Source organism: Pseudorca crassidens, chromosome 10, assembly GCF_039906515.1.
Source record: "Pseudorca crassidens isolate mPseCra1 chromosome 10, mPseCra1.hap1, whole genome shotgun sequence".
In the NCBI taxonomy this organism is placed as follows: Eukaryota; Metazoa; Chordata; class Mammalia; order Artiodactyla; family Delphinidae; genus Pseudorca; species Pseudorca crassidens.
In genome coordinates this window covers 89,140,050-89,284,228 of record NC_090305.1, presented here as the reverse complement: position 1 = coordinate 89,284,228, position 144,179 = coordinate 89,140,050, and the positions used below count along the sequence as shown (strand labels likewise).

Genomic DNA, 144,179 nt, shown 5'->3' with positions numbered 1-144,179 from the left:
GGAACTCATAATAACTACTCTCATTGTGCTTGGATTTTGCTTGCACTCTAGTAGAAGCCTTTGTAGAAGACAACTGTGGCAATCATTCTGGAATTGCCTTTCTCTTGGGTACTGCCGTTAGACCGTGGCTTGTTCCTGAAGCACGATCCCAGGTTAATGCTGTTTCGTACAGTCCAAGGTCCCACTGCGGATTCCAGCTTTCCTGTTGTTTAAAGCAAGGAACAAAACTTTATCACTCTTACCAGAAAACTCTTAAGGATTCTATGACAGAATCAGTCTTCATCACTTCTCCTTCTGACTTAGAAGTAAAAATTAATTCTATGTAGTAGATTACATTTGGACCCAAATAAATTGTGTCCTAAAGCCTTCTAAAACTATAGCTACTGCAGTCCTCCTCTTGTAATCTGGCTTTTTTTTATATAATCACTGTACCCAGAGAAAATGAAAAGGCAAACTCCAACCTAGGGAAGGTTGAATAATCATAAACTCCAACTTGAAGGAATCTGAATTAATGAGATTTCCTGGGATTTTTCCAGCCAAGAAAGAACTACCGCCTTCCTCCCAGGGAACTGTGATGCTTACAACTTTATTCACAGACATACAACATCATTCCCTAGAGAAGGAATTATGGTCAGACTTTAATTTGGATCAACAGATAAAATTAGAAAATCTCTTGCGGGAAATGTCATTCATTATTTACAAATGTACATAATTAAAGAAAGGAGGTATATACAGAATAAAGATGTTATTGTCTGTAGAGCAAAGAGTTAAATATAAGAAGAATTCCCTGGGATCTCACCAAGTGCATGCCCCAAACACATATTTAAAGTCTACAATGCAGAAAAAATAGCTTGAGGGATATACATCACGCTGTCATCTAGGCTTTTCTCTGTGGACTGGGGAGAGACGTGGTTATTGAGGGATAAATTTAACTTGATATAAAAGATTGCTGTGATGTTTGGCTCTTTAAATAATAAGTAGAGTGGAACTTCGTTAGGCTCCTTGGCCACCTAGCAACTAGAATAGCTTGCCTGTATTTGTAGAATTTCCCATCTTATGCATCTGAATATGTCTAAGCCAGAAACTCACTTTCTGAGCCTCCCTTGTAACTCAGAAGGCCGATACACCTTGTAGGTGTATTAATCAGAATTCTCCAGAGAAACAGAACCAACAGAATAGAGGGGGGAGGCGAGGGGGGGGATTGATTTATTTTAAGGAATTGAGTCATGCAATTATGGAGACCCGGGGAGAAGCTGATGTTGTGGTTCAAGTCCAAAGACAATCTGCTGACAGACATCCTTCATGCTTGGGGGAGGTCAGTCTTTGTTCTATTAAGGCCTTCAACTGATTGGATGAGGCCCACCCACGTTTTGGAAGACGGTTGGCTTTAATCAGACTTCACTGATTTGATGTTAATCTCATCCAAAAACATAGTCACAGAAACGTCTCAAATAATGGTTGACCAAATATCTGGGCACTGTGACCCAGCCAAGTTGACACATAAAATTAACCATCACAACAGGGCCTGCCTGGACATATGACCTAATCTTTACACAAGGCTTTGGTTTGGAAGTTAGTACCATGTGGACTCCATTCTTCCAGAGGGGTGGTGGTGGACATATCCAGCTTACAGAGGCAAAGTGGCAGCAGTCGTAGTGGCAGCACCCTGTTGATGGAGTATACAGGGTTTGTGCCAGCAATAGCAGCAGAAGGATCCCCACTAGAGGCGTCTTGTTTTTGTCTCTCCAGGGCTCATCCTTGAGTTCAGGAATTTAGTGAACTACCCAGTTCCTTTAATACATTCCTTCTCTGTTTAAACTAACTAGGGTAGATACTGTTGTTTGTAACCAAGAACCCTGAAATTCAGTAAATGGTTAGATTATCTATTACTGCATAACAAATTACCCAAAATTTAGTAGTTTAAAACGATAGTAAACATTTTATTCTTTCTCACGTTTTCTATAGGTCAAAAATTGGGGAGTGGCTTAGCTGGGTGCTTCTGGCCCAGGGTCTCTCATGAGATTGCATTCAAGTTGTTGGCCAAGGGGCTGGGGCTGGGGAATCCACTTTCAAGATGGCTTATTCATATCATTGGCCAGTTGTGCTGGCTGTTGGCCAGAGGCCTCAGTCCTTCTCATGTGGGTCTCTCCATGGGGCTACCTGAGTGTCCTCACAACATGGAGATTGCCTTCCCCAGAGGCAGTGATCTGAGAGAGATCACTTTTTTTTTATGACCTTGTCTATGTGAAGTCACACCATCACTTCCACCCTATTCTGTTTGTTACAAGAAAGTTGCTAAGTCTAGCTCTTACTCAAAAGAAAGAAAAGGAGTTTCCACCTTTTGAAGAGAAGAATGTTGAAGAATTTATGGATATATTTTAAAACTTCCTGTGGTAGCCAGCCTCAAGATGGCCACCCAATGATCCTTACCTCCTGATATTCACACCTTTGTATATTTCCCTCCTATACTGTATCACATTTGTTGTGCCTGACCAGTGGCTTATGGAGAAGTGATAGTATGTCACTTCTGAAGTTAGGCTATAAAAATCTCCTTTAGTCTCTCCTGCTCTCTCTCTACCCACCTCCACCCCCCTTTCTCTCTCTCTCTGTCTGTCTCTCTCTCTCTGTCTCTGTCTCTCCTCCCAACCTCCACTTCCCTTGCTCTGCTCCGGGGAAGCAGGCAGCCATGTGTGAACAGCCTTTTGGAGAAGTCCACGTAGCAGGGAACTAGAGCCTCCAGCTACAGCCAGCAGGGAACTGAGGCCAGCCAGCAACCATACGAGTGAGTTTGAAGCAGATTCTCCAGCCCTGTTGAGGCTTCACAGGACTGCATCCTCAGCTGCTTGTTTGCTCCCTCACAAGACTCACAAGAACCTCAGTCAGAACCATCCAGCTGAGCTGCTCTTGGATTCCTGACCTTCAGAACTTGTGTGAGATAATAAGTGTTTTTGCTTTAAGTTGCTAAATTGTGGAGTAATTTGTTACCCAAGAATAGATAACAAATACACCACCATACATGTATTACTTTTTTTCTCCAGAAGAAATAAAGGCGCACGTGTGTGTGTGTGTGTGTGTGTGTGTGTGTGTGTGTGTGAGAGAGAGAGAGAGAGAGAGAGAGAGAGACTGGAAGAGAGAGTGAGCAAATAAGATAGAGATCTACCTAAGTTACCAGAGACAGACATGACCACCTCATGTTCTCACAGAGCGTCCGTTTCCAGCTTTCTGAGATTTTACTGAACTGCTAGAAATCCTTAACCAGATCTGCAGTTGAAATGGATCTTTCTTAAGGCTGGAGGCTGCTGCCCACCAAGCTATAACCGCTGCCACCTAGACTATGTCCAGCAAGCCTGGGGACGCCCTTCCCTCAAGCTGGCAGGTTGGGGTTAGACTGGGCTCTGGTGTGTGTTAATGGATCCTGTGCTTCTAAACTAGCCATGATTGTTGTTTTGAATTTTTGTGAGCCTTTTTACTTTAGGAAGTCTCTCCTTGCAGACCATAGCAAGTGCTTTGTGGGTTACTCAATCATGTTTATAGATTCAGTAGCAAGAACAATTGTACAGTCTATATCTTATTGGCTACTCAAGGTAGCACAGCATCCATTTATTCAGTAAATATTTGCTGAACACCTGCTGGGTGCCAGCACTGGCCTAGGCACTGGAACACTGGACTGAAATGTCCTCAGCACTGTGGGAGGAGAGTAGCTGCCATTGTTGCAGTAGAAACACAATTACAGGAAAGCTAAAACCCCCCTCTTCCACTTGGGAAAAAAGCCAGCAGTCTGTCTCCAAGGAGCCCCACGGGGTGACTTGTGAATTCGCCCAGGCCCAGGCTCTGTCCATGAGCTTTTCAGGCAGCACACCAGGAGCGGGTCAGTGCCCAGGGAAAACCTGTAAACCACGCTCACATGACTCTTCTAGAAAACCAGAAGGTCAGTTTATGAATTTACAGCGAAAATTCTGACTATCCCGGGAACCAGAGCACTCAGGTTTGCGCGTCTCACCCCAATCTCCCTCCCTCCTCCCGTGCTCCATTATCCTAGCCTCTCCTCTTCCCTTCCTTCCATTTCTGCTGTGACACATACTTCATGAGCATGTCCTAGGAGCCAGCCACGGGGCTGAGATCCAGAGGAACACGGTGTATGAAGCCGACAGAGTTCCTGCCCTCAGTCGGGGGGTGGGGGGTGGGCGGAAACCCTAATCGAAACATTCACACAGATAAACACCAAGGCCCTTTTTTGTCTCATGGAGGCCTTTGAGACTCTGATGGCCATGAAGATCCCTGTCCTCAGAACGATGTGCATCCTCCCACACACACACAGCATCTTACACACAGTTTCAGGGGAGTCTCGGTCACCCTGAAACCCATCCGGGACCTGGGGTGCAGAATCACCCCCTCTGTAGACAGCACTGCACAAGAAGCAGCCAAGTCGTACCCAGAAGGTTGCTTCTGAATCAGACTTGCAGCACGGGATTCGGGGCCACACCATGCAGCATGTGGGATCTTAGTTCCCTGACCGGGGGTGGAACCCGTGCCTCCTGCAGTGGAAGCGTGGAGTCCTAACCACTGGACCGCCAGCGAAGTCCCTGACTCTCTTTAGATTAGGCCAGTACCTCGATCCCCTGAGAGCCATACTGATCTGGCCTTGGCGAAGGATGACACAGCTGACTCAGCGTATCTTAGCTCTGAACCGTTGTAAATAGATTTGAAGTTTAACTTCAGCAGAGAGTGGCATCTTCCTCGCTTGCAAGTTCTTAGAAGGTGTCCTGGTGTGGGCCCCAGCAGCTCTCAGCTGGTTTTTCCAAGCGTAACCAGAAAACAATGAAAGACAGACGCCTGGCTCATCAAAAATCTCTCCAGCCTACCTTTCTCCTCTCCACAATCTAGAGGAGCAGTTGGCAAACTTTTTCTGTAATGAGCCACGTAGTAAATATCTTAGGTCTTTCGCAACTGCTCAATTCTGCTCTTACAATCCAGAAAGCAGCCCCAGGTAATACATACATGAATGAGCATAGCTGTGCTCGTTTAAAACCTTGTTTACAAAAAACAGTGGACTGGCCAGATCTGGCCTGTGGGCTGTAGCGTGCTGACCCCTGGTCTAGGAGAGGCTCATCCTCCACATGGCTCCTCCCCAGCCCCTTCTGCTCTCTCTCCCTCACTGACCTTTTTGAAGGATTCATTACCATTGCATTTCTGAGGATTTAGACAGAGGGTCAAAATCTGTGGAAAGAGCAAATGCAAGAAAGCTTTCAACTAGAAAAGGTGTCCTTAGAGCTCAGTCCTTCGTCCTGGTTTGTACAGTGTGGAGAGATGAATAGGCAAGAGACATTATGTGAACACGGGAAAACGTTAGGAATGTTTAATCCAGAAGATGGAAGATTCCAGCAAGGGCTGCAGAGTGGTTAAGAGTATTTAGGCTTAAGTCAGATCATGACAATAATAATAACAACACAACACAGATAACACTCACTGTACACTTACCAGGTGCCAAATGCTCTTTGAAGTATTTTTCTAAATATCCTGTTTAGGGACTTCCCTTGTGGTCCAGTGGTTAAGACTTCGCCGTGCAATGCAGGGGGTATGGGTACCCTCCCTGGTCGGGGAGCCAAGGTCCCACATACCTCGCGCCAGAAAACCAAAAACATAAAACAGAAGCAATATTGTAACAAATTCAGTAAAGACTTTAAAAATGGTCCACATCAAAAAAAAAAAAAAATCATCTTTAAGGCTGGGTTTGCTTTCCACCTCTGCCACTGTCGTGCTGTGTGACATCGCTTAACCCCTCTGAGCCTCCGTTTCTTCATCCATTAAACCAGGGATGTGGGGTAACCTGGGAAATGCGCTCAGCGCAGTGCCTGGTTACACCTTCATACTCAGTAAGGGTTAGATCTGATTATTCCAATCTGTGGAGGGGCCAGGCTTGGTCTTTGTACCTCAGGTCTTACCAGTGAAGCCAGTAGGCAGAACCTTCGGGAAGAGAGATTCTAACCTCGGGAAAAACTTGGTGACTCAGCACTTCTAAGATATACAAGGTTCTGGGGACGTCGGTAGGAGATTCTTGTTCTGTAGTCAAATAAATCTCAGTTAAGCAAAGTTAAAGAAGTTTCTCAGTGGCTGTGTTTCTTAAAACCCGGAATATACTATTGTGGTTTAAATATCTAAGCAAATATTATCACAAGCAGCTTTTTCCAACGTATTTATCCACCAATCATTTTCAGCCCCCAGGGTAGCTTTGGGGATTAGTTTGTCACAGAAAACCCTTTAGGAAAATACAGTGGGAGTTGTCGGAAATAGATTGGGGGTAGTGAGCTCCTCTTTGAGGGAAATGTGTGAGCAGAGGCCGGATGCCCACAGGACAGGGATGTGGACAGGATCGCACAGTGGATGACAAGGGGACTGAGTGAAGTGAAAAGCTCCTGGTACTTCTGGCAGCCGGGCTTGTCCTGCTAGGCTCTGGGAGCTCTGCGGGTTTTCTATTCCAGCCCTGGAATTTTGGACTTGACTTTGAATGACACCAAGAAAGAAGGGTGATGCTGGGTGTCTCTGGAGGCCCCCAGTTAGGAGGCCCTGAGAAGCCAGGCCAGTATCCCTGCACGTGGGGTCCCTTCAGGTTCGGTCACGGTGTGTATGGGTCATCAAGGGCAATGAAGTCGCACTGTCTGACACGTCATGGGCCCTCGGGAAATGTTCCTCTTTGAGATACGTCCTGAGCATTCTGAAATGTTAACGGTTGAGGGCTGGCAGCCCTGACCTGGATTCCTGCTCTGGGTTTGCTACTTTCCAGCTGGGAGACCCTGGGCAGATCCAGTCCCTTATGCATAAAATGGGACTAACAGTCGATTCCTCTTCATCCCACGGTGAGGACCTGTAGCGGACACCCTGGCGTCCCTAGCCTGTCTTAGGTGGGACACTGTGTAGGCACTCCTTGGGGCACAAAGCACAGGGCCTTCTGTGATGCTCTGAGCGCCTGTCCTGGGGAGGAACCTCCAACCAAAGCCAGCAGGAACAGGGTGATAAACACCCCAGCAGCCTTGGTCCTTGGGGTGGACAGTTCAAGGAGGCATCTGCATCTTCCCGGGAGGGATTGGAGGAATCCAGCTGTCCATCGCTTGCAGAGGTGGAGTGACCTCAATAACTCACCTTACACTGATGTGTCTCCCTTTACCTGTCTCATTCTCCCCACTCCCTGCCTCTTGCTTCCTGAGATCACCTCCCAAAGAAACTTCCAGTACCTCAGTCCTTTTCTCAGGCTCTACTTTGGGGGAACTGAAACTAAGACAGGATTCCATAAGACAGTAAGACACTGCCTGTGGAATATCTGGCCATGATCAGTGCTTAATAATTAATGGCTCTAAGTAAGTCAGGCAGAGAAAGACAGATATCATATGATATGGTTTATATGTGGAATCTAAAAAAAAGGGTAGAAGTGAACTTATCCACAAAACGGAAATAGAGTCACAGATACAGAAAACGAACTTATGGTTACCAGGGGGGAAGCGGCGGGGAGGGATAAATTGGGAGATTGGGATTGACATATCCACACTATTATATATAAAATAGATTAACCAGTAAGTACCTACTGTATAGCACAGGGAACTCTATTCAATACTCTAATGAACTATGTGGGAAAAGAATCTAAAAAAGAGTGGATATATGTATATGTGTAACTGATTCACTTTGCTGTACAGCAGAAACTAACACAACATTGTAAATCAACTATACCCCCAATAAAAATTTTAAAAATAATAATAATAGCTCTGATTACTACTGAATAAAAATCGTCTGGCCTACCCTCTGGTCTCCATCACGTTACCACCCAAGTGTATGTACACACCCACGCATGTGCACACCCACACATACACACACCTGTGCACACACCCACACATGCACGCCCACATGCTTATACCAACAATTCTGAGGCTACTTGAGGTCTTATCCTCCCACTCCTGGTTCACATGTGATAAGATTTCCCCTGTCCATTCAGAGCTGCAGGAGCAATCTGGTTAATAAAACTCTTTAAATCCCCCCCTTTTTCCCAACTCAACTGTGGACACACTAAGGGCTGTTATGGTCTAAAACTAGGGCTATTCTCTTTCTCCTTCCAGAACAGGGGCCAGTCCGATTCTGCCACCACTCTTTCCTCCTTGCTTGGATTTTGCCACTTGTCACCGCAAAAGACCATTCTGAGGCTGACTTTGTTGACAGAGGCAAGAGGTCCTGACTCGGGGCCTGGAACACTGAACGCAGCGGGGGGCAACGTTCAAGACTGGAGGCGGTGCGGGTTGAATAGATGTTCAGAAATAGTGGCGGGGATCGGGGGGACTTGGATGCTTGTTTAGTGAGCTGCTGTTTCAAGCAGCAGGCAGGACGTCCCCTCTGTTCCTGACATCTCCTGGGACAGTAGTAAGTTCTGTATCTTAGCACAATTAGTGGACATTTTCTCCTTATTACACTGAAGTGCTCCCGACCCTTTTAATCACCTATCAGGTTTGGGGTGGTGGCTTCATTAAAAACCCACCATTCATTATCACACTTCTCGATTTCCTGGACCACTGGGGCACTTTATGGGAACCTAAGAACATTATGACTCTGTTGGAGAGCCCCCATTTCCCTCTGTGTCCTATCTCCCCGCACAATCGTGCTCTGAAGTGAAGCTGTTGGCAGTACCTCCTCAGTGACTCCCATGCCCTCTCCCATGCCTTGTGGAGCAGTTACTGGTTAATGAGAAGAACTGTCCAGTAATAGGCGGTGACCTACAAATGAATAAAAGTTATCTCTTGCTCTAGTTCAGAAGATAACGATGACAAAGAATTGTCATTTAAAGTAAAGCAAAGCAAATGGTTTTGTGATTATAAGGATGTATGAGGCACAGTGGCAGGAGCCTGGGTCTCAGAGGTACGTGGACCTGGCATTGAATCTGGCTGTGACAGTTACCTGCTGTGTGTATCCTGGGTAAGTTGCTGAACTTCTCTGGGTCTCAATTTCTTTATCATTTTAAATGAGGCAAAGTATACTGTGCAGACATTTTTTATTCTCTTTTCTCTTTTTGTCTGCCCAGAAAAATTCCATCTTCTGGTAATAGCATCTCCTGTTCTTTGTGGTTCTAGTGGGGGTGCCCGTCATAGTAACAGCAGTTACCCACCCCCCCCCCATTCCCTCAACAGGGCCCAGGCCTGGCCAATAAAGAATGGGCGTGAGGAATAGGCAAGGTCCTTTCTTAAGATTTTATATATAAACGCTGGAAGAGACTCTGTCTTCCCTTTGCTGAACTAAAATGATGGAAGTCTGGAGGTCTGGGTAGCAATGCCTCGGAATCCTTCTTCCATCCGCCCTCCATCCCCCTCTCCCTCCATCCTTTCTCCTGCTGCAGAGAGAAAATAAAGCCAATACACAGAGAAAGGCAGATCTGTACACAGAGGGGGATGGAGTCTCAACAGCATTGTTTCAGTTTCTTTTGAATTCTCCTTTGTAACTACTACTGCTTCTTTATTTTGATTTGGGTTTTGTGACTGTTGGAGAACAAGAGGGGGCCTTAAAGGTCGAGAGCCAACCTTCATTGTTTGCTAGATGAATAAGATGGAGTCGAGAGGCAGTGCCTTCTCTCCAGCCAGCCAGCTTCTCAGTTGGGACTGGTGCCCAGGCTTCAGCGTCCAAGTCCATGTGCATTCATTCTTCCAGGCTAGTCAGGTAACTCACAGGCTCATTGAGTGTATAATTCCCGAGTCACTGGATGGTGTGTCCCCAACCTCACTCCCCTACTTTCTTCTTATCTTGCCCCCTACCCCTCATCAAGCCAACACTGTCTGAAATATCACCATTGTATTCATTCCTTTCCATTCTATTTGTGCTTCTTCTAGGAGTGGTAATACAGACAACTAATGTAAACTACTGGATGAATTGCTTTTAAGACCCTCTTTCATCACAGATGAAAGGGCTTTAGTATCTTAGGAGGATGGTTAAAAAAGGGGGTGACATGTGGCAATGGTTCCAAAAGAAGGAAAATAGTATAGAAAAGGAAGTTCATTGCTCCTGAAAGCAGACTGCTGCAATTTTAGATCTTCCTCCTCTTTCTCTGTCACCATAGTCCCCTTCTCAGTGTTCCTACATAGAATCAGTGCTGCTGACCCTACAGCCATTTCCTCCCTCTTCTTTCTGGCTGCAGATTCCACCTCCCACTTTAGAGACTGAAAATGCAACTCACTTTCCCAGCTTGCCTTGCAGCTAGAGTATGTGACCTATTCCTGGCCAGTTAGACATGAAGGGAAGTCTGGTGGAGTTGGTTTTGGGAAAGGTTTTTCTCCTTGATCAAAGAGAGATGCACATGAGAAAGTCTCCTTTATTTCTGCTTTTGAATATGGTAATATAAAGATATGATGGCTGGAGCTGCTGCAGCCATCTTGCAGTCACAAGGGGACAAGTCTAAAACAAAAGCTAGCACACTAAGGTTTGTGGCGTGGAAAGATGCAAAGAGGCAGGGTCCTAGATGACACCGTTTCACTACAGAAATAACCCTGGGAGAGCCCAGCCACTGGATTTCTTGATAAGTAAGATAGTAAATGGTCTTTATCATCTGAACCACATTTAGTTGGGTACTTTATTTCTTGCAGCCCCAAGTCATCCCATTACTATGTCTTAGACTTGTTTCCAAGAAGTTTCCTTGATGGAATATACATTTGTGTCTAAAATAAAGTTTTTTTCTGTGATGTTGCTCGGTATTTTTTTTTTAATTTTTATTTATTTATTTTTGGCTGCGTTGGGTCTTCGTTGCTGCGCACAGGCTTTCTCTAGTTGCGTCGAGTGGGGACCACCCCCTGTTGCAGTGCGTGGGCTTCTCATTGCGGTGGCTTCTCCTGCTCTGGAGCACAGGCTCTAGGCACGTGGGCTTCCGTAGTTGTGTGTCGCGGGCTCTAGAGCGCAGGCTCAGTAGTTGTGGCACACGGGCCTAGTTGCTCTGCGGCACGTGGGATCCTCCCCGACCAGAGCCCAAACCCGTGTCCCATGCATTGGCAGGCGGATTCTCCACCACTGCGCCACCAGGGAAGTCCCAACTCGGTATTTTTTATTACTAGAATTTCTGTTTGATTCCTTTTCAGATTTACTGGGTGACTTGAGAGTTTCCTGGTCCATGTAGATATCCTCCGCCTTGTCTTTTATTTTCATAAGCATGTTAAGCATGGTTAGTGTACAATCTGTGTTTGATAATTCCAATATCTGAAGTCTTCGCAGGACTACTGCTGCTGCTGTTGTTTCTGCTTGTTCGTATTCATGGTGCCTTATTTCTTTTTATTCATGGTTATCTTTGATTGTATGCTGCTCATTGTACCTGAAAAACAACTTGTAGGAGTAATTTGAGGTCTAGGATGAATGTACCTTCCTCCAGAGAGAATGTGTGTCTGCATTTGCCAGTGGCCTGGGGACCCTTCAGCCAGATTCAGGGGTTTGAGGTTGCCTGCACCGCCAAACACTGTGAATCCTGGCTGCAGATCCAGTACACAGGCCTAGTTACTTCTGGTCCACCTTTTCCCTGAGGGTGCAGGGCTTTGGGGTCCCTGTTATCATGGAGAGGCTCTCCAATTAGACTGCCCTTTTGATTTCTTCCTCCCTTATTCCACAAGGCCGTCAAAACAAAAGTTCAGATTGTTGGAATCAGCTGATGCCCTTGGTTCAAAAGTGATTTCCATGCTCTGCTTATCTCTTTGGGTTCCTGTTTTTCCTTCAATAAAGTCTTACTATAAGTGCTTGCAAGATGCTTGTTTATCCAGCCAGTTTAGTTGTGTCCTGAAGGAGGGTTGGTCCAAATAACATAACCCACCATTAGTGGAAACTGAAGTTTATTCTTGTCCGGTCACCAAGTTGTCCGCTCCTGCCTAAACTGTGTCTCCATAACCCTTACCACTTGGTTTTTCCTGTCCGCGGATGTGCACTCTACTTGCCTGTGCTGTCTGGCTGCCTTGTCCTGTTCTTGGTTTTGTTGCCCCCCTGATCTCTAGGCGTCACCTGCCTGACTTCTGTGTGCCCCGACCCCTGGCTCTTGTTTCCCCCCTGACTTCTCCTGGTTGCCTGTGCCAACTGACTCGGGTGCCACGGGGTTCCAGCTGCTTACCTAGCTCTTGAACCTCCAGCTGAGCTTTGATCCAGGACTTTATGATACTTGCCAACACTGTCCTGTCCTGTGCCTCCTCTCTATAAGCCTCCTGGCTACCCATCTGGCCTTAACTTTTCTGATTAATTCTCCTTCCCCTTCCAGAGCCACTTACTGCCTTGGCCTCACCTACCCAATGCATGGCACCATCTTGGACGTCCCTTGATTGAGTGTTTTGCGTAGATGCATTTGAAGCTGAGTCTCTTTAATTATCTTTGCCTAATAAAGGATCACACTGTGGGGACCTCATGAGCGTTTTATAACGATGAGTAACTCTTAAATTGGAATCATTCTTTAAAATGTAGAAGACCATGGGAATTCCCTGGCAGTCCAGTGGTTAGGTCTTGGCGCTTTCGCTGCCTGGGGGCCTGGGTTCCATCCCTGCTCGGGGAAGTAAGATCCCACAAGCCACGAGGCAAGGCCAAAAAAAAAAGTAGAAGATCAAAGTTTATGATAAAAAAGGAAACTGACAATGACAATAAAGCCAGTCCTAGTCTTAAGACTTTTATTTGTTTTTTGAGAGTCTATTTGGCCGCCTGCGAGAAATAATGAGTTTAGTTTAGTGGTAGAGAGCACGGGCATATAAATCCAGTGGACCCGTGTTTAATCCCATTTTCACCCCTTATTAGTTATTTGAATTTGTACAATTCATCCTATTCCTCTTACTCTCTATTTCCTCATCCATAAACTGGTGCTAATATCACCTTCTTCACGAGATTGTTATGGGGAGAAAGAGATAAAAGGCACATTTAGCGCAGTAACTGCAAACAGTAAGCGCTCAATTTAAAGGCCTTATCTTGATCATGATCAATAAGATTAAGGTCCACCTTCCCTCCAAATATTTTACCACCTGGGTTGTCAGGTGGCTGCTCATCCTCCATCGCATCCTGAAATCTCCACCATCTGAAGCTTGCAAGCAAGCGTGTGGGGACGGTTGTTCCCAAAAGGCCCTGCTTGAAGCACACGTGTTCCTCTGGACTCATATGTGGGCGCATTTGTTTAACGAGGTGACTAGTTGAATCAAGTCCTGCTTAATGAGGTTGAGGGTTGCAATTTGAGACAAGTTATATTCACAGTTGAAAAACATCTTGGTTCCTCATGTCCCAGGGTCATTTTTCAGGAGATTGGAGACTCGGCAGAAGGCTAAGATAATTAGGCTCCTACAAGGGCAATAATGTACGTGGCCTTAAGGGTCTTTGGTATAAACATCTGTAGGATTTGAAGGCTAACTAGGTCTATTCCAACCTCCTCATTGGGCAAATAAGGAAACCAAGATTCAGAGGTGTGAAATGACCTGCCCAGGGCCGAGCAGTCCATTGGTAGTAAAGTCAAGGCAGGAATCCAGATCTTGGTTCTACATTTACCAGCCGTGTGACACGCTAGGTGTGGTGGTTTAAAACTACTGCTACAGATAAGTCCACAGATTCTTTGACATTTCTCATGTCAAAAGGCAGAGTGTAATTCCCTTCCCCTTCTAAACTTAGTGATTTACTTCTAATGAATGGAATGTGAAGAAGTGATACTATGTGACTTCTGAGGTTAGGTCATAAAAAGGATACATTTTTTCCTGGTTCTCTCTCTCTCTCTCTCTCTCTGTGTCTCTCTGAATCCAGCTGCCATGTTTTAAGGATGCTCAATAGGCCTCTAGGGGAGGTCTACTGGGGAGGAACAGAGGCCTCCTACCAACGACCAGTACCAACTTGCCAGCAGTATGATGGAGCCGCAGTAGGAGCTCCTTGTCTAGTCCCAGTCAAGCTCCAGGTTGCAGCCCTGATGACATCTTGACTGCAACCTCATGAGAGAACCTGGGCTAGAATCGCAGAGCTAAGCTACTCCCTGATTCCTGACTCACAGAAACTGTGGGAAAGAACTCATGCTTTTTGTCGTAAGCTGTTTACTTTGGGGTAATTGTTAAGCATTGATAGATAATGAATATGCCAAGATAACTCATACTAATAATTAATACTAATATTGACTCAAGACTTGTTAAGTGGGAGGTGATAAAAATCCAATTCAACTAGTGAGGGAAAAAAAAAAAGAATTATTATTGTTCCTGTCCTGGGGAAGACTAGAGGTGGAGCGGCTTCAGGGATCCACATATTCAAATGATGTCATCAGGATTCTTTCTCTCGTCATTGCTCTGTTGGCTTCTTCCTTCTTCTTCATTCTGTCCTCCCAGAGACACTTTCTCTATGTAGGATAGGTTGGCCTGGCTAGAGGCAACTTAGGGTTTCTTCATCTCCCCTTAATGGCCCTAAAAGAAACCAAGGCCTTCTCTCTCCGAAATGCATGTATAATTCCAGGGAAGTCTCTCATTGGCCAAGTTTGGTTCCCATGCCTGTAACTGAACCAGTCACTGTGGAGATGGGAATAGGGTACTGTGATTGGCTACCGGTACCTTGGCTAACTTAGGACTAACTTGCTCTTCAAAGCATGGTCCATGGACCAGGTGGAAAGCATCACCTCAGACCTTGTTTGAAATACCAAATCTTGGCCCCTCTCCAGACTCTCTGAATCAGAATCTGAATTTTCCCAAGATCTCCAGGTGATTTGTATGCACATTAAAATTTGAGAAGCACTGATCTACTATAATTTATTTCCCAGCAAAAAAAGTAATCTTTCCTCCTCATCTCCTATGTCAGTTTACTGCTCCTTTCCCCCCAGTTGGTAGAGTACTTTTGTCTTTTAACCCTCTTATATATTTTCATGTGCCCATCCTCTCTCATCACACTTGGGTCTTTAAAGACGGAATCCAGTGTCTGATAGACAGTGTCCTCTTCTGTAAAAAAGGGATAATGCTGTTCACCATCTGGGTACATAAAATACATGGGTTTACAGCATAGTTATATTGTATATGTTATTGTTAGATTGTAGATGCATAAGGTTGAGAGCTGGTACTTTTTCCCTAAACTGTCATTTATTGAGGTGCTTACCATACACCAGGCACTGTGCTAGGTCCTTTATTATGTTTTCTCATTGAATCCCCACCATAAAACTCACAACTACATTATAAGGGAAGCAGGTATTATGACAATATAGGTATTTAGGTAATTTGTAAATTTCCTCATTCGGAAATCAGGCAATGGACGGAACTTCCCTGGTGGTCCAGTGGTAAAGAATCCTCCTTACAATGCAGGGGACGTGGGTTCGATCCCTGGTCAGGGAACTAAGATCCCACATGCCACGGAGCAACTAAGCCTACGTGCCACAACGACTGAGCTTGCGCACCTCAACGAGAGAGCCTGCGTGCTGCAGACCACAGAGCCCACGCGCCCTGGAACCCGCCTGCCACACCTACAGAGCCCATACGCCACAACTACAGAGCCCATGTGCCCTGGAGCCCGCGTACCACAACTAGAGAGAGAAAACCTGCAACCCACAACTAGAGAGAAGCCCAGGCGCCACAGCGAACAATCCCACATACCTCAACGAAGACCCCACGTGCCGCAACTAAGACCCGACGCAGCCAAAAATTAATAATAAATAAATAAATAATATTTTCAAAAAAGAAAAGAAATCAGGCAATGGAACAAGGTTACACAACTAGTGAGTCAGTGAGGCAGGATTTGAATCCAGAACTGTTGACTCCATAGCCTAGTTCTTAAGAGCTCTGCTACACCATGTTGCATGATGAAATCCCTCAACCAATATTTGTTAAAGAGTAAAAGCCCTGAGCCCCGTGAAAGAAGGATCATAAGATCAAAGCCAACTCGGGCCAGGCCAATAACATAATAGAGCAAAGGCCAGACTGATGAAACACTCTCTTCCCTCTTTACTGTGAGTGGGTCAAGCAAGTGTGATGCTAAATGGCAGGTGACCTTCACCCCAGTGTCAAGGAGACAAAAGGACAGACGGTGCCCCTGGGAGCTGGGGAGCCCATGGCCCATCTGGAGGCTGCGTGAACACAGCACCTTGCAGGACCACACGGAGTCATACACGGCGTTAAACATTTTGAATCTGACCTCTAAGAAGGTGGACCCGGTGTTGTCAGAGCTGATTTTTCTAATAAAACCAGAGATCTGGACTTTTATGTGAAATCCTTGACTTTGAAATATTGGTGAATAACTTTCTGTTAAGTATATGGGTCAGACATAGGGGTAGGTGGGTAGTGGTCACCAGATTATAAACCCTGTTCTAAACTGGAGAGGGAAACCCGCACTGTTTTTTGGTTTTTGTTTGCTAAACTAGTACAAAAATAAATATGAAGTAAAAAAGGAAGGAGGAAAGGAAGAAGAAACGGAGGGAGACTTGCCTGGTGGCGCAGTGGTTGAGAATCCGCCTGCCAATGGAGGGGACACGGGTTCAATCCCTGGTCTGGGAAGATCCCACATGCCGTGGAGCAAGTAAGCCCGTGTGCCACAACTACTGAGCCTGCGCTCTAGAGCACACGAACCACAACTACTGAGCCCATGGGCCACAACTACTGAAGCCTGCATGCCTAGAGCCCGTGCTCTGCAACAAGAGAAGCCACCGCAGTGAGAAACCTGCGCACCGCAACGAAGAGTAGCCCCTGCTCGCTGCAACTACAGAAAGCCCGTGCACAGCAATGAAGACCCAACGCAGCGGAAAATAAATAAATAAAATAAATACATTTAAAACAAAATCAACCAAAGAAACGGAGGGAAGAAGGAAGGGAAGGAAAGAAGGGAGGGAGGAGAAAATTTGGCTCCTTGACAACTTGAGTCTCAAGTAATAAGTAAGGTGGAATCTCAAGTAATAAGTAAGGTGGAAGATAGCTTTCACCGGGTGGGGGGGGGGGGGTTGGGGGGAAGGGGGAGGGGCATAGGGTTGATTGTCCCAAGGGCTGGGGCCTACAATGAGGAGTCCCTTCTACCTCCCAATGCCACCAAGGGCCAACCCGGCTAATCAGCTTTTTTTTTTCCTATCACCTTGGAGGCCTGCTCTGGCTTTGTTCAGCTGTTATCTTTCTTAATTAGATAATTGAAATAATTGTCCAATTAAGTTGGTTCACACAGCCCCCCTTACTTGAGGACTTGCTGAATCCAGCTGGCATCTCATTTCCGCTGACTCCGTTTCTTGTGTCCTGCAGGGTCTGAAACAGGTTTCAAACTGTTTTCTTCCCTCTCAGTTTGCTGTTTCAGTTCAGGAGCTACCACTAAATTTCAGTTCTGGCAAATGTCAAAAGAGACTCCGTAGGAACTAAAAGCCAAAAGTTAGGACTGGCACCAGCACAGTGGTGGCTGAGAGTATCAGACTCACAGGAGTTTGAGTCCCTGTTCTACCGTTGACCGGCTGGGTGACCTTGAACGTGTGCGCTGGCCTTGAACGTGAGCTGCAGTTTCCTCATAAGTGAAATGGGAATAAAAAGAGGACCTACCTCATGGGTAGGGTTGTTGTGTGATTTTTTTTTTTTTTTTTTTTTTTGCGGTACACGGGCCTTTTACCGCCGTGGCCTCTCCCGTTGCGGAGCACAGGCTCCAGACGCGCAGGCTCAGCGGCCATGGCTCACGGGCCCAGCCGCTCCGCGGCATGTGGGATCTTCCCGGACCGGGGCACGAACCCGCGTCCCCTGCATCGGCAGGCAGACTCTCAACCACTTCGTCACCAGGGAAACCCTGTTGTGTGATTTAATTGAGATAATAGAAGTGAGGCCATCAGCCTTGTGTGTGACGCATAGTAAATGTTCCCTACCTACATGGCCTTGGAAAATGATGTATTCTTTTTTTTTTTCTAATTGAAGTATAGTTGGTTTACAATGTTGTGTTAGTTTCTGGTGTACAGCAAAGTGATTCAGTTATACATGTATATATATATACTTTTCCAGATTCTTTTCCAAGATAGGTTATTACAAGCTATTGAGTATAGTTACCTGTGGTATACAGTAGGACCTAGGTGTTTATCTATTTTATAGTAGTTTGTATCTGCTAACCCCAAACTTCTCATTTATCCCTCCTCCTCCCTTTCCCCTTTGGTAACCATAAGTTTGTTTTCTGTGTCTGTGAGTCTGTTTCGTAAATAAGTTCATTTGTATCATTTTTTGGATTCCACATATAAGTGATGTCGTATGATATTTGTCTTGTCTGGGTTACCTCACTTAGTATGATAATCTCTAGGTCCATCCCTGTTGCTGCAAATGGCATTATTTCATTCATTTTTATGGCTGAGTAATATTCCATTGAGCTATGATATATCACAGAAAATGAAGTATTCCTAATAGCTCAAATAGTTGGCATCATATATTTGTTACAGAACTGGAGAAAAGAAAAAGAGAGGGCAGTCACAGAGAGATATAAGACATAAATGATTCTGGGGGTTCTTTGGCTACTTGGTATGCTTATATGGTACTTACATGGGTATTTGTTTTTGTTTTTGTTGTGGCCGTGCCACGAGGCACGCAGCATCTTAGTTCCCCAACCACGGATTGAACCCTTGCCCCCTGCAGTGGAAGCTCAGAGTCCAAACCACTGGACAGCCAGGGAATTCCAGTATTTATATGTTAATCTAATATCTCCATCAGTATTGTTTCAAGTTGACTCTAAAGCCATCTAAGAGACATAGAGATAACAGGCTTTCCCTTGAGGTGGAGCCTCTGTAAGTAAAATTTCAAGGCAGTATTCCCTTCCCTTGCCCATCAGAATGGAAGGTCCATGTGGGCAGGGCTGTGTCTGTGTGTACGTCATGGTGTCCCTAGGGAGGTACCAAGAAATAATTGTTAAATAAACAGATGTGGATTGAGGGAGGACTGTTCTCCAAAAGGACATTCAGACCAGTTTCAAGCAGTAACACTTTACAACAAGGTTATAAGGCGCATAACACATTAGCTAAGGATGGAGAAAAATCTAGAAGTACTAGATAGTACTACAGGATCACAGAGTAAAACAGATAGCAGTTGTGGCTTCAGAACCCAAATGCCCAAACCTTCCCCAAACCTGCTAAAATGCTGACCTCGCCGGAAGCCAGGCGGCCAGTAACCAGGGTGATCCCGCCTTGGTCCGACCTTAGCTATGTTTCATTCCTTAGCACAGACTCCTGGAAACTCATTCTCTTTTATTTCGCAGGAGTCAGGTGTTAGAAGAGAATGATAGCTCTGTGCAGAATATATTTTTTAATGCTTTTTAATCTTTTAAAAATTACACAAGCAGTGCATCATTTTTTTCATGAGAAAAATGCCCATAAGTAAAAAGAAAAATGAATTTTCAAAGATTCTTTCTTAATGATGTATTTTTTTTCCTGGAATGTACTTTTAAAAAGGGGTAGTCTTCAACTCCTATATAAGGCAGCAATGTGCATTTTTCAGGCTAGCAAAAGTAAAATGTTTCTTAGCAGTTTGCTCTAGAGTTCAGCAATGGATAAGGGCTTGCAGTTCCCCATGTCTTCAAACATGCTTGGGCAATCAATATTCTCCAGTACTGCATGGCTGGACTTTGGCTGGAGAGGACTGTTTGGTGTTGAGTGTAGTGGGAAGTCAGTAAATGTTCCAGACAACTGCCCACTCACTGGCTTTCCGAGCACACACTCCCTACTTCTGCCTTAGTGCACACTCTGGGTGGTAGCCAGCCTCCAAGATGACCAGCACTGATCCCCACCTCTTGGTATTCACATGTCTGTATAGGGCTGGCTGATGTAATCAGTAGGATACTGTAGAAATCATGGAGCCTGACTTCCGAAGCTCAGTCATAGAAGTCCTGGCAGTTTCTCCTCTGCTCTCTCTTGGATCACTTGCTCTGAGGGAAGCCAGCTGCCATGTCGGGAGAATGCTCAAGCAGCCCTGTGGTGAGGTCCATGTGGTGAGAACTCCTGTCAATGGCATGTGAGTGCACCATTGTAGAAACATCTTCCAGCCCCAGTCAAGACTTCAGATGACAACATCCCCAGCGGATATCTTGACTCCACCCATCCTGAGCCAGGACCTCCAGCTAAGCCACTCACAAATTCCTGACCCACAGAAACTGTGTGAGATAACACTTACTTTTGTTTTAAGCTGCTGGGTTTTGCAGTAATGTGTTCTGCTGCAAAAGGTAATTAATACATTCACCCTCCTGTCTAGGCTTACTCCTTTCCTTTCCAAATTCTCTCTCCCTCAAGGCTGAAGTGAAATTCCTCTTTCTGCCTGGATTCTCCAGCCCAGAGGAGTCTCTCCCTTCTCTATGCCCGACCACCATGCCCATCCTCCTTCTTTGGCCTTAACCAGAGTTAGAAGGAAAGACAGCTAAAGCCAAGCCTGACATCTGTTGTGTCTTTGTTAGTAGATGACCACATAATGTATCATCTATACCGAGACACTTCTGAGCGTGAAAGGGGGTGCTATTAATAATGATCCTGGGAATCAGCAAAATCCAGGACAGTTCTAGGGCAAATAACAGCATTTGGTGACCCCATCTGTAAGAGGTGCCGACACCTCCCCAGAAATAACAGAGAGAAAAAATTGTTTAGCAGAGCTGAAGTTTTACTTGCCCAGTGCTTGGACGTACCCCCCCACCAAAAAAAAGCTTGTTTACTTTTATATAATAGATGTTTCCCCCCTGCATATCTCCACCCAGCTAGATAGTGAAGGAGAGGAATATGATTTTATACCAGCCTGATAATTTAAACAGTCTCTGAGACCTTCAGTCATGACATGGCAGAGCAGAGGGAGTGTACAGCCGGAATTCCTAGCCCCATCTCCCCACCCCCATCGCTGCAAACTCCCCTCCCACCTCACCTCTGAAGGTGAAAACTTGGGCATGTGGGGGATGAGTAGGAAGTCAAAGAGCATCAGGGTCTCCTTTAAATAATGATTGGTCTGAGCCACTGCCTGCACCGGGGACCGCCGAGGGGCTCTCTGTCCTCCTAGCTTTCTGTAGCAGTGTTCTGGCACTGGAGCCATCTCTGACAGGTGTGGGCCTTATGCCTTGCCCAGGTATGCCCACAGAGGGGCTGAAATCTAGCCAGCGCTTTACTAGGCGAGCCATGAGCCTGGGGGCTGTGTGTGTCAGAAGGAGGCTTTTTCCAGTTTGCACAAAGGCATTCCCTGGGCCGGGACAGACCCTGGCCAGCACCCAGAGTCCAGGGTATTTGCCCGGGGCTCTACATTCTTTGCTTGTGGCAGCTTGTTGGTCCTGATCGCAGGCCAGAACCGATTCCAAGTTCTTTTGGCACTTCCCTGACCCCACGTCGGGCCCGTGGCAGAGTTTAGGTCACCTGCATGCACTGCACAGGCCACAGAGGGTCAGGGCATCTTCCTTAGACTCCTCTACACACTCCTCACACCACCTGCACACCATTGCTGCTGGCCCCAGGGACACGTGGCTTTAAGCCAGAGATAGGTCCCCACCCCCAGGTCCTGCAGACTTCCTTGCACAGTGCCTGGATGTGACCCGCTTACCCTGCTGCTCTCACACTTCTCCCATCATTTTCTGGGAGTTTCTAAATCCCCTCTGCCTAGAGATATCTGATTTTATCAATGGTCTGCAGGTTCTTCTTCCTTCCGCTGCCCTCCCAGGGTAGCATGAACAGGTTTGGGGTATGACTGGGAGTGACAAAACACAGTGATTAAGAGCCATAGCTCACCAGCTCTTTTTCATGCGCTATAGCACACATCATATAGGAAATAAGGTGTGGAGCCCAGTGGGTCCCGGAGAGGATCTGGAACCCCGGAGGGCTGCTCTGGAGGACTAATGGGGTCCCCAGCCACCCATATCCTGCCAGGCTGTTCTGAGAGCAGAGGGGACCAAGTCTCCTGGGGCATTCGGAGGCACTCTGGTTGAAAAGCCCTTCTTAGAGCCGTCAGCCTGACTTTGGTGAGAAGGGAACTGAGTAATTGAGAAATACCTGCCCCCCTCCCAAGAGCCTGACTTTCAAGGCCATTGTCCCCCTGCAGAGGTCAAGAACCTCAGCTTAGAGACTAATGCTGATCAACGGCCTCTTTATTCGAAAAGATCTTTCTCCTTCCCTGGGGCAGTAAGCCTCCTGGCTCAGCCCTAGTGCTGGGCAGCAGCAAGAAAATAGTTTCCAGGATAAACAACGAGGTCCTACCATATAGCACAGAGAACTATATTCAATATCCTGTGATAAACCATAATGGAAAAGAATGTTTAAGAAAAAGAATGTGTATATATATTTATAACTGAATCACTTTGCCGTACAGCAGAAATTAACACAACATTGTAAATCAACTATACTTAAATTTAAATTTTTTTAAAAAATTTTCTTTAAAAAGAAGAGAAAGGGACTTCCCTGGTGGCACAGTGATTAAGAATCCGCCTGCCAATGCAGGAGACACGGGTTCAAGCCCTGGTCCGGGAAGATCCCACATACCGCAGAGCAACTAAGCCCGTGCGCCACAACTACTGAGCCTGCGCTCTAGAGCCCGCGAGCCACAACTACTGAGCCCGCGTGCCACCACTACTGAGCCCACGAGCCACAACTACCGCGCCTTCACTCTAGAGCCCGCCAGCCACAATTACTGAGACTACATGCCTAGAGCCCGTGCTCCACAACAAGAGAAGCCACCACAATGAGAACCCCGTGAACTGCAATGAAGAGTAGCCCCCGCTCGCAGCAACGAAGACCCACCGCAGCCAAAAAATAAATAGATAAATTTATTAAAAAAAAAAAAAAAGAAGAAAAAATAGTTTCTAGTGGGAAACTAAAATGTACAGGCATAACATTGGTGAAATAGGATCCCTGATACCGTGGTAATGATGGGACCTTCTCTGGTAGTGGATGGGGGAGCAGGGGTTTGGGGTTGTTGGGTGAGACCTCAAGGTAGCAGCACCCTAAAGTCCAGCTACCTTGTGGCTAGACTGTCTTCTAAAGGAGCAGATTCCTGTTACCTCCAGGGCTTTTGTTTTGCTGAGTGGTTTATGCAAATGAGGGGCCAGCCCGGGGGCTCTGGGTGAGCAAGGGGAGAGAGCCGCCCACTCCCCGCCCCTCCCACACTCTCTGCCCCTTCCCAGTCAATACTCATGCCCACATATGAATTTTGTCTGTTCTTGAGCTTCACCTAAATAATACAGCATGTACGTTTTTGTGTTCTGTCGAGTTTCCTTAACATTATGTCTCTGACACCCATCCATGTGGCTACGGGTGGCACCAGTCTGCTCTTTTTCCCTCGCTGTGTAGTATTCTGTTGTAGCAAAAGACCCTTAGTTTATTTAGCCCTTCTCCACTTCATTTGGATCGTTTTAGCTCTCACACACAAAAAGGCTGCTCTGAGCGTTTTTGTTCATGCCCCTTTGTGGACCTCACTCATTTCACTCCTTATGTGGGATTTTTTGAAAAGCATTCTTATTAAAATAATTTGTTTCTGATAAAAGTCATACATGCTCATTTAGAAAATGGAACATGCAAAAGTGCAAAGTTTTAAGAAAGTCATCATCGATGTACATTCAATCTTGTACTTGGCTGTTTCATTCCAGGTACCCTGAGCATTTTTTTCACGATAGTCTGTGTGAAAGAGGCTTAGCCTCTTTTTAATTCCTTCTGGCCTCATTCCTTGTATAGCCATCAGCTGACATTTGCGATGATTCTGAGAAGGTTTTGCCCAGGAGAGAGAGGAGAGACTGCAGACACCTGCCCTGTCCACCCCCAGGTAGAGGCAGGCTGTCTGTCTAAAGTGAGAAAGCGCTGGGTCTGCAGAGCAGATGCTTCCCTCCATCCCCAGCGGACTGAGCTCTCACAAATGGACCTAACAAGATGGAAGCACAGACTGCAAACTGAGAAGAGAATGAGAAGTGTGGCTGTGAGATCGGAAAACAGAGTGTTAGCAAATAGGGGAAGCGAGCGAGGAGTTTGGAAAGCTGTGTCAGTACCCTCCCTGCGCTGTCTTGGGCAGCGCAAGGCACACGTGAACCATTCCAACGAGTCAGTTCAGTAGGTGCCACGGAGTCACGTTATCCTAACACAGAAAATGACAGGGCAGGCACAAAGCTAACGGTTTCCGTGTCCCTTTTACTCTTAGCTCGTTTCAAATATTGGCAAACTTTTCTCCATCTCTTGTTTGCACTCATTTTTGCTGCGTGTGTTTGATCGTAAACCTAAGCTTCTTGAAGTACCTCTCTGAACTTCTGTTTCCTCCCCTGTAAAATGGCGTGAAGGGTCATTCTTATCTCTTAGAGCAGGGTTTTTCAACTTCAGCCCTCTTGATTGACATTTTGGGCCAGAAACTCTTTGCTGTAGGGGCTGTCTGGAGCATCATAGGATGTTTAAGCAGCATCCCTGGCCTCTACCTACTAGATGCCAGTCAGCACCCTTCCCTCCCCACAGCTGTGACCAGCAAAGATGTCTCCAGATATTGCCAAATGATCCCTGCTTGAAAAGCACTTGTTTAGAGTATCACGTGAGATAATAATACAGGGAAAACACTTGGAGGTAAGGGCTGCCAGGTAAGTGCTGGGTGACCCTTAGCCATCAGTGCTGATGAGAAGGTCCTGGAAAGGTGTGGACTTACGGCTGGGGCTATTTCACAAGCCAATCTGCTTGTTTATTTATTTCATCCTTATTCCTTTTTGCATCTTCCGTTCTCCCATCCGAAAGTGCGTGGTTTAAAACGCTTTTTTATTTTTTATGAAAGGTGCCTTTCTACAAGTACCAGAAATAAAACTCAGAGGGACTGGCATTGGTAAGTGGCTTTTGAAACTGGAGAATGTCAGAGAAATGTAAATCCTACTCTTCCAGGAGCATGTGTCTATCTTTTCCTAAGACGTTTCACAACCATTAACTCGTTGGACTCCACCACAGAGTGTTGTAGCTGAGCCCGAACCGAATTCCGATCGTTTCTGTTTGTGGAAGGGCTGGGCTGGTGGGAACTCACAGAGTTAGTATGAGGGATTGGGGTTGGCGTGGGGTGTGTCTTTGCTTATTTCTGGCTGATGGAAGGGAGGACAATATTTGGTGGACTTTGAGGCCTGAGGGACAGAAGATGAGGAAGAGGTGGGATGGTGTTGGTCCTTTCATGTGGCCTTGAGGGATCTGAATGATGAGAGCGGGGTGAGGGGAGCTGGGGAGGGGCATCCTCACCACATGCCCCTCTGCCTCAGACACGGCCAGCTGGGGCTCCCTGAACCCAGGTGCCTTCCAGACAGAAGGGGTTCAAGGCGTTTCAGGTCACCCTCATGCCGGACCTCACTGCCACCAGCAGCAACAGAAAACACCAAGGTGTGTGACTGGGACCTCTTTTCTGATCTTTCCCCAGGGCCCCTAGGGCCTGTTCTCACCTTTGGCTCAGTTTCTACCCAGACTCTGTCTAAAGCTCTACCTGTTTGGGGGACCAAGGGCACCATTCCGAGTTCTGCCATGGGGCCCCTGAGAGCTGAGGCCAGTCAGCCAGTCAGTAAGGACGCTGCTGAGGCTGACAGCCACGCCCACAGCCTGTCCCCTCCTCCACTATAGCCACGCCCCCCCGCTGTGACCACGCCCGCCGTCTGTCCTCCTGCTCCAGTCACGCCCACTGCCACCGCCCGTGGCTGAAACCGCCCGCCTGGACATTCCTCCTCACAGCTGCCTTCAGCCAAGTGGCTGCCACCAAGTTCCTGAGATATGAGTCACAGGAGACTGTAACTGGGGGGGAATCTCGTGCCAGCTTTATTTGGACGTTGCAAAGACCGTATGATGAGAGGCCAACAGAGCGGTGTACCTGAACTCTAAAGGTTTCAAAACTCTGCATTTGCAACTTTCCACTCTCTAGGCTCTGCGCTCCCCTCTGCGCCCTCCTCTGGGACCTGTTTGTTCTCTTTGAGTGGAAGACAGGCCAGCCGTGAGTACCTGGCACTGTTTTATACCTCAGCGTGGCATTGGGGAGGGCACCTAAAAGACCGCTGGCCCTCCAGATGTAGCTGAGCAGCCCAATGAAACTTAATTGCCCATTCTGTCCCTTTGTCCCTTGGATCCTCACCAGATGCTACGTGCCAGAGCCAGCTCAGCTCTTGAGAACCGTGCCATGCCCCTTGGAAGCCCTCAGTAGGATTTGGACTGGCTGGCCAGCTCCTCCCTCTAGAACATGAGCTCTCCAAGGTCACAGACTGTGTCTGCTTAGTCCTTGTTTACAGGACAGAAATTATTAGCATGCAGATGTTCTTATGTCTTCTCTTTCACCCCTCCAGTCACAGCCTTGTAGTTGACAACGCATCTCATCTCCCTCTCGCTGAAGGGGAGGGATTCTTTCAGGTTGGTGAGAGACTAGGTTGATCCATCTAATAAAGAAAGTGAGAGAGGAGGGGAGAGGAACGTGTATCAGTGAGTGATTCTCAAACCATCTGCATTGGAACCACCTGGGGATTTGGTTAAACTGCAGACTCTGATTCAGTGGGTCTGGGCTGGAGCCTGAGACTCTGCATCTCTGACAAGCTCCCGGGTGAAACAGATGCTGCTGGTGTTCAGACCACATGCACAGCAAGGGTGTAAAGGAGTGGATAGCGGGGAGGTTTGCACAGAACTGGAGAGAAAAATTCTGTGGAGCAGCTTCCGCATGTGAGAGAAATGGATAGAAGAGGAAGGGCTTTTTGGTTTTTTTGGTTTTTTTGAAATAAGCGTTATCACAGCCTCTGTATTTAGCTCTCATCATTCTCAAGAAATGCAAGGACATTTGTTGTTTGTCAGCTGCGTCTATTCCTCAGCTAATAGCTCTGCAATGTCCTCCGATTGAATGGTGAGCCAGGTTCCGTCCCTCCCCAGCACACGACCGCCAGCGAGGCCAGTGGGGGCTCCTGCTCAGAAATCTGAATCACGGATTCAGGTCCAAAACAGAGAACAGTTGGAGTATTCTCATTCCAGCCGAGGCAGCTAAGTGAGATTTTTGAGCATTTTCTGCTGCCAAGAACCTTCTGGAGTTGCTGGGTGCCTGATGGCTGCAAGCCTGAGTCTTTAGCCTTCCCTTTGCTCTAGTGTACTCTCCAGTATCCTTCCAAGAAATTATCTTTTTTGCCTAGATCAGCCAGAGTCCGTTTCTGTTGCTTGCAATCAAAGCACCCTAACAGATAAACTATTTAACCAGCATAAGATTTTGAGTTGTTATTTTGAAACGATATTTCATTTCCTGAGTCTCTGTGTGTGTGTGTGTGTGTGTGTGTGTGTGTGTTAACTAGAAGACCACTTCATCACTTAGGCTGAACCCATGGGTGCTGCCTTTACACAGCTTACATTTGGGGTCCACGCTGAGTACTGTGCCTGAGAGAAATGCAGTAGGTGCTTAATGAATGGGCATGGAAAGAATGAGCAGTCACTTCACAGCATCTGCGCTGACCCCTGGCATCTGTCAGCTGCCCCTGTGCCTGGGGACATGTTAGATGGCCACCAAGCACTAAAATAGCAACAGCTTATAGGAAAGCGTGTGCAAGCTTGCAGCAGCACTAGCTAATAAACTGCTGACCTTTCCCTTGGATTTTCTTTCTCCCTGTATTTTTTACAAGCAAAGAGCTACAGAAGGTCAGAATGGAGCGAGGTCTTTGTTCCGTCAATATGTGGTGGTTCGATTAAAATATTCCCATTTAAATGAGTAGCACGCCAGCAGTGGTTAAGAATCCTCCTGCCAATGCAGGGGACACGGGTTCGAGCCCTGATCTGGGAAGATCCCACATGCCGCAGAGCAGCTAAGCCCGTGCGCCACAACTACTGAGCCTGTGCTCTAGAGCCCGTGAGCCACAGCTACTGAGCCTGTGTGCCACAACTACTGAAGGCTGCTCACCTAGAGCCCACGCTCCACAACAAGAGAAGCCACTGCAATGAGAAGCCCGTGCACCGCAATGAAAATCCAATGCAGCCAATCAATCAATCAAGCAAGTAAAAAAACAAATGAGTAGCACGCCAGTATTTCCACTGTGGCATTTCCAGTTGTGGCAATTACTGCTAAAAAGAGGCAAACACTGTATACACTATAAAGCCCAGCCTAGCCTGTGGAGGCAAAAAGATTTTCATCCAAGTCCATCCCAACTGTGCTGTGGACTAGCTGTCCTTGGGCAAGTTATGGTCTCAGAGCCTCAGTTTCCTCATCTGTAAAATGGGCACAGATGGTATTAGCATCTTCCTCAATGGTTTGTTATAAGCACTGAACAAGGCAATGCATAAAAGGATTTATGTTCCTTAAGGCAATGCATATAAAGTGCTTGGAATGATGTCAGTACTCTGCAAGTGTAGCTATTATTAAAACACATTTTTCACTAAAACCAGCATGTGTAATCCTTCCCTCCCACTCTTAAATAGAAGTCTTAAAAAAAGTTTTTGATCCAATTATGGTTAAAAAAAATTATCATATACATGGGGAAAAGACAAAGAAAACATACTACCATTTTAATGTTTGTCTATGGGTGTAACATTATATATAATTTTTATTTTCTTCCTTCAGCATTCTGTGCTTTCCAGGTTCTTTGGCAATGAGCATGTACATTACTTTTATGACCAGAGGAGAAGCCCTGACAAAGGCTGTCTTTAAAAGAGAAGAAAAATACTGAAGTAAAGTGCAACATGATTTTGTAGGAACTGGGTGAAAAAAAAAAATTCCCAAGTTAGATGGAGAAATAGATGTTTTCTGGTCAAGAGCTTATTAGGAGGGAAATGACATCAATTTGGGTTCACATCAGCTCGAGTGGCAAATCATAATGCAAAATGAAAGTACATTCAGCGGGGCTGAACCCACGCTGGGATTTTGTCTCGTGAATCACCGAGCTAGAAATGACCTCAGGAGGACATGTGACCCTGCCCCCTCTCCTCACCTTGGGAAAGCCGGCCCTGCAACTTTTCAGGACAGATGAGCAACGGTCCTATTCATAAGCCCTCTAGGAACTAACTCTACATACATTACCTTCCTCCTAAGCTCCAGGCAGTCTTGATTTAGCCTCTGCAGGTGTCCCCAACTAGCGGTCTCCACCCCAGTTCTCCTCCTGCCTGGGAGAGGCCTGGGAGTTGGCCCAGGTCCTTCCTGTTCACCACGGGTCCTTGCACAAAACCTAGTCCCCCTGGAAGTCCATTTTGACAGCTGTATAGCAGGGATAGGAAGGACTCGAGAAGATAAGGCAGAGGCGGGAGTTAGATGTTAAATGGGGGAGGAGCGGGGGGCGTCTCTTCCGGCCTCAGAGCCCATGTGTTTTATCATGTCTCTATTACCCTGGTGGGAAAAGTGACACATAGCAGAGGTAGCCTGTCTGCAAAAAAGGTGATGGGAATTTGGAGTTGGGGGTTGCGAGCCAGTGAAAAGGAAGTGAGGGGGGCCTGGGGAGGGAGGAAGGGAGAGATTGAGGGGAGAGGGTCCAGAGCCGTATAAAAAGCATCTCGGAAGAGCAGTGATCAGCAAGGGCATATGCAGAGCAAGAGAAACGCTGACAGCCGAGGAACTCGAGGGCCAGGCTGCTGGAGATGCCCTTTTAACCGATGCGCTGTGCAGGACTGTCACTCCCCTCCCGTCATCCACAAGCTTTCGGGAACCAGCCTTGTGTCCGTGGTGCTCTGGGAGGCGTGAAGGAAGTGAGGTGGTCCAGGGGTAACAGAGAGCAGGACAGGGGGCGGCAGCCTCAGGAGCAACGGATGATGGTTAAGGACCAGGGAACAGTAGTGACCAAGGCTGCAGCCCTCACTGACCTGAGAAGGTAGATCTTTCTGGAAATCTGTGGAGGTTTTGAAGGAGACTTGTCAAAGCACTACCATGGAGGTTGAAACTGTTTTCCCAGTTTATTAAAGGAAAGGGTGATTACTGAATTCCAAAGAACCTGGGGCTCTCCAAGGGGGAGGTGTCCGGGTGACAAGTATTATCAGTGCTCGTATGAGTAGTAGTGAAGAGTATTACTGTTAGCATTGATATTGGTATTGGCATCAGTATCTTTATTCCTTTGCCTCCCTCAAGTCCTCCACTAGCTCCTGCATCCATTTTCCTGGGGCCAAATCAATGAACCACCAAGACCCTGCCTCCAGGCATGCTGATGAGCATTGCGTGTGGTATCAAATTAAAAGCCCTCCTGAGGTCAGAGAAATACACTTACTGCTCTCTCCCACCCCTCCCCTATTCACATGCCAGGTCACTCCCTCAGGAAAGTGATGAAATGAAATTGGCTTGGAATGAATTGCCCTTCCCAAAGCCATGCAAGTCCCTAACCTTCCTAGATGGCTGCCAGCTGAAGGGCTGATTACCTCTTGCTGCTGTGATAACAGATCACCCCACAGTTCAGTAGCTTAGGGTAACAATAAACCCTTAATTCTCTCACACAGTTCCTGTGGGTCAGGAAATAGGCAGCGGCTTAGCTGGGTGGTGGTGGCTTGGGGTTGCTCAGGAGTTTGCCGTCAGGATGTTACCCTGGGCTGGAATCATCGGAAGGTTTGGGGCAGGAGAATCTGCTTCCAAGGTGGCTCGCTTACATGGGTGGCAAGTTGGTGCTGTCAGGGGGCCTCAGTTCCTTGCTCCAAGGCCCTCCCCCTAAGCACACTTGTGTGTCCTCAAGACATGGCAGCTGGCTTCCCCCAGAGTGAGTGATCCAAGAGAGAGGAAGGCGGAGCCACAGTGTCTTTTATGACCTAGCCTCAGAAGTCACACTCTGTCATTTCTGCGGTATTCTATTGGTTACACGGGTCAGCCCTACTCAATGGGGGAGAATCCAAGGGCATAAATGCCAGGAAGTGAGAATCACCGAGGCCATCCAGGGCTGGCTACCACTCCCAGGTGTCAACTGAAACTGACTAAGCTACCGTTCACAGATACACTTGTTGTTTCTTTCTACAGGAATGCGAAATTACCCAGTTTTCAGTTACATGAAAATGATAATCCCACTTGACATTTGTGCATCATTTCATCTTCTGAGAGCTATTTCTGCTCCATGCTGCAGGTGAGAAAATGAAGGCTCACGGAAGTAAAGTGACTTGCCCAGTCTCCCAAAGTTAGAAGGTTCTAGAAGCCTGGGAACTGAACTTGTGTGTTGTAGCTCCTAAACCAGTGCCCTTGCCATCATACCACACAGCTGCCACCAAGCCTCAGAGACACCACATGTGTCCCTATCTTCCAGGGCAAATGTGAACTGGAGAGCAGTTGTAGTGGAGTGAAGGAAATCTCCTTTTTATTTTGAATTTTTTTTATTACACAGCTGATCCATGCTCATTTGGAAAAGCTACAAAATAAAAAATGATTTTTTAGAAAAGGAAGGAAGAAAAGACATGCCCCCATAATAATACCACCCAGATCTAGCACTGTTAACATCTTAGTGTATTCCCCTAAGAACAAAGGAAACGGTTTTAAAATGCATTACATTTACGGCATCTCCAGGGCTGACGCTGAAGGAAACCCCATCCACTTGGCTTTGCCCGAGGAGAGGAAGGATGTGAAATATGACCTCGTGAGTGCGGTGGGCTGTGTGTGTGTGTGTGTGCGCGTGCGCGCGCGCTCTCTGGAGCGCGCTTGTGTACACGCCTGGTACTTCTCTGTCCAGGCCAGGGAGGTTTGGCACACCAACACTTAGCCAAGTTGCTGGGGCATTTATTACAACCTTAGAGAGTGTTTCTTCAAGCTAGAGGCAGGGCAGCCATGGCTCCGGGCGGCAAAGTGGCTCACCCTCTGGTTTGGTTCAAGTTCCTCCAGGCAGGAGAAGGTTGTTTCAGTTTAATTCTATCCATTTGGCCTTCTACTCTGCCTGCTGAGAGGTTGGGGCCCTATGTGCTCCCAGGGCACCGCAAGGCCCCCTTTCATCATGTTCCTTACATGTAAAATGTCTTACTTGTGACCCGCTCCCTTGCCCCTCCCCCAACCAGAGGATCAGACCCCAGGAGGGGGCCTCATCTGCCTTGTTCACCTGTACGTACCTCCCAGCACCTGCCGCTCTGTCTGGCAGGTTGTCGTACTCAAAACATGTCTGAATTGACTGCAGGGTTTGGGGGTATACACAAGAGAGTTGCCAAGGGCATTCACAATTCATATCTACTAGGAACTAGATCCTGCTCAAGGGGGGCAGTCAGTGTCCCAGGCACCTTCTCTACGTCATCTGTTTGTGACACAGACCCACCAAAGTCAGATGGCCACCACCTGGAGACAGAAGAGGCAGGCCTACATCTTTTCTTTGAAGAACTGTAAGAAGTGTTCCAATGTATTATGCACCTGTCTGTGCCCAACTAGAGAGGTGGAATAAAATTGAGTGAGACTGATGAAATGGAGTCAGTCACAGCTTCTGCAGATTCCATCCTCCAAGTACAGCATCTAGGAGGTAGTGAGAAGCAGCGTTACGAGCAGCAGACTTGGAGTCAGATGACCTGGGAATCAAATGCCGTGTCATCTGCATTTCAGCTGTGTGAGTTGAGCGAGTTTGGTTGACCTCTCTGAGCCTCAGTTTCCTCATCTGTGAAATGGGAACAGCAACACTAAATTTTCAGTGTTGAGCTACTTCAGTGAGAGTTGCTGGCGTAGTGCCTCGGCAAACTGTCTGGGTCTGAGTATATATACTTTTCCCTCTGGGAAGATCTCCTTTAACCTTGAAAATCTGAAAGCAGTGCCACCTACACGACTCCTGAAGCTTTTGCATGAGGAGTGCATTGATCAGTTTTGCCCCTGGACAGCTCCCACTAAACTGCATCTCTATTCATGGACGTGGAACCATCTCCTCGTGAGATTAGAAGATGCTGGAGCACAACTCCAGGCAGTGAGGCTGAGTGGCCCTCCTGGAAGTTCCGGAAACCCAGTCTCAGCACCAGTCAGGACCAGTCAGGGCTGAAGGAGAAAATGAGCAGGATCTGACTATAGGGATCCCCTTTTTTCTGCTTGGGTTGGGTTGGAGAGTCCCTTCTCTAGCAGCAGTCCAGGTTTGCGGGCTGAAGCTGAAGTCCAAGGTTTCAGACGATAATCCCAGAACCAGGACATTAGGAAGTGCCCTGTGGCTCCCCTGCCGCTGGACTCCTTCCCTCTCTTTGGGCATATTTCCTGTCGAAGGGACTCTGGGTGCTTCAGGCCCTCTCACTGTGGTTTCTTCTCTCCCCATCACAAATGATCGCTACCAAGTATGACTCGCTAAACCTAACTGCTTTGACAATCAGATCCATGTGAAAAAGTTACTGGGTCACAGTTTGCAAGGTGTGACAACTTACAGTTAACTAGGGTCTTCCTGCAGATCCCACCTGAATTCTCCGGGCGGGAGGACGGGAAATCGTGTCCATCCCGCCTCCGGGGTCTTCCCGTCTTTCCACAGCATCTGGAAAAGCAGTCACAGATGTTAAGTAGTTGTCGTCTTTGATCGAGACCGGTGTCCCAGCCCCATTTTATGGATGAGAAGTCTAAGAATTTGAGGGGTGAAGTGACCTCTTCAAAGTCCCTTGGTAACTTTGTGGCAGAACGTGGGGTAGGGGTGCGGGTACAGATCTCCTGACCCCTTTCCAACTGCCTGTCCCTAGTGCTAGAATCTTTCCACTCAAACTGTGATCTGTAGACCAGCAGCACTGGTGTCACCTGGGAGCCTTTTAACAGTGCAGAATCTCAAATCCAACCTGAGACCTATTGAAACAGAATCTGCATTTTAACAAGATCCACAGTTGATTCATATGCATTTAGACTTTGAAAAGCCCTGGTCCAGAACTCACTTTTTCCCCCTGGTTCCTTTCCCACTATTACTTTAACTCCAAGGGTCTGTGAACCTCCGAGGCTGAATTTAGCACGATCTCAACACACAGCGTTCGAGTCCCGGTGTCATTACATACAGTGCAGTTCTCCAGTGGAAAAGATTTCTACTCTGTTTCTGACATTTTTTCCTTTGCCTAATTTAAAATTCTAAAAAGAAAAGCCTCATTAATGGAGTCCTTTTTAGAATGGGCAGGAGACTCTACCATCTTAAATTTCTAGCAGAAAAGGTATGATAGACACTTAATAAATAATCGTAACTGGGTGGTGAAATGTATGTGAAAGTACTTAGTAAATTATAAAACAGCACACAAATGTTACTGATTGTAATTCCTCGGCTGTAGGAGCACAGAATGAGATCCTTCATGAGCCCATTCAGGGTGAAAATGTTTTTCAGGAATATGATGTGAAACTTTAAAGTTTTCTAATTATTTTCATTTTATTAGACATCCAGGGAGCTAGACTTGTGGTTCTCAACCCTGGCCATGCATCGGAATAATTTGGGGAGCTTTATTTAAAAACGTATGATCCGGGGCTCTGGACCTAGATTCTGTTTCTGGAGGTCTTGAGGGTGGGACTGGGCAAGGGTCCATTTTTAAACTCTCCCAGGTGATTCTAACACACAGTAAGATTGGAGAACCACTGAGCTGGAAAGTTGTTATTTCCAAGTGTACGGTAAATATATGCGCGTGAGCATTTTATCCATAATGATGATATGACTGAAGTCCAAGTTTTCTAATTTCTACATCTTAGTGATAATCAGACCACCAGGAGATATAGCTGGAACTGAAATACTAATGGCTGCTGATTCCAAAGGGTATTAAATTGGTAGTGACCATTTCATCCATCATTCATTCTTTCACCATTTCATGTCCTCGACCAGTTAACATAACAACATCAAGGACTGAGTGAAATCCTGACAGTCTGTTTGTGTACAGACTTGTACCCCAGCATCAACAAACAAATTCTCAAATTCCATGTGGTCTTTACTCCAACGATTAGAGATTTTGACAACGCAGGTTTGAAAGAATATTGATGAGGATTCAGGAGGCCTAAGTTCGAGGGAAAGTTCCTTCCTGCAGTTGTCTGATGCTGAGTCAGTTTCCTGCTCTGAAAAATGAGGGTGTTGGACCAGTGGTTATCGAAGCTGGCTGACCATCAGATACACCTGGAGAGCTTTGTGAAGCCACAGATTTCAAGATCCTAGAGTTACCGAATCTAGGCAGCTTGGGAGGGGAGAGGAGTGTTGTAAAGAAGGAGTTTTAAAAGAATCCTGAAAGCTGATTGGACGATCACCTGTGTTTGGAGCCACTGAACAAGATAAGCTCCCAAGTTCTCGGCTCTGAGAATCTATGACATGACACCTATTTAGTTAAATTCTTATATCAGAGGAAACTGGTCTGGGGTTGAGGCCTGGCCAGAGGGCAGGGTCTACAGGGGGATAAAACAGAAAATAAGAAAAATAGTAAGAGGCCTCATCTTTGACTACCTCCTGTGTGTGTCTCAGGATTTTGTGTTCACGAAGCTTCTGTTTAGGTCTTTTCATCATAGTCATATTGCTCAGTGATGAGCGTTCATCTCATCACGTTACCTTTAAAAACTGTTGAAAAGGTGCCCCTTAAGAACAGTGTTCTTGTAGGGAATAGTCGCTTTTCCTGCTACCCACCGCACCTCGCTCCTGCTCTAAGTCTGAGCTTCGTTGTGCAAAAGAATCTCCTTGAAAAGCTGGTTTAAAATACAGATCTCTAGGCCCTCCTCTGATTCTCACTCAGGAGATTTGGGTTGGGTCTAGCAATCTGCATTTTCATGAGCATCTGAGACATCCAAACTGCTTTTGATCTCCCTGTAAAACTTAGTTGGCAGCCTTTCTCAAACTTCCCTTCTGATAAGCATCTCTTGGGTCCTTCAACGAATGAATGGATCAATAAAATGTGGTGTATCCATACAATAGAATATTATTCAGCCATAAAAAGAAATGGCGTGGGCTTCCCTGGTGGCGCAGTGGTTGAGAGTCCACCTGCCGATGAGTTCGTGCCCTGGTCCGGGAAGATCCCACATGCCGCGGAGTGGCTGGGACCGTGAGCCATGGCCGCTGAGCCTGCGCGTCCGGAGCCTGTGCTCCGCAACGGGAGAGGCCACAACAGTGAGAGGCCCGCGTACCGCAAAAAAAAAAAAAAAGAAAACTAGAAGTACTATCTGATCCAGCAACCCCACTTTTATGTATATATCCAAAAGAATTCGAAGCAGAGTCTTGAAGAGATATTTGCACACTCATGTTCACAACTGCACTATTCAGAATAGCCAAGGGGTAGAAGCAACCAAAATGCCTATCGATGGATGAATGGATAAAGAAAATGGCGTATGTACATACATTGGAATATTATTCAGCCTTAAAAAAGAAGGAAGTCCTATCACATACTACAACACGGATAAACTTGAAGACCTCCTAGATTAAGTGAAGTAATCCAGTCACAAAAACCAAATAACTGTCAGCTCCACTTATATGAGGTCCTTAGAGCAAATTCAAGTAGAACGGTGGCTGCCATGGGCTGAGGGGAGTAGGAAATGGGGAGCTCTTCAATGAGGATAGAGTGTCAGTTTTGTAAGATGAAAAAGTTTTGGAGATCTGATGCACAACAATGTGAATATACTTGACACTACTGAACTGCACCCTTAGAAATGGTTAAGATGGCTTTTAAAAAAAAAAAAATAGATTGCAGCTTCCATTTCAGGCTCTCTCACTCCCTCTTGGTATGCTCACTCTCTGGCTCTGGCTCTCGTTCAAATCATGAGCTGCCATGTTGGGAAGACACTCAGACAGCCTATGGAGAGACCCATGTGGTGGGGAGTAGAGGCCTGCCAACAACCATCTGGGTGAACTTGGAGGTGAATCTTCTGAGGCCTGCCAACTTGTGAGTAAACTTGAAGTGGATCTTTAACCCCCAAGTCAGGTCTTCATAAGAAACTGTAGCCCCGGCAAACAGCTTGACTGCAACCTCATGAGAGACCGAGGGACACTCAGCTGAGCTGCATGTGATTTGTGGGATAATGGAGTCTTGTTGTTTTAAGCTGCTAAATTTTGGGGGTAATTTGTTATGCAGCAATAGGTGACTAATACACCATCCAATGCATTTTGCTCAGTTAGATTGCAGTGCAGACCCCCCCCTTGTTGCTCCAGCTGTAACTCCGCTTTTCAGGATATGAAAGAATATATATACACACACACACACACACACACACACACACATATATATATATATATATATATATATATATATATATAGTGATAGGTCAAATAGTAGGACCCCCAAAATGTCCACATTCTAATCCCTGGAATCTGTGAATATGTTAGGACGCATGGCAAAAGACCATTGCAGATGTAATTAAGGTTACAAACTTTAAAGTAGAGAAATTATCCTGGATGATCCAGTGGGCCCAGTCGAATCACATGAACCCTTAAAAGCAGAGACCTTTCTCTGGCTGCAGGTAGGAGAGATTTGGCAGAAGTCCAAGTTGGAGAGATCTGAAGTGTGAGAGGGACCCCGCCATTGCTGGAGGGGACAATGTGACCAGCATGAGAATGAATGTGGGCAGCCTCTAGGGGCAAAGACCAGCTCCCAGCTGACAGCCAGCAAGGAAGCGGTCCCTGAGCCCTACATCTGTCAGGAACTGAATTCAGCCAGAAACCTGAACGAGCTTGGAAGCAGTTTATCCAGAATGTCTCCAGGAGGGAATGCAGCCCTGCTGACACCTTCATTTTGGCCTTGTGAAACCCAGAACGGAGAAACCAGTCCAGCCAACTGGGACTTTGGATTTACAGAGGTGTGGGATAATAAATTTGTGTTATTTTCAGTTACTTAGTTTGGGGTAATTTGGGCAGCAATAGAAAACGAATGTAATTATATGGCTATGATATTTATTGGTTTTGAGTACTCTCCTATCAGGTATCATAGCTATGCAGATGTTTCACCATGCTATTTATGATTTTCCACTTATCCCACTGAAGCACTCATTCACTATCTCAGTGCCTCTCTGTACTGCAGGCTTGAGTGTTCCATGCATTGTTTTTCAAGGCTCTCTGGGAAAGACACTCCTTCTTTGGGAGCCCGGCGTCTGGCTGGATAAAGACTGAGTGCCTGCTGGTTGTTTCTGAGGCTACTAATCAATACTTACCATTAGGACGACAACTCCATGCATCACTAAGCTTTGACCTCTGTGCCCCAGAGCCGTCCCAAGATGCCAATTGATGTACAGGCAATATACATATTCCTCAAATGCAATATCCCTTTCAAAGACTTCCCTGAAATAAATTTTAGAGGCTTTAGCCATGGCAAAATAATGTTGCTAATGTACCAGCAAGCCCAGAATGTTTAGAAAGTGTGCTTGGATGAAAGAAATTGTGTTTATGCTTTCTAAAAAGATGTTTTGGATGGACACTGCCTTTGGACTGATGGCCAGCTGTTCCTGTCTTCTACACAGCTGGGTGGTGCTGGCATAAACCGTCTCTTAAGTCAGCCGTGAAAACAAGTACATACCTGCAAGCCCAAGACCTGAAAGCAAGCAGTTGCCCCCCTCTAGAGATCACAAGGCAGGCCTGAAAGAGCCTGAAAGAGCCGTAACTGCACTTTTCTTGTATCTACAACTTTCGGAATTTTATTTCCCCAGGAGTATGCGCTTTTCAAGGAACTCTTCCTAATGGTCTGCCGTCACATAACATTGTGGTGCTCTGAGCAAGAGGGGAGGATCCTCCTGGTTTCCTGGGTCTGTCCAAATGGGATCAATGGCCAAACAGTTGTTTGGATTAAATCCAAATAGTTAATCTAATCAGGCTTTCAAGAGGCAGTTCTTCTGATGAAAGGAGTCATATCTGAATGACCTTTGGCAGCTTTCTATATCTAATCAGTGGGTCCCACACATTTAGCCCTTCTGTGGAACCAGGGGGTGTTGATTGCTCAGGTGAAAAGGGGTTTATCGGAAGAGAAGACTCATGAAACCCTCTTGAAGAAAGGATAGCTGAGCCTCCAAGGCACTGAAATGCCATTAAGAATCCAAAAGGGCTACTGCCTCTGTCTCTTTCTGGAGCCGCCTGGCCTCCCCTCATTGCTTTACTGTGGAATTCTCTGCTTACTAGTTGGTGTGCGCAAGGCTGAGAATTCTGTTAGCCTTGAGTTTACATCACTGTGAGTTCTGTACCCATAACCATCATGATGAACTCCATCCTGAGTCTGAATTCTGATCCACTCAATTTTTAAATTCCCAGGGGAGAATCTGATTGGCTTGGTGTGGTCACGTGTCTAGTTCTGGTCCAATCAGCTGTACCCAGGGTGAGTCGGGGGTCACAAGACATGAAGGCCTGGCTCCTCCAGGTGGTGGATAGGGCAGGGAGAAAATGATGCCTCCAGAATTTTTTCTGAACTGGTAATAGAAGATGCCTCTCTGCTACTTCTTTTCTTACCAGTCTGCAAACTTTTTAAGGGTAGAGGGGTTTTCTCATCTTTGTCTTCACCACCATACTTAGCTCAGTGCCTTATATAAAGATGCTCAATAAGTTAAAAAAAAAAAGTTTTTCATGCCAACTTCCAGTCATATGTACTTCTCATAGTCCTTACCATGCTGGTCTTAACGCATCTGGGTGTTTAGGCAAGAAAAGCAGGGTCAGGTAGGCTGAGCACTCCTGCATTCTTTCTTCTAGCACTGCTTAGCTTAATAATAACTATTATGTATTGTCCGTTTTCCAAGAGCCTAACATAATGCAAAGTGCTTTATACATCATTACCCCATTTATTTGCTATGATAACCCTATAAGGAAAGTGGAGTTCAGAGACGTTCAGTAAGTTGCCCAAGGTCACATAGCTCCAAAGAAGTATGGTCAATTCTAAACCTAGATCTATAGCCCTGTCCTCTTTTTTTTTTCTTTTACATCTTTAATGGAGTATAATTGCTTTACAATGGTGTGTTAGTTTCTGCTTTATAACAAAGTGAATCAGTTATACATATACATATGTTCCCATATCTCTTCCCTCTTGTGTCTTCCTTCCTCCCACCCTCCCTATCCCACCCCTCTAGGTGGTCACAAAGCACCGAGCTGATCTCCCTGTGCTATGCGGCTGCTTCCCACTAGCTATCTATTTTACGTTTGGTAGTGTATATATGTCCCTGCCACTCTCTCACTTTGTCACAGCTTACCCTTCCCCCTCCCCGTATCCTCAAGTCCATTCTCTAGTAGGTCTGTGTCTTTATTCCTGTCTTACCCCTAGGTTCTTCATGACATTTTTTAAAATTTATTAAATTCCACATATATGTGTTAGCATACGGTATTTGTCTTTCTCTTTCTGACTTACTTCACTCTGTATGACAAACTCTAGGTCTATCGACCTCATTACAAATAGCTCAATTTCGTTTCTTTTCATGGCTGAGTAATATTCCATTGTATATATGTGCCACATCTTCTTTATCCATTCATCCAATGATGGACACTTAGGTCGTTTCCATCTTCGAGCTATTGTAAATAGAGCTGCAATGAACATTTTGGTACATGACTCTTTTTGAATTATGGTTTTCTCAGGGTATATGCCCAGTAGTGGGATTGCTGGGTCATATGGTAGTTCTATTTGTAGTTTTTTAAGGAACCTCCATACTGTTCTCCATGGTGGCTGTACCAATTCACATTCCCACCAGCAGCCCTGTCCTCTTAAACACTGTCTTTGCCTTCCTCCTGGGACAGGAGGAGTTGTGAATGAGGCTGAGAGATGAAGCTAAGAGGAGAGGTGTTGGCTGAATCAATGCCAATTTTGTGAACAAAACAAAGTTGTTCTGTGCTAACAGGTTTTGAAAGCTTTTTGAACATGGCCTTGTACCTTTCATGGTTCTGAGGTTTTCCTACAACTCTTCTTAATTGAGTCTTTCCAGGCTGAGCTGCAGGATTTCAGTAATTCAACAACAAGAAAAGAGTCCTCAGAATTCTCTTCCTTCCCCTTTAAGCTGGGTGAGAAGGTGTCCCCCAGCTTTCTGCTTTTAACCACTGGAAAACATTCCAGGGAATCCGAGACAAGACCTGGATCAGGGCCGTCATTTTTTATTGTGCTTTGCACAGTGAGGGCTAAAATCCAGGCTGCTCTCCACTCATCAAGTCATGTACCCTGGCACCAGGCTGGCTGTGTTGCTTAGAGGGAGAGGTGCCCTACTCTAATTCACATGCTAGGGCACCCTTTGGGTGCACTGTGGTCCAGAGGCAGCCTTGAGTGGATTTAACATTGTTTCAGATCCCCCCCTGCTTTAGGTTCGGATTATGATTTGTGACGATGTCATTTCTGGATAATACCTCTAATCTCTGTATTGGTAAGAGGAATCCAAATTCTTTCTCAAGGGAGAGAGGGGTTGACATTGGTGCCTAGAACTGAGTTTTCACATGCTGGTGGGAAGGCGGGGTCATCTCCTTGACACTTCCCAGCTGGTCTCTCCACCCACAACCGTAATCCAAGCCACAGTGGGTAATCTTAGCAGTCTTGGGAATGGTGGGGAAAGAAACGGAAAACTCAGTTAGCAAAACAACGGGTCCCAGCCTTAGAGCAGCCAGTGTTAATCCCGAGAGAGGCTGGCTTGCCTTAGAGCTCTTTCTTTCTGAGGAATCTGAAAGTCCTTCCGCCCAACCCCCAGGACACTACAGGCACAGCTAAAGGGTTACATAGTATTTATGCCCTCTTTACTTCTGTTTCTAGATACTGTTAAAATGCCTTTCCAACATGCTGCCATGATTTAAGTTAGGCATGTGTGCTCATCCTGAAATATACACACTGGAATATATTTGGAACAGAGAGAGGTTTTTAAAGAAACAGAGAGATGATGAGTTTCAAGATCCCCTTCCTCCTGCCCCTCCACCAGGCTCATTCGATACCTGAAGATATTTATAACGCGGCATTACCTTGGTAGTAACGCATAGTGGTGAAAAAACAATCAATCTGAAGGGACAGACCTGGGTGGGTTCAGATCTTATCTCTGCCACTTACTAGCCGTATAACCTTAAGCAAACTGCTTAAACACTCTAGGCCTCATTTTCCTCATCTGTAAAACAGAGATAATAAGTTTCTTCTCCATAACCTCATTGTGAGGTTCCATGAGATAATGCATGTAAAACAGTGAGGACAGGGCCGAGAACATAGCACCCGTAAATGCCAGTTCTTCTCACGTCTTGAGATGGGAAGCCAAATTCTGGCTGAGAACTTGAACACCTGAGACAGTGTTTGTCATCTTTTGTTGGACGACCCCCTGTACTCCGTGTGAATGCTTTCGGAATTCGATCCTAGTTCCCGAAACCTTGTCCGCGTCGTTACTCCCACCAGGAAGAAGTTCTGGTTACCATGACGTGCACTTAGCCGTCAGCATGCCTCTCTGTCTCAGTCTCCAGGCCCCAGAAGTGCAGTGTTAGGCCAGGGAGCTTGTCACCAAGGGTGCAAAGCTGAAAGGAATGGGCCGTCCATTGGACGTACTTTAGTTGCAAAGTTGTGTGGAAAAATGAAATACTGAAAACTCAGGGCACTGGTGGAGAGACAGAGCTAGTGGCAGCAGATTTTCCATTCTTATGCACAACTGCTTCTCTGTCTGGGATAAGACAAAACTTCCCAGTGGCTTCTTTTTAATCTAAGGAGGCAGTCAGTGGATGCCGGGATGAGGTAGCCCTTGGTTAGCTGCTACTAGGAACCTCTGGCAGGTTATTGAACCGCTATATAGCCCAGTTTTCTCCTCTATAGCATGGAAATATTAATAGCATCCACCTATCTCACTTACGTTTTGAGGATTAATTGGGATAATGAATGTAAAGTGTCTGGCACACAGTAAGCACTCAGTAGGTATACCTTGTGGCCAGCATCATTGTAATTATTACCTACATCTTGGTGATACTCAGTATATGATCTGCAAGGCAACCAGCCTTCTGTCCAGAGTTGGTAAATAGATGGTGGATGTCATATCTCTGTTGTGAATATCAACTACGAAATTTAATCCTTCTTTTCAAAGCTCTCTAAGGGCTTGTCCCATTCTGTGAGCTCTCTGGTTTGCTTCCCCACAGCCCATGCTCACCCTATGAAAGGATGCTTTCCTGTGACAGACACTGCTGGTTACCACCCCAACTGCCTGTCCCCCTTCTTTCTTGTGAATAGAAGACCAGTTCTGTTCAGGCAGCCACGTGCCGTGTGCCTGGCCCCAGGAGAGGAATCACAATTGGTGTAAGCCATTTCTGGCTGTCCCCTTTGCCTTTATCTTAATCGGTCTAGGAGAAGGCATGCGCTTGAGTTTCCAGTGAGATATAAGGGAAAGTCTCCCACTAAAAGGAGAGAGCAGTGTGGGGTGAGCCTCATTTTGGCCGCTGCTGTCTTCCTTCCTGCTTTAGGTACCGTCAGGTGAGAATGTGATGCTTGGAGGTACAGCTGCCATTTTGTAACCACGTGGTTATAAGCATGAGGATGACAGAGCAGAAAAATAGCAAGAGGCCAGCTTCTTGATGACACCGCTAAGCTGCCAGGCTGACTCTGGGGATGCTTGCCTCCAAACTTCTATTTTAGTGTACAATAACTGTTCTTATGATTTGCCCTATTGTGACTCTGATTTTCCGCTGCTTAATTGATACCCTCCTTTTCTGTTTGCCAAGTCTGGAAAATGACTGCTGTATAAATTCTGCCCAGATATAAAGACATTCAGTTCCCATTTTCTTCCTCTATATTTGGATAATCAAGTGTCTTTAAATAAATCCCACTCACCATTATAGTGAAAAGGCTCTTGAAAAGGTCACCAATGACCTCTTGATTGATGTGTCCAACAGCTTCATCTAATTTCACATCTTGCTGAACCCCTGATCCATTGGACAGCTTGACCATTATTCTTAAAGTGAGTCCCTTCCTTGGCAGATGTCACTGTTCCTTCTACGTCTCTGGGCCCTCTATTTCCCCTTCTCTTTCTGCCCTTCAACCGGATGAACCCCGACACTTTGCCCTTTGCGTTTTCCTTCTCATCTCTCACTAGGCGCTTTCCCTGAATGCTTTCTCCACTTCTAAGCCGCCACGGGCCCGAGTGATCCCCACATCTGTGTCTCCCATGGAGGTGTTTCCTCAGCATCAGATCCACCTATCTCTCTGTGCACAGAACGTGCCCACTTGGACGTCCCCTCAGGACTATAGACACCATTATTTCTAAACTGAACTATGTCCCCTACAAACTACTTGTCCTTTATGACACACCTCGCCACTCACACTAGCCCTCAGCTGGAAACCTCAGAGTCATCCTCAGCAATTCCTTCCCTCCCAACATCCAGTTAATCACCACCAAGTATAAGAATGTCTCTATTCTCAGGCGTCTGTGGCACGTTCCTCACGTTCACGGCCATGGCCTCTGTTCGTCATCTCTGTATCACAAAAGCCTCTCATACACCTCGGATCTCTTCCCTTCCCAATCATCTGCATTGCTGTTAGAGTGGATTTTCTAAAAGCAGTTTGAATCAGATTGTTGGATTTGAAATTTTCCAAGCGGATAAATGTGTGTGTGAGAGGTGGATGGGTGGGGAGACTGCATCAGCCCATCATGCCCTCCAAATAAAGTCCACACTTTAAAACATGGCACAGAAGACCCTCTAGTCACTCTGGGAACAGACTGCATTTTGTGTTTCGTCTCCTACCGTCTCCCCTCCACTTTCCCTGCATCCTCAGCTCGACCTCCCGGGGACTCCTCTTTCCCTCCGCTGTGTCCTCTGATTGGGTGCCAGACCCCCATTCCCCAGCATTCTGAACTCCTAGCATCCTCTGGTTCTCACCTCAAACTGCACTTCTTCCCCAAAGCATCCCCTGAGCCTCGGACTGAACCGGAGTCTCTCATCCTCGGCACGGTTAACGTTCAGGGTTGGATATTAGCTCTTTGCTGTGGGCCGTCCTGGGCACTGCAGGATGTTGTGCAGCGTCCCTGGCCTCTGCCTGCTCGACGCCAGGAGCTCCCACCCCCACAGCTGCGGCAAGGAAAACACGTCCAGAGACTACAAAATATTCCCTGGGGGACAAAATCGTCCCACCACCCTCCTTGAGAACCATTGAACTAGACTGAGTTCCCTTCGTATCACCCCATAGCTCCCTGTTTTTCCCCGATCATAACACCCATGGCGCATTTTTAAAATGACTCGTCTGACTGTCTCATCTGTTTCAACCGACTGTCATCTCCAAGAGGGCATCTCCCAGGGCCTGGCACCCAATAGGCATGCAGTGTAGCTTCACGAAAGAGACGGCTCCATGGTGGGAGCAACCTTGCTTGTCCTCTGCCTAGCGCCCAGCATGGTGCTAGCTCACAGTAGCGCTCATAAATATCTGCTGAGTGAAGGAACGACCGAAGGATCCCATCCGAACACTCGTTTCCTTGCGAAACTTTTAAGTATCCGAGTGAACGTTACAATCTTTTCTTCTCTTTACCCTGTAATATTTTGGGCATGCCCCTGTCCTCCAGCACTCATTCCACTGAATGATAATTACAACCAACTTGTTAAGAAATGTTGGTAGAAATTAAACCATGCTCTCTCTCTTCAGGCCTTTCTCTAGAAACAGGAAAACTAGGTCCATTCTTGTTCCCAGGGATCGCATGGTCTCCCTTTTCCTTAAACTGCTACACCTGTTCTGCCCCCGGCTGCTCTCAGCCACACCCACCATACACCCTCATCCATCTTCCTCGGCTGACTTCAAAGAGGAGGACGGTCTCAGAGCTGCTGAGAACGAAGCACCGACTTCCGCTTGAAGGCCCCCTTTTGCCCTGCTTGCTCGCAGCCTCTCCCGCTGGGAGATGGGATGGGAAAGACCACCTCTGCAGCATGCCCATCCCTGATGACTTGAAACGTAAGAGGCTACAGTGGGCTCCACGCTGGAAAGGAGCCTTGTAGTATTCAGGTGAACAAAGCGGTGGTCAAAAAGGAGAGCAGCCTGCTTGGGAAAAGAGATCAGGAGTCAGAGAAGAGTTCGGTGGCTTTTTCTGCACAGTAGACGGTTAATATGCATTTTTTAGTCGCAAAGGCCTGTAGGGAGAAGATGCCGAAGTTAATATTTATATTTGGCACCCAATCCTCCGCATAAATAGCAGCACGGAGGCCCGGTGTTTGGTTTGAGGTCAGCTCCGTTTAAACAGCCAGGCCAGGTGCAGACCGACACGCTGGACCTTTGAACTCACTGTGTAGCAATCCAGATGTTCAGCGGAGGTGATGAACTTGGGTCACTGATGATGAGAGAGTGTGCAGTGTTCTTCTAGCATCTTCCACGGGGAGCCCTGGACAGTAGACTTGGCCCTGAGCCCATTTTCCTCGCTAGAGTCAAGAAACAGTAGCAGCTGCAGTTGTTGCTAGGGATGAGGGATCATCCACTGGGGAGTTGAAATAGCCAGGCGGGGGAGGTGGGTAGCAGGAAGGAGGTCATGAAATTGACCGTGCTCAGCCGCTGCCCTCGTTCGGATTACTTGGAGCCATTCTGCAATGGGAAAAATATTAGGCTTTAAATGACAGCCCTGACAAACATGATCCGTATGAGCAAATCAGTCTCAAAAGCAACTGCTATCATTTATTAATGGAGGACTTGCCAAACTGCATGGTTCTTCTAGAGTTTTCCAAGTCCCACACTTTGCCTCAAAAATGTGCAGAGTGAGAGGGGTTTGAACTTTTTGAATTTAATGCAAAGCACACATGTTGTTTGGGGTTGGTTTGTTTGTTGTTACAGTTGCAAAATATGTTATATAAAAAAGAACCATATAGCAATAAAATGGTAATGTAAACACAAACCCTCCGAAAGGATGCAACATATTTCTAATGAAAGGAAACAACCACCTTCGCTTGATCCACAAAAAAATGAAAAAGGATGAAGAGGGGCCGTTTCATTCACAGATTGTGGAATCCTACTGTCTACTGCTCTCTGAATGAGTATTTTTGAGGCAAGACTTAAAAAAAACGGGAATTTTCCGAACGAAGCAGCTCCTGGCATAGCGGAAAGGGCGCTGACGTTGGCAGTCACGCAGCTTGAATTCTGGTCTTCACTGCTGACCCCCTGCTTCCTGGCTTCCACCCCCAGCACTCCATTCGAAGTGCTCTTGTCAAGGGTACCAGTGACCTTCTAATTGCTAAATCCGAAGGGCATTTTTCAGTCCACTTCTGACCCGACCTCTCTTCAGCAGATGACATAATTGCCCACTCTTTCCTCCTTGAACTCCTCTCACCCTGAGCCTTCAATGACACCATCCCATCCCGGTTATACTCTAGCTTTCCCTGTCATTCCCTCTTAGACCCTCTCTAGGCTGTTTTCTTTTCCACCAACGGCTACCAGCAGCTGCCGTGTGCCGAGGTCATGCAGGCTCAGGCTCTGTGTGCATTTTCTTGTCAACTCCTCACAGCAACCCTGGGAGGTAGGGCTTAGTGGTTCCACTTTACAGACAAGGAAAGTAAGGCTCTGAGCGATGAAGCAATCCTCACCCCAGGTCACACAGCTGATAAGTAGCTGGACTGGAATTTCCATCTAGGTTTGTTTGAATCCGCAGTCAAATTCTCAGCGACCACAGTGCCGTTTATCTTCCCCAGGTAGCCCCCTAAATAGGCGTGTTCCCCGGAGCTCTGTGTTTGGCCCCTGTTTCTTCTGTCTGCCCCATCCCTGTAGAGGTTCATCTACAGCCTTCCTCTCATAGCCCCTCTATGACAGCTTCAGAATATAGCCAAAATCTGTCCTGTGCTCCACGTTTCCAGCTGTTCCCAAGATTTCTCCATTTGCACGTGCCACAGTCACCTTGTAGAGGTGGTGATGGTGGGCTCACTAACGACCATTCCATTCCCGATGTTTTACCAAAGTCCGTGATTGCTTGAGGAGTGGGCGCATGACCTGATTCAGCCAGGAGAGATTGCTGGGAATGTCTAGCGATAAGGGGTTATTCGCTCTCTTAAATAGACACATGAAAAGTGGTTCCTTTTCTCCTTCTAGATGATGTTGTGCCCTGTAATACTGGAGTGGTGACAGCCATCAGCAACCATGAGGGGTAGGTTGAATCCAACAAGAGAAGGAGGGAATCTGGGTCCTTAATGACCAGCTGATTGTATCTTACTGGGACAGGGGCTTCCAGCTATGTTAAATAACACATTTTCTCATTGTTTGTGTGGGTTTTTGTTTTTGTTTTGTTGTTGTTTGCAGCCAAAAGCATCCTAAGTGACACATCAAATTCATCATATCTACGACTCAACTCATTATCTCCACCTCCAAACAGCCTCCCCTCCTATGCCTCTATCTCTGTTAATAGCACCATGGTTGACTCATTCACCCAAGTCCGAAACCTGGACATCATCCTTGACTCCTCACTCTGCCTCACCCCCAAAAGTGCGATCATGAATTACGTCCAGGAGATTCTACTATTGAAAATCTCTCGTGTTTTCTTTCCATTTACCCTCTCCTTGTTCTTTTCAGTTCTTTGCCATTTTACTGGTTTTCTACCCCGTTTTTCAGTTTGACTCAAGCCACCACCATCTGTATTGCTCCCAACGAGATTTTTAAAACTCAGTACCAATCCAGCAACTTCCTTGATTAAAATGTGTCGACAGTCCCCTTGTCTTCAAGATGAAATCCATCCAATCCACACGGTTTCTAAGATGCTTCAAGATGGTGCTTACCTCTCTGAACTCTCACCTCCACCACACCACACATGCTCTAAGTTCTAGCCCACTGATTTTTATGGTCCACGAGCCAAGTGTCGCTGCATGTGTGGTTCCGTGGACCTGGGATGTCCTCCCTGACTTGTCTCCCTGGACAATCCTGGTTGGCCAGTAGATTCTTATGCACCTTGGCTTGCCACTCATACAACATAGCAGGTGTGAATTTCAGGCATGCCAGAAATAGCTTGCCTTATTTTCATCTCTCTCCCCTTGGTTTTTATTTTGAACCCCCATCCCAACTCAGTCTTGGTCCATTTGGTGCTTCCCCTTTCTCTGGCATTGTATCTAAGTTCTAGACTCTCCGGCATTGTATCCAAGTGTCAGGGTGCTGAGGAACCTGTCTGCCCGGTCTCAGGGCATCTGTTCATCACAGGTTGCCATAGAGACATCCCTGGTTTTCTGTTCATGGCCCCTTCCAGTCCAGGAGTCATCTTGGCAATGCCCACTCCATGCTGGGTCCCTGAAATCTCTATAAGGTGGCTTTTTCTGTGCCCGCGTAGGCACCCCTCTGCCTGCTCTGAGGTCTTGCCACCTTCCTGGGGGTTTGTGGATGGACACCCCTGCTCTCTGGCCCTTGCCCTCTCCGTCTCGTTACCTCCTTGCCATCTCTCCCTCCCTCAGCACCTGGGAAGTTTTCTTGTCTCAAAAAAGCACTTCCATCTGCTTTCTTCTTCCGAACATTTGCTTATTCCTTACTTCCCCTAAGCTCCCCTGTGGGAACGTGGAGGGCTTAGAATTAGGGAACGTGAGAGGCAGAGACTGACAGGGCTTATTTGCTTGTACTGTATCAGGTCGCTTCCTTCAGACAGAGAATTAACTGCTTGGGAAAGAGGAAAATGCCAGGAGACAGAAGAACACAGAGGGACCATTACAATCACCTGGCGACTGCTGCCCTCCCCACCCTGCTGTCATTATTGGCTTTTGGCCCATTTCTCCCAGCCCGTGCGTTCCAGCGGCCCAGGCCCGCCGTGGCCTCCCCTTCCCAGGGGTTGTCAGCACCTGGAAGCTGGCACATGGTAGGTGCCTCGTAAACAGCTGTCAAATCTAAAGCTAAAAAAGTAAGACGAGAGTAGACGTTGGAGCCAGGGAGAGCTGAATGAATCCTGCCAGCTGCCTTCCTGGGGGTGTGACCTGGGGCCAATTTCCACAGCTCTGTCTGTGGGCAGTAGCCACGGGGAGGCGAGGACTTGAAGAGGAGGTGAGAGACAGTGCTCCTTAAAGCCTTGGCGTTTGTACGTCCCCTCCTCCTCACCTGCCCACATTCTGGCTCAATTTTATCATCTCCCCTCACCCTAGTCGTGTGGCCCAAACTTCTGTATCAGACGCCTCTCCTTTGCAGATGCATTTGGTGAGCCCAAACGATTGTGCCCTGACCCTTCCAGGTGGGTCCCTACTCTCCCTCCAGTGAATGACTTTCAGGATTCTTGAGTTCCAGGGATTCAGTGTGTGATAAAGTACAGAGAATTTGGAATTCTGGTTCTGCCATGCCCTGGCTGTGGGAAGTTGGACAGGTTTCTGAGTCTCAGTTTCCTCATCCGGAAGATGGGAGTGATGATAACTAGACTCAAGCTGCCTGGGTTCACATCCCAGCCCTGCCACTTTCCAAATACGCAGCTCAGGGCAAGTGACTTTTGTCTTCATTTCCTGTTTATAAAAGAAGCATCTGGCTTCCCTGGTGGCACAGTGGTCGAGAGTCTGCCTGCCGATGCAGGGGACACGGGTTCATGCCCCGGTCTGGGAGGATCCCACGTGCCGTGGAGCGGCTGGGCCCATGAGCCATGGCCGCTGAGCCTGTGCGTCCGGAGCCTGTGCTCCGCAACGGGAGAGGCCACAACTGTGTGAGAGGCCCGCGTACCGCAAAAAGAAAAAAAAAAAGAGGCATCGTCATAGAAGCCATCTCACAGGGTTATTGTTAGCGTTCACTGAGTTAACAAACCTAAATTGTTCAGCACCTCGCCTGTAAGCGCTCCACGTACGTTGGTTATCATGATCCCGCGGTGGCCTCTCTTTAGCTACCTACAAACTCATGACACTTTATTAGTCTGCTTGGGCTGCTGTAACAAAATACCACAGACAGGGTGGCTTAAAACAGCAGAAATTCATTGTCTCACAGTGCTGGAGGCTAGAAGTCCATGATCAAGGTGTCTGCCGGTTTGGTTTCTCCTGAGGCCTCTCTCCTTGGCTTGCGGACAGTCACCTTCTGCTGTGTCCTCACATGATCTTTCCTCAGTGCACATGCATCCCCGGTGTCTCGTCCTCTTCTTATAAGGACACCGGTCAGATTGGATGAGTTCCCACACTAACGGGCTCATTTTAGCTTAATCACTGCTTTAAAAGCTCTCTCTCCAAATAGTCACATTCTGAGGAATTGGGGGTTAGGGCTTAACATATGAATTTGAGCGGGGGACACAATTCAGTCCATGACAACGTGTAAAGAAACCCCACCATTAGACGTCTGTTCTTCGGGGGAGCCTCTTTCTTAACCTAATTCTTGATTAATGAATCCCAGGGTGTTTGGGTTGAGGGGATTTCTTTTGTGGTTTAGTAGAGAGACCCCGCTCTCAGAGAAGCAGGTTTTTTTTTTTTTTTGCGGTACGCGGGCTTCTCACTGTTGTGGTCTCTCCCGTTGCGGAGCACAGGCTCCGGACGCGCAGGCTCAGCGGCCATGGCTCACGGGCCCACCCGCTCGGCGGCATGTGGGATCTTCCCGGACTGGGGCACGAACCCGTGGCCCCTGCATCAGCAGGTGGGCTCTCAACCACTGCGCCACCAGGGAAGCCCCAGAGAAGCAGATTTTGAAGCTCCAATTTAAAACCTGCTCATGGGTCTGAGGGTGGCTGTGAGGACCAAGAGTGCCGTGTGGGTGAAACCCTCCACAATCTCCACATCCCCAGGTTTTTGCCTCTGACCTAAAAAGACAGAACTAGATGGATTGTCTTGATTCTCCTTTGCATCCTCAAAACTCTATGACTGTGATTCTAAGAGTGGAAATTCAAGCATCAAGAACAAGCTGCTGGGGAAGCGGTTTCTGGGCCCAAGGCATCAGCAGAGATTGTTGAATCAATGAAGGAAACCACGCCCATCTTAGGGAAGCTCCCACTCTGCATATTCCCAAGGCCCAAACTGCAGCAGTGCCAGTGTGCATCATTCAGTCCCTGGGTTCTGGCACATGTGGCTTGTCTGCTTTGGCAGGAACTCCCAGTAACGTGGGCCCATTAACTAGGTGTGCAAGGGGCAGAAAACCTACTTGTCTTTAAGAGGACCCCGGGATGCTCAGTCAAAAAAGACCACTAAAAAAAAAAAAAAAAAAAGACCACTTGAACTTCCACGTCCGTCCACCTTCCTCAGGCTCCCTCCAAAACCGACTGGTTCTTTTTCAATGCAAGGTGTGCTCTAGAAGCAGAGATGAAGGGATGGAGTCGGAGAGTCAGACGCCGAGTTTGAATTCAAACCCATCCCTGGCTCTGGGCACATCACTGACTCCTGGCTCTGGGCACATCACTGACTCGGTTTCTTCATCTGTCAAATAGGGTCATAATAGTTCTTGTCTCACTGGATCATTTGCAATTTCAATGGGGTAACAGGTGTAAAAGTGCTTCATTCATTCCACCAATAATTTTTGAGCTCCTGCTACGTGTAGGAACATCTCCTACACTGTTCTAGGCACTAAGGATACAGAATGAAACGAAGCAAAGCCATCGTCCTGAGAGAAATTAAATGCTAGTGGAAGAGTCAGGCAAAAACAATGCACCATGCGATGCCAGGTCATGATAAGGATGTAAAGAAAAAGAAAGCAGGATGAGGGGATGGCACTGACGGGGGGTGATACCATGTAAGACGGCTCAGTCGGAGAGGTCCTCCCTGAGCAGGGAGCATTTAGCAGGCACCTGAACCATGAGGGACACGGAGCCATGGGAATATCTGGGGGAAGAACAGGTAGAAAGGCCCTAAGAGGTGGCTGCACTTGGCAGGAAACTGCAAGAGGCCCGTGTGCCTGGAGCTGCATTGGGAGTGGATGAAGTCAGTGGGCCTTGAAGACTAGGGTCAAGATTCTGGATTTTAGGAAGTTCCCTGGCGGTCCAGTGGTTAGGACGCTGCACTTTCACTACCGAGGGCGGAGGTTTGATCCCTGGTCAGGGAACTAAGACCCCACAAGCCACAAGGCGCAGCTGAAAATAAAAAAGGATTCTGGATTTTATAACCTCTAAGCATTATAGGTAATGTTTAGCTATTAATTCCATTTAGCTCGCGAATCTCTCAGGAAAATGTATGATTTATTAATTTTTTATGCACTGTGAGGTTGGAATAAAAACAGAACATTTACTCTGTCATCTCAAAATTGATTAAGAAGAAAAGATCAACATCCTTGATACATTTTATATTGACATAATAAAGAATATTAAATGTAAAGACAGAAGGAAAATGTTAGAGGAAAAAAAGAAAAGATTCTGGATTTTAACCAAAGTGTCATGAGAAGTCATTGGAGGATTTTCAGCAAGGGGAGTGACTTTGTCATCTACATCTTAGAAGGATCCTCTGGTGGCTGTTTGGAGAAGAAACTTTAAGGAATCATGGTAGTCACCAAGCTGATCGCCAAATATTTCCTGCACCTCTCGGGCACATGGTGGGCTGCACTTCCTGTTGCCAACTGACCAGTGAGCTGGGGGCAGAAGTCCACGAGTGTCATTTCCAGGGCAGGCACTCAGTTGCCAGTCCGAGACCCTCCAGAGTTCCTTTTTCCTCTGTGTCGGCAACCAGTAATGTTGGAGGTGAAGCCTGGGTTGCAGGGGGAGGAGACGGAAAAGAGCTGCAGCTGGCCTGCAGCGGGCACATCACTTCAGCAAGAAGTCAACCTTTGTCAGGATAAGTCATGAAGATTTGGGAGCTGTAACCATAACCTAACCTAACCTATCCTAACAGGTACCAGGAGCAAGAGGGGAAGTAGGGAGCCAGTTAGGAGGCTGGAAGGTGATCGCAGCTTGGACTGGAGTGAAAGCAACAGAGAGGATGAGGAGTGGTCAGGTTCAGGATATACTGAAGGTTAAGTACAAAGGATTTGCTGACGGACGGGAGGTAGGGTATAAGGGAAAGTAAAGAGTCACGGATGACTCCAGGGATTATGGTCTGAGTAACTTACTGAAAAGAGCACCCAGGACAGCACAGGGTTACCCACAGCGCCAGGTGCACAGCAGAGCTTCAAAATGCTAGCTCTTTGCTTAGTACTATGAAGGGAGCAGGCAATGTAGAATGTAGAGGCTTTGGGGCCTTTTCAACCCAAAACGATCAAGAGTCAGATTTATTGAGGCATAATTTACGTACAGTGAAATGTGCTCTTTGGGGTGACTAGGTATGAATTTTGACAAATTCGTTTTGTCTTGTCACCACCCGCACAGTCAAGATGTAAACTGCTTCCATCATGCCCCCAATTCCCTTTTTGCTGCTCCTCCCTTTGCACCCCTGACGCCTGGCAACCACTGATCTGTTCTCCATCCCTGTCGTTTTGCCTTTTCCAGAATGTCACATGGACTGAATCACACCCTGTGGGACCTTTGGAGGCGGCTTCTTTCACTTAGTTGAATGCATTTGAGATTCACCCGGGCTGCACAGATGTGTCAATAGTTTATTCCTTTTCCTGGCTGAGTGGTATTCCATGGTGTGGAGGTACCTACCACTCTTTGTTTCCCATTCACCAGCTGAAAGACATTTGGGTTGTTTCCAAATTTTGGTGATGATGAATAAATATCTGAGTACAGGTTTTTGTGTGAACATATGTCTTTATTTCCCTTTGTAAATTTCTAGAAGTGGGATTGCTGGCTCATATGGTAAGTGTATGTTTAACTTTGTAAGAAACTGTCAAACCGTTGTTGCAGAGGACTCATACCGTATTGCACTCCCACTGGTGTTGTTTGAAGGCGGCTCCATGTCTTCCCCGGCACTTGGGAATGTCAGGATTTTTTGATTTAAGCCATTTGAATGTGCAGTAGTATCTCACTGTGGTTTAATTTGCATTTCCCTAATGAATAATGATGTGGAGTGTCTCTTCATGTGCTTATTAACCATTCATACCTCTTTTTTGACAAAATGTCCATTCAGATCTTTTCCTCATGTTTCACTAGGTTGCTTGTTTTTTAATTGTATCCTAAGAGTTCTTCATGTATCCTGGATACAACTCCTTTATCAACTATGTGTTTTGCAAATGTTTTCTCCCGGTCTTTGACTTGTTTTTCATTTTCTAAAGTGTCTTTGAAAGAGCAGAAGTTTTTAATTTTGATGAAGTCCAAGCTACCAACTTTTTCTCTTATGGGTCATGTGGTTTTTTTGGTATCATATCTAAGAAATCTTGCTCTATCCAAAGCCACAAAGGTTTCTTCTATATTTTCTTCTGGAAGTTTTATAGTTTTAGGTTTTACACTTAGGTCTCTGATCTGTTTTGTTTATTTATTTATTTATTTATTAACGGCTGCATTGGTTCTTCGTGGCTTCGCACGGGCTTTCTCTAGTTGCAGCGAGTGGGGGCTACTCTTGGATGCAGTGTGCGGGCTTCTCATTGCGGTGGCTTCTCTTGTTTCGGAGCACAGCCTCTAGGTGTGCGGGCTTCAGTAGTTGTGTCATGCGGGTTCAATAGTTGTGGCTCACAGGCTCTAGAGCGCAGCCTCAGTAGTTGTGGTGCACTGGCTTAGTTGCACCGAGGCATGTGGGATCTTCCCGGACCAGGGCTCGAACCTGTGTCCCCTGCATTGGCAGGTGGATTCTTAATCACTGCGCCACCAGGGAAGCCCTCTGATCTATTTTGAATTAATTTTTGTAAATGGTGTGAGGCATAACCCAGGGCAAATGTGACTTGTGATATTTCCTACTTGCGCAAGAAGCAGATCAATAAAACTTCCTATCTCTGATGAGCACGTGCACAGGTGACAGTGTGGCTCATTGCAAAATCTGGTTAAGGTTCAAACACAGACGGTCAGGGAAGCTCCACCTCTTTCTGACTCCGGGGCTGCTTCTTTAGAAGTTAATCCTGTCTTCAGTAACAGCTCCACAGATGTCGCCAGTGATCTCAGCACAGGCCTGGGTTTTTCAGTGAAATGAGCTAGGTTTTCCTCAGTTCCTAAGATACTCCAGGTAGTTAGATGCTTCAAGACACAATGTTCTCTCTTAAACCACTGAAGGAACATTCAGTGCAAAGTAGGGCATTAAAGCTTTGCAATTACGATCAAAATCTTAACCTTCCTAGCTTCCGTCCTTCGTGGGTGACTTTTTCAGTCACTAAGTGATACTGTTTTTTCCTTACTGTTCCCCTCAATAACACCATCTTGAGAAGTTTCATTACAATTATTTAGATCTTGGTACACTTAAAACATCAAGAATAAAACTGGATGAGGAGAGGGGGTTAGGAAGCCAACAGAGAATTGTCCACTTGTGATTTGGTCAACTGAGGACATTCTAAGCAAGGCAAGTACCGTCTACTATTGCCGCCGCTCCATTGAAAAAGGAGGATTTAAGTTACCCAACCCTACAAGAAAAGAAAAAACTTGGAAGGACATAATCTCAGAATAAAAAATAGTCTTTGCTGAGAACCAACTAATTGGTAATTTACTTGAGTGTAGGAAAGTATTCATACATTTCCCCTTTAGTTTTCTCATTTCACTGCAGGTTGGTGAAAACCTCACCCCAAACCACAGTTTGGACTCAGACCATAGGAAGGTGTAACATGGGGGGGCGGGGCGGAGTAAGCCCTAAGGTATCTGGAGAAAGGCTTTTTTTCCTCTCACTTGTGCGTAATACCCTTATTGGGTGTTGCTGAAGTTCAGAGCCCCAGTCTTAGTGTTTAGGTTTTCTGCCTGGAGTAGCACTTGCAAATGTAAAGGCAGGAGGAAGCTGAGTTGATAACGTTCCAGACCCTTCCTCTGATAGGCACCAGTAGGTTTTGCTTCTTTCTGGAGTATAAGAAAGGGGGGAAGCTCTTTTCGAACTGCCCTTCCCTGTCCAACTCCCAAGCTAATCTAAAGATCCTCCCCCTGCCTCCCTGCTCTAAGGGGTCTGTCTCTCCCAGTCCCTCATTCATGAAGGCAGACCAAAGACAGTCCCAGGCAGACAGAGAGTCTTGGTAAACTCATCAGTGGTTTCCATGGCACTCAGGATAAAGACCCTGCTCCCATCTCAGCCCACCCTGTCGTACAGGACGTAGCCAGGGGCTACCTCTCTGGCCCCATCTCTCCTCTCTCACAGGGCTCCTGGCACAGCTGCTCACCTCTGTCTCCTCCAAAGCCCCACATCCCTGAATGCTCTTCCTTTCTCTTCTCCTAGACAATCTTGCCTTGCTTCCCGTACTTTGTAGCATTTGTCACAATCATAATTAATTACTCTGATGAAGTCTGCCTGCTGAAGTAGAATGTAAACTCCAAAAGATCAGGAATTAAGTCTATCTTGCTTATCTGATCTTCCCATCCTGGCATGGGGCAAGGCATGGAGTTGCTGTGCAATAAATTACTGTTAAATGAAAGAAATCCTCTTCGATGCATGTTTACCAGGCACTGTTCTAGGCATTTATATACCACAGTGTGTGTGTTTTGGAGGGGGGGTGGGGTGTGGTGAGGAGAAAAAGAGGAAAAAAAATCCTTGCCGTTACAGAGCTTCTATCCTACTGGGTAAAGATCTGCTAAACAAGATAAGCAAACAGCATGGTATGTCAGATGGTGATAAGTGCAAAGGAGACAAAAGAAAGGCAGTTAAGGGACACACAGGGAGCTGGTGGACGGTACTTTTAGATTTGGTGACCAGGAAAAACCTCACGGAGAATGTGACTTTTGAGCAAAGACCTGAAGGAGGCAAGGCAGCTGAAAATGTGGTTATCTGGGAAAAGAGCATTGCCAAGCACAGGGAACAGCAAGTGCAAAGGCCTTGTGGTGGGAGCACGACTTGTTCCTGGAAGAGCCCATGTGACTGAAGTGGAGTGAATGAGAGGGAAGGAGGCAAAATGTCCAAATGTGGTCTTTTAATCTGCCCTGTGTATCCATGGACTCATTTACACCAGACATTTCTTGGGGAGTGCTTCTAACCAGCGTCTGTTCTAAAACCACGGGCTTCTCATAGATTTTAAAGCAGTAGCACCCTTCCTTCCAATGAAATACGAAGTGGAAGTTCAAGATAGGAAACAGAGGAGCAGCAAGGCAGCTCTCTGTCAACTCCCACTCATCCCTTCACCCCACACTGGTTCAAGGTTACGCTGTGGAGGAAGATTTATTCCCCACGCAGCTCAGGTTGAAACCGCCGCTCTAGGATCATCGTCTGAGGCTCTGCCTAGAGTCATGCTGTTCTCCAGCATGAAGGAGTCTTGTCTGGCTCCTGTAACTACAAGGAGACTTCCAGTAGATATTTACGTCCAACATGTGAACGAACTTAGAGCTTCTACAGTTACAACCACATGGTGATGTGTGGGTCTGATATGTTCCTAGAAACTAGTTCTCTATTCTGGAACTTCTTTTTTCTTCAAACCAGTTTTTAAACTTTGTCTTTTTTTGAAGAGATAAAACAGGTCAAACACACACACACACAAATACACTAAAAGAGTCAGTCTCCTATGGATAACTAAGTGACCGTGTATTGGCAATGGAATTTCACACCCTTAAGCAAACAAAAAATGAATTACTGAGATAGCCAACAGTATGGATGAATATCACAAATATTTTGTTGAGCAAAAGGTGCCAGCCAGACACTTCAGTCCATACCGTGTGACCCATGTGTACGATGTTCAGGCAAAGCTAATCTGCAGGGAGAGGACTAAGTCGCCGGAAAGATGAAAAGATTCTGTATCTTGATCCAGATGGTGCACGCAAAGGTGCAGTGGATACACATAAAAATTCACGGAGCTGCAAAACAATTCGTGCGTTTTACTCTTGGTAAATAGTAATGAAGTCCGTCTCCTTCCCACTACCTGTGGCTTCCAGCTACCCAAGCTTCCGTCCCACAAGGCCACTTCTTCAGCCGGGATTTCTTAATGCCCCTTTTCTCGCAGTACCTTCACGCTAGGGGCAGAATCCTGGGAGCATGCCAGGCAGACATCAGAGGCCAAGGCTGCAGGCACTGTACCATGGCTTGTGTGCATGCCCCTTGCCTTCCTCTGGCCTCTTTGGCCCTCCTCTTCCTCCTTTCCTCCCTGGAGGGTTGCGGGAGGTGGCTGACCCTGGCTGAACAGTGTTGTTCGTGCTGGCCCTCCAGGGTGTGCCTGCCTGGGAAGGACAGCGTGTGCTTATCAAGCTTATCCGTTGACACATTCCCTCCCTCTTTAATTCTCTCCCTTCTGATCCCTGGACTGATCCTAGGACTTCTTGCTCCCTGGGCACTCTGTCTCAGGGAAGTGAGCTTCCCTGGTCTACTGCCCTGGAATGCTTCCCTTTTATGGGGCAGTCTTGACAGCAACCCACTTTGTGTTTGCATATAAACTGGGGGGAGGGGGGCTGTCTCAGTAGAAGCTGAGGGCCCGTCTTATCTTCCCTCCACACCCCTATCCCCACCCCCCAACTTCTAGCATTATCCCTTGAGCCTGTCCCTTACCCCACCCAGGGCTTTAGCCCAGCCAAGCCTTTTATCTTATCATCTGTGGTTTTCCCCCTACCACGATTCCCCATTGCCTAAGGCCAGAGGGGCCTGAGTCACGTTCAAGTCAATTTGGCAAGCGTCCTTGGAGCAGGGCAGAAAGTAAAGGGTACTACTTGTTCCTCGCCTCTAAGAAGCTTCTGAAGCAGGGGAAATGGTGCACAACCCAGGCCCAGTTATAATCGTTCTCAACCCACTACTTTGTGTTGGTCCTTCCTAAGTGCCAGGCGCTGACCTGCCTGCTTTTCGTGCATTACGTCTCTGAATTTTCCAAAGAACCTATGGAGGATGATTATTAGCCTCATTTTGGAGATGAAGGCGCTGAGACATAAGGCTTAAACTGTTGGCATGTGGCTGCCGGGATCTGTACAGCAGCTTCCCTAGGGGAAACGCCCTATTTAGGCTCTCGGGGGGTTCAAGCAGGAGCTGAGTGTCGGGCCTTGGGGGACATTGAGCTGCGCCACACCCTTTCCGCACGTTCCCTCCGGCGTCAGGGGCCTGGGAAGGGGCTTCGGGCGGTGTATCGGCTGGAAACAGGGACTTCACGAGAGGCAGATACAAAGGTCCGCGTGGCAGAGGAGCAGAAGGGCGCGGGGGAACCCGGGCCAAAAGAGGCCCTGCCGGCTCCCGGGGCACCGCAAGCCTCGAGGCGTTGCGAGCGTCGCGGCTGTTGCAAGCCCCAGCGGCGCGCGCAAACTGCGCCCAACTACTTCCCCGGGGCGGCTTCGGGGCCCGGGGCCCGGCGACAGTCCCACGAGGCGGCCGCGCGAGGCCAGAAGCCCAGACCCGGCACCCGGGCGCGGCCACGTGCGCCCCGCCGGCCTCGCACGCTCCACCGCGCCGGGCCGCGGGGCCACCGGCAGGCACGCGCGCCCCCAGCGCGCACACACTCCCGGGCACGCACACCAACGGCCCGGCCCACGTCCGCCACGCCCCGCCCTCCCCCGCGCCCCGCCCCCGCCCTCGCGGCGCCGGCCGCCGCCTTCCCATTGGCCGCCCGGCGCGTGACGCGCGGCGCCCGGCCCCGCCCCTCGTCAGTCACTCGGCGGAGGCGGCGCTGGTGGGGACTAGTCTCGTCCGGAGACTGGCAGCGGCGGCGTCGGCGGCGGCCGGAGCTCGAGCCCCAGCGGCTGAGGGCGGGCGCGGGGGAGGGAGGGGGGCCGGTCCGCGACGACTCCCCGGACGGCGTTTCTCCTCCGAGCAGCGCCGGTTTCGGCTTTGGGGGGGGCGGGGGTACAGCCCATCCATGACCATGGGCGACAAGAAGAGCCCGACCAGGTACCTGCTCCGAGCCGAGGGGGCGGAAGGGGAGGGAGGGCTGGGGGCGGGCGGGGGCCGGCGACGACTAGGCCCCGGAGCCACCCGGGGCGGGGGGAGGCGCTGCTAAGATGGAGATCCGGGGGCGGGGGGAGGCGGCGGCGGCGGGCGGTGGCGGCGGCGGCGGCGGGAGGCGGTGTCGCTCCCGCTCGTGGCCGGCGGCCGTGCGCGCCGCAGCCATGGCGGCTCCTCCTCAGCCGCCCTCCGCCGCCGCCGCCGCCGCCACTCCTCCCAGACAAAGGGAGATTTAACCAGGTGGGGAGGGAGGGAGGACGCGAGCATGGGAGGGGAGAGGGAAGGAGCCGGCCCACTCCCTGCCGCCGGCTTCGGGCTGTCCCTGCGCGCCCCCTCCAGATCCGGCCCGCGGCTCCCCTCCCGGCCCCCCCAGCCCCACTCAAGTCCACAAGTCCGCCCGCTTCCTGCGCCCGCCGCGGCCCTTCCCGGGGCGCCGTCGCCGCCTACTGTGCGAGACAGCACGGCCCGGGCCCGGAGGCTGCGTGGTGCCCGGTGGGGGCGCCCCGTTCCCTCCCCCGGTTCCTCTTCTCGGCCCCGAAAAGGGTGGGTGGGTGGTCGCCAGGGCGAAGTTTCCAGCGCCGGATTCCTGCGAAATTACGACGGCTCACCAGCGCCTGTGTTTTGCTGTCTCTCCCCCTTTTTCCTGCTCCTTGACTCTTCCCTCCCCTTTCCCCCACTCCTCACTCCTCTGAAGGCCAAAAAGACAAGCAAAACCTGCCGCAGACGAAGGCTTTTGGGATTGTAGCGTCTGCACCTTCAGAAACAGCGCGGAAGCCTTTAAATGCAGCATCTGCGATGTGAGGAAAGGCACCTCCACCAGGTACTTGAAGATCTGTGTTACCTTTTGTTATAGGACTTTTTTTTTTTTTTTTTTTAAAGGCGGGGTTATAGGGTTGTGAGCTCTACTTTCTGCTTTCTTTCCAACTTGTTGATTACGGCTTTTTCTGTACGTGCCGGGTGGGGTGGGGGGGATGATGTCGGTTTGGGTTGTGTATATTTCATGTTGGGTGCAAAGCCTCATGTTCACTGATTTATGGGAGGGAATTTTTCCAGGTTTCGTCTTGTTTCAAACAGACGCTGGCTTTATTTGACACTTGTATCCATTGGCTTATTGGTATTGGCTCCAAAAGAGAGGAAGCTTTGCTATGGATTGTAGGACATTGGACCTTTTATTTTTGCCATGTGCAGAATGTTTTTAATTTGCCTGTCGTGAATTATTCTTCTCTTCCCTGAGAAATTTGGTGGTGGTTGTACAGTAACGCGGTGGTTGTGCTTTTCCTGTCTTGAACTGCAAATGTCTTTTTTTTGTTTTCCTTGCACTTGAAGATAAATGCTGGGGTTTGATAAAGAAAGTGCATTTTTTGGAAGACTGAACTGTCAGTGTGTGTGTGTGTGTGTGTGTGTGTGTGTGTGTGTATGTTTCTGATTAGCTTATGAGAAATGGTGATGGAGGACGATTTTTGCAAAATGTAGAATGAATAGCGTGATTATACTGAAGTTTGTGTTTAGAGCTTTATTAAAATGCAAAGAATGTTGAAGGAATTCCTCATTTTAGTGAAGGTGGTAAACTGTGTGGTATCAAAACGAGTTGAACTACTCCAGATTTAACATTTAGATATTCTTGAATGAAATGTGGAAGCTGATTTTGTAGTCTTCCGGTCATCTTTTAACTTGTAACTGGGATTTGTTTCAATGATTAGAGTTTGAAGTTAAAAACTATTCTTTATGTCATTTAATGGGCAGACGTGGGGGGGGGGCTGTGTGTGTGTGTGAGAGAGAGAGAGAGAGAGAGAGAGAGAGGGAAAGCAAGACAGAATGAGTGAGTTCCTTGGGGATCTTTAAAGTTGATTGCCAAAAGTCTTATTTCATCAGGTACTTGTTTTTGAATTGGTGGCATTCCAACATGACCGTGTAGTAGCACTGCACAGTTCTAACTGGTTATTGTTCTTTGGCTAAATGAATGTGTCCTCTTAGGGTTTCATTGCTTTATTTATACCTGGGAATAAATAGGATATTGGGCAACTTTGTCCAATTATTGGTGGAACAGTTCTGTGAATTCCACTAACTCTAAATACTGAGACTTTTGAATAAAAGTATTCCAGAACTAAAAAGTACCTATTTCCCCATAGGTACTTTTTAAAGTAAATTCATATCAATATTCTGTATTATCATAGAGCAGATTTAGTTAAAATAAGAAACACTCATTGGGAGCTTAGTAGATTAGTAGATTTAGATTGGGAGCTTAGTAGATTTTGTTTTGCTATCTAAAACAGGGAATTCCATCAAATGCCATGAAAGTTTAGAAATGTATTTGTTATTTAAAGCAATAGTGATTGTATTTTATTTGAGTAATGTTTTTTTACATGTAGAATCCCTCAGAGGCCAAACCTCTTTATTGTGGTTTTGCTTTGAGTGTTACCGTAGATGATGTTAAAGTAAATGACTAGGAAACTCCTAAGAACTTGAGAACTTTACTGGTGAAGAGAAACTTAAAGCAGATTCAGTTTACATCCAGTGTATTGCTGGGAATAATTATCTCATAATAAAGTGCATTTCAGTTTCCACACATATAAAAAAATCTGACTCATCAGCTCTTTGGAAGCACGTGTAAGGTTTTGATTTTAAAAACAATATAGATGTTTAAAATTTTTTCAGAGTCACAGATGACAACATTGGAATTGTTTTTTTAACAAATATATTAAATTACTAATAATGAAAATGTTTCAGGAACAGGATACTCACCTACTATCTTGAAGAGTGTGACTTTTTTAGGTCTGTGGTTGTGTAGAATTTGAACACAGATTTTAGAGATCTGAGGATTTAAATTCTTACCAACTTATGATACTTTTACATAACTTAATTTCATCTTGGTTATTGTCAGTATTTTCATGTGTTAGATCTGGAAGTCTTTATAAAAGATTATGTTCTAGAAGTCATTGATCAAAAGGCAGATAACATTTGGCTTTCTTATGCTGTGGATGGGTTTCATGTGAAAGGGTGAATTTCACAGATTTTCCTCCTGTGTTATCCAGTGTATTAATTGTTGTTAATTTTTCTGTGACACTAGTTACTACTGCTTTGTTTTTTTCCTGGGCCTTTTTTGTGTGTGTGTAATTTTCTTGATACAACAAAGATTTGACATCTGTTGCCTTGTATAGTTTTAATCAGACTTGGTATTGATGACAGTAGAAAACTTGGTGGGTTTTGGATACTGGGTAATAGGCAAAAATCAGTGATTTTTAGAATAAGTTTTAAGTAATAAAAGGACTTCTAGCCTGTTGACTGGCATAGAAATTGGGTTTTATTGCTCTGAGCTGATGTTTTGTATTACAACAGCCTCGCTGGTTGGGTAGCCAGTGGTAATTCTGGAGTTTGTTCATCACTGTTGTCACTGTCGTTGCCATCATCTATCTACCAATCAAGCAAGGAAGTCAGCTTTGAATTAGTGATAGTTCAATAGGACATAGAACTGTATTCTTTGAGAATAGAACTGATACTCCTCAGTTTCATTAGGAAAATATTGCCACTCATCCAAAGAATATTTATTAAATTACTAGGGTGTGAAAGAGTCTGCTGAAGACATTGGGGATAGGAGGAGGGTGTTGAAAGGTTGGTAAGACATGTATAGGAATGGCTGTAATCCAAGTTATAAAGGTTCTGAGAGAGGTATAAATAAAGTGCTGTGGGAGGTCTGAGCAGTCTGGCTTGGGCATCAATTAGAAGAATTCCCCCTCCCCTCAATTCTTCTGGATAAGAAGAATTGATTTCTACAGAATTACCTGCCATCTTTCACTATTATTGCCATGTGTACTAGATAAATTTAATTCTGTGGGTGGAGTCATGAAAGTGTTTCAGAAGGTCTTTTCTTCTTTCTGTAGCAGCTTAGAGCAGAGGGTCAGAGGCTCGAAAGGAACGTGTTAAGGGAAGAAGGAGACAACACTTAATAGGCTACTTGGAGGTTCACGGGGCGGTGGAGAGCTTTATTTTGGACGTATTACCAATTTTGTTTTGGGTCTGTTTATTTCTTAAATACAGTCCTTTTTCCGCCTATACTGTTCCACTTTATACCCTGCTGGTTGTTTTTTTTAATAGCTTTATCGAGACATAATTTATATACCATATGATGCATCAACTGTATAAGTGTACAATTCAGTGATTTTTGGAAATTTTAAAAAGTTGTACAGCCATCACCACAAACCAGTTTTAGTACATTTCTGTCACATTGAATGGCTTCCTCATGCCTGTTCTGTGATACACTTTTACGAAGTCTTTAACACTAGAGCATGGAGGAGGCACCTGCGGCTGAGAAGTTCGCCTCCCCACCATGCTGATGTACTCTGAGCCTTTCAAGGTAGTAAATAAAGGAGTGTCTATGGAAGGTGGTGGTGAGTGGGAAAGAAACACTACCCCTTCCCTAGGTGATAGCCAAAGTACTATTTCCCAGCCCACTTTGCCTGTCTCATGAAAGAGGATATCAGCTTTTAAAAGGAAGAAAACCAACAAAACCACAAACTCAGAAATATACCTAACCGTTGTTCTGCTAAGTTGAAGTTTTTTAGTATTGGGCAGAGTAACTTCCTAGACATGGTGATAAATGAAGTATATTTTACTTCTGGTTTTGTTATTTCTCTGAATGTAATGATCTCTATTGTAAAATTAAAATTACTGAAATATTGCTGCATTTCTTCTTGATTAGTGGTTCTTCGATAATAGTGCTGCACTGAATACTATTCCCCTGAAAAATGTACCATATTTAGAGTTTATACAGACAAGTAAAAGTGAAGAATTTGCTTTAGATGTGTAATAAGATTGTGTGGCTTTAAAAAAAAAAATTCTGGTACTCAGGATATTGAATGGGAAGTTGGTAGTACTCAGTTGTTTGTGTGTAAAATATTTTCCTTGTCCAGGAACTCCCTGATTCTTCGCAGTTGTAACTTTGGACTTTTTCTCCTCTTAAATTCAGATACCCTGATAGTTGAAAGTCTCTTGACTAGTCATGAAGTACTTTAGAAGTTTTAGGGGAAAACACACATATTTAGTGAAACGTGAAAGTTTTGATCTTTGCTGGAAGCTTCAGAAGAGCATCATCCTGTGGTACTTTTCGGATAGGAAGCCTCCCAGGAAGCAGAGGGGTGCCTGACCTAGAGAGGAGCCAGGCCCTTCCCCGCAGTTCTGGGTCACTCGCCACAGTGGTTCTGTTCCTTAGGCCACACTGGCTTTATTGTAGTGTTTGTCTTTTGTAAAATTTCTCCATAAAATACATAGAAAAATTACCGGTCCTCCAAATCATCAAACCTTGTCAAACCTTTCGGCCTCGTAGCTGATACAAAAGCGGGTACAGGTTTAGAGATCACTCTTACCCAGAAACGGAGTGATAATTTATTTTGTGTTTGCTGTTACACTGGACTTAACTGATTTATTAGTACTGACTTGATCTTACGTATACTTGGTGACCTTAAAGTAAATTACGTGGGTAGTTGACAAGTTTTTATTGAGCACACAGACATCTGGGCTCTGGGTGTACAGTGGTGTACAGACAGATGAGATCTTTGTTCCCGTGGAGCTTAAAGTACTATGGCGAGGACAAGAAAATAAACAAGCGAACAGAAGAATAAGATCATTTCAGCTAGAGACCAGTGCTCTGAAGAAATTAGAGCAGAATAGGGAACTACAGAGTGGTGAGTACTGGGCAGAGCGACTGCTTTGTAGGCAGTGTCGAGATACACATTTGCCTTTTTAGGAAACACTAAAGCTGCTTTCTTTTGGAGCAAGGGGATAGTTATTTCTGGAGGTTTACCTGTGCCAGTTAGTTCATTTGGTGGGGGACAGTTTAGAGTTCGAGCCTTTCTGCATAGGCTGCTCAACTTTTAGCTACACATCGTAGACTAAAGTCGGCCAGCTAACGTGCCAGTATATCCTGTTGCAGTTGACCCTTGAACAACTGGAAGGTGAGGGGCGCTGATACCTACCCCCCTGTGCATAGCTGAAAATCCACGTAACACTTGTCCTTTGGTATCTGAGGGGCATTCGTTCCAGGACCTGTCACGGATTTCCCTGGCTGCTCAAGTCCCATAGTTGGTCTCTATATCTGCAGTTCTGCATCTGTGGATTCAACCAACCACGGACTGTATGGTACTATAGTATGTGTTTATTGAAAAAAATTCGTGTATACGTGGACCTGTGCAGTTCAAACCCATGTTGTTCAAGGGTCAGCTGTTACTAGGATGGGAGGTTTTGAATGGATTCAGTGTGTATTTTTTCATACGTCATGTATTTATTGTGTGCTTCCGTAGATGCTGAAGAATTCCAAGTGGCTGTAGCTTATGAAAATACTTATTAGCACTAATTCGGTTCCTTAGTACTTTAGGAAATGGTGGGTCTCCAAAAGTCTCCTTTACAACTTAAAGTAAAACATTTTACAGTCATTGTGGTTCTCATTTGCCCTCTTGTCCCATCGCCAGGGCCTTTTCTCTTTGCAACATCTTCCTTTATACTTCCTAACACTATCTCCTCTCCTGTTTTTTCTTTTTTTCTTTTTGCCTGTTTATTTTATTTTTATTTTTGTGCGGTATGCGGGCCTCTCTCTGCTGTGGCCTCTCCCGCTGCGGAGCACAGGCTCCGAATGTGCAGGCTCAGCGGCCATGGCTCACGGGCCCAGCCGCTCGGCGGCATGTGGGATCCTCCCGGACCAGGGCACGAACCCGCGTCCCCTGCATCGGCAGGCGGGCTCCCAACCACTGCGCCACCAGGGAAGCCTTGCCTGTTTATTTTTAAGTAAACTTTTTGAACTGTAGCATACATACAGAGAAGTGCACAAATCATAATTGTAAGGCTTGATGAACTTGCACAAAGTGAGCATACCTGTGTAACCAGTACCCAGATTAAGAAACAGAACATTACCAGGACCCCAGATGCCCCTTGTTCACGCTGCAGTCACTTCCCCTTGAACTTTATTTAAGTGGAGTCATACAGTATGTACACTTCTGGGTCTGGCTTTTTTCACTCATTGTTATGCTTGTGAATATCCATGTTCTGTGTGGTTCTTGTGTAGTCAACCACTGCTGTTTTATCCTAAGAATATCTTAGAGCTTAACTCTACATACAGACCCCTAACACATTCGAGAGATGGGATCTCTCTGCACCTTCTGTTCATTACCTACACAGTTGAACACAGTCATCTCCTCCCAGCAGCAGCATAAAATCCACACATCATTAGGTGAAAGGAATAAAACCTGGTGTGTGGAATTTTCTGGAGTATGCAAATGGAGTAAACTTTTGGCTCTCATGAGTAATATTGTTCATTGGTCATTTATATTTCAAGGCACTGGTTGAATAAACAAGGAACCTAACAAACTTGTTGAAAAGATAAGACCATAAAAAGATAGCCAGTGGTGTGAATACCATGGTAGGCATGGAGTGAACGGGTACCTGGTAGAGACCCTAAGTGCTTTTTAGAGGAGGTAGAGACAGTATATGGGGTGTGTTGGGGAAGGCCTCACTGAATCTGAGGTTTGAACTAGGCCTTTTTCGTTCTTGGATGTAGGGTTTGTTGTACAGGTTGATAGAAGTTAGTTAGTTCTTTGCCTCCTCCTACCTCCTTTTTAACTGTTCACTCTCCTTAGATGTCACCCGTACCTTTCCACTTCTGTTCACAGGCTGGTAATTCCCAGATACTATTTATTAACCACCTGTCACCATCCCCATGTACACATACACGTGACAACCAGATCCGACTGGTTCTTGGGCCTCTCCATTTGGACAGCTTAAATTATCTCCTGGTTCTCATTGCTTCTAGGTTAAAGTCCAAATCTTGAGCATCACAAGGGGCTTCATGGTCCTCTACCGTTTCTTTAGAATTTCTGGAAGCAGCCTGCCACCACCCTGTCTGCCCTCCACACACAGCATGTGTGTGTTTCATACCGAACTGCTTGGTGTTTTCCTAGCATGGACCATGATGTCTCATTTCCATACCTTCACACGTTCTTTTCCTCTGGATTTCTTCTAAAATGCTCCTCCTTCCTTGTAGCCTGGCTGACTCTTATTTGTCTCTGGAAGCCTTTTCCAACGCCCTAAGATCATGTATACCTCTTCATAACATTTGAACCGCATTTTTGTTTGATTACCTTTGTTATGTTTCCACCTTTTTTTTGAGGGCACGATCTTTCTTTTCATATCTTTTCCTATGTCTGTTACAGTGCCAGGCACTTGGTAGGGGTTCACTCAATGTATGTAGAATAGATGAAGACTGGAAGTTTGGAGTCGCCTTTAAAACTGTTGCAGCTAAGAGTTCTGATACGTATTGCACTTTAGGGCTTGCGTCTTGTCTGTAAAGTTATTGGATTACGGGAAATTTGTCTTTATAAAGCATGTCCTTAAGAAGTAGTATTCTCATTTTTCTGATTTTGTTTTCTAAACATGTTCTAGAAATTAAACACAGAGTTTACAACCTTGGAGACCTTGGGCCATGCATTTAAAGTACTTCCTGGAGTGTTTTTGGGCTTCAGAGCTTTAGCACACTTAACTAAATAACAGTGATGACTCTTTTTCCTTTTTTGTTGCCCATTTGGTGATTTAGGCTGCCAAAAGTCATGTCGAAAAGTGTGCTAATAAAGCAGAGGATCAGTCACGTTGTGGAAACCAGTTTTGAGATGTGATAAGGAGCTAGGTGGGTGCACTTGTAAGCTGGCACCTAAAGGGAGTTTAAAAATGGCTACGGAACATCTTGGGTGTTCTTGGAAATGTTTTGCTATGCTGTTGATTGTGTTAAGGTCTGTTGTGTTTTAACATACCCATAACTTGATAGTTGTACCTTATACGTGGTATACATTACTGTTATTTGGATTAATTACTGCTGTTAAGTCTTGACTCATTCTTTATGTGGCTATTTTTTCACTTCTGTGCAGTGATTGACACAGACTGTGGTGCCAAAGATGAATTCTCAGTAAAGGCATTGCAGATAAACTCCCGTGTTACTCAGAAATCATAAGTACGGATTTTTCTTGACTTTAAATGGGGTTGCATCCAGATAACCCGTCATAAGTTGACAATACCGTAAGTCAAAAATGCATTTAATACGTACACCTAACTTGCCAAACATCACAGCTTAGCCTAGCCTACCTCAAACGTGCTGAGAACACTTACAGTACCCTATAGTTGGGCAAAATCACCTAACACAAAGCTGGGTTTTTTTTTTAATTTTTTAAATTTATTTTTGGCTGCATTGGGTCTTCGTTGCTGCGCTTAGGCTTTCTCTAGTTGTGGCGTGAAGCCTTCTCATTGTGATGGCCTCCACCGCTGCAGAGCGCAGGCCCCAGGCACACGGGCTTCAGTAGTTGTGGCTCGCGGAGTCTAGAGCACAGGCTCAGTAGTTGTGGTGCACGGGCTGAGCTGCTCCGCGGCATGTGGGATCTTCCCGGAGCAGGGCTCGAACCCGTGTCCCCTGCATTGGCAGGCGGACTCTTAACCACTGTGCCACCAGGGAAGCCCACAAAGCCTATTTTTAACAAAGTGCTGAATATTTCATATAATGTATCGATACTGTACTGAAAGTGAAAAACAGATTGGTTGTCTGTGTACAGAATGGTTGTAAGTACATTGGTTGTTTGCCCTGCTGATCACGTGGCTGACTGGGAGCTGCGGCCCCTGCCTCTGCCCAGCATCACCAGAGTATTGTACCACATATCTCTAGCCCAGGGAAAGATCAAAATTCAAAATTTGAGGTGTGGTTTCTACTGAATGTGTATCACTTTTGCCCCATTGTAAAGTTGAAAAAGCCATCGTTAAGTCAGGGACCATCTGTAGTTGAAATCACAAGGTAAAACAGGTGAAATTTTTATTTTTAAATACAATTAGATCTTTATTCCTCCTCTCCTTTCCTCTCTCTGTCAATTTAGAAAATCTGTTTAAATTATCCTTTGGCTGGGAAAAGAAACTAGGAAAGGGGGATGTAAAAGAAGCGTCTTAAAACTTGCTCAAAACATTTTCTCTGTAATTTCAGATCATAAGCAATACAATTGAAGAGGAAACTTTGATAGCCTTTGGGAGGGACAAGAAATTAAGGGTGATATAGGATGCCAGTTTCATCAGCTTATTGGGTCTTAAACACAAAAGTGCATGGTGGTTACTCAGAGGGCGAAAACAAACCTGGTGACTGTTTTCTAACAACAGATCAGATTTCATATGTAGGCTATGAGTTTTTGATTAAGTAGGTCTGGGGTATCCTGAGAATTTGCATTTCTTACAAGTTCAAGTCCAAGGTGATGTTGATGGCTGCTGGTGTGGGGAGCACACTTTGAAGACTGGTTTAGATGACCTTAAATTCTCCTTTAAAGAGAAGCCAGCCACGCTTCCTCATGAAGGTGAAGATCGTTTTTGATGTCTGTTATGGAAAAATTATGTCTTAGTATTTTGAAGTGAGCTTAAGAGAAGTAAGTGATCAACGTTCTAGGAACCATGTTTTTAATCCAGAGCTGGCATTAGAGGTGATTCCTTAATTAATAAATATGTTGTGTGAAGTATAGGAATTGATAAATTGGGGGACCATATCAACTAAACTATTTTTTACATCCTAAAATCAGCAGTTATCTTGCATTACTAACACTTGGCTTGAATTTCAGACGTTTATTTTAAAAACCTATTTCTTTGCAACGTAAGTTAGAGAGACAGAACCAGGTCTTAAAATCAGTGAACCAACATTCCAGTAAAATGTTGGCAAAGAACATGAACAGGTAATTTATGAAAGAACTGCAAATTAAGTTAGGAGGTGTGGGAAATGTATACAACCTTCCCATTATTCAAATAAATACAAAACAAGGTAACATTTTTTTGCAAGTAAAAAATTAAAGATTAAAAAAAAATTTTTAGTGAGGCTAGGAAATGGGCATTTTTACAGACCCTTGGGTGGGTGGTGTGTAAGTTGATTTAAATTTTCCAAAGGCCATCACAGCAGTTGGTAGCAAATGCCTTTAAAATATTTGTATCCTCTTCCCCAACAATTTAATTTACAGGAATTTGTGTGATCTGCATGTGAAAATTCTGTGTTATGTATATTAATTGCATCGTTATTTTAAGAAAAAATGAAATTACTTATATAGGAATCAACAAGGAATTGTTAGAAACTATCGAATAGCCATAAATACTTTGCACCTCTTAAAAATGGTTTGAGATCTCTATCAAGTGGTGGTGGAAATGTAGAATGGTACAACTACTCTGGAAAACAGTTTGGGCAGTTTTTTATAAAACTTACCATGTGACCTAGGAATTTCACTCCTGGGCGTTTATTCCAGGTAAATGAAAACTGACATTCACACAAAATCTGTTCACAAGTATCCATGGCAACTTTACTTGCAATAGCCTGAAACTGGAAACAAAAATGTCCTTCAGTATGTGAATGGTACATCCATACCATGGACTGCTACTCAGCAGTTAAAAAGGAAGAAACTATCAATGCATACAACTGGCATGGATCTCAAAGGGCCCTTATGCTGAGGGAAAAAAGTCAATCTCTAAAGGTCACCTACTGTAGGATGCCATTAACATTCTTGAAATGACAAAATTACAGAGAGAACAGATTAGTGGTTGTCAGGGGTCAGGGATGGCGGGAAAAGGAGGGAGATGCATGTGATTGGAAAAGGGTAGCAAGAGGGAGGTCTTTGTGGTGATGGAACAGATCTGAATCTTGATTGTAGTGATGGTTTCATCTATCTACACGTGTGATAAGATGACACAGAACTGTTTACATATAGTATACCGATGTAAATTTCCTGGTTTTGATACTGTACTATAATCAAGAAGATGCAATTTTGGGGAAATTGGGTAAGGGTTATTTGGGACCTTGTACTATTTTTGCCACTTCCTGTGAATCTATAATTATTTCCAAATAAAAATTTAAGAACACATTTAGAAATAATATTTAATATAAGAAAATGCTCTTAATATATTGAAAGAAAGCAAGTTACAAAATGATGAACAATATAATCCCACTTGAAATAATATTTCGTACCATTTCACCTAATATACATACCTAGAAGTAATGACTGATCAAAATACTAATTCTGCTTGGTGGGATGATGGGGTTTTTTTATATGTGTGCTTTTCTGTGATTTCTGTAGTGTGGATGAGTTGGTATCAGTTTTGCGGTTGGAAAAACCAATTTTCACAATAGGAAATTAAAAAAAATCTAATTCTAGAATATTGAAATTTAAGCAAAATCAAATTTTAGATTAAGGGATTTGAAAGTTTTGGTTATATTGGTTACACTAACTTAGTATTAAAACAGCTGTTATTATTGGAACATATCTGTATACTCTAAAATATGTTGTGTTTGTAAATTTAAAATTGTTTTGTGCTCTTGTATAATGTCGCTTATATGTGGAATCCAGAAAAATAATACAGATGAACTTATTTGCAAAGCAGAAATAGAGACAGTGATGTAGAGAACAAATGTATGGATACCAAGGGGGAAATGGGGGTGGGATGAATTGGGAGATTGGGATTGACATATATACGCTACTATGTATAAAATAGGTAACTAATTAGAACCTACTGTATAGCACAGGGATCTCTACTCAGTGCTCTGTGGTGACCAAAATGGGAAAGAAATCCAAATAAGGGGTGGATATATGTGTATATATATAGCTGATTAACTGTGCTGCACAGCAGGAACTAACAAAACATTGTAAAGCAACTATACTCCAATAAATATGGATGAAAAAAATACTAAAACATTTAAGAAAAAAATGTTTTGTGCTCTTTTTTTTTTTTTTTTTTTTTGCGGTACGCGGGCCTCTCACTCTTGTGGCCTCTTCCGTTGCGGAGCACAGGCTCTGGACGCGCAGGCTCAGCGGCCATGGCTCACGGGCCCAGACACTCTGCGGCATGGGGGGATCCTGCTGGACCGGGGCACAAACCCGTGTCCCCTGCATCGGCAGGCGGACTCTCAACCACTGCGCCACCAGGGAAGCCCTAACTGTATTCTTTTGATTCAGAGTTATTCCGTCATTATTATTAGCCTAATCAGGTTACGTGTGATGTAAAAAGTTAATACAAGTCTGTGTAGAGTAGGTGATGTATTTTGCTTGTTGTGAAGTTGAGTGTTTATCTTTCTGTTTCTCGGTTAAATATACCCATAAAAATGGGCTAAGAATATGCTATATACGCCGACTGCCTTAAAATCAGATTATTTGAAGTGCTATTCGTCTGAAGTGCTGTTCGTTGCTTGACTTACTCAGAAAATTAAACAGTTCTTTGAAGGAACATTGCATGCCACCATTGAAAGTCAGTGGTGAGAGGCAGTTTGTGAATGATTGACTCTCCCAGTGTGGTGGTGCAGTGCAAGGCAGTCGTCTCCTGGGCAGAGTCAGGTGCAGCATATATCATCAGGTGTTCATTCTTTGTGTTCTAATATGTAGATTCTCCTTTCAGTGTGTGCATTGCTGACCTTTTTCTGGTTTCTTCTTCAATTAAGAAAATTGAGGAAGTCACAGGACATCCAATTTGTTGCTGGGTACCCTGGGACAGAATGTGTGACAGTAAACTATCAAGTCATCTTGACACAAGTACTTTTGGTGTGCATCGTTGAAGCATATTTATAGAAGGGAAGTTATGCTTTGGTGCTCAGGACCGAGTGATGACAGGGGGAGGTAGGTGGAATGTTCTTTGCCCCTTGGTTTTCTCTCTGCCTTTTCGGATAGTTTTACTTTGGCTCAGCATGATTTGCCTCACAGTGCCTCTCTTCCTGTCTATATAGCCTTTACCCTTATATAGTTAAGGGCTGTAAATCTTACACAAAGAACCCATCAGAACTCCTACGAAAGACTCATCATTTCTGATCTTGGTGATGTCTTACAACATGAAATTCTGCTTTGGTATTTGTTTTTCTTTATTGAAGAGTTGTGAGGTTTGTGGAATGTAGCTATCCTGATTGACTTTGGGGATGAAGTTTGATGTAATCATGTTACAAAGATGTCTACTGTTTTGGCAGGGGCAATCTTAATGCCTAGGATTTCTTAAAAGTTTCACTATACACGATGTCCGCTACTACAATTATATATATTTTAAAAATAATATATTGTAAAATATATATGTACAGATTTGTGAGCTAGGTTGGAATGTAAAACTGTGGGTTGCAGTTAACACTTGAAATTCCCTGAAATTCACAGAACTAGATGATGTCTATGTTTCCTCCAGTTTTGAAACACTGTGATTTATGTCAGTTTTGTTAGCTTTTAATATAATGACTCTTGAATATCATGATGCCAAATAACTTGTCTTAAAATATATAGAAAATAATGTATTTGTAATGTCTTACCCTCCACCCCCAAGATATATCAGTAGATACACATTTCAGAATCTCGAAAAGGAAAACTTTGTTAAAACTTTTTGGCATTGTCAACTTTATGTGTAACTAAATAGTTTCCTATTTAAGTTATAGTTAATCTTTTTATTTTTAAATTCTTCATTTATGGGTTAATAAATCCTTGTCCCTGATTTTCCCAAATAAATTAAGCTCACTGCAGACTGACCAAAACACTAGATTCATTTAATCTCCTATTAAGGATCTTTAAGATAAGGGCTTCGAGACAGAACACCTGGTGTGGAAGATGAATTTTTTTTTTTTTTTTTTAAGTACAGACAGGTGTCCTGCAGCCTTAGGGGTATCCTTATTTGGTCTTTATTATATCGTTTAATTAAAAGAAAGACTCTGTAGAATGGATGAACAGCAAGGTCCTACTGTATAGCACAGGGAACTATATTCTTACCTCTTACTGTTGCCTAGGAAATGCCACCTTCTGCTTCTAGACATAGCTCATGTCAGATCTTTTGGGAATCCTTTCTTGATTCTTTTTTTTCTGTGATCATTGAAGCAGTTTGTATGCATCTCTAGCATAGCATAGCATAATTTTTGTACCGAAACTTCTTGTTTGCGTTTGTTGCCCCAAGTTTACATTTGAAGCCCTCATGGGCAGGTACAGTGACATACTGTTATGTCTTCAGAGGCAGGGTCTTCTGTGCTGCTGCTGTTGTATTCTTCATGAAACCCTTTAGAGTGTAATCCATTCTCCTAATCTCCCTTTTAAGAATCCTGGTTCCTTTTTAAAATGATTGTGCTGTATATTGGTTAACCCTCTCTGCAAATGGGTATGTCCATTTAAAAAAGAAAACACCTTGGTAAATGACTTGGAAATACTGCTAACCCTAATTTACTTCCTCTCTTTAGTTTCTAATTTTACATTACTCTTTGCATAGTCTGTTGTTACTGTTCTGTTGTTGCTGTTCTGTTGTTACTGTTTAGATAGGTCCCTTGATTATCTCCCTTTCAAGTTGATACCTGCTTTTCTGCTCACAGCTGAGACAACAATTGATTGCAAAATAGAATTCTTCTGAAGCAGTATCTTTTAAAAAGGTGATCCTTCTCAGGAGAACTCCTAAAGAATGACCTCCTCTTAAATTCCATTCTGCTTGAAGGTTTTAGAAACAGAGCTATCTTTAAAGGTTTGTAAAACAGTGACTAGAGGGTCTACTAGGCTCAAGAGTATGGCTTAAGGAGGATTAAAATTGCCAAGATCGTGAAGTCTGTATTTTTCTTAGAAATTTTGCAGCTACATAGGACTCAGAATGATTGTAATTCTCTTAGCAAAAGGATGTTCAAGAGGTAGGCTAGAGAATTTTTTGAAGTGTTTAATAATTTAGACATGTTGGAATTTTACCTATTATTTTTCAGGAGTGAAGTCCCGGATCTTTCCCTTTCAGCTGGTACTGTTTTATAAACAGAGCCTCTGAATTATTAGTATTTTCAGAAATCTTTGATCTAATAATGAATTTCATGTGAGTAATGAATTTCATGTGAGAAGATATTTTTCCTGATGAATTGGGATGTTTTGGTAAAAAAGTGAATTTGTTGCTTTTTTTTTTTTTTTTTTTTTTTTTTGCGGTACGCGGGCCTCTCACTGTTGTGGCCTCTCCCGTTGCGGAGCACAGGCTCCGGACACACAGGCTCAGCGGCCATGGCTCACGGGTGCAGCCGCTCCGCGGCATGTGGGATCTTCCCGGACCGGGGCACGAACCCGTGTCCCCTGCATCGGCAGGCGGACTCTCAACCACTGTGCCACCAGGGAAGCCCTGTTGCATTTCAAATAAAACTATTAGCTATTAATAAGCACTTAATAACTATAGTGTGAATTTTGAGAATAAACAAATTATCATTGAAAATAGAGACTAAGGTTTCTAAATAGATGTTAATGTAGAAACTTCTGTAAAATCAATACCTAGTTTTAAAGAATATTTACAAGCAAGAAATGTCTTTACAAAATTGAATAAATTTAGTACACAGCAACCAAGCTGTTCAGTAGATTGGGAAACTTTTGCTGAACTTAGTATTAGAGTTAATCCTAATACTTAATCAATTTATGCTAACTTGACGAGTCATTGTGATCCTCTTGTGGTTTTGAGAGGTGTATTTTCAGAATTAATTTTGTTCGTAACATGCTCACAGAAAATTGGTATAAGGATATTGCTTTGTTTTTCTCAGTGACCAATAGAATCTTTAAAGTGTCCTTTTTAGCTTTGTTTTCCTGTCCCTGGAAGTTTGTTTTATTTCCAGTTCAGTGATTTTGTCAAGTAAACAGGTCCTGATTATCTTTTCCTATTCCCCTTTCCTTTATCCAGGCTCTATAGTTTTCTATGAAATACTGCTTTAGAAATTGTTTGTAACTCTTGTTCAAATGTCTATAAAGTAAAATTCAAATTTACAATAGTTTTTATTCTCCAGCTTCTTAGTAATAGGCAATGTGGTGAAGTGGAAAACCTTTCAAAGTCTGACATAATGACATATATATTTTTGTGTCATTTTAACTTTTCTAACCCTCGTGCTAATGAATGAGAGTTTCGATAGGTCAGAGCTAACTCTAACTTTGACTTCATGGTGGTGTCTGCTACTGTGAATTTCATTTTAAAACACTTTTACCTTTATGTAATTGAGTAAACCTATCCGGATTGTAGAAAGTAAGGTATAGTATGTGGTTTTCTTGTGTTCTTTATATTTTCCTTTAAAGAATAGGCTTTTGGACTTAACTGATTGTTCTTTAGGGTCAGAATATTTGTAGTGTGCAGATAAATCAGACTTTTTCTATAGTTCTGTTCTTGAGGATACAGTTTGACTTTCAGTTTAGCAAATATTTGTGGAATACATTTTATTACCTGTGAATGAACACTTTTTCAATTCTTTCCATTTGGCTGCATTTAGAATCAGAGGAACCAGTTTAGTTGGCCTCCCCTGCTTCTGCTTTATGAGATGAAGCACAGTAAGAGTGATGAATGCAGAACATTAGAGCCAGTTTTCAGTTGTCTTATATGATTTAGAATTTCCTCATCTAACCCCCAAATTCATTTTAGCTTCAACCTTTTTATCATTCCCCGCCCCCCCCCCCCAAGAAAAATCCCCAAACAAAACACCAAACAGCAGACCCTGGAATTAGAACACACGAGGCTTCTGGCAAGTGGAAATTGATACATACTTTTCTTTGCTAACCTCTGGCTTTTCAAGACTCATGGATTCAAAAGTAGGGAAAGAAGTCCCAACTCTCCGTGTCCAGCCCCATGAGAAGTTTTAGGTGACGTGAAGCAGGGAAGAGCTAACTAGATAACTGACCGTTCAGTAAATTCAGCCTGGCTGTGTTTCGTTCCTTTCATATCTTTTCTTGTGCTGGACATGAAATTGTTTGGATCAGATACTGGTGTGGAGATAAGAAGAGTAGGATTACTCTACTGTAGGGAGTGTGAGAAATAGCATAGCGACCCCAAATACACAACACGAAGCTGTAAACAAGCTAGATTTATGACCTCTTCCAGTCATCAGGAAAACCACTTTATGCCTTGGTGAAACTCTGGCAGTGCAGATTGTTCCTGAAGAGATGCATGTTATAATTTATAGGATGTGTTTTGTGTGTGTGTGTGTGTGTGTAATGGTAATGATGGTATTGATACTAAATTTACAGCTAAAATGTCAGGCTCTATTGCCAGTTAAAATTACTAGGAATGAAGATGGAGTATTTTGAAAATACTTCGAAACTAGCGAGAAGATAACTGCTCTACAAGAGGATCTATTTGTAGCATTTCTAGAATGTGTTGTCAGATAGTACTAAACAGCTAGATTTTTTATCTCCTGATTTTAAAAGATGATAAACAGTAAAACCTGTGTAAATTTTGTACACTAATGTATAATTTCTGTATTAACTCTGTGTTACTTAATCCTTTGTATTATCTAAGAGAAACCAAGAAGTATTACACTGCAGTCAGGGAAAAAAAGCACAGCATCTTGTCATCTGTGTTTCCTTCTCAGTTTTATTAAGGTATAATCGGCATATAAAAAACTTCACATTTGAAGAGTAAACTGGGAAACCACCACAAAGAAGATAATGATCATATCTATCACTCCTAAAAATTTCCTCTTGCCCCTTGGTAATTGCTTTCGCTCCTTTCTGTCTCCAGGCAACCACTAATCTGCTTTCTGTCACTATAGATTAGCTTGCATTTTCTTGAATTTTACACAAATGTAATCATACAGTATGCACTTCTTTGGGTCTGTTTTCTTTCAATCAGCATGCTTATTTTGAGATTCATCCATGTTTATTACTTCTGATTGCTGAGTAATATTCCATTGCATGCATATTCTGCTATTTGTTTATTCTTTCATCTGTTGATGGACCTTTGAGTTTCCATTTTCTGGCTCTTACAAACAAAAAGCTGCTTTGTACTTTGCTGAACAAGTCTTGGTGTAGATGTATACTTTCACTTCTCTGGAGTACATACCTCAGAGTAGAATCAGTGGGTGTGTTTAATAAACTGCCAGACTTTTTTTTCAAAGTGGTTATATTATTTTAAATTTCCAAAGCAGTGTATGAGAGTTCTAGTTGCTCCACATCTTGCCAGCCTTGATGTGGTCAGTCTTTTTAATGTTAAGAGGGCTTCTGATGGTATCTCATTGCGGTTTTAATTTGTGTTTCCCTAATAACTAATGATGTTGAGCGTGTTTTCATGTGCTTAGTTGCCATCTGTGTATTTTCTTTTTATTATCTTTTTTATATCTTTCCTCCATTTTAAAATATGGTTGCTTGACTTATGAATTGTGAGAGTTCTTCTAGATTCAGATACATGTTTTGGAAGTATATTGAAGAGCAGATATACTAATTTTGATGAATTTTAATTTCCTTTTTCTTCTATAATTTTTTGTGTCATTTAAGAAATCTTTGCCAGAGATCACTAAGATTTTCTCAGATCATCTTCTAGAAGTTTTATAGTTATAATGCCTACCTTTAGGTCTTTAGTTTATTTTGGGTTAACACTTGTATACAAATTTTGTAAGGGTGAAGTAAGTTGGGTTTTTTTGTTTGTTTGTTTTACATATATGGCTATCCAGTTGTTCTAGCACCATTTATTGAAAAGATTATTCTTTCCTCGTTGAATTGCATTGGCATCTTTGATGAAAATCAATGGACTGTGTATTTGTCACTCTATTTTGTTCCATTGATATGTTTGTCTTTCTTTACTACTATCTTAATTAGTATAGTTTTGCAATGTCTTGGAATCGGGGCATACAGTAGATGCTCACTATCCATGGGGATTGGTTGTAGGACCCCCTTTTGATACCAAAATCCGTAGAAGCACCAGTCCCCTATATAATATGGCGTATTTGCATGTAACCTGTGTACATCCTCTTGTGTACTTTAAATCATTTCTACAGTAGTTTTACTATTTAACACAATGTAAATGCTATGTAAATAGTTGACGACGTATGGTAAATTCACGTTTTGCTTTGTTGGATTTTTTTTCCCCAAATATTTTTGCTTGGTTGCATCTGTGGATGTGGAGCCCTTGGATACAGAGGCAGGCTGATAAGACTTTTAATTTTGCTTTCAAAGTAATTTTCATTATTTTAGGTCCTTTGCATTATCATATAAAGTTTAGAATCAGCTTGTCGATTTCTACAAAAAAGCCTGCTGGGATTGTTGTTTGGATTTGTTGAATCTGTAGATAAACTTGGGAAGAAATGGACATCTTAACATTAGATTCCATATTCCAATCCTTGAACATGGTGTAGCTATCCATTTACTTAAATGTTCTCTCAACAGTGTTTTGTGGTTTTCAGTGTGCAAGTCTTGCATATTTTTGTCAAGTTTATCACATTTTTGATGCTGTGTGAATGTTGGTACTTTAAAATTTTCAATTTCTGGTTGTTTGTAGCTAGTTTATAAAAATACAGGGTTTTTGTTTTGTTCTTTTCAGGTTCTGTAGTTTTTTTCATCGATGATCTTGTCTGTGAATTAATAGTTTTACTTTTCCAATTTGGATGCCTTGATTTTTTTTGTTTGTTTTTTCTGACTTGCCTATTGCACTGGTCATTTGTCCAGTACAATGTTGAATAGAAGTTGTAAGAGTGAAAATCCTTGTATTGTTCCTGATTTTTAAGGAAGTAAAGCATTCAGTCTTTTACCATTAGGTATGGTATTTAGTTGGGTTTTCTTTTGGTTGGTTGAGGAAGTTTCTGTTCTGGTGTGCTGAGAGTTTTTATTGGGGAATAGATGTTGGACTTTGTCAAATATAGTTACCCCCTGGATTTATTAAAACAGTTACACAGGTTTTCATGTGTAATGCTGAATTACATTGGTTGATTTTTTGAATTTTAAACCAACCTTGTATTTTTGGGATAATCTCATTTTGTCATGATGTATTCTCAGGGCAATAATCCATGTTGGATTATTTTGTTAAGGATATTTGCATCTGTGTTCACGAAGGACATTGGTTTGTAGTTTTCTTACCTTATATTTGTTTGGTTTTACATTCAGGCTAATGTGAGTCTCATAGAATGAGTTGGGAAATGTTCCTTCTCTTTAATTGTTTGAAAGAGTTTGTATGGAATTCGTGTTATTTATTCCTTAAATGTTTGGTAGAATTCACCAGTGAAGCCATCTGGGCCTAGAGTCTTCTTTATAGGTAGTTTTTAACTACAAATTATATTTCTTTAAAAGGTGTAAGAATATTGAGATTACTTCTTTCTTCCTGCACAAACTCTGACAGTTTGTGCCTTTCAAGGAATGTAGAACTTTGTCCATTTCACTGAAATAAAGTGGCTTATAATATTCCCATATCATCCTTTTAATATCTATAACATCTGTAGAGATGTCACTTTTTTTTTTTTTTTTTTTTTTTTTTGCGGTACGCGGGCCTCTGCTGTGGCCTCTCCCGTTGCGGAGCACATGCTCTGGACGCACAGGCCCAGTGGCCATGGCCCACGGGCCCAGCCGCTGCGCGGCATGTGGGATCTTCCCGGACCGGGGCAGGAACCCGTGTCCCCTGCATCGACAGGCGGACTCTCAACCACTGCGCCACCAGGGAAGCCTGAGTTGTCACCTCTTTTATTCCTTATTGGTGATATGTGTTTTCTCCCTTTTTCCTGGTGTGTCTAGTTGGGCTTACCAGGATTTTATTGATCGCAGTGAGGTTTTGATTTCACTGATTTTTCTTTGTTTCTCTTTTGTATTTTGTTGATTTCTGTTTTAGTCTTTACTATTATTATACCTTTCTAGTTTTTTAAGGTATAAATTGAGGTCAGTGATTTGAGAGCCTTCTTTTCTAAATACAGGCGTTTGATGCTATATATTTCCCTCTCAAGTACTATTATAGTTACAACCCATAAAATTTGATAATGTGTTTGCCTTTTCAATCAATCCAAAATACTTTTTTATCCCTTTAATTTCTTTTTGACTGATGCATTATTTAGAATTATGTTACTTAGTTTCCAAGTGTGTGAGGATTTTCTAGGTATCCTTCTCATTGACTTCTGGTTTAATTATCTCAATTTTGTTGTTAGGTGTCTAAACATTTAGAATAATGTCTTTTTGACGAATTGAGCTCTTTGTCATTGTGAAATGACCCTATTTATCCCTGGTAATTTATTGCTCTGTTACCTACTTTGTCATATATTAATATAGTAATTCCAGCTTTCTTTTGACTAGGGTTAGCGTGGCATACCCTTTCCCATATTTGTATCTTTATTTGACGTGGGTTTCTTGCAGACAGTAGGTAGTTGGGTTTAGTTTTTCTGATCAGATATCACAACGTTGCCTTTTTAATTGTGGTGTTAAGACCATTTACATTAAATGTGATTATTGATATTATTGGTTTTAAATTTTAACTACTGTCTTACTATTTGTTTTTTATTTTTCCCACCTATTCTTTTTTTTTTTTTTTTTGAGTTTATTATTTATTTTTGGCTGTGTTGTGTCTTTGTTGCTGCACGCGGGCTTTCTGTAGTTGCACCGAGTGGGGGCTACTTTTCCTTGGTGCGTAGGCTTTTCATTGCAGTGGATTCTCTTGTTGTGGAGCATGGGCTCTAGGCACAGGCTTGAGTAGTTGTGGTTCACAGGCTCTAGAGTGCAGGCTCAGTAGTTGTGGCACATGGGCTTAGTTGCATGTGGGATCCTCCCGGACCAGGGATCGACACTCCCTGCATTTATTGGCAGGCGGATTCTTAACCACTGTGTCACCAGGGAAGTCCCTTCCCACCTATTCTTGATTCTTCGTTCCCCCTCTTCTTTTGGTTTGAGGTTTTTTTGTTTGCTTGTTTGTGTTTGTTTTTTTATTTCACGTATGTCCTTTCTTACCTTCTCAGCTATTACTCTTCGGTTGTTGTTGCTTTAGTATATATACATCTTCTAACTTAGTTTACCTTTAAGTCATATTACACTTCTTATATATAGTATAAGAACCTTATTGTAGTAGCCCTTTTCCTGCACCTAGCCTTTACACTATTATTGTCATAGGTTTACTTCTGCATGTGTTGTAGTCTCTCACAATTAACTTTTGCTTTAATTTGTCAAGTTACCTTTTAAAGAGATTTTAAAATATAACGAGAAGTTTTATATATTTTCCCAACATATATTTTTGGTGCTGTTCATTCCTTTCTGTAGATCCAGATTTACATGTGGTAATGTTTTCCTTCTGCCTGAAGGACTTCCTTTAACACTTCTTGTTAGTGCAGGTCTGCTGGTGATTGATTCATGTTATAGTCCATAAACAGTTATTACGATCTTCGACTTCCAACATTTATGTTGTCTTTGGAAGTCTGTGGTTTGGTGTGCTTGACAGGTAGACTTCTTATTTGAAATGAGGGGGTTCGGGGCGTGAACTTTCTCTTGACATATGTTTCCGTTCTTCAACCCATCTAATCTCCCCCAGTGGGAAGTATGTAAGAGTGATTGGTGTTTTTTTTAAGTTGCCATCTGTATCACATCCATAGCATTTCCTTTCCCTTTGTAAGATGTCCTTTGTTTTTAGAATCAGTCCTTTCATATTGATAACTCGTCTTGATGACTTTCTCTATAGATAATTGTGGAGCAGCTGGAATACTTTGACAGAGGTAGAATGCTTTACATGTCTTTTTGAAGCTTATCTGATTGGTTGTACATTTCTGTGCATTAGAAACATACTGTCTAGTGATGTGGAACAGCCAGTCATCTTGTCTTGCAGAGTTGAGGTTTGATGAAGCTGGTTATATGAGGCTCTCAGAAAGCCATCTAGAAGGACATGATGAAAAGAGTTTTTGAATGGAAAACTGAAATGATAAAATATTTTAGAGAAAATACTTAAGAAAATAGATGAGAATTTTTTAAAAATCTGGTTTATTGAGGTATTTGTATATAGTAGTATCAAACCTTTTCATGTATTAGGTCTGAACTTGGTCTTTTAATTACAAACAAGGAAAAGAATATTTCCTCATCCTAAAAGTACCACTTGGCATTCACGTCAGCAGTGTAGGAATTCCATTTCTGTGCATCCTTATCCTTCTCAGTACTTGGTATTGCCAGTTGCCGTTTTGTGTAGTAGGTTGTAGTGGTACCACATTGTAGTTTTTATTTTCATTTCCCTAATGGATAATGATAAGCCTCTTTTCATTTGCTTATGTAACTCACCCATGTATCTTTGGTGAAATGAGTTTAGAGGTTTTTTGCCCATTTTAAAATGTTTTGTTTCTTTGTTATTTAGCTTTTAGAGTTTTTCATGTATCCTGCATAACAGTTCTTTATCAGATATGTGTCTTGCAAATGTTTTTTTCTAGTATGTGGCTTTATATTTTCCTAATAGTGTCCTTCAGCGGGGAGGGAGAATTGGAATGAGTTGGTTAAAAATGTACGAACTTCCAGTTATAAGAGAAATAAGCACTAGGGATGTAGTGTACAACATTTTGACTTTAGTTATCACTGCTGCATGATACACGGTAGTCCTCCCTTATCCATGGGACGTACTTTCCAAGACCCCCAAGGGATTCCTAAAATTGTGGATAGTACTGAACCCTATATATACACCATTTTTTTTCTATACATACATACCCATGATAAAGTTTAATTTATAGATTAGGCACAGTAAGAGATTAACAACAACAGTAATAAAATAGAACAATTATAACAATATACTATAATAAAAGTACCTGAATGTGGTGTCTCTCACACACTCAGAATACCTTATTGTATATATTTAATGCCTTTTTCATCTTGTCTTAGCATGCATGGTGGCCATAACTTGTGTAGTTTGAGGTGTGACAGCAAAACTAGCATAAATTCTCTTCCCCCGACCCCTTTTCACACATTGATGGATAGAAGATGCATTCTTGCGCTAGATCTTAGCAACCTCAGCAGACAATTTTTTTTTTCTTATTGAGTCAAGAACTTTCACTTGTTTACTTAAAGGAAGCACTTTATGGCTTCTCTCTGACACATTCAAATTGCCAGCATCACTACCAGCATCACTATTCTTGTGCTGTGTGGTAGTTACTAAGTAAAATAAGACTTAACTTGAATGTAAGTGCTGGAATACTTTGATATTCTCTCAGACAACCAGGACAGCTACTAAGTGACTCACGGGTGAGATATTCTGGACAAAGGGGAGATTAACATGCTGGGTGGGATGGAGTGGACAGCACGAGATTTCATCACATTACTCAGAAGGGGCCACAATTTAAAACTTACAAATTGTTTATTTCTGGAATTTTCCACGTAATATTTTCAGGCCACGGGTGACTGAGACTGTGGAAAGTGAAACCGTGGATAAACGGGGACTCTATTCTATAGGAAAGATAAGAGGGTAGATCTTAAGAGTTCTCATTTTTTTATTGTATCTATATGGTGGATGTGAACTAAACCTGTTGTGGGTACTCATTTCACAATATATGTAAATTAAACCATCATGCTGTACACCTTAAACTTACACAGTGATGTATGTGAATTATTTCTCAATAAAAGGGGGAAAAATAATGTCTTTCAAAGAGCAGACATTTTTAATTTTTATGAATCCCAGTATATCAGTGTTTTTCTTTTATGGCTTATGCTTTTTATGTTTTATCCAAAGAATCTTTGCTTAAACTGGGATCATAAAGATTTTCTTTTATGTTTTATTGGCAGCTTTATAATACGTTTGAGGTTTTACAATTAGGTGTATGATCCATTTTGAGTTAATTCTTACATATGGAGCATGGTATAGATTGAGTCTCTTATTTTTGCATATGCACATCCCAATTTTTTCTGCACCATTTGTTGAAAGACTCTTCTCTGTCGAATTGTATCGGTGTCTTTGTTAAAAATCAGACGTGTGGATATATTTCTGCACTCTGTTTTTCCATGGATTCTGTGTGTCTGTCCTTTGGCCAGTACCATACTGTCTATTGCAAGTAGTCAGCATAAATCGTGAAATTTCAACTTGGTACAGTTGGCGTGAAATCAGGTAACCTTCAGCTTGGTACAGTTGACCTTCTGTGTCCTTAGGGTCCGCATCCATAGAGAACCAAGCATGGATTGAAAAAACATTTTTTTAAAAAAACACGATTCCAGACAGTTTCAGAAAAGCAAAACTTGGAGTTTGCTCCTTGTCAGCAGCTATTTGAGTAGCATTTACTTTGTATTAGATACTATAAGTAATCTAGAAATGATTTTAAGTGGGGGTTTCTGGGACCACTCCCCCGCCGACGCCAAGGGACAGCTCTACTTTTTCAAAATTGTTTTGACTTTACTAGGTCCATTGTTTTGTCGTCTAAATTTTAGAATCAGCTTGTCGATTTCTGTGAAACTTTCTGGGATTTTAACGGGATTGCATTGAATCTAGAGATCAGCACTGCCCAACAGCAATAGAACTTTCTGTAATGATAGTCATGCTTTGTATCTACACTGTCGAATACGTGGTAGTCACTAACAACATGTGCCTATTGACTTCTTGAAATGTGGATATTGAGACTGAGGAAATGAATTTTATTTTTTTAAATTTAATTTTATTTTTGGCTGCGTTGGGTCTTCATTGCTGCGCGCGGGATTTTCCCTAGTTGCGGTGAGCGGGGGCTACTCTTCGTTGTGGTGCTCTGGCTTCTCATCGCGGTGGCTTCTCTTGTTGTGGAGCACAGGCTCTAGGTGCGCAGGCTCCGGTAGTTGTGGCGCATGGGCTTAGTTGCATCGCGGCATGTGGGATATTCCTGGACCAGGGATCTGCATTGGCAGGTGGATTCTTAACCACTGCGCCACCAGGGAAGTCCGGAAATGAATTTTAAATTTCATTTGATTTTAATTACATTGAAGTGTAAATAGTCATGTCACTAGTGGCTACTTTATTGGGATAGCTCAACTGTAGATCATTTTGAGGAGAATTGAGTTCTTAAAAATACTGAGTCTTCCAGTCCATGAATGTGGTGTATATCCCCTATTTAGTTGTCTTTAATTCTCTTGTCAGTGTTTTGCAGATTGCAGCATACAGATCTTGCACATATTTTATTAGATACATCTATTGCAGGTGTTTTAATGCTGTTGTAAATGGTACTTTTTCATCTCCAGATTTCCAGTGGTTCATTGCTAATATGTAGAAATAAAATTGGTTTTTGTATTCACTTTTTTTTAAGAATTTTTTTTGGTATGTTCCTTGGGATTTTCTGCATACACAGTCATGCAGACTGTGAGTAAAGACAGTTTTATTTTGTCCTTTTAAAAGTCTGTTTGCTTTTTATGTATTTATTTTTCCCCCTTATTCCATGGGCAAGGACCATGGGCAATGTTGAAGAGAACCCGTAGTTTGCTGCCTTTTTGAAAATTATCATGATGAATGGATGTTGAATTTTATTAATGCTTTTTTACTGCATTTATTGAGATACAGTTGTGTTGTTGTTGTTGTTTTGGCCACGCCTCTCAGCTTGTGGGATCTTAGTTCCTGGACCAGTGGATCGAACACAGGCCCTCTGCAGTGAAAGAGAGGAGTCCTAACACTGGACAGCCAGGAAATTCCCGAGATATAGGTTTTTTGTTTGTTTGTTTTTGTTTTTTTTAATCTGTTGACATGGTGAATTATTTTGATGTTTCAAATAGTGAAACAGTTTTGCATTCATGGTATAAGTCCCACGTGGTCATCATATTTTATTATTTTTATGTATTGCTGTATTCAGTTTACCAGGAATTTGTTAACGAGTTTTGGACCCATATTCGTGAGAGAGATTGGTGTGTAGTTTCCTTGTGTTGTCCTTGCCTAGTTTTGGTATTCTAGTAATGCTGGCCTTTGGTATTCTAGTAACACTGAATTGAAAAGTGCTCCTCTTTTTTTTCTGGAGGAGGTTGTGTAGAATTCTTTCTTAAATTTTCGGTAGAAATTCACTAATGAAGTCTTCTTGGCCGGGGAGAGGGAGGTTCTTCTGGTTTTGTTATTTTAATTGCTGAAGGTTTCTAAGTACAAATCAGTTTATTTAGTAGATATAGGTCTATTTATGTTCTCTTTCTTCTTGAGTGAGCTTTGGTTGGAAAAGTTCCTTGACACATAGTTCATCTAAGCAGTCAGCATTAAGCGTAAAGTTGCTTGTAATTTTCCCGTATGCATTTAATGTTCATAAGAGTTGTAGTGATGTCTCTTCTTTCATTCCTGATACAGAGACTTTTTCTCTTCTTTTTTCCTTGGCTAATATGCTAACCCCTTTCAAAACTTAAGAAAAAACATAACCCTACAAGCTAACAGAAAAGTACAAAAGAATAGTAAAAAGTACCTTCGTACTCTCCACCCGTTGTTAATAAATGTTAGCATTTTTTCCTACATTTGCTTTGGGAAATTTTAATTAAAATGTTTAGTGTACATTAGTTGGGATTTAAATGGTGAGTACACCACTGTTACTGAAGCAGATGTATATATCATTCACGTGCATATTTTCCTGTTTTTAGTACGTGTTTGTATGAATTCATTATCAATATAAACCTTTTTTCTTTGTTTGGAAAATCAACCTAAATGGTGTACAGTACCTGTCTTATATCTTATTTTTTTCACTCAGCATTGTTTGAGATACATCCATGTTGATACTAGATCTGACTTGCACATGTTAACTGTTATGTAGTATTTTATTGGGTAAAATAGCTTGTCTATTCTTAGATTTCTTTTCCTTTTGTTTATTACAGGTAGCACTGTTGGAAGCATCTTTGAAATTTTTTCTTGTGATAAGTTTGTGAGTTTCTTTAGATTAGAGATTTTTAAGTGGAGTTGATGGATCATAAGATACGAGCTTCTTCAGTATTAAGAATCACTGTCATCCCTGGGTATTACCACGAGACTGTTTCTAGGACCCCCTGCGGATACTCAACTCTGAGGATACTCAGGTCTCTTAAATAAAATGGCATGGTATTTGCATATAACCTACGCACATCCTCACATCCTCCCGTGTACTTTCTAACATCCTCCTGTGTACTTCAGGTCATCTCTTAATACCTAATACAATGTAAATGCTATGTACGTAGTTGCTGTCATGCTACAAATTAAAGTTTTGGGTCTTGGAAGTTTCTAGAAATTTTTTCGTTTTTTTCTAATAGTTTTGGTCAGCAGTTGGTTGAATCCATGGATGTAGAACCTACAGATAGAGGGCTGACTGTCTATTAAATTGTCCTCCAGACTCTTCTTGCCAGCAGCAGAATTCCAGTTTTCCTTTGCGCTTCACAGGTGATGCATTTTACACATGGAATGTTATAGCAATCCTGTGTCAAGCAAGTCTGTTGGCATTATTTTTCCAAAAGCATTTGCTGACTTTGTGTTTCTGTGTCACATTTTGGTAATTCTTGTAATTTCAGACTTTTTCATTATTATATGATGATGATGGTGATCTGTGATCTTTGATGTCACCATTGCAAAAAGCTTACAACGCGCTGAAGACTCTGATAGTTAGCATTTTTTAGCAATATTTTCTAATTAAGGTGTGTATATATTTTTTAAAGACGTTAACACTTAATAGACTACAGTATAGTGTAAACATAATTTTTATATGCACTGGGAAACCAAAAAGTTCCCATGACTCACTTTATTGCTGTGGACTGAACCCAGAATATCTCCAGGTTATGCCTGTAATATCAACACTTGGGTTATCAGATTTAAATTTGAGAAGGGAGAATGGAATCTATAGGATGGGAAAGGATTTTTCATTGTTTTAATTTACATTTCCCTTATCAAGAAGGTTAAACATCTTTTCATATGTTTGTTAGCTATTTGAAATCCTTCTGTATTTGTTCACTGTGTTGGAACATTGAGAGGGTTTAATCTTCTGAACATACTTCTCTGAGTTTGAACTTTGGCATTCCTTTCTTTTAGTTCCTTTAGCATCTCTTCCCATGTTTTGTATCCTTTTGTCTTTAGTTATCTGTTGAGTTCAGGGTGCAAAAGGACTACAGTATGTGCCCATTTTGCTTTTCTTTTTACTGTTATAACTGTCAGGTAATGTTACGGTTTTTCAAATGGCTACTTTACAGCTGCACCTTTCTTTGAAATGGGCAGGAAGGCTTCCCCACCTCTACCTCCTTTTCCTGGCAGCTGTCCATTCCATTTGAAGACTTGATGGTGCCATCAGTACGTCACCAGATTCCAGGGGCTGAGCTTCACAGGCTTTCAGTGAGGGATAGTAGGTGAAGGAAGGTGAAATTAGGCACACAGAAGACAGGTAGAAGCAGAATGGCAGTTTATGGTGATAGTTCTTTCTGCTAACCAGAATGCTCAGATATCCTTATCAGATGCACTTTGTTACATGTCAGGGTGCTAAGGGGAATCCAGGTTAGTGATTTGAACTTGCTTGGTAAACCTGGAATTCATAACAAAAGCTGTGCCTGTTTGTGTGTCTTACAGTTTTTTAAAGACATGGCTTATACCACACTGTAGAAAATACCTTTCTGATTGATAAGATTGTTTTTGTTTTTGGTGAAAATTTTAAGTCTACTTCCAGAGGTGGTTTTATGTTGCTTGGTGTAGAAGTTTTAAGTGCTGAATTTCTTTCATACCTTTTTTTCTCTGGTGTTTAGGAGTCGAAAGTTAATGATTGATTTTGATCACAACTTTTCTTCTGATGAGGCGGTTTATGCCCCATAAAAAAGAATCATACATCGCAAGACTTAAGCATAATGCAGCTTCAGAATATGTGATTTATTGGTGTTCCACAGAAGAAGTAATGCAAATATAGTGCCTTGATTTTTTTTTAACTTAAAAAAAACCTTTATCTTGAAATTCTTATAGGTTCACAGGAAGTTTTAAGAAATACTACAGAGAAATCTGATATATCCTTTTTACCCTGTTTTTCCCAGTGGTAACATCTTGCATGACTAATACCACTTCCAGAAAATTGACACTGATACAACCCACAGACTTTATTTAGATTTCTGTAGTTTTACTCAGACCCATATGGTGGTAGGTGTGAAAGCATGCATATTCGCTTCTTTGTAATGTTGTCACACGTGGTTTGTGTGACCACCATCAAAGTCAAGGTACAGAATTGCCATCACAAGAGCCCCTCAGCTACTCTTCTACAGCCACAATTACCTCCGGCACCCCCAGCCTCTCTGGCAACGACTGATCTGTTCTCCAGCTCTGTAATTTTGTCTTTTCAAAATGTTATATAAATGGAGTCATACATATGTAATTTTTTGAAATTGGATTTTTTTCACTCATCATAATTCCTTTGAGATCCATTCAGGTTGTGTGCATCAATAGTTCATTCCTTTTTATTGCTAAGTAGTATTCCATGGTATGAATATACCACAGTTTTAACGTTCACCCTTTGAAGGACATTTGGGTTATTTACAGTTTTGAATAATGAACAAATAAAACTGGTCTAAATGTTTGTGTACTGGTTTTTATGTGAACATAAGTTTTGTTTCTCTAGGATAAACGCCCAAGAGTACAATTACTGGGCAATGCTTTTTTCTTTCTTTTTTTTTTTTGACACCACACGTAAGACTAGAATATGTATGCTATGTTAGAATTTTCTAAACATAGTGTCTTAAATGGGAAACTGCTACTATCTTGAGTTTTCTTTAATTCCAATACAATTTATACTTGAAAACAGTCTGTTGTCTAATTGGTAAATAAAGAATAAGGAGTGAGAATATTTTGGAAATTAGCTTCTATATTTAAAAAATTTGGAGGATTGGGTTAAAGTTAACAGCTTTATTGCATTATTTACTATACAGTTCACCCATCAAACAATTCAGTGAGTTTTAGTGAACTTATGCAGCTCTACAGCCATCACTAAAGTCCAGTTTTAGAACACAGCACTTCAGAAACTTCCCTTGGGCCTGTTTTCAGTGAGTCCTTACTCCAGGCAATCATTGATACGTTTTTAGTCTCTGTATAAATGTTACGGCAGTGGAATCATTCACTGTATAGTCTTTCGTGTCTGGTTTCACTTAGCATAATGTTTTTGAGGTTTGTCCACCTTGTTTCATTATTGCTCTGTAGTATTTCGTTTTCTGTATTCACCAGTTAATGGATTTAGGATCGTTTCCAATTGTGGTGGTTATAAATGTTTGTGTGGTTATTATTATTATTTTTTTTTATGTTGTGTCTCTTGAGTAGATAACCTAGGAGTGGATTGCTGACTTGTAGTTGTATATTTAACTCCAAAGAAACTGTCAAAGGGCTTTCCGAAGGGGTTATACCATTTTATATATTCCCACCAACAACATACAGGGGTTCCATTTTCTCCATATCCTCACCAGCACTTGGTTGTATTGTATTTTTTATTATAGCCTTTTTAGTGAATGTGTTGTGGAACGTCATTGTGGTTTTAATTTGTGATTCTGAAATCACTAACGAAGAGCATCTTTTCTTGTGCTTACTAGCCATTTGTGTATCTTCTTTGGTCAGATGTCTATTCACATATTTTAGCCCCTTTTCAAAAATTGGGTTGTCTGTGTTTTTAGAATTGTAAGAGTTCTTTCTATGTTCTGAATGTATGTCCTTTATCAAATATATGTGCCTTTTCATTTTCTTATTGATGTCTTTTGAAGAGCAGAAGTTTTAAATTTATCTTTTTCATCCTCTTATAGAAAAATATTTTTTAAGAAGGCAGTCTTACTAGTGAAAAATGATATATTGTGACCTTTGTTAGTCTGTTTCTAAAATGATACTGGGTTCCTGACTTGATTATTTTCTTGGTTTTTAGCTTTTTTTACCCAACAATGAAACAACAGCTTATAACATCTGTCTATATTTTTGCCCCAGAACCTTCTGAATGTATTATAAATCTTGTGTGAAAAGTTAGGTTTTCATCATTTTACTTCATAGTGAAAAAGCAGTAAATAATTCTACCCTAGGCATGTTCAAGACAGTTTATTGAACAACAAGTAATTAAGCTTGATTGAGATACACAATATATATTAAAACTAACACCAAATGGCGTCAGATTATTAGAAATTCAGGGTAGTGGGGAACAGGTGTCTATGTTTGAGCTCTTTTTCTTTATTCTGTTTAGAACTCAGCAGAAGAAATAAAATGGCTTTTTAGTTTCTCCTTTTGTAACTTTTTAATGTATATTTTATTGATGCAGCAAGCTTTTTTGAAATTGCCATCTGGAGATCAATTATACAACAATGTAATTCTGGCTTGAGAGTGTCAAGTTTTTATCATCCTTTTTCCTCTCTGCATATCTCACTTTTGTCTTAGTTTGACGTTGGCTCACTAGTAATAACTTACTAAAGTGCAAGGTAGATCTTGAGTAAATTTTGTTTAAAAAAAAGAGAAAACTTGACGAAGGAATGCAAGCAGTACACCTAATTATGGCATTCGAGTTGAATTTCCTTAGCCACTCATCATCTTCATATGCAGAGGGCAGCAGAATGATAACACTTAACTGAAAGTGAACTTCTCAGGTGGATTTCAAGATGGGTACAAGTTGAAGGTTATTTGAGTACTTTTTCCACTGCTTTGCATCAACCATCTTTTATGAATTTTCCCTGTGCAGAACAGTCCTAGCTTTGGGGCAGTGTGTCATCATGTATGGACAGCAAGCTATATAAGAGACTCTGATAATGAAGATCAGAAACCAGAGGGGACTGAGATCACCTTTCAGATAGGACACATTAGTATGAACTGTGTGTGCACTTCCTACCTCATATGCATATTTTTGCCAGTAAAAGTTAGAATTTTTCTGGGTAAGAAGAAAAATGACACACCGAAAGTTGGTGTAAGATGGGGGAAAAGTTAGTAGGAGTTTAGTTGTTGCTTCACTGAGTGCCTCTTAGAGAATTCGATGAGGGAGAATGTGCCTGGCATCCGGAGTGCTGGCAGAGTAACTTGTTAAGCTCTTGTGCAGGATCATTCCCATCAGAGGATTAGCTGTGCCCTTTTGGAAGTCGTCTACTTTGTTTTGCATTGTACACTGTGCTGTGGAGGTTCATCTTGTAGACATGGAGCACCTGTTCGTTCAAACAATTAACTTGGTGCAGTTTTTCCCAGCATAGTTGATAGCACAAAAGTGAAAATACAGGAAAGTGTTTTAATAAGCATGCTATAATCTTTTAAACATCTACTCTCTTGGAGGTTGCCAGAAATGTATTTCAAGTACGAAATAGTTTTCAAGCCTTCTATGGTGATGGGTCCTGCTGAGTTAACCACAAACTTTCAGTTAGGCTGCAGTTAGCCAAGCAGCAGTTAGCTAGCTATACAGGCAATCTGATCCTGTCCCCTTGTTACCTACCAGGGTTTTTGGCCTCCTTAATCAATAGAAGTTGATCAGAGGCCAGACAAGAAATTCAGGCAAGGCTTTATTGGGGCCCCGGCAGCAGCAGGGGGGAGTGGGAACAAACAGCAGGTTCCCTTGCTTGTTCGCTCCCGGGGGGAGCGGGGGCAGGGGGTGGTGAGCTTGTTCCTTCTATGGAGTGAGGGTAAGGGTGTGTCCAGGGGTTGGGCCAGAGGGATGGCTTAGGTGTTTTGCCCACCCCTTAGGTGGTGGTGTGTGCAGGGGGCATGCGAGCAGCGCCCTGCTTTTGCTCCTGATGCCCTGCTTTTGTTCCAGGCTCTTCAAAAGTGGCAGTTGGGTTTTTTGGTCTCTTTGTATCTTTTGTCCAGAATTTGCCCCAACTGCCAGGCACGCAGTTATTTTTAGTCCCATACAGTTTCTTTGTATTTTTTTGCTGGAGGAGAGGTGTGTCCAGGTGCAAGCATTGCAGCACTGCAGCAAAGGGTCCCAGGTCCCAGCCTGTCTCACCCTTACCAACTTAGTCTAGTAAGCTGAGGGCCCTCCAACCTGGCTTGGATGCCTTCCCTCAATTACAAACCAGGCTGCATGTTTTGCAGACTATTGAGGAAATGTGGAGAGTTAACAAGATGACTGGACTTAACTTCCTGTCTTTAATTCTCTTCCCCAAAGTGATGGTGTTGCTCTGACTGGCTGTGTTTTCACTGTATGACATAATAAGGTTTTCTTCGCAGCATTTAGGGCTGATGATGAGTTTCAGTTTTCTGTTTTTGAAGAATATTCTCTGATACACTTGTTTGTCAGTGTCAGACAAACGCCAGGGAGGGTTTTTGGGGAAGGAATTTTGATTTGACCAGGAAACTTGTACTGGTAGATGTCTAGGCTGCTCTATTCCACTTAAGCACGAACATGCATAAAGAAAGTGAATGTGCTCACAAATAATGGAATCCCATTTGCTGCAGTATAGAAAAAATGTTAGATATTTGTCGTCCTTTATTTGCACCATTAGTATAGCTGCAAAAAGGTCGATGGGGACCCTTCTGAATCTCTCGAGTGGCAAGAGTGGCCCATCCTCACTGTCGCCTCCCTGCAGATCTTGGCCTTTAAAGCTGCCAAGGTGCATATGTCATCCTGGTCACCTGTGAAATGATTTCATGGGCTGTGGAGGACCCTCTTTTTACAGTAGGTTCTAGAGGTAAATACTGAGGTGGCTTCTCATCACAGATTTACAAATTGGCTGAATCATCTTAAGTTTTGCTATTCTTCGTTGGTCTAGAATTTGTCATGTGGGCTAAAGTTGATTGATTGCTCATTTCTCTCATATATAAATTATACTTAAGTTTGTGTTCTGAGGTGTCTATATAGTTTAGAATATACTTTAAAGTTTCTAAGTGGATCTTGTCAAAAGTTAAGTAATAACCACTTTTAAAACCCATGGCACCTTGTAAAGCAATTACACTCCAATAAAGATGTTAAAAAAATAAATAAATAAAATAAAATACAGGTTACTGACCAAAAAAAAAAAAACCATGGCACTGTGAAAATAAATGACTTTGGCTTAAGCCAAGTAAATTCAAACTTTCCTCATTCTGAAGGTATAAATAAGACGTGAGATGTTATGAAAATTGAATTTGTAAAATATTTTCTTATAGAAGCCTTAAAGATGGAATTTGTATTTTATTTTTACCTTTAATTTTCAAGAATTACTACAAAATTAGATATCTACAGGTTAGAGGGTCTTAGTGTATTTCTCCTGATAGTCAGTTTTTCACTGATGAGAACAACAGTGTCACCAATAAGTAAACAAATCTAAAAGGATTTTCAGACTTTAAAAAGTTGACATTGAAATGCAACCAGACAAGCTTAGTTATTACAATGTGTGTTTCAAGTGAATATAAACGCTGAATTTGGGAAGCATTATAAAGTAATCCTTCTTCTTCCCCGTCGTTGCAATTGCTAATTATCACTCCATTATAAATCCTTTATTTTGAAGTGGTGTATGTCAGCTGTAAAGAGGACGGGTAGTGAACGCAAATGCAGAGTGCCTGCAAAGGCCTGAGCTCCATGCAGCCTCTGCCTGAGCACAGGGTGTGACTCTAAACTTTTCCTGGCTTTTGTTTTCTAACCTATCAGATAAAAGGCTTATATTTAATAGATCTCTGTAGTGCTTTCCAGCTCCAAATCCTCAAATTTCATGGGTTGTAATTTTTTTACCCAGTTTTGTTCTAAATAAAAACATCATCTGATATGCTTAGCAATTAAATTATTTGCAAATACTTTACAGACTGTGGAAACTAGCATATCTTGCTGCCTTTCCCTCTTTCGCCTCTGAGAAAAAACTATAACACCAATGGAAATTCCTTACCGTCTACTAACTTTCAGATAAGAGCAGAAGCCTCAGGTTGAGTTTCTATACATTCTGTATTCAGTGTTAGAATGCCTGCACAGAGTTCTTAAACCCAACAGACTTCCTTAAATGGTTCTGAAGAGGATTAATCTCTACTGCTCTAAGGCTTCCATTGGAGATAGTGAATTACCTTCTCTCCCATGCGTTCAGAGCCATACGTGTGTGTGTGTGTGTGTGTGTGTGTGTGTGTGTGTGTGTGTATTCCTATCTATATCCTCGGGAGACTTGAGAAAATAATCAATGAAATGACTTTTTGGTGTTCTGTGGTTCAGGTTGAAAAAGGCTGTGGACACTGTGATGTGGTATAATCAATTCTTATGTGAATTTACAAATGCAAAACAAAACCCACAGCAGAGATGTTCTTTGTACTTGAGACTTCACCACCTGGCATATGCTTTTAGTTTTCCAGCAACCCAAACACTTGGTGAACACCTACAGTCCTTTCTGTTACCGGTGATCATGTGCTTTGGCTGCCCAAATTATTCGGCGTTCCCTGCACTTACTTGTTTGTCTCTCCCCTTGCATATATTTCCCCCTCCTCGGAATATTCCCATTGAATATCCCTCGGAATATTCCAATGGTGAGTACCATTCTTGGGCCTCTCATAGTTTTCTCATTTGTGAAATTGTTGTTTTGAGAGAATTGCTTGAGGAGGATGTATGAGCAAGTGTGTTGAAAGTGAGAAAGCAGCAAAATAGAAGTGTGAAGTGTTAGTGAAACCGAACAGATTCTAAGTTTGAATTGTTGAGAGGTTTCTAGGTCTCACCTCTTTTGTCAGTCAAAGAGGTTAATACATAAGGTCTTGCATACAGTGGATGTTCAGTAAATACTTGTTGAGTCAAGGAAACAAGTGAGGCTTGGGGATATAATGAACAAGAATGACACTGTGGCTTGGATTGGGGTGCAGAAGAGTGTTCCAGACAAAAGGATCCTCTGGAGTATGTCTAGAAGTGTCAGTGCTTCCTGGCAATTGATTGTGAAGGTAAGAACTTTAGATCCGGCTCCCAGTGCACGTGGGAACTCGTGCTGATACTTTGAGGAAGGGAGTGGTGTAAATCAGTGACAGAGAAAGAATGAACTTTGACACTCTTGTGGTAAACTAAAGAAAGGACAATACTAGAGGCCTGGAGGTTTGTAGTAGAAGTAGCTCAGGTGAGCTGTACTTTGATCCACAGTGGGAGGTGGAATAATAACCATTTATTGAGGGACCCATGATATGCCAGGTCTGGTACGAGGCATGTACTTTTATCTTTACAGCAGCCCTGGAGACACCTAGTGTTACTTCCATTTTAAAGATGAGGATAGACATAAGCCATCCAGAACGTACGTGGTGTTAGTATGATGTACTAACTCGAGTTGCAGAGAAAGGCGTTACACGGCAGAGAAAAGCGCGGGTCAGGTGGAAGCTGGGGCGGGGTGAAATACTGCCTTTAACGTGTGGGCGTCTTGAGGCGTTGCCTTTACAGATTTGGTGGAGAACTACCACCCAAGCTGGTGCTGGCAGCTTGGTGAAGCTCGTTTTGATTTCTTTGGAAACATTACGTGTTTTTGTTCAAGTTGTTTACTAATTATTATTTAAAAGTCAGACCTTTATATGTTTGTTCTGTTATCCTGAACATTAGCCTTACTGTGAGGAAGGATCTTTAACCACTTTGGAAATGCATACTCCCTGTTTTAAAGAGATCATTTGATGAATGAATGATGGTACCGTATTGTAAAAATTTTGAATTGGGGGAGAAAAATAACAATTACTACATATGTTTGAAAGTAAACCGAAGAGCTCTGTCCGGTAACTAACTTGACACTTGAGTAACTTAACTACATTAACCACCCGAAGAAGAAATGAAAGTAAAATTTTTATCATTCACATATTTGGCTGTGTCCACTGTTTCTGTTGTTTTATATGCCAAAGCCCCTTCCTTGGACAGATGACGTTTCCCCCTCTGATGTCGTCACACTTCTTTGCCTTATATAGATCTTACAGGTTTATACACAGCAGTCCACTTCATTTAAGCTTTCTGTTCCTGTCTGCAAGCCTCCTTTCTAATTGCATTTCTTTCTGAAATGCCTTATATCAGCTTATCAGCTTCCTCCCCTCAGTAACGTTACCCCAGAGATTTGAATCAAGTAGATTCCTATAATATCAGGAGGTGCAGCTATGCTATAGGGAGTCATAATGATTTATTGCAGCTTGCTGCTAGTACTCCTTTGCCTATTTTATTCACCAGTCTACCGAATGCACTGTTTAGCTTGATAAGATATTTTCGTTTTTTTACTGTGTATGTTCTGAATGTTTTTATTTATAGGTCTAGACCATAATGTCCAAAAGGGAACTGTGAAGTCTTTCATGTGTATGGCATTGAGCTTAGTCTAGTGTGAACAGGCTCATTTCTTCAAAAAAACAAACAAACAAACAAACAAAAGGTTTTAGTAAGAAAAAAATTTAGTGTTTTTTGTGTGTTTTAAACTACACCAATTGGGTGAAATATAAAGGTACAGAATATGATTTTAGGAATATGAAATTGCTGAGTTTATAGAAACAGTTTTTAAGTACCACATGAAAAGTATTGTATTTGTAAAAGATGCCTGATGTATTATAAAATAATTTTGACTTATTTCTGCCAGTCCAAAGATTTATATTAAGTTAACGTTCTAAACACAAAGACATACTGTTGCCTTAGTGGTGGTGATGATGAAATAGGACACATTTCCAAGAATGCAGCCATCGTTAAAAGAAGGACTTCCATTGGATGGCATTTTTAAGTCATCTCTTTTCTTTGACGTGTAATTTTCGGGAAGGAAATAAAAATCTGAATGAAAAGTGTTTTTTATTATGTCATCAAAAAGGTGGAATGCAATATTCTTGTTCCTGGATTTAAAGAATAAACATTTCGTGTATGTTTGAAACTTAGAAGTTTGGAGGTGAGAGGCATTTTGCTGAGCAGACCTTTTTTTTTATTTCATTAATTCCTTCAGGACTCACCTCAAGACACTTGATGTTAGGCTGACAGTTCAATGTTAGTTCAGGCACAGTGCCCAGGGTTCAGCCTGTAGCTAACAAAAGTAAAGGCATTAAGAATCCCAGTAATCCACTGTCACTCACGTCAGCTCTGTATGTTCTGGCCAGTGGAACTGGGGAGAAATTGGGGGCATTAAGTGAGCTAGACAACGAAAGGCACTTCTGCCATTGATGTGAGACTCTTTAAATGGAAAATGACTTCAAATAATGGTGCCAGGATGGTGTCGTTTACAGTTGGCCCAGGTTCATCTTAGAATGGAAAGTTCTTGGAGAGAGCTAATTTTTCTCATTGTGTCACCTGTAATTGTTCTTAAAATGGCTTCACTTTTAAAATAGAGAAGGTGAAAATTGCATCGCATCTTTTGAGATAATTTTCAGCAAATTCTGATTTTTTTTTCCTTTGTAAAACTGCTTACTTAAAATCTTTATGCTTTGTGCATCATCCTCATACTCAGGAGATACGCACGGAAAATCCAGAGTTGCCAGTGAAATCTAAAATTACTCATAAGTTGCATTTAATTTTGAATTATTATAAACATTATCTTTGTATATAACCAGAATTCGGGGATAGAATCCTATTATTACAGATAACATCGACAAGCAATTTTCTTATATAACAAACATAAGCTATAGGCAAAGTCTCTCTGCTTAAACTCTGGCAATTTTAATAGCTCAAGGGTTGACCTACATTGACTTGTGTTTGAGTTCCTAAGACTGTTTTGATGCTTGCAGCTTCAGGAGCAGGTTTGAATGCCCTCCTCCTCCTGTTCTTGGCATCCTGCTGTCTAATATTCTCTGTTGGTTTCTCAGACCTTTTTGCCTGAGACAGCAAGCAGACACGAATCCAGTGGTTTCCCTTTCCCTGTTCTTTTTCCTTTTTTTTTTCTGCTGGTGTTGTGGGTTGGGGGGAAGCTTCTCTTGGACAGAAGTCACCCTTCTTGTTTTGTCTGCCACCTTAGGGATTTTACTCCTTTCCCACAGACAAGAGTTTTGAGTAGAGTATTCAAGACTGAACTTACTTTCAGGGTGGTTTTTTTTATTCCAGCTTAGCACGTCACTCCATCCCCACCTCATTTTTTATACCAACTTGCTTGTTTGAAAGGGTGTGGAAAGAATGAGTGTGGTTCCTGCGACTTAGCTCCTCAGATATGTCTGGGGACCCCAGCAGTTGGGTTAAGTCTAGGAGGAATCGGGGGCAGTGTCTAGCAGTTAAGGAAGGGCTATGAGAAACACAAGGCTATTTCTGAGAGGCTTGTTAGGAGAGTATCCCTAAGAAAGATGGTTCTCCATGCAGACATCACGTTAGTCTCCTGGGGAGCACAAAACCTTTGCATAGGTGGGCCCCATCTCGGACCCATTAAATCATTGTCTCTGTTGGTGGGACCAGAGCCTCATTCTTCTTTAAAGCCTCCCCTGTTGATTCTAATGTGCAGTCAGTTCTGAGAGTCACTGATCTAGTGGTAAACATAGTTGGCTATCAGTGATATGAATCTGGTAGGATTGCCTACCAAGCTGTTCATTTCTTTAGCAACTTTTGTGTCTCTTGGTATTTCAGCATATTCCTGTTGTTGAATTTAACTTTTCATTCAGCTAGTGAATTTTACCTTTCTGGTTAAATAGCACTATAGTAGACAGTACAGAGGGTTTACAGTAGCTGAGCACATGCTCCCTAAATAATAGTGTTGATCTGGCTCCCTGCCTGTCCTTCTGGCCTCATCTTCTGGTGCCCAGTCTCTGCAAATCTGCCACCTTGCTCTTCGCATTACCATACTATCTTCCTTCCAACTACAGGGCCATTTTCCATACTTTGCCTATCTGAGACTGTCTGTCTGCCTATCCGAGACTGCCTGTCCTTGACTCTTCCCTCCCCCCATTCTGGTTAACTCCCTCACCGCCCCCCCAAAGCCACTTTTCTTTGAATGTGCCCTTCATGTTCCTGTCTTTTGGAATGCTTTCCTCAGTTGTAATTTCCTATGTATGTGTGTGATTATTTGCTAGTTTGACTCACTATTTAGACCTAGCTCTTTAAGAGCAGGGATCAGCCTGTTTTTACTCACCATGGAGTATTTCTAGCACCTAGCACAGTGCTTGAGATAACAGCGTGTGTTGAATGAATGAATAAAATGCAAGGTAACTGGACACAAATTCCATTAGCTTGTATATGTCTATAGAACCAAATAAATAGGAGAGTTGATAGGAACTCAGAGACTTCTGAGGCTGGAGATACTGAGCAGCATACGGGCTTTATCTTAAAGCCTTCAGGAGTGTTGTTTTGAGGATTCTAGAGCCCCATTTGGGCTCTGCTATGTTTGCTCTGGGTTTGGAAGGGAGAGAAATTGTGCTGGGTATGTGTCCTCCATGGGCTTTGCAGGATGGACGCTAAAGGGTCACTGTGGAGAAATAGTGGTTTATAAAGAGTGGTTATTTTTAGAGAAATTGTTACTCAGTGGTAGCAAAATTTATGGACGTAAGTTAAGTAGTTACGACTTTTCTGGGCACCTTTTTTTTTCAAGGAAATGGGGATAATTCATACCTTTTTAAGTTTAAAATTGGCAAGCAAACCAGTTGTTCATTAAATCACCTGCTTATTAATTGCAGATGAGTCTTGGGATACATGTCTAATATTTAGGAGTGTATTTTCACATATCTATGAATATTACTTTCAGAATATTTACATGAATTTTATAAGGAAGGCAATGTTATGGGATAAAAGGATCAAGACCACTGTACCCAGGAGTCAGAAGACACTACATAACAGTAAAGCCTTTGGCAGACCGCTAGGTATCTGCATTTCATTTGTGTCATCTGTAAAACAGAAGAAATTGAGCTAAGTATTTTCTCACAGGGAAGAACCAAGAGAACATGGTTAACTACTACTCTTTTTTGTCTGGACTTAACTTCACAGCTTAAAAGAAAACGCCTTGTAATACATAAACCAAGGGAAAAAAGGTAATCATAGATGGCTCCCCACCCCCCATTAATTCCTGCTTTTAATTGTCCAGGGAATAAAATACATGGGGATTCACCACTGTTTTTTTCGCTAATGACCAGCCTTGCAGGAAGCCTAAGGCTTAAGCTCACTGGAAAGCATTAGCAAAGCCACAGTATTCATGGCAGTAAAATGAAGGCCTTTCTGTGATCTTGGTGGGCAGCTCTTCTGAAAAGTTTCCAGGCAAAAATCACCCTCCGTCGCCTATCATGTAGAACTTTAGGGGGGTCAGTTTGGTACCTGTACATGTGGTGAGGTGGGCTCTCTATAAATAACAAAAAACGAGACTGCCTGCAGCTGCCTCTGCTTGTTCACTTGACAAGGGGGTCGTTGGCCTGGTTAAGTGCCGCAATTGTCATGCCTTAGGACTTAACCTCTGTATCTGGTTGCTGGCACCCAGGTCCTCATCAGAAAATTCCTCCTCCAGCTCATTTTGTTCAGCTTCTCCCCAAAATTGCTCCCCCCCAAAAAAAAAATTACTGATAACAAAAGATTAGAGAGACTGAACAGTCCATTTGTCCCTAAATTCTCTCCCTTAAGGATCTAGTGGCCCTAAGTGGAGACTGTTGCCCATTGGTTTTTAGAAGTACCAGGGAGCCATGGGAAACTCAGCCAAAACTTGAATTTCGAGTAACTAGAGTGACAGTGTCAATGCTGTATATTCTTTTTCCTGGTCCTAATTTTCTGCTCTGGTTTTCATTAGTATTGATTTTTTTAGATATATAAATATTTAATCTGTGGTTAAGAAAATTTATAATCCACTGCCTCCTTTGTGGTATACAGTGGAGGTAGAATAATGGTTAGAGTTTTGAGAAAATGTAAGTTTTCTTAAAGCATTGGATTTCTCTAGTGTACTTAATATTTTTCAGTTTTTAAAGAATTTTACTTCAGTATGGACTCTAAATACATTCACAGCTTTATGCTAAGTATGTCTAAAATATTGAAGGCTTTAAACAATATCTCAATACGTAGTATACTTGGATTCAAACTGGATCCTTACCTGTCACTAGATGTCAAAGATAGGATAATGAGGTCTTCCTTAAATGCTCTCAGCCACCAAGCAGGAAAACTGCGTTAACCAAGTGAGTGCAAGACTTTATGTATAATTTCCCAGTGAGTACCTGGCTACCCATTTGTGGCAGATGGATCTTGATCCTGTTATTTTTCCTATGGGGGTTTTCAGGGTCATTGATTGGCCCACGAGACCGATTGCAAGCACTGTCAGTGATATTTCCACTTAAGAGAGGACATTTAACAGGAGACCTTTACTGGGGGAAAAAGATTTCTACTGAGAAGATTAATGGGTCTATAATTTTAGAGACAGAGACAAAACACTGTCTTAAGGCAAATTAAACAATGAAATTGGCATTCCCTTTAGAAAACATTTCACTGGCTTCTTAGAAAATTTTCATAATACAAGAACATAAGCAAATGGTGTACCTTCCAGCCCTTAATTTTTTTCATTGTTGTTCTCCCTTTTTTTTTAAACTATAAGAACACCTGCTTACCGCCTAATAACAGTTAAGTAGACAGAATTAAGTTATTTTAGGCTTTCTCATAATTGTTTTAAATATAAGAATCATGGTCTTTTGTCATTCAGAGGATTCAGATGTAATAAACTTGAGCTCCATCATGTAGAATCTGAATCTCAGAGAATGCAAATGACTGGGAAAGGTTTGAACAGCTAGTCACAGAGTATAAGGACTAGACTTGGGAGTCTCCTATTATATTGTTACAAGGGCTAATTTAATAGGATTAACCTCATTTTAGGCATCCAGTGGCCCAAATATGTTGAGTTTGCAGAGCTGCACGCCCTTTTTTAAAAAAATAAATCAGGAAACCTGTCACTTGAGGAATTTTAAAACGAGAGGATGTGATAATGGCAATAGTTGAAGGTGAATTGTATGATTCCTTGTTGTATTAGTTAACTAGTATGTCATTTTTACTACTCAAACCCCTTACTTGTTTAATGATAAATTTATTTTCTGGGAACATTACCACCATCGTTCTCTTGCCCTTAATATCCTGACTGAAACAAATTTACATTTTTTCCAGTTTGACAGGAATGTGTGTGTCTTTGTTCTTAGAGCTCTGGTGTTGATGTTGTTTTAACTTTGGAATGGCAAGTCTTGTTCTCTTATGAAAAAGCAGCTATTCTAGTTTCTGTTGCTTTTTTATTAAGACTTGCATAACATGCAACCTATGGGGAAGTCCTTTGACATACAGACACTGAAAGCTTTGGATTTGCTTTAGTGTGAGAAACCGTATGCTCTCTGTAGTCTAGACTTGTAATCGGCAAACTGGCCCACCAGCTGTATTCTGAGCCTGGGAGCTCAGAATGGTTTTACGTTTTTAAATGGTGGTGGTTTAAGTGTCTACATAATCGTCTTGATTTTGCCTCTTGGCCTGTAAAACCTAAAATAGTTACTGTTTGGCCTCTTACAGAAAAAGTTTGACCCCTGGCCTAAAAGAATGCAATAAATATTATTGATAACATTTAACTGAGTATCTGAAGAGTTGACTAGGAGGTCAGAGCTGAGTTACTTATATTAATTAAGATTCACTTCTGGTTTCCTTGAATTAACCATTATTCCCTCTAGAGTAGATCTGATCAGAATGTATAACGGTAAAGGTTTTGTAGAAAATCAATGTGTTTAACATGGAACTTGCATCCTCTTTCATAGGCATTTTTCTTTACTTTTAAACTGTTGTCTGTTTGAGAAATGTGGGAAGCAGGTGTCTGTTTGAACTATCTATTGCTGTGTAACAAATTATCCCCAAAGTAGCAACTTAAAACAAATGTTATCTCACACCTTTTTCTCTTCAGTTTTATTGATATATAATTGACACCTGAGTATACACACACACGTATATATAGCACTGTATATGTTTAAGGTGTATAGCATCCCTTGACTTACATATATTGTGAAATGATAACCACAGTAAGTTTTGTTAGCATCCATTGCCTCAGATACCAAACAAAAGGAGACAAAAAATTTTTTCCTTATGATGGGAACTTTAAGATTTACTCTCTTAGCACCTTTCAAATTACCATAGAGCAGCAGTGTTAACTGTAGGCATCATGTTGTATATTACATACTCAGTACTTATTTAATTTTATAACTGGAATTTTGTACCTTGTCAGCACCTTTATCCAAATTCACACACCTTTTAAAAGGGTTAGGAATCTGAGGGTGGCTTAGCTGGGTGTTCTGGCTAATGAGGTTGTATCAAGGTGTTGGATGGGGCTGCAGTCATCTGAAGGCTTGACTGGGGCCAGAGGATCTGCTTTTCAAGATAACTAGTCCTTACATGACTTGGCTGAAAGCCTCAGTTCCTTGCTGGCTGTTGGCAGGCAAGGCAGGAGGTCTTAGCTGCTCACCACATGAACCTCTCCTTAAGGCTTTGTAAGCGTCCTCAACACATGACTTCTGGCTTCTCTCAGTGGTCCAAGAGAGAATGAGGAGGAAGCTGCACTCCCTCTTTATTCTCAGCTCAGATCACTTAAGTCATATTCTGTTTGTTACATGCATGTCATCAAGTGAAGTGACAGAAGGAAGGTACAGGAGTATGTATCTTTTGGGTGGAATTAGGAGCACTGGTTTATTTGGGTGGTGTATTTGTGTTTATTTCGTTGGTGTCATGGTGTGTGTGTTTGAAGACCATGTGCTTTTGGGGGGTGTGGAACTTGTGTGGGGTGGATTTCGGGGATTGCTCAAGGGGCGTGGGTGGGCATGTGTATATGTCTGTCTGAAGAGGGGTATGGTGTGTCTGAGATGAAATTGAGACAAGGTAACACTGGGATGCTGTTTTTATCAGGAAAGAAGGCTGACTGGTGGGAAAAGGTAGGCTCTTCACTCTCCCAGGCAGGTTGAGATTTCATTTGGAGGCCTCCAAGAGAGGCTACGTTTCTGCTTTTGGAAGCTGCCTTTGCCGTCCATGAACTGGGATTATTTCATTACACACACACATATATATATGTATGTATATACATGGATTTTTATATGGATGGCTTTTCTACACAAGCCTGTGGAATTTGCCTCACCCAAGCTACCCCATTTTAGTCTGCCCCGATCAATTCAGTCAGGGATCTGTTTGAGGTATCACCAGTACATTTTCAAACTGGGCCATTGGATTCAGTTATGAAGGAGATCGAATAAATCTTTTTATAAAGTCTTATTCCCTCATGTTGAAACATATTCCAAAACATTTCTATTTTGAGAGGACTTTAAAGTGCAGATTTTGAATTCAGGGCTATTGTCCAAGGTGTCACAGGAGAAAAGAAACACAACATCCTGTAATACTAGACATTGGTGATTTTTCTTAATCTTCAAGATAATATTTTACAGAGGCTTATATTTCAAGAAAGAATAAAAACTATTCTTGGGTCACAAAATGCTTACCATTTATTAGTTATGGAAATTAATACACAAGCAAAAACTCAATTGAAGAATAGATAAGCAAGTTTAAACCTATACTCTGTGTTAATTCTTCTCTAATAAATGGTAATGATGGGACCAGGGTGGAGAGGGAAAGATGGGATGATTCTTGGATGTGGGTGTTCTGTCCGCACCGTACTGCGAATAATGTCGGTGACTGTATCTATAGAAAAAAGGTAGGATGGCATTTATGTGTGGCCATGTTCAGTCATTTCCATTTAGCTAAGTTTATGGATACTGTTCAAGGACTGATTCAACTTAAATTCAGCATTTGCAATTTTCATAGTTGATAAAGGAAAAGTCAGACAGCTTCAGCAGTAACATCCTGAGATTCTGAAAGTCCCAGATGGAATCTTAGTCAGTCATCCCTGTTGTTCTTGTTTGTTTTTATACAAACTGGTATTTGCCGGACCAGTTGTAACTGTGGGATCTACAAATCTGAAATTGCACGCAGACGTTTACTTGTTTGTGCTTTTTTCTGAGTAGGTTAATAGTTAGCATATTTGCAGAAGTTTCCAAGAGGTACCCATGTACTCACCCAAGTTAAGAACTACTGAAGAATATATTTGCGATACACGTAGTATTCTTTATCTCTGTTTCCTCAGCACTTAGCACAGTGACTAAATATGTCCCAGGGATACAAGCTGGTATTTTTCTGGGAAAATTTTATTACTATAGATGTCTCATGATTCCCTTTATTAACCCATGTTTTGCTTCCTTTCTCTTCTTGGGCCCCAGGACCTTTTAAGGAGAGCACTTCTCTTGGATCATTTGGAGAATTTTTATTTTAAAGGCACTAGATAGACATGTGGTCTGAAGCTTTTAGGGGATAAGTATTAATGAAATACTTAAATATTTTGGATTAAGTGGGAGTAGAGGGGAAGAAATCAAAGCAGACCTCAAAACGAGAATATTAAGAGTATTTAAAAATTGATTCAGTTTTTTTAATCCAGTTTTATTGTTAAGCACGATGTCTTTTTACTGCAGTGGTAGCAGTGACTGTGGACAGGCATAGAGTGGTCCAGAGGAGTAAATCATGTCACACCCTGTTTTGCCTGCTCTGTCACATTCCCATATTTTAACCTTTCTGACATGGTGGCACATATTAATATTGTTGACATCTCAGTTGGCGTTGGAAAGTAGAGGTGTAAAAATTTCCCTTTGACCTCTGGTAAGATTAAGAAAACGTGACATCAGTTGGGGCTTGGAGTAGATGCATAAGAGTTTTAGTTATGCACTGACCCTTCTGCTAAAAACTGGGAAAATTTTTTAGGAGTCTTGGTTAGGCACTTACCACTGTGTGGAGAGGCAAATTAAACCCAAATTCTTGAGAAGAGATTACTAGCTTTCCCTAAGCCTATTGCTCATCTATAAAATAAAGGAAATTTTTCATTATTATTAAAAAACAATTACTTTGAAACTAAGCAAAGGAGAGAGAGTAGCCAGTGTACTCCAGCAGCCTCTGCAGGTGTTCTCCAGTCTCTGCATTCTTGGATGGCAGTTATGATCATGCAACCACAATAAGATTACCCTGGGAATTGTAATGTGTGAAATGCATAAACTCATTACCCTATTGGTTGCTAACTCAAACTTTTATCACAGACACATAGCACTTTGGGGAATTAACTTTTATTACTAGAAAAAAGGAGAAAACAGTGAACCACATCTTCCTTTAGGATAACAGAAAATACTACCCCCATCCCGCTCTCCTCAAAAAAAAAAGAGCACCAATCCTCATACTTTAATTTAGTTCGATGGTAAGACAGATGGAACATGAAAAGGACACCGTATGAAAGTTAGAAATTCAATGAATGTAATAGGGAAAATAGCAAAACCAAAGAAGGTTCTGTGATCAAAGCAATGTGGGATCATTGGGTAAAAACAATGCTATGCAGATTCAGTGTAGAGCTTTTTGGTCTTCAGTGTTTACCGTCTGTTGTGAACTCTAAAGGGGATACTAGGACGTATAGTTCTCAAATTTATTTCGTCAAGAAACACCTATTTCTACCTCACCAAATACTACTTAGCAACTGCTCTAGGTCACATTATGACTACAAGTCCAAGGTCTTCAAAAGCTTGAAAATCCTGTTTATTCCCTACATTTCACTTGAAACCTCCTCCCCCTTAAGCATATTTTTCATCACACCAACTGGATGTATTTTCCCCTTTGAACAAAATTCTGATACACTTCGTACCTTTTGGAGTATTTATCCTGCTGAATCTCATTATGGCCTCCCTGTCTTTTTCACCTTTATTTTCTTGTAACATCTAGTTTGGGGCCAGTTTTGCATTTACTAGACCCTTAAGGTACGCGCTTGAACCCCATCCTCCCTGATAAGGAACAAAAGTGAGAGACAGGCTTCTGGTTTTTTCGAAGCACCATTGATTTCCTCTCTTGGCGTCTCGCTGTGCACCGGCAGTGCTGGGGCTTCAGGCAAGATCCTGTTGACCAAGAGATGGGGTTTTCAGGAACTTAGAAAGAGTGTGGCTCTCAGCCCCCTTGTCCAGTCTAGTCTCTGCAGCCTGTGGATCTTGAACTGTGGGTAACTAACTTTTCACAACTCAAAAATTGAGTGGAGGTGTCGCTGTATGCTGTGCCTCCCCCCACGATTGACCCTCTTGCTCTCTTTATCACTTCTTCTATTTTAAACATGTTCATATTTTTGTTAACTCTGTGGCAGAGTATGTATAGTTTTGCCAAAACATGATCAGCAAGCTGTTCATCATATTCTTCAGTAGTTGAGAAGGTTGAATGAAGCTAGTTCTGTTAAAAGTACAATAGAGAAGATAAATTGGTAGTATTATTTAGAGTTTTGTGCTTTTCTAAAAGTTCTGAATTGAATTTGCTAGCTCTTTAGGAGTCATTTGTTGGGTAGGAAACACCTCTACCCTGATGAAGATTTTAATGGTTAGTCCTGATGTCCTCACCCGTATCCCTGCCAATCAAGAGTATTATTTTCTAGCTCCTGTTTGAAGGGAAGGGTTTTGGTCTTGATTTACTATTTTCTTGTTCCCAGGAGTTAACATTTTCTCCTTATAACATGAGTATGACTACTGATGAGTTTTTGTCTTCCTGAAGTTTTCCTTACTAGATTTTAAGTTTGGCATGTGCATGCATATTGAGATTACATGGCTGTGGTTTATTTGTTAAGAACTGTTAGGTATGGGAGGAAGTTTTAAATGTATTTTTTATGATTGATGGATTTGATGCAGTAGTAACTTATGTAAGAGAACAAGTTCCTTCAAAAGACACTTGGAGGGCTTCCCTGGTGGCACAGTAGTTGAGAGTCCGCCTGCCGATGCAGGGGACACGGGTTCGTGCCCTGGTCCGGGAAGATCCCACATGCCGCGGAGCGGCTGGGCCCGTGAGCCATGGCCGCTGAGCCTGCACGTCTGGAGCCTGTGCTCCGCAATGGGAGAGGCCACAACGGTGAGAGGCCTACATAGCGCAAAAAAAAAAAAAAAAGACACTTGGACAAGGCCCTGAATTAGTGGTCAGAAATTGAATACATTGTAATCTCCTTCTGAAAGAATTGTGTTCTCAATTCTAGCATGTTATTTTACGTGCATTCCAGTTTCCCAGAATGAGGTCTGGGTATGGGTGTGGATGGCTCTTAACAGGAGGAACAGTGGACAGCTGCTAGGTAACAGAGATGGCATGAGTATAGGACACTATCATTGATCGACACCGTGAAAACAGCTGTATGGGCTTTACAGGGCTAGAGCAGGTCTGCCCTTCTCCAGGGAATTTCAGTTTAATAGCCTAAAGTAACCAGAAGAAGGTTAAATTAAATTGTTTTCCATGTAGTCTTTAATAATACAAGGAATTGGGAATACAGTTTTTAAAAACCTTTAAAAAAAGAACTATTTGGCAAATTCGCTCATGACTGGTGGTGCTCAGTAAATGTAGTGTGGCAATTAAGGCTTGTCTTTTTTTCTTATTGAATGATTTTTTTATGTAGTATCACCTCTCTGAGGCATATATTGGTATGAAACTTGGGGAAGCATTCTTCTGTTTTTACTAAAACCAAAGTTTTGAAAACTTGCATTTGCTTTGTGACTGCATACAAAAGTGTGTGTGTGTGAATGTGAAAACCAAAATAGCTCTGCTATACTTGCCCCCTCCAAGTGTATGTGTTGCTGGTTCCAACATTTTATCTCGCCTGTACTGGGAAGAAAGTAGGAGAGGTATTGGTTGGCCAAAATGTTCATTTGTTTTTTTCTGTAAGGTGGCTCTAGTAGTGCTTAGTTGTCTTTAACTTGGTTTGAAACAATTTTGTTAGATTGAATTGTGACAGCTATCATATCAGCGTGCATTAAAAAAAAAACTTATCAAAATTGGTGAATTTTTGTGTAGTCATTTTAATATTGAAGATGGAAGAAAAGCAACCTTTTCGGCATATTATGCTTTATTATTTCGAGAGAGGTAAAAACGCAACTGAAACACCCAGAAAGATTTGTGCAGTGTATGGAGAAGGTGCTGTGACTGATCGAACGTGTCAAAAGAGGTTTGGGAAGTTTCGTGCTAGAGATTTCTTGCTGGACGATGCTCCACAGTCAGGTAGACCAGCTGAAGTTGATAGCCATCAAATCGAGACATTCATTGAGAACAATCAACATTATATACCACGTGGGAGATAGCTGACATACTCAAAATATCCAAATCAAATATTGAAAATCATTTGCACCAGCTTGTCTGTGTTAATCGCTTTGATGTTTGGGTTCCACATAAATTAAGCAAAAAAAACCTTCTTGACCGTATTTCCACGTGTGATTCTCTGAAATCAACTGAAACGTAACAGAAATGTTCCACTTTTAAAACAAATTGTGATGGCGATGAAAAGTGGTTGCTGTACAATAATGTGGAACGGGAGAGGTCGTGGGGCAAGCGGAATGAACCACCACCAACCACGCCAAGGGCCGGTCGTCAGCCAAAGAAGGTGATGTTGTGTATATGGTGGGATTGGAAGGGAGTCCTCTATTACGAGCTCCTTCCAGAAAGCCAAAGATTAATTCCAACAAGTACTGCTCCCAGTTAGACCAACTGAAAGTGGCACTGGGTGAAAAGCATCCAGAATTAGTCACCAGAAAACGCATAATCTTCCATCAGGATAACGCAAGACCGCACGTTTCTTTGATGACCAGGCAAAAACTGTTACAGCTTGGCTGGGAAGTTCTGATTCATCTGCTGTATTCACCAGACATTGCACCTTCAGATTTCCATTGATTTCGGTCTTTACCTCTCAATGGAAAAAAGTTTCAGTTCCCTGGAAGACTGTAAAAGGCACCTTGGAACACTTCTTTGCTCAAAAAGATAAAAAGTTTTGGGAAGGTGGAATTATGAAGTTGTCTGAAAATGGCAGAAGGTAGTGGAACAAAAGGGTGAATACATTCAATAAAGTTATTTGTGAAAATGAAGAATGTGTCTTATGTTTTTACTTAAAAACCAAAGGCACTTTTTGGCCAACCCAATATTTTCTCTCTTAACGGGAAAACTGAGGCTGAAGGCTGTGGTTCTTATAAATCATTCTGCAAATTGGTAAGAGAACCAGCAGTAAAATTCCATTTTCTTAACATCTATGACTCTTTTCACTAGACCAGTTACATTCAGATTAAGAAATGCAGCAAGCAGATTACCTCCGTAAATATTGCTTTCCTGTGACATCCTATTGTCTGATATCAAATCCATTATTCCAGTTCACTGAACCCTTTCAGATTTCCATTGTGTCATCCAAGGTGGCAGGTATCCATGCAGCTCACCTTTCTAGTCTTGCCACGTGTCTCCATCTAATGCATTGATTTGTACAGACCTTTATATCGTATATACACTCTTACTCGTCTGGATCAGCTGGGTAATTTTTAAGAATTAGTTGATAGTAGGTTCTTGAAAAGCTGTTTATAGCTCAGAGTCAAAATGCTTTTATTCCATTACTCTGTACCTAAATTAGACAAGTAGTTGTCTTTACTTTCATTCTCTTCTTTCTGAATCCTTGTACCTCAGTTAAGACCTCAATTGAGGTCTTAACTGAGGTATCTCAGTAAGATATTCTCAATAAGATTATTGAGAATTATTGTACCTCAGTAATTATTGTACCTCAATAAGATGTTCTCTGGGCAGGCAACCCAGCAGGCTTCTGGTTTATTTTTAACTTTTTTTCAGTGGACACAATTTAAACACAAAAGTAGAGACATCAGCCTCTCTGCCCATCACTCAGCTTCCACACTTACCGTATTGGCAAGCTTCTCGATCTTCACAAATACTATAAAAGCTTATTGTTTCCGGGAAACCATCAACTGCATTTGTGTAAAAGTGCATCCTGGACAAAAAGTTGGCTCAGCATCTTTAGTCATTGGGGAATTGCAAGTTAAAGTCACATTGAGACGCTACTGTACATGCACTAGAGGGACTCAAAGAGACTGACAGTAGCAAGTGCTGTTGAGGATACGGAGCAGTTGGAATGTCCATACTTTGCTGCAGGAAGTGTAAGACGGTACGGTCACTTTTGAAAAAGAGTTTGGAAGTTTCTTGTAAAGTTAAATATATACTTGCCATAGGTTTTTTTAGCCAAGAGAAATGAAAACAGGTCCACACTAAGACTTGTATGTGAATGTGCATGGCAGTTTTATTCATGAGAGCTGAAAACTGCAAACAGCCCAAATGTCCATCAGTAGGAGCCTAGGTAAACAAAACACACAGCAACAGGGATGAATGTCAGAAAATACTTTGATCACTGAAAGTAGCCATACGAAACAACGAATATATACTGTATAATTCCATTTGTGTGAAACTCGAGGAAAGACTCATTCAGTCCACAGGGAGGGAAAACAAATCCGTGGTCTCTTAGAGCTGGGAGTGAGGCTTGTTTGGAAAAGGACACTAAAGAACTTTGGTTGGGGGTGGTGATTACACTGCTCTATATATTTGTCAAAACAAACTGTACCCTTAAAACCACGTGCGTTTTGTTGTGTAAATTGTATCTCCTTAAGATTTGTCCCAGGCAAAGATTGTCCAAGTCAACAGAGCTCAGCAGCGGTTGCTATTTCTAGCAACCACACCCCCAACCCTACCCTTTTGGGGATGTTTGGATGGCAGGTGATTAGGCATCTGTAAGCAAGCAGGGAGTAATTTTTGAGATCCCACTCTTCTTTAGTGCTTTGGGAGCCGTGGAGAGGGCGCGATAAAGTCAAAAGGAACAGTGTTGTCGTTGCTCCCCTCCACCGCAGGCTGTTTACTCTTTGGAACATGCACTCAGCCTTGGCTCTTGTACCCTTATTCCTTATTCCAGAGTCTGAAATCTTTTCCCTTTCCCTCCACAGAATGCCAGAAAAATACATTGTGTGTTTTTAGAGGACACTTGTCTAACTAACTGGAATCTTATTCCACCTGGAATTTTCACCTCTCGCCACAAAATGTTTGATGATGAAGTATGTCTTTAGAACACAAAAGTTTTCTGTTAGTAGAGGCAATAGATAAGGGATTACATTCTGAGAAAGTGTACTCCTTATGATATCCAGAGCTCTCACTTGCTTAGCTATCACCCAACTTTTGTTAGTGGTTATGCTGTGTGGAATATAACGCTGATTGTGATAATATGTAAATGATTCATCACTTCGAATGATTGTTTTGTTCCTTCTCTAGCTGGACTGTAAGGGTTTTCTTTGAGTATAGTGCTTAGGAATGTAAAATAGTCCAAGGAACATTGGATCCTAAAAACTTCTAGACTTTTTGGGATCAAGGAAGGGTGGGGGCTTGTCAAAAGAACTCAGCCTGAAGGAAGAGCTCCTAATGGCCAAAGCTGGAACAATTTAAGCAACAAGACAAATTACAATAGAATTGGATTTTAATCCATAAGATAAGATAAATAGCCATGAATTCATACTGATAAAAATAATTGAATAAATGAATGAATTTGAAGAGACAGCTCTTACTTAAAGAAGAATTCCAGTTAATAAATGTGGAAGACCAAATCACCATGGGGCCAAAACAAAACAATGGCAGTTTTGCGCAGTCCACATTTGAATGCTGAAGTTAGTGGGTGAAAGTTTGAGAAGAAACAGCATATTGGTATATAGAGTCTCAAGGTAACTCTTTTAAAGTCTTTTATTTAATAGATAATAACTTTAAAGTGGAGAAACCTGACAGACACTACCTTAGTCACCTGGTCATGGTTAACATCGGGGATAAGACCTGGAAACATCCGGGACCCCTTACTGTGATGCAGTCAGGAGACCGCACATCTTTGCTTTGGAATCGTCAGAATGTATAACCTCATTCTGGTCATGAAATAAACCCAAGTTGAGGGACATTTCTCCAGAACAACTGACTAGTGCTCATCAGAAGTGTCCAGGCCGTCAAAGACAAAGAAGCTGAGGAGCTGTCAGAGATAGGAGGAGACTAAACGTGAGGAAAAACAAACTGCAGTGTGGATGCCTAGATGGGAGGCTGAGGGAGACAAGGACTTTCATGGGGAAACGAGTGCGAATCCAAAAAAGTGTTCGGTTTAGTTAAGAGTATTGTATCAGTGTTAACTTTTCTGGTTTTGATAATTATCCTTTGTTTATATAAGATGTTAACATTAGGAGAAGCTGAGTGAGGGGTATGTGGGAAGAACTCTGTGCCATTTTGCAACTCTAGCTTAAGATGAAACATTTAAAATTTTGTTTTAGACTTTAAAAAAGAAACCTTGCAAAATCTCCATTGTACTTCTGCAAATTAGTGAATCAGATGTTCAGCAGATCTTTGATGACAGTGCACTTGCAGCAATGTAGTTTAAGAAGAAAAAAGTCCCTTTCAGACAAAGACATTTCAGAGTCATTTTTGGCACACACAGGCCTTACCTTGTTGGAAACTTACTACAAGGCATGCAAATTCGCTTACTTTGATGCCAAAGGGAGATGCTTCAGAGTGGAATACCAACTTGAAAAAAAGTGCCTGTAACAGAATGATGATGCAGATACGTGTGTGTATGCAGTATACCATCGTCCCAGTTTAAGTATCCCTTTTTATAAGCTAAGGATTTAGATACATCTGTGTAACTGGAGAGCTTGCTGGTAGTGTGAGAATCCCACTTGATTCCACAGTACTTACTCTGGTGATAATGTGGTTTCTCTAAGGTTAAGTAAGCAGACTTATTAATTATGTCATGCTCTGTGAAGTCAGTTGTTACTACCCATAGATCTTTTTTACTTTGATAGAGAAACAGAAGACCAAGAGCATTCCTGAAGGACTTAGGCTTGACTTCCTAAGAATTTTGTCCTAATTCCCTAGCCCTAGATATTTAAAAATACAGGCACTGCAGTACAGAATGTCATAGTCTGCATTTTTCATACCTGTATGGTTGTGAGTATAGGTGGGGTATGTTGAAGTAGTTGAGATATTTGAGGTAAGAGGAAAGGTGGAAGGGTGAAGGGGCACATATGTGATCTAGTGAAGGAATGGAAGAGAAACACTTCGTTTGGAAGGGCACCTCCTTGACTGGCAGATTCAGAGACCTGTTTTCAAGTTCTCATTTGCTGCAGTTTTCAGTGTTACTGACTACTTCATGAAAACTTTCTCCGGCTCTCTTTTTAGTGTTTTCCTTTGTTTTCCTCACTTTCACTGGCTCCAGTTGGATTCCCTTTCTTCTCAAGGTTCTTTGGGTTGGACCATGTGGCTTAGTGGAAGGAGCATAAACTTAGTGTAAACTGCTCTAGCCTATTGGCTCTAGGACCTTTGAGTTTTGATTCCACCAAAAACATCAAAAACTTGTGAGAATTATGAGGTGATACATGTAAACACTCAACACAGTGCCGCCTCATAGGACGCATTTCATCATCTGTTAATTTTCTTCTTCACCTCTTACAAACTGGGAGCTGTTCTATCTCTGGGATAGATGGTTATTATATCATTGAGAACCTCTCATGTGTGAGGCTTTTTGCTTGGTCTTGGCAGTATAAAAGAAGAGTTATACAAAGTCTCCCAGTTCTGAGGCCCAGAGAAACTGTTTAGTATTAGAATACAACGTAATGTTACATGCTGATACAGCATCTGCTGTCTGCACCACATTGTTAGACCGTACTGTCAGGGAAACAAGTAACTATTTTGAAGCAAGTTTGGAGAGTATAGCATAAAATGTAAAAGGTGGGGACTGCCTCAGAGATGTATATAATCTTGTGGAAAGAGACAGATAAATAGGGTAATATTATAATGTAGAACATTAAGTGGTAGAGGTATGTCACGGTCGTTTGGGAACCCTGAAAATCTGACCACCAACTATTATTTGCCAGGAGAAGTTGGGAAAGCAGTGGCATATGAGCTGGGTCTTAAAGTAGGTATGAGTTTAGCAGATGAAGTATGAGAACTGACATTTCAGAAGCTAAGGGGTGAGCAGATAGGCAAATACAGCCATTGGTTTTGATATCCCCAGAGGTCCTGGAACCAGTCCCCCTCGGATACCGAGGGACAACTGTATTGATGGCATACCTCAAAATATTCTCATATTTATTTAAGTTTCTATTCCTATGCAAAAAATTCTAATTATTTTCTGGAATCCTGAGAAATGTTTCATCCATAAGTAGCAAATATGACCAACATTTAATTCAAAGATTTACTGTATTGTTTAAATTGGTATATGGATTCCCATCTTCAAGCTGTGCCACACTGTCCCCCTGTCCCAGCACAACAAAGTCATGTATACTGAGTTGAAGGAATTCTCCAAGCCAGTGCTCATGCCTCTAGCCAGTAGCTACTGGTGGTTTCAGAGTCATCACCTTCATTTACATCTAATTTTTCAACCATTTGAAGTAAATAAAATACCCTAAAATTTTCCTTCCCTTGCTTCAAATAAAGACTATGATTAACCTGAAATGCCTGAAGTATAAGATGATATTGTCAGAGTCGTAAATTGTGTAGAGACCGTTAGATAGTCTTCCCTCAAGCATCTGTTTGGTGATTGAACTGACTGGTCTTATGGTATTATACACAGAAGTTGTTTTACATTTTACCATGGGTTTTTCCCCTAGAAAAGGCTCTGCGTATTAAAATAATGTTACATAAGATCTTGAGAGAATGATATGTTCCTGACCAAATGTGTGATGCTTAGCTATGTAGAATTACCAAAGACATCCTGTTTAATCATTGTAACTGATCTATCTTATGATGGGTATATCTCCGTGCTGCTATGCAGTGTACAACTTTAATAAAACTTGCAAAATGTTTGAGAGGAGTGATCATACAACTTTATTTAAAAAAACAACAACAGGGCTTCCCTGGTGGCGTGGTGATTGCGAGTCCGCCTGCCGATGCAGGGGACACGGGTTCGTGCTCCGGTCTGGGAAGATCCCACATGCCGCGGAGTGGCTGGGCCCGTAAGCCATGGCCACTGAGCCTGTGCGTCCGGAGCCTGTGCTCCGCAACGGGAGAGGCCACGGCGGTAAGAGGCCCGCGTACCGCAAAAAATAAAATAAAATAAAATAAAATAAAATAAATAAACAACAACAACAACACAGTATCAGCATATTAAAAGCTCTCAGGATTCTTCTTTCCAAATCCTCCCCTCTTATGACCCCAACCAGTTAGAATGATGAATATATTATATATGTTTTTGGTAGATATCTTTGGATAAAATTCTGATGGGTCAAGTGCTATTTTTTGCTGCGCTGCCTTCCCATGTTTGTAAATGTTTCTACTCCTTTATATTATATTCTTCTGTAGACCAGTGTTTCTCACCTGGGACTGATTTTGCCACCCAGGGGATATTTGGCAGTGTCTGTCAGAACTTGGGGATGGGGGCGCCACTGGCATGTGGTGGGTAGAGGCCAGGGATGCTGCTAAACATCCCACACTGCATTAAGCACAGCCCCACAGCAAAGAATTACGAGTTCTAACATGCCACCAGCGCTGTGGTTGAGAGACCATGCAGTAGACATCCTTCCAAAGTGATGATAGGCTTTTAGAAAGTTTTGACTACCAGCGATTTAGGAAACCCATTATAATTTGACCGTGAACTAGCCTGTTTGTTATAACTCTTATTTTCTAGTACATGTTTTTGTTTCGTTTTAAGGATTAGGTTTGAGGGAATCCTTAAGATTACCTTAATTTAGTCCAACCCTCTAATTTTACAGGTGAGAAAACCAAGACCTGAAGAGGGCAACTGGTTTGTTAGATCTTGGATTTATTTAAATTATCTAAATAGTGTTTTTTTTTGGGGGGGTTCCCTCTGAAGAATTACAAATTCTTCTGTGTGCTTTGTAGGTGCCCAGTTTTGTGACATGAACTGTAATTTCAAAATGGTTACGTGCATTTTAAATGGGATCTCTGACAGCTATAAAGGAATTTTCAGAGCAGATTGGGTTGCTTTAGTATAGTTTCTTGGAGAAAGACTTGATACATCATCAAGTTTATTTGCATCTGAAGATATATGGTTTGCGAAGAGATTTGTAGTCTCTTGTGATCCTTCTTAAAATCATTTGCATGATTTATAAGGTAATTTTGTGTATCTTCTGGGGAGATTGAGAGAGGTCATATCAAAGTCACTAAACCAGCAGTGTAGTTTGTAGAATGTACTTAACGCAAACTTGCCTGTATGTTAAGAACAAATAACTCTATTGTTTTTATTAAATATTGAATACAAGTATCTGAGCTGAAGGAGCCATAGAGATTGCTTACTTACTCTATTCTGATCTCTTTTATCAATGAGGAAACTGCAGTCTGGAGAGAGTATGTAATTCATCCAAGGTCATGGAGTTAGATTCTAAAATAAATACAGAAAGCAGAGGAGAGAGCTGAGGCACCTCAGCCTGCTAAGTCCGATGATCCAACTTGTGTGACAGGGAGCAGCCCAGAAAACACAAGGGACCCTCAACAGAGATCTTGGCCGTTGAAATCTAAAGCGTCATATTTTATCAGCTTCTTGGAAAAGAAGCATACACCCGTACTCAGAGTGCAGAGCGCCTGCCTTGGCATAGAGTAGACACCAGGAAAAGTCTGTTTGATGAATTTGGAAACATAAGCCCAAATGCCGGAGGTGAAACCAGGACAAGAGACAGCACGAGGAATGTTACATCTCTCTCTGCTCCTTTACTCAGATGGGCTTCCGGAAGTAGGGATGCTGGCCCAGAGAGTTGGGATTTGGTAACCTACATGGACTTCTCCTCCTCAAGGAGGCGGGCGAGGGGAGGTGTGTCTCCACCACTTCTGTAGTCACAATACAGCAGCTACTGTAATTCTCACACTGCCTCAAGCGTGGCAGCGATCCTAACACTGCTCAGAAGAAATCCTCAGCCAGCAAAACACCTTTCCAGTCTTAACACCAAAGTCTTTTACTGTAGAATAAAATTTGTATTGAAAATTTGGAATGGCAGGTATCGGAAAGAAATGGCAGTTAGCCATCTTCAAAGAAGGTCCATTTTGAAAACAATTTAGGAAACATTTTTCTTCACATGATGTCAACTAGTCCATTCTTTGTCAGTGGATTTACTTTGGGAGAAATGCTGTGAGAGATCTAAAGGGCATATTTATTATGGGACATTTACTTTAAATATTTGAATGACCACAATGAAATTCTGTTATTTTAGGCACCACAGGGGAGAGGAAATGGAAGGAAGCCAGATTTATAGTCTGTGGTTGAAATACTTTTAAGCCTTGTTCTTGAAAGTTGTGCTTGTGTTTAGGAAGTTGAAAATTTTTTCTTTGAAATGTTTTCTTAAGCTGCGTTTGGAGGTGATGCTGCTTTTCATGGTGGTGGGGTTTTTTTGTTGTTTTTTTGTTTGGTTTTTTTGCAGTTTTGCTGAGCAAGAATTTAAGCTTGAGTTGTTTTAGAAGTTGTCTTCTGAAGAAAACCTCTTCTTTCTTTACCTGTGATGAAGCAGCAGACTTGCACAGTAAAATATTTGTCATGGTCCTAGGGTAGCAGCTCTCCAGCTTTTTGGTCAGAGGATCTCTTGCACTGTTTAAAATTATTATGGACCCCAAGTAGCTTTTGCTCATGTTGGCTATACCTGTAGATACTTTCCACATCAGAACTTAAAACTGAGCAATGTTTAGAACACAGGAATATACAAACATACATTTCATTAGCTCTCAGAGCAGTGATGTCACGTGTCATTTAGTCTTTGGAAAATGAAAAGGCAAGTATTACTGTGGAGGTAATTATTATAGAAATAGTTTTCGCCTTGTGGACCCTCCTCAAAGGTTCTTGAATACTCCCAGGAGTCTCTGGGCCACACTTTGAGAACCAACCTGGACTAGGCTCTCTCTCCATTGCTGCCAGCTTCGTTTATAAAATAAGGGTTTTGTTTTCAAGAGCCTCAACCACTTGTAGCTCCTTTTACTTTCTGAACATATGTTCCAGAGTTGCAGAAAAGTTACAGTGCCGACAGTTACTGGTGCTCAAGTACTTTTTAAGTAAGTGTGTTTTCAGAGCATAAGAGACATTTGAATACATTGATAATTTTGAATCTGTAGTAGAACATTTCAGATTGTGTTGTTAAGGATGCTTGTGTTAGTTCTCTTGGAGCCAGTTGTTTCTAACCAAGTTGTATCTGGTGAGTTTGTGCAATACCACGTATAGTATTGTAAAATTGAAGTCCGGTAGCCTCCCCTAAAGGCATTCTCTTTTAAAAGGAATATCTGCAAAACCAAAATTCTGTCTGAAGTAATGCAGAAAAACTGACAGCTAAGTCAATGAGGATCCTTAGTGCTGCCTCTGCTCCCAGCCAGCATGATTAACTTAGGACACTAAGCTACGTGAGGGATTTCTGTCTCTAGAGCCATTTCCATAGGGCAGAGCTTAGCAGCTTCTTTTATTTGTAAATATTTCCGTTGCCCTCCCTGTGTCTGTGGAAGGGTAGTAGATGCATCTACAGCTGGAAAAGTTAGTGCTTTGAAACGTAGATATAACTTTTAAGGGGAATTATTTTGTGGAATATCTGCATGTTCTGTGTACATGTACTATGACGAGCTAAGAGAACTTTACCTCCTTTAATCTTGATTTCAGCCCTGATATATTAGGTGTGGTCCCATTTCCATTTTGAGTAATTTACCCAAGCTCAATAGCAGAGTCTGGATAAAGTCCAAAGGCTGTCCTAACTCCAAAGTCTGTACTCGCCCTATTTACCTGTGAAGGTGAGGATGGAGAGATAAGTGGAATAAAGGGGATGGCTTGACGGTTTTTTCTTTTCTTTTTTTTAATTTGATAGTTGGAGTCCGAATTAAGGGGGAAATTTTAGTTTTCTGGTACAAGGCAGAGTGGTTCTCCTGAGTCCAGGATGTATATTGGCAGCAAAGAGTAACCTAGAAGATGAACTCAGACCCCTTCAGGCCACCCAGTGGCTCATTGTAGAAGATTTGAGAAATTTCATGAAAACAGGTGTTTACATGAGAGGCCAAAGAACTATTTAGGAGAGAAAAGAACAGCAAGAAAAGATACTATTTGGGGAGCAGAGAGAATTTAATAATGCCACGCAGTGTATGATTGTAGCAGTGAAGGTCACAGGGTCATAGAAGTTTCGTATTACCCTGGTGTAGCGTGGCCTGACTCTGTGGCAACAGCAGCTCTGGGGAAGGAAGGCCATGAGTATTCATCTTTCCAAAGCAAAGCCAGCTAGGTCTGAGTAATGTTGAAGTGAGCCTAAATCAGCAAGCTGAAAGAGCATCCTAGTCACTGGGACTGACAACTAGTACAAGGTCTTATGTTTCCTGCGTCAGGGAAGAATCTGACTGGAGCTCTTTTTGTGGTTTCATCCCATAACTGAACAGATGAATATTTGTCCATTGGTCTCTTAAGATGATCAGCCCTTTAAAATAGTGGCAAAGTAAGTGCTTACCTAGAAACTCCCTGGGAACTTATTTACGAAACTAGATTATCTGCCATATTTCCTCATCTGTTATTCTTCATTGGGCTGGATTGACTCACCTGGGTGATTCTTAGTAATAACTGTACTATAACAGTGAATCAAATATGAAAAGGTACAGAAATTTTCATGAGATTAAAACCCTTTGTTACAAAACTCTCAGCCTAGCATGGTACACCTGAAAGACTACCAGACTAATAGTCTCTGGTGTAGTTGTAAATCCTCTCTCTCTTTTTAAACTGAGAATACTAGTGGTTGTGTAATATACCTTTTAGAATTGTTGAGGATAAAGTGAGGCAGTAGTTGCTAAAATATAAGTATAGGTGGAGGAGAAAGAGCCCTAAAGTAGCCTAATTACTTCAAATCTGTTCTACCTGTGCATGTCTAGAGTTTAAAAGAAGTCTTGTGTCACCCTTTGAGATCTCATGGTCATTGATGTTGGAGCCAGAATCCTGACTTCTGTGTTCACAGCATTTCTTCTCTGCTTTATCTTTGGTATGTAACTTACAATGGGTCAGCAGCGGGTGGGTAAAATGAACAGAAAGCGAGTTGCTCTTGTAGGGCCTCTTTTCTGTTGCGCTCACCGAAGCCAGGAGCCAGTAGTGTGCGGTTGGCAGTGTTGCTGGGACAGACCCTGAATCTTAACGCTTACATGGCCTTGGAGCTAAATACAGGCAATAGCTGGCGTGAAAATGGATTCGCAGCTTCTTTTAACTTGGAATACATATTGTATGCAGACAGAGATCAGATTTATTTACCCTAATTATGGCTTTAACAGGTACTTGTGCAAAGAAAAAAAGTTGTGCAGTTTATAACGCATTTTACACATTTGGCCCACCCGCTTCCCTGAGGTTGTATTTTCTATTCCCATTTCATTTTCAAAATATTTTAGTCGGTAACGGCTGTGCAGAGTACTCTGCTGTGTTCCCAGCTGGTGTGTGTTTGTGTGCGTGCGTGCGCACGTGTATCGGGGGCTCAGTAATACAGAAGTTCAGTCATTGGTGGGGAGGTAAGATGCATCCTAGTTAGTCCAATGCGCACGTGTAGAATAACCTTTTGACTGGAGGGACGGGGAAATGGGTCATGTGGAGAAGCCTCCTTTTAATTACAGAGCCATGATGTGATCTCAAAGACTCGTGGGCTCCTGGTAGAGTGAGCTAAATGGACAGGCATTTTCAGAGTAGTGCAGTCCTGGAAATTGCTAATTTTTCAACCAACAGATTGCCAAGGCGAGGAAGGGCTTGGTGGGGGAGGTAAGGACGATGGCAGAACTCAAGGGCAGTGTCAGTTAACTTGGCAAAGATGTTTTGTAAGTTGCAGGGTACTTTTTTTTTTTTTAATGGATAAGTTGATTGTGTGATTTCAGAGCCTTTAGGGTATTTTAACTGAAAATGGAATTCCATAAGTGGACAAAACACACAAATGTTAGTTTAGGAAGAGCTGGACATAATCAAGGAAAAAAAAGATTTGTTATTGCTCTTTGTTGCCTGAACTACGAAAAGATGGCTTTGTCGTGTTTCTCTTTGTGGGAGCTGAGATACAGAAAAGCACATGAGAAATGATCACAGATTTCACGTTCCCCTGAGCACACAGTGGAGAAGGAAAGTGTTGTATGGGGGAAACATATGGTTTGCCCATGTTCCCCCAGAGCAATCCAGGAAGATAGCTTGTTTTTTGCTCTCATTTGTGTTTGTGTGAAATTTTTCGTTTTCAGAAATTAAGGATGTCCCTTGATAAAGATTTGCTTCACTTTGTGGAATCAGTTCTTCTCTGAAATATTAGCTGTTCAAATGCAAATAAATAGACAAGATTTCCTGATGATGTCTATTACTGAAATGTCACAGCAGATTTTCCTTTGTAAACTCTATTGGAAAAGCAACAATAAAGGTATGAAACAATTTTCAGAAGCCTAAAAATTTTTTATTAAAAAAATACAGTTTTGAAGAAGATAGCAAAAAACTTTTGTTGGCAAACGTACTTATAAAGGAAACCAGGCCCCGTGTTACATACTGTATAGTATTTCTGGTCAAATAGGGCTTTTTGTTTGTCTGTTTTAGTTGGTGGTGATTAATGGGCTTTGAGGTGTAGTCACCAGAAGCAATAAGCCATGTTCTTTGATCTAATGTTTTCCCCTGTATTGGGAAAGCTGTTAATTGCTAGTTTAAGATTTGTTAGTTGGGAAACTTAGGTAATTTTGGAGAACCCCAGACTCTCAGCTCCGTATTGAAGAATTGACGTCCTGCAATATGCTGGAAATTCTGCCCATTAAGTGAGCTATATACAGTGTGTTGTACGACACTTAAAAGACTGCACTGAGCAGTGTAAATCTGTGGGAAGTAACTATTTCTCACCGATCAGCAGTGTTAAATATCATGATAAGGGTTCTTTCCTTACAGGAAATGTTAAAAGACATTGGAAAACATACTTTGCCATCTCCTCTCCCCGTGCCCTTTTCTCTCCCCTTAAGGACAACCAAGTAGTCCTCTTCTTACCCCAGTGAAGATGGTGGGGCTAACGAGAGTGCTGGAATTCTTGGGCAGGTATCTGTTGAAACCGTAGCCTGAGTTGACCTGGGTCTTCCATCCCTAGTACCCTGTGCCCCCTCCCCGCCCCCCGACACACACAAACGGTGGGGAGACTCATTTGAAGTTACTTTCATAAGAGGAGTCTTTGGGAACTTCCCTGGTGGCGCGGTGGTTAAGAATCCACCTGCCAGTGCAGGGGTCACGGGTTCGATCCCTGGTCCGGGAAGGTCCCACACGCCACCAAGCAGCTAAGCCCGTGCACCACAACTACTGAGCCTGCGCTCTAGAGCCCGTGAGCCACAACTACTGAGCCCGTGTGCCACAACTACTGAAGCCCGTGCGCCTAGAGCCCGTGCTCTGCAATGAGAAGCCCGCACACTGCAACAGAGTAGCCCTTGCTCGCCGCAACTAGAAAAAGCCTGTGTGCAGCAATGAAGACCCAACACAGCCATAAATAAATAAATAATAAATAAATAAATAAATAAATAAGAGGAGGCTTTGAAAAGTTCAGGTGGATCTGGGTTAAAAAATCCCAGTTTAGCCACTTACTGTGAACCTTAGACAAGGTTCTTGATCTTTCTGCTTTCAGTCTCCTTAATTGGTAAAACAGAGACAATCAGTTGTGCTCTGGAGGATGCTGTGCTGACTCTGGCTCCGTAGTGTGCCTGTCCTGTTTTGGCTGTGAGGTGGTCCTGGCCTGCTGCTCGACGGCAGTTCACAGCATCTAACCTGGAGAACGCGGCCAGCTGGGGTGCGGCGTGCGTGGCTCTCCGTGGAGGTGGCACGTTTCCATCCTCATGCCGTCAGAATGCTCCGGCCTGGGAATAAGTAGGGGACGGATGGCAGGAGCTGCCACAGCAGTTCTGGCAGGGTGGCACCTTTGGAGGGTCTCCCACCGACGACCCTTCTCACTTCTTCACCTTCTTCAAAGGTACGCATTGTGTTCAGCAGCAGTGCACCATTTCAAAATGAATTCGGTGCGTTTCCCCACCTCACCCCGTTCCCTGATCCGAGAAGGACTGTGGGGTTTGTTGGGGGAACTAGTTTGAAAAAACCACTCTAATAATTAAAATAATAGATTCCCACCTGTTGGTGAGGGTTTTTGTGGGGAAGGAGCAAGTGATGATGGAAGAATTACTAGGTTGTTATTTGAGGACGCTGAGAACACAGACGTACTTGTGAAACAAAACAGGTGCTTTTAGCAGACATCCCATATTTCTTGGTAATAATCTGATCCCAGTGAGCCTTGGGTCCTTTTCATTTGTGAAGTTTCAGTTTGGTTGCCCATTAGAGAGGAGGCACACTTCTTTCACTATTCTAGTCAGACATCATTTTCTTAGGAACAAGTGAGGACATCCGTGCGGTTGTGCACACGTGCTGCATTTGAGGTGCAGTTTATGTCACCGTGTGTGTGTATACATACTGTCCTACAGATGCTGGATTGTGGTGCGTGCACTGAAAAATTCTGAGGGTTTGCTTGCCCTGCTGAAATGTTAGAGAGTGGTCGTCCACGGGAGGAGTACGAGACAGGCACCTGGCCTGTTGCCCATGCTTTGCCCATGGCCTCGGCAAGCCGCCTGTGAGGGGATAATCCATCTTGGATCAGCACGGCGTCTGGGTGGTTGAGAGCCGCTTGCAGGTGCATCAGGTGCCTGCCATTAGGGGCTGTTTGTGAGACGAGGGTGACTTCCTTTCCTCTTTGCTCTCCCCTAGCTCTCTGTTCTGCTGGTAGTGCCAGCTGCTCACCAACCCAGGTACCACTTCTGATGTCCATTGCTTCAGGATCTCTCCTCTGATCTCTCATTCCCATATTCTGCCAATATTCTGCCAATAATCCCCCAGTACCTAGCATCCCTCCCATCTCAGAAGAAAGTCTCTGTTCCTTTCCCAGTGCTTTGCTTTTTTTTTAATTTTTATTTTATTTATTTTTTTATACAGCAGGTTCTTATTAGTCATCAGTTTTTTACACATCAGTGTATACATGTCAATCCCAATCCCAGCACTTGTTCTTTTTTTTTTTTTGCGGTACGCAGGCCTGTCACCGTTGTGGCCTCTCCCGTTGCGGAGCACAGGCTCTGGACGCGCAGGCTCAGCGGCCATGGCTCACGGGCCCAGCCGCTCCGCGGCATGTGGGATCTTCCCAGACCGGGGCACGAACCCGCGTCCCCTGCATCGGCAGGCGGACTCTCAACCACTGCGCCACCAGGGAAGCCCCCAGTGCTTTTCTTGATTGTATGCTTTCTCTCCTTTGCCCCATGGCTAACCCCTCTCTTCTGCCTGCCTTCAGTCTTTCTCCCTCTTCAGTGTACAACATGATTTAAGCCTCCTGTTCCCAAGGAAATATCCTCAAACCCTGCTGACCCCTTTCTGCAGTGGCAGGGCTGTCCTTTACCTCAGCACCACAGTTCTCAAAAGGGTTCCTGTTGGCCGCCTCTAGATTATTCCTCTGACATCCTGTAGTTCCTTCCTCTTTGCAGCCCTGATAGTGTGTGGCTTGCTCTCCTGAAAGTCGGCAGTTGACTTCTTGATCACCAAAGCTTGGGCCCTTTCCTCAGTCCTTATCCTACTTTGTCTTTCTCTGAAATTTTCGTTTATCCTTTATTCATCCAGTAGGTAATTTTATTGGGTACCTGGTACTGTGCTGAATGCCATAGAGAAGGCTGATTAAGACACGGTCCTGCCATTCAGGAGTGTGCATTTGATTGACAGTTACAGTGCGGCGTGCTAACTGACATCATAGAACTCTGTAGGACATGCTGGAGTGAGGCAGGCCCCCCTAACTCAGACTGGGTGGGCCTGGTGATGGGGCCGGGGGTGGTTCCTCTGGGGCAAGCGTCTGGTGTGCCACGTGCCGTTGGTTCTTCTCGCTGTTGCAGGTGGTCTTGGACTGGTGTCCAGTTGTCTTCTCTTGTCAGACTTCCATGCAGTGAAGTACACATACCGGCTTAATTGAAAGTCTCCCTCAAGGTGTAGTTTTTCATAAAGTTTTATTTATTTAGTTAGTTAGTTTTCACTTGGCTGAGTTATTTCATTTTGACACCCGAGTATTGGTTAGTATATGACAGTTTGTTTAAACTCTGATTTAAACTGCTTGGTAATCCCTGTAGACAGCTGGTCTGTTTGTGTTCCCTGTGAATACTTGTGAAATAGTTTGTAGTGGTGATTATCTTCTCTGTAAGTATTAACAGATACACTTCCTCTTTGAAAGAGAAGAATGTGTTAGAATGGCTGCTGCTGCCTTTGTTAGAACCTGTGAAAAAAGAATGTTACCTTTCACCTTTCACTTGAGGGGCGGGAGTTTAGAGTATTAAGTACCTTCCTCCCTTTATCTCGGGGCACTTCACATGTTTGAATCCCTTGCTCAGTGGCATGTGAGGCTGCTTGTGGTCCAGCCTGAGGTGACCGTACCCGTTGTGGGCTTCGTCGTATGCCGCCGTAACCAAGGCCTGTGTTTGCTGGAGACCAATAGGAAACTTGCTCTGGGATTGCTCCTTTGTTGGTGTGTTTCCTGCAAAGCCACACTATTGTGGAGCCAGCACTGAGACACTCAGAACAAACCCAGTGTCTTCCCCTAGCAGGCTGGCCTTGATGAAGTCAAGGAGTAGGTGTCTGTCCCCTCCTCGTCCTGTATTTCTTCTTCGCCACATCACACCTCCTCCCAAGAGGTGCTTCAGTAACTGTGCTTAATTTAGGAGCCAGCGTGTCCTGTACCTAGCAACTCTTTTTGTTTTCTTGAAAAAAAAATGGCGGAATTATTTAAGAAAGAAACTTCTGTTTTGTTTTTCGTAGGCTTTTTTTTTAAATTTTTTTCTATTTCCATTCTTCCACCGCTGGCTCTCTCATTGATGAGGCAGACCTTGTCTGTCCAGTTATTTTTCTCTGGCCAGTGCCCTCATCGTTGGGAACAGAGGGGGACGTGGGGTCTGAAGGGGATCATTACATCATGGCAGGTGGTTGCTTCACCTCATTAATAACCCACTTAGATATGTGTTTTCTACCTTGTACTTGGAGAATTTATTATATTGTAAGTGTCGATCTAGATGCTAACGTCTTTGAAAATTAATAATGTATAGAAATAGCGCCTAGGTTTTCCTTTCTCCCTTTGCCATTTGGGTCCAAATGGTAATGCACTGTGAGAAGCGTTTGGCACCGTTTAGAATTTGTAAACAATAGTGCTAAGAGCCAGTGTCAGTTGGAGACTGGTGCAGACATAATGGTTTATGGCACAATGAATGTACCACTTGTCTAAGATGTTTTTATAGTGACTTTGTCTTCACCCCCTTGGAAGCTCGTATGAACCACAGTTACCTTTTATTGCTCGATACGTGTTGTCTGTGCCAGTCACAGAGCAGCAGGGGAGCAGACCAAGTCGGAATAATTAGATTGAGGAGTGAATGTCACACTTCTAATTTCATTCTCTTTTCAAGGGATTACCAGTGTCCATTTAATAAAATGGGATTAACCCTCTGCGGCAGAAGTATTTGAAAGCTGTCAGTCAGTATAATCTTGACAGCTCAAAAGAAGTAGTGTTCTCAGAAGCTGCTTCTCTTAGAAGCAGCGTCATGTTTTAATTGGCTGAAAGTCTTGACTGCACAGGGATATGTATGTTTGTGTGAGCGCGTGTGTTTATGTCATTAAAGGTGGATGTACGGAGAGTGGATTTGAAAGAGGAAAAGTTTTATGGACTTAACCATACTATCTGGAAATAATAAAACACCATATAATTTAGTTTGAGTTGCTGGATACCAGTAATAGAATACCTAAAAATTATGAGACCAAAATTTTAAAATTAAAGAAACAGTTAAAAAGCAAATAATGAGACATCTTTTCTTGAATGTTTTAGAAAACCTCGGATCAATTCTCAGCTGGTGGCCCAGCAAGTGGCCCAACAGTATGCCACTCCACCACCCCCTAAAAAGGAGAAGAAGGAGAAGGTTGAAAAGCAAGACAAAGAGAAACCCGAGAAAGATAAAGAAATTAGTCCTAGTGTTACCAAGAAAAATACCAACAAAAAAACAAAGTAAGTTCTTCGGTAACTCAGTACAGTACTATGTTATTTTGCAGGTGAATCAAAGATGTCTTTTAAATGCCTCTTTTTCTGTCTCCCCATTTAGACCAAAGTCCGATATTCTGAAAGATCCTCCTAGCGAAGCGAACAGTATACAGTCTGCAAATGCTACAACAAAGACCAGTGAAACGAATCACACCTCAAGGTATTTGAAACTAGAGTGAAATACCACGTCGCTGCCCTGATTCATCTGCTCATAATCAAGAGTCAGGGGTGGTTTTGTGCCTATGGGTTTGTAGGCTAAGAAGGGGTGGGGTGAAGAGCTGGGGCAGTGGGACTGTTAACTTTCAAAGTACATGCACATAGATATGAGCTGCTTTTATATCACTGAGTCCAAAACAGGAGAAAGATAAATTGATCATAATTTTGCAGTGATCCGAAGCTTTGCTAACTGATTGGCGGTTTCGTTTCTTGCTGCGCTTCTTAGTCGGCAGATATGGTAGTAAGCGCTGGTATCCGTGCTGGCGTTTTAGATTCATTGCCACAGCGTCATGCAGTCTGTGTGTGTGGCGGGGTGATGTTGGGCCAGAAGTCCTTTGCATCCGTAGCCGATTTCATGGGCTCTTCCCCTGTGGTGTTGCTTTCAGGCCCCGGCTGAAAAACGTGGACAGGAGCACCGCACAGCAGTTGGCAGTAACTGTGGGCAACGTCACCGTCATTATCACAGACTTTAAGGAAAAGACTCGCTCCTCCTCGACCTCCTCATCCACAGTGACCTCCAGTGCAGGGTCAGAACAGCAGAACCAGAGCAGCTCGGGGTCGGAGAGCACAGACAAGGGTTCCTCCCGTTCCTCCACGCCAAAGGGCGACATGTCAGCAGTAAATGATGAATCTTTCTGAAATTGCACATGGAATTGTGAAAACTATGAATCAGGGTATGAAATTCACATCCTCCACCTGCCCATGCCGCTTGCACCCCTGGAGAATCTTCTGTGGACATCGACCTCTTAGTGATGCTGCCAGGATGATTTCTGCTTGCCATGGGCATCTGGCCCCCAAGGAATTTCGCACCCTGACGATTACTCTTGACACTTTTATGTATTCCATTGTTTTATATGATTTTCCTAACAATCATTTATAATTGGATGTGCTCCTGAATCTACTTTTTATATAAAAAAAAAATCTGCTGTGCACAATTTTCCATGTACATTACAACTGGTTTTTGTTTTTGTTTTGTTGGGGGGGAGTGGGGTGGGAGGGGGAGGGAGCTTTTATTTATTGTGTTCACAGACTCCATCCTTTCAGCATATCCTTTTAAGTTTAGTTCTTTCTTCCAGTTATACTATGTACTATCAGTTTTGATATAACTATATATATATAAATATAAAATTATATATAAAGGGTTATTTGAAACCAATCCATGGCAACGCTGGTGCTTGATACACTGTGAAGTGAATACAACATTGAACAGTTACAGATCTGGGACGGTCCCTTCTATGAAAGTGCTGAAATTAAGTTAAAATCAGTCTTACGTGAAGTATGTTCCAACCCACGTGGGAACTTGACTTTCTCATCTGTCTAAAGAGTACTGGACGATAGAAAAATATATATTTTTTAAACAATGTGATCTCAAATTAAAGACTGCTCCAGATAGCCTGCATTTGCGATGGAATAACTGACAAATCACAAGTGGTTTAGTTGGGAGGGCTTTGATCAGTCAAAAGTAACGAAACTAGCTCCAGAATGCCAAGTATTCGTGTAAATTACGGTTACATGTTAACATTGCTGTTCTTACATAAGCATTCATGAAATTATGGTATTCTGTAACTCGAATTCCATCCATTTTCCAGACCTCTACTCATGTCTGAGGTAAATTGATAAATTGTCTCTTAGTTTTAGGATTCAAACTGTGTAACCTGTATTTTTCGTCCATACAAGAAGCAAATCCTTGTCTCCACTTTGCATGTGGTGTTCTGTTTAATGGAACTTTGTTTGCCTCACTTCCCCTCGTTTCCCTTACCCTACCCCTTCAGTGGTGAGAATTCTTTTTCTTTCTTAAAATCTAGTCTTGTTGTTTTACTGAACAAAGGTTATCAACCAGTACATCCAGTCCCCACATGGAGCTTTTCAGTGTTGGGAGACATGTCTCAATTCCCTGCTGTGGGAAGGAACTCAGTGGTGAATAAATGGTTGAAGTGCTGGCAGCCAGAGTTGCAGGGAAAGCTCCTGCTTCCTGCGAGCCTGTGATCTTTTTCTTCCTCAACATAAAGATGGCTTGAGTAAAACTCTCTTTTAAAAAAGATTCTTTTCACTCTCTCTTTTTAAAAACTGTCTTGCAAAAACAAACAAAAACGGGGGAAAAAAAAAGACCGCTAATATGAATCCACCCCTCCTCATTTTAAAAATGTTCTGTTTTGCTTTGTTTAGATTTAGGGTCTGTCTTCTCTTTGACTCTTACATTCATATCTGCAGAGTTCATAGACTTGAGAGTCATTTCAAGCATGGGAACTTGATGTCACCTTCCTTTATTTGACGGTACTTCTGGGAGGGCAGCAGATTAGTAATGAAACGCCACATTTTGGTGTGAAAAACCTGGTTTGCTTAAGAATAGAAGTAACTTCTGTCTGTGGAGGCAACAAGTAAACAGAAAAATTAACAGCTTGATTTGAGTAGCCAACAGGAAGGCTCCTTTCACATTTACATTAAAACTATTCCTTAGTCACTAATGTACCATCGTTTAAATTCTGCTCTCAAAGGTATAGATGATAAAGCAGTGCCACTTGTTGCTGTGGTCCTGTACTCAGATGCACGGACAGTGCGCCCCCTCTTTTCAAAATACTGCTTTCATCTGGGATGCAAGCTATACTTACCTTTTTAAATACATTTTTAAAGTATTTATTAATGAACCAAAGGAAATCAGATGCTTTCTGTAAGCATCAGGATATAGAATACATAGTGATTTGACTATGAATTTTAAATCCACATTTTAATATTAGTGGGGTATTGCAAAGACATTCCTTCTAAAGTTTTAATATTCCTTTTATTAAGGGTCTCAGGGAGGGTGAATTAGTCAGCCATATTTATTTTCCAGAGGTGTAAGGAATTGCTAAGTTTTTTAATTAACTTTTTAAAAAAATTTAAAAGTCACCAAACTCATGTGGGTTGCACTGCTTTTGAAACCAGTAAGTGTTGGTTTGCACTTTGTTCAGAAACACTGTGTACTTTTTCAAAATTAGTTTCATGTAAAGTGATTGGACCCCGAGATTAGTGGGAAAAGCTGGTTCACCAGCTACTCAGAGGCTGCTAATTGAGTCATTGCCAATGTCTTGGTTTTTCAGTTTTGCCTCCGTGATAAAGAATAAATTAAAGAATGGGGAGGGGTGAAGGAAGGGGGAGGATTGCTTTAGAACAGGTGAGAGGATGAAATGGCCATTTTGGTAGAAACTGCAGCGCACGGTGGGACTGCTCTCAGCAATCAGATGTTCTTGGGCCCATCCTTTAGCTGCTGTTGTGTGATTCTGTTACGGTAGTGAGGTGGTAGGTACTTTAGGCTTTTAATTTCTGAAATTGATGACGTCCCTCAGGCATGTATTCTGGAAATGGAATTCCTGTAACTTTCTGCATTTGCAGTTTGCCCTACAATTAGTAGGCAGTGTGTTAAAACACTAGTGTAGGTGATAAAGATACATATTAAAAGAGGACCAGAAATACTTGGTATTCAGCGGCACAGTAAGCAGGTTATAAAAACAAACAAAAGCACAGTGTTACGCTTGCAAGTTTCCATTTGTTTTAATACCACACAATCCTTCACACTCGTGCGTGCGCGCACAGAGCTTATCTGACCTGCTCTGCTTGAGTCATGCAGTTCAAAAAATAATAATAGTAGTATTAAGGTAAAGACATCTTGACACCCACAAAAAATTTTAATCAAAATCTTTCAGTTTCAATCTGGATATTCAAAACATTGGCAGAAGCTTCTGTGAGTTTAGTTCCACTAAGATGTTTCACCTGCCTTATCAAGACCATTCTCAGTCTACTTTTTAAAGCTACCGTATCTTAAATTATTGAAAATTTATTAATTGCTGACTATATAATAACCTTTGCTTGTATGTAACCGAAAATGGTTTAAGAGCCAACATTTAGAGTATGACAATGGAGCTGAACAGTTTTTAATGCGCAAGCAGTTCTGTTCTTGTGTATGACTTGTAACCTTAATTTACTGTGTAAAGATGGTTACATTATTTCCTTAGCTTTGTTTGTTGGAGACAAATAGAGAATGCTTGTTAAGTATGTCAAAACATAATCTTACCTTGTGAATTTTTGTTAATGTATTATACGAGCTATATTTTTCATTTGCTCAGAAAGACAGCTTGTATAACGCTTTTGGAAGTTCCTGCTCTGTAACGTCTTTAGAGCTGACAGTCTGTTAGGTTTGTTTTTTTTCTTCATGCTAAAGTGTTGGTGGTTTTGTGAACTGGTCAGAAATTCACAGGTCTTAAATGTTTGGGGGAAATTTATATTGGACACTGCTCTTTGTCTAGCAAATAAAAGATGTTAATATATTCCTGTTACTGGCATGTGCACGACTATGTTATTAGAAGCCACTTTATCGTTTTCCTGCTTTAAATAGAAATGTCTATTTATGAATTCTGCTTGTAGTTTTTTCACAAATAAAATAGTAAAATTTACATTGAAATCTTTATTTTTGTCTGTGTAGACTTTAGCCCGTAGGAAAACAGTTCACTTTTGTACTCAAATTCTTCATTTGTGTAATATTCCCCGTAGAACAGGAGGCCAAGAACTTGAGTTTATCATATGCTGAAGTTAATTTGGGTGTCTCAGTGCACGGCTCAGAGCTGCAGCAGAAAATATAATGGAACCAAAGAATGGCCGAACTTTGGAAGAAAGCGAGCTAGTGTCTGTAAATGCATCCTTTGAGGTAGGTTGCAGTGATTTAAGGAAGGAAGTGGAGATGATGGGTAACGATGATTAATTCAGTGCATGACTGAAAACCCTCAGAAGACAACCCATTTCTGGCCAACTGCAGTTAGGTAAGTTGTGACTCTGATGTAAAGGAAATGCAGTGTCAAACCTAAAAGCCCCACAAACAAACCGGCTTATTGCCCGGGGCTAGGGAGACTGCTGCTGAGACAGTCACTTCCAAAGAATGTGGAAGTCACTTACAGCACTCGTAAGAGTCATCTGTGATTACTGTTCTTTGGCCTGAGTCTGCACTTGAACTAGCACGGAGAGGAGGAGAGTATAAATGGTGCAGGACTGTAATTGGAAAATGGGTTTGTCCTGGTAAAAGAAAACTTAGCAAACTTCATTCTTTTTTGTCTTTGCTCCTGGCTCCTCGGGAATCTTGGAAAGGATCTGGAAGGATCGAAGAGCAGGGAGCAAGTGGTGTGTCTTTGATGTTTCCCAGTGCTCTCAGATAAGTGATGGGCTGTACCCTGACCGGTCAGCTTTCCTTGAAACCTGAGGAGTCCTTTTTGAGGGTCCCTGCTGCCGCAGCACCTTTTGAGGAGAACGGAGGCTGCTTCCCACACCAGATGGAGGTGTACCGCAAGATGTTGGTCCCTACAGTGAAAGTGCAAGGATGTCTTTTAGGAAGAGTGGATTCCTTCCGGTTGTGAAGATGAGAAGAGAGGGGAAGGCTTCTTCCCTCCTGTCTTTAGCTAAACCCCAGCCTTGATACCGCATGTCCAGACCCCTACTGAGGAATACCGTGGCCGGGGTGTGACACCATCGAGGTAAGAAGCTCTTGCTGAATTAATCTTGGTCAAGGGTAGGATGATGTCTTCAGTCAGGAAGTGACCAGGCCGTGCTCTGCTTTCCTTGTCCTGTAACATGGAAACAAGGGCAGCGAGGAGAAGAGGGCTGTCAGGGAGGCCCTGCATCTGTTTCATCCTTGACCTCCCAGCAGTTCTGAAGAGCTCCTCTGAAATTTTAACATCATAGCAAGGAAAGCTTCAGAGCCATTGTCGTGTTAGGCTTAAACGCTCTTGATCAAGGTCTTGTTTGTTAATCGTCAAGAGAAGCCAGGTTCTAATCTGGCTGCCCTTAATGACGTTTGTCAGGAAAGGACAGTCTTCATCCCGGCAGCCTGGGCTCTGTAAGCACAGTGGAAACGAGCTACTGAATACTGCAGGGAAGGCTCTGATTTCTCTAGAAGAGATCGTAGGCCATGTCTAGAGAGATTGAAGGGAGGGGGCTCAGGTCTGGGTAGACCCTAGAGTGAAAGTAGGCATCCAGCTGTTGTGTTCTGCCTGGTCAACCTGCCTTCTCTCCAGGCATAAACCGCAAGGCTGGGGCGGAAGCCAAGCTGTAAGGCATCCAGTGCCCGGTTACACATCCACCATGGTTCTGAAAAACAGCGAATAGGGCAGAGTGTGGAGACAAGGGCACGGGCTGAAATTGGTGCACGGGTGCTTTTGACCTGGACCACCCACCCTGTTCTCCCCACCTCGAGCTTGTGCCAGGCATCACAGATTGATCACGGTACTGTTTTTCAGCTGAGTTCAGCCTCTGAAACCTCAACACAGCTCTCAGGCATCCTTAGCCACAGCAATCGGGGAACCCTACAAGGCAGTTTGGAATCAACCGTTCAGTTGTGGAGCACTTGCCGGAGCCATAGGGATTCCAAGCAGAAGGCAGCTGAGAGGCTTGAAGGAGTCCAGAAAGAAGAGAACAAAATACCCAGCACCGACTCGTTTTTTTTTTTTTTTGCGGTACGCGGGCCTCTCACTGTTGCGGCCACTCCCGTTGCGGAGCGCAGGCTCAGCGGCCATGGCTCACGGGCCCAGCCGCTCTGCGGCATGTGGGATCTTCCCGGACCGGGGCACGAACTCGCGTCCCCTGCATCGGCAGGCGGACTCTCAACCACTGCACCACCAGGGAAGCCCCAACACCAACTCTTAACACAGTTCACAACGGGACTAGAGGAGGAGGCCGACGTTGAGCACTGTCGCTTTGAGTGCCAGACCAGCGGCCCGCCATGGAGGCTGGACCAGGACCTGCCCAGGCTGTCACACCGGTTCTGCCAACTCGGGGGCTCTCAGATGACAGGGCAGAACACCAAACGGGTGTGATTCCTGGAAGCAACAGGATACACCTTTGGAGCCAGAACTGGGTGAGACTCCCACCTCCACCTGACTGGGTGACCTTGGGCAAGTCAGCTTCCTCAGGCTCATTTTCCTCACCTCTGAAGCAAATTTCTCCTGCCCTGTTCTCGGCTCCGAGGAGCCACGGCCCAGCGACCCAGTCGTTGCTTGTATTTTGTTATGTTTCTAATAATGGAGAGCAAAACTTTTCCCGAACGTTCATTATAATGCTTCATGATGTTAACACCAGGAATGAATGAGAAGGGTTTGTTTTGTTTTGTGATTGTCTTATCTTGTTTCTAAATATCTCCTTTATCTATCTGTCTGTCTCTCTCTCTATCTGCCACTTCCCACCATGGAGGCCACATTTGGAGCCACGGTAGCTTTGCAAGGGGATCGCTCGTCTCACCTTCAGGTACCAATTAGTTGCAGAGATAGGAGCATTCAGAGCTGTAAACCGGAACTCCCACCACAGAAGAGGGAAGGTTCTGGCGCTGTAATTGCAGATGGGGAAATCCTCCTGGAACATCTGCGTGCCAGCATTGTGGCCTTGGCGGGGTGCCGGCTCTCTCCCTGTGGGTTTGTCCACCGTCACTTAACCAGGGAGGATTTAACAGTCTGCTCCGGCTGTCAGCCGTGCTCTTGAATCCTCTCTCATCTTAGTCACACTCCTGCTTAAGTGAGTCGTTCTTGACTCCCTGGACACCAGAAGCCTTTCTTCCTGACAGCAGGTGAGATGCTGGCAGCCTCTCGACGGGGACCATCCACTTCAGTGCCTGCGAAAATCCCCACCGCCCGGCGACCCAGACATCTGAAGATTTTGCTTAAGAGAGTCGGCCGCCACTGGAGGGAGGTGTGCCGGGCTGGCGGGCCCAGCATGAGCCCCGCTCCGCCTGAGCCGGGCCCCCCCTCGCCCCCCCTCTCCCGGGCACCGCTGCCTGGGAAAGGCTGGTGCTGCTGGAGGGGAGTGAGGGGCGGGGGCAGGCCGCTTGGCGCACAGGAGGAGCGAAATTCACAAGACCAATTCCGGAAGTCTGGGGTTTGATGACGTACTGCTTCAGCGTGAATTTTCACAGTAAAAGCAGGACCTCAAAGAAATTTCACATTCTCCGTATACTCTGCTGCCTTGACGGGTGCTTCTGTTGAAAAGTTTGAGGAAGCCAGCTATTCTGCTCCCAACCGCACAGAGCCTAGCCTGAAGAGGGGAGGGAGAAGGCGGTAAATATATATTTGACAAGGCGTGGGCTCCAAGGCCCGGCTACGGGCGTTTTCTGGTCTCCGGCAGTCGGCAGATAGAGCCAGGGCCTTCTCTCACACATCTGCCTGAGTGCCTCTAAAAAGCCTGGCACTCAACCACGTGAAAGCCGGCCTGTACCTTCCCTCTGTTCTTAGCTGGTCTCTCCCGCTATGAAGCCATCCCCCCTCTCAAAGCCCAGCGTTGACTCCGCTGCTGTTTGGTGGTAAAGGACACAGTTCCAGGACAGCGGCTAGCCGATACCCTCCCCCCCCCTTCCCCACTCCTCCCCACAAGGAAGGTTCTGGCTTCGCCTTACAGTTCTCCTGGAGAACAGGCTCTCCCACTCCAGGGCCACCAGTCCTGCCGGGAGCTCGCATCCCAAGAAGCCACAGGCCCTGTGGGAAGAGCGGGATGGTGGCCAGCCTCCCGCCGTCATGTTGAAAGACTTAACATTTTATTTCCTGAGTTTTGTTTGGATGGCTTGGCTTCTTTTCTCTTTGTCAGATGTCAGCCCACCCTGGAAATGACAGTCTGATCTGGCCTCCCGCTAAACCACTGCTGTGGACCGTACACAAACAGAACTGTCCTTACGTCTTGACAACACTCACTCAGTGTCACAAAGGGCACAGCCAGCCTGAGCCCAGGCCTGTCTGATCAGAAGGGCCAGAAGTGCGTATAAGAACAATAACATCTGCCAGTTATGCAGGAGAGACCCTTAATGTCCTTGAATGATGAGAGGGAGGCAAACGTCCTTGAGCTTTGCCTGATTCCTCAAGCTTTCAGCTTGGAACTTGAATGTGATGGCTGGTCCTCGGTCATCTCGGCCTATGAGGTCAGCTTAAGGATGGAAGCTACACAGTAAGGATAACAAGAGCTGAAAGACAGCAGCCTGGATGCCCTGCCCAGCTCCTGACCTCTCACAGGTGAGACCTCAACTTTTATTTAAGCCATTCTGTATTGGTTAGGCTTCTCCAGAGTAACAGAACCAACAGGAGATGTACAAGTTGACCCTTGAACAACACGGGAGGGTTAGGGATGCAGGCCTCCTCCCCATGCAGTAAAAAATCCAAGTATAACTCACAGTCGGTCCTCTGTATCTATGGTTCTGCAAATGCAGATTCAACCGACTGGAGATTCAACCAATCGCAGATCGTGTAGTGTTGCCGTATCTATTTATTGAAAAAAATCGGCATATAAGTGCGCCCGACTAGTTCAAACCGTGTTGTTCAAGGGTCAACTGTAGATAGATAGATCGATGACAGATATGTATATCTATATATATCTACCTATCTAGAGAGATTTTTTATAGAAATTGGGTCACGTGGTTATGGAGACCAAGAAGTCCCACAGTCTGCCACCTGCCAGCTGGAGAAACAGGAAAACTGGTGACTTGATTCAGTCTGAGTCTAAAGGCCTGAGAATTCGGGGTCTGATTGTGTAAATCACCTCAGTCTTCCTTTTCTTGCTTTACTCCCTCATTTTGGCGGAGCTCATCCTCCAGCAGCTTCCTGAGAAAGAGTGTATGTGTAGGAGGCATATTCTTTGAGTCCTTTCCAGACCAATGACATGTTTATTCTTCCTTCACACCTGCCTGGCACAATCTCTGGGTTGGAAGTCATTTTCCTCCCTCACAGCTGGTGACGCTCATGAGAAGCCCAAAACCGGCTGGTTCCTGACCTGTGCGCAGGACCGATTTTTTCTCTCTAGACACTTACAGAACTTTCCTGTGTCCCCAGTGTGCTGATATTTCATGGCTGTGCTCTTTGTGTGGGTCTCTTTTCACCCCTCTCCCGAATGCCCAGTGGACCCTTTGAAACCCCAAATTCGAGTCATTCAGTGTTCAGAGATTTCCTTGAAATATTTTGCTTATGACTTCCCTTCATTTACTCTCCATTTTCTTGCTAGAACCCCTGTTATTCAGATATTCAGAGAATCACCTCTTCTGATTTTCTTGTGATTTCTCTTTTGTGTTCTATCTTTTTATGTTCTTGTTTTTCTTAGAAAGAAACATCCTCATGCTATGGGTTGAATTATGTCCCCACAAAAGATGTGGATGTCCTAACCCCGGTGTCTGTGAATGTGGCCTTGTCTGGAAATAGGGTCTTTGCAGAGGATTGGGTTAAAATGAGGTCAGTAGTATGGGCCATAATCCAATATGACTGGTGTCTTTATAAAGGGGGAAATTTGGACGTAGAGACAGACATGCACGTAGGGAGAATGCCACGTGGAAATGAAGGCAGAGATTGGAGTGATGCTTCTACAAGCCAGGAAATGCCAAAGGTTGCCAGCAAACCAGCAGAGGCGAGGAGAGAGGCAAGAAACAGACTCTCCCTTGACAGTCCCCAGAAAGACCCAACCCTCGCCAGCGTCTTCATTTTGGACTTCCAGCCTCCAGAAATGTGAGACAATACGTTTACATTGCTTTAAGCCACCCAGTTTGTGGCACTTTATTACAGCAGCTCCCAGAGACTAACACACCTCCTCTTTGCCTTCCAGTTCTTCTATGAAGCTCATTTCTTCTGTCATGTTTCCGATTTCCAAGAGCCTTTTGTTGTTGTGTTTTTTCTCTGTATATTTACTTTGTCACATCCTCTTCTTATATCATGCCTGTAGTATATTCTCTCGTCTCTCTGAGAAAATTAATGATGATTTAAAGCTTTTTTTCCCCAGAAGTAGTCTCTGTTGTTCAGGTCCTTGTTCTATGCCCTGTTAAAGGCTTTCCTCAGGTGTCTCCTATTGAAGAGGGGCGGGCTGAAAAGCTGAAACACCAAGCCCAGAGCAGAGCTTGTTATCTGTCGAGGGATGTGCTGACGCTGTTTTTGGGGAAACGCTGAATGTAAATGTCTTTAGGTCTGCCCACCTCAGGAGTCTCAGACCCTTCCAAACTCCCGTCTGGAAGTAAAGACCGACCGGGAACAGTCTGGGGCCTCAGTCCTCATCAGGTAAGGCCATGCATCATCTGCTTCACCTTCTTGGGGGAATAAACCTTCATGCTAGGGTGGAGTCGGGGAGGAGAGGGCACCCTGCCTCCAGGAGTGAGAGGTGGGCCCAGCGAGCCCATCTGGGAAACCATCCACTTCTTTAACAACTTGAACCGGTTCTCCTTATTATAAAGTCAGCCCTACCCTTCACCTCGACTTCTAGAATTACATGAGGAACAAATTCCTGACCTTTGGAAGGATTTGGTTGATTGCTGGTTTGCAACTTGGCCTAAGATTTGGCTTTCTTAAGGCGGTGGCCACCTACCCATCTATTTCCCAGCTTAAAACCTTTTCTTATCGTTGTCTCCTCTTCATTCTCCCAGACTTGTGTGTGTTTGTTTTGTTTTTCGGGTTTTGGTTTTTGTTTTTTTGCTGAAACAAAACAAAAAGCCAGCCAAACAAACAAAAAATACCCCCCGCCCCCAAACCCTAACCAAAAAACCTCGACTCTAGTTTAGATGGTATGCCAAGAGGGAACAAAATGATATGCGTGTACAGTTCTTTGGGAAACGCTGAATGTAAATGGAGATGGAGATCTTTATGCGAAAGCCTCAAGGTCTCTTTTTTTTTGTTTTATAAACTTATTTATTCATTTATTTATTTTTGGCTGTGTTGGGTCTTCATTTCTGTGCGAGGGCTTTCTCTAGTTGTGGCAAGTGGGGGCTACTCTTCATCGCGGTGCGCGGGCCTCTCACTGTCGCGGCCTCTCTTGCTGCGGAGCACAGGCTCCAGACGCACAGAGCTCAGTATTTGTGGCTCACGGGCCCAGTTGCTCCGTGGCATGTGGGATCTTCCCAGACCAGGGCTCGAACCCGTGTCCCCTGCATTGGCAGGCAGACTCTCAACCACTGCGCCACCAGGGAAGCCCCTCAAGGTCTCTTTTTAAAACTAACTTTTACCTTCATGATGAAAACACTCAACAAACTAGGAGAAGAAGACAACTTCCTCAACCTGATGAGTCTCAGTACTGGCCAGGGAGAGAGTCTAGGCGGTGGCTGGGACTACCCCACCTGCTACAAGGAGATTTCCAGGCGCGGCTGGAGAGAAGTGAATCTGGGATGGCTGCCAAGGGATCATGGTGCGCAGGGGAGCTCACTGGCACAGCTAATGGTGGGGAAGGGCTGAGCCTTGGTGCTGGGGGCCTACTCCCTACTGTACCGTTCCAGTTCTCGCTAGGAAAATGAGGCCTCTCCGGCTTCCTCGAGGCTGAGGAATGCCATGTGGTACGCATTACCCTCCAAGTAACAGGCCATTTACCTTCCCCAAGGCCGGGAGCAAACAGACCTAATTGATGTAGCCACTGGGATATTGTATGTCTCTCACTGTGGTCCCAGGACTGGAGACCCTCTTCCTTTTGCAACCAGGATAACATGTTGAAAACATGGTGGTCTTCAGTCTCAATGGAAAAAGCAACAAAACCACATTTTAGACGGTTTGGGGGGGGGTTTGAAGTGGTTTCTGGTTAATCCCAGCTGCATCAGGCCATCTGAGAGGTTGGCTACAGCTGGGGGCTGCTAGAATGAGGAAACGATTTCACTAAGCTGGCCTGCGTCTACATTCCCAAACGTGGAGTTCAAGGATTCATCTTGGAGAAAATGAAACAAAAGCTTCCAACAAAGGGTTCTTGGAAGTCGGTGTGTAATTAACCTTTCTGTGTAACGTGAGATTTCTCAACTAAATGGAGGGGAGAAAAAATAGATTCGATTTTAATAATTAACAGATACTTGTAAACAAGTTCCAGTGTGCTTTATAGAGTATTGATTACCGTATGCTGGGGGTACTGGTCGAGAGGCACGTCTCTGATCCAGTCTGTCTCTTCCCTTTAATTCGGGTTTTCTCCTGTACTTTACAAGCAGGTTGGGCCGGGCCTGGCTCTGTGTGGGAGCGTCCGCTCGGCTTCTGGAGCCTGGGGCCTGGTTCCGGTGTCTGGCCTCATTTCATCTGTGACCTCGGGGACTTGTCTCCAAGCCATAATTGAACTCCCATTTGACCTCAGTTTCCCCCGGAACCGATTCCCTGGGGACAGTGTGCTCTGGGGACCCGACAGGCTGTAGGAGTTGCCACCTGCGCCCTCCTGGGCAGAACGCGGCCTCCGGACAAGTCTTATTGGGCCCCCAGGAGTTGCAAAGTGTTGCTGCGTGTGGATGTCATTTGTGCTGTAATAGCTTTGCTGGGGCTGCCGTAATAAAGTACCCCAGACCGGGTGGATTAACGACAGAAATCTCCCAGTTCCTCGGGGTTGCAAAACCAAGGTCAAGGTATTGACAGCGTTTCCTCCAAGGTCTGTGAGGGAAGGGCCTGTTCCCGGCCTGTCTCCTTGCCTTGCAGGTGGCCGTCTTCTCCCAGTGTCTCTTTGTATCATCTTCC

The 144,179-nt window shown here is 43.4% G+C and overlaps 1 protein-coding gene across 1 annotated transcript; it reads left to right on the top strand.

The window, feature by feature from the left end:
- The first annotated feature begins 60,051 nt into the window (after positions 1-60,051).
- Positions 60,052-135,176, top strand: RYBP (RING1 and YY1 binding protein). The gene is made up of 5 exons (XM_067755213.1): positions 60,052-60,210; positions 60,959-61,084; positions 130,324-130,500; positions 130,595-130,693; positions 131,136-135,176. Exons 1-5 carry the CDS (start codon positions 60,179-60,181, stop codon positions 131,386-131,388), a joined length of 687 nt encoding a protein of 228 aa, XP_067611314.1. The 5' UTR covers positions 60,052-60,178; the 3' UTR covers positions 131,389-135,176.
- The last annotated feature ends 9,003 nt before the right edge of the window (positions 135,177-144,179 follow it).

Excerpts from the sequence above, each read along its gene's own strand:
- RYBP (XM_067755213.1), top strand. The coding sequence starts at position 60,179 with ATGACCATGGGCGACAAGAAGAGCCCGACCAG. Across the intron at positions 60,211-60,958 it reads GACAAGAAGAGCCCGACCAG|GCCAAAAAGACAAGCAAAAC; the intron begins GTACCTGCTCCG and ends ACTCCTCTGAAG. Across the intron at positions 130,501-130,594 it reads AATACCAACAAAAAAACAAA|ACCAAAGTCCGATATTCTGA; the intron begins GTAAGTTCTTCG and ends CTCCCCATTTAG.